Source organism: Cupressus sempervirens, chromosome 9 (genome assembly GCF_028749045.1).
Source record: "Cupressus sempervirens isolate cs-2001-9-10 chromosome 9, ASM2874904v1, whole genome shotgun sequence".
NCBI lineage: Eukaryota > Viridiplantae > Streptophyta > Pinopsida > Cupressales > Cupressaceae > Cupressus > Cupressus sempervirens.
The window spans coordinates 707,357,316-707,501,494 of NC_143126.1; the positions used below are offsets into that span (position 1 = coordinate 707,357,316).

General features: G+C 34.4%; 1 protein-coding gene and 1 pseudogene across 1 annotated transcript; one reads left to right on the top strand and one right to left on the bottom strand.

Annotated features, from left to right (window-relative positions):
- Positions 1–38,813: 38,813 nt before the first annotated feature.
- LOC149540687 (uncharacterized) lies at positions 38,814–40,541 on the bottom strand. The gene has a single exon (XM_089802730.1). The coding sequence runs from the start codon at positions 40,539–40,541 to the stop codon at positions 38,814–38,816; it is 1,728 nt and encodes a 575-aa protein (XP_089658856.1).
- Positions 40,542–41,000: 459 nt separating this feature from the next.
- On the top strand, positions 41,001–108,256 carry LOC149540688 (protein CTR9 homolog pseudogene; annotated as a pseudogene).
- Positions 108,257–144,179: the final 35,923 nt, after the last annotated feature.

Genomic DNA, 144,179 nt, shown 5'->3' on the forward strand with positions numbered 1-144,179 from the left:
GGAAGTGAAGAGTGATTGGATGTTTGAAGTACCTATAGTTGTCACAATAAAACTTGTTGAAGATATCTCTAAGCTTGATGTAGCTATTGTTTTGCCTGGAGAGTGAGAAAGTGAGGCAATGATTGTGGATGCTAGCTTCATAGGGTCATTCTCCTCATCATCTTCTTTGTCTTCCTTTGTAGCTTCTTCCTCTTTATCTTCTTCATCTTCCTCATTGTCAAAATGTGTTTGCTCAATGTATGTTTCTTCTTCTTCATCATCACTATCATCATCCTTAACTTCTACTGGGAAGTCGCTCTATTTATGCAAGTGATAAACATTCTTCCAAGTTTTAGTGGTACTCTTGACAATATGTTCAATGTCTTTGACTAGAACCAAACATGTGTTAAACCTAAGAGTCATCTTATCTTCATTTTTCTTCAAAGACTCTTTTACCTCAACATCTGTCATGCTAGGTAGCAATTGCCTCAGGGTTTGTGCATATATGTCTTTGACTGTTTGAGTATCAAAGTCCCATCTTGGCTTCAGTTTATCTAATAATTCGTTGGAAATTTTATAAGCAATCTAGTTTGGTGAATACCTCCATTTTCCCATCTTGGTTAACACCAATTCTTTAATTTTCTTTTTCTCTGCCTCAGTCCTAGTCTCATACTTTAAGGATTTAAATTTGGTTGTACCTGCACCTTCTTCCAATTGTTTCAATTTTTCTTGGAAGATGGGAGGAGGTTTGCTAAAAACAACTTCACTACCCTTCTTTGTGGACCTCCTTGAAAAGACTACAGTGGATGGCTTGGTGATGATCACCTTGACTTTCTTCTTTATTGACTGTTCTTCCTTGTCTAATTCCTCTTCATCCTCTGCTTCTACAGCATCTTCTCCTTTGCCCTCAATTAACATTAGAGGTATGCTTGATTTTATTTTTTTCTATTCTCCTCTTACCTTTGTTAACCGCTTGAGGGAGCTCTATCTCCAGCTCTATCATTGCCTTTTCCTCATCATATGTTCCAAAGTATGGTGCCTTTGGATCAACAGGTTCATTAATTAAGCCTTCAATTATGTCCTTTGCTTCATCTATATTCACCTCATAGGGAAGAGGTTTTACCCATACAAATCTAGGTTTCACTACCTGAATGTAGACTTTATCAATGTCTACCATGAAACAAATATCATCTTTGTAATCTTCAACTAATTTCCTGGGCATTCTGAATATGTTTTTCATTTTCTCCTTGAAGACATCAAAATAGTTATCCATTATGCTAACAAAATTCTCTCCCATTTCAAAAATATATTCATTAATTTGATATAACACTGGTACATCTTTTCTCCATACTACCATGCCTTTTGAAGGGAAAAACTTTTGAACATAGAAAAAAAAACAAGTCAAAAGAGAGCAAAATTTGTAGGGGTTATTCTTAGAAGTATGAATATTTTCCATATTCTTGTTGAACTACTTCAACAATAAATCTACAAGATCATATGACAAGTTGTTCTTCACAACCTTGTATGCCAAGTCAACAGCTTCACATGACACACTATTTAGATGGCTAGAATTGTAAATCTTGTGAGCTATCACATGTATGCCAAATTTTAGTTCTCCATCAGTTACACTACTGATTTGCATACCTCTGTTGTCCCACTCAGCTAGGGTTTTCTTTTCCAATACCACCCGACCTAGGGTTTTAGTGGTTTTGGCCTTGGAGAGCATGGGGAGGGCAGTAATGCAATGAATCATCTTCTTAGTGATCAAAACTAATTTCTCAAGCCATAACTGACTATTATGAACTCAGCTTAGGATGTATTTGATCCATTTGATTTGGAAACTTTGGGGCAGATGGGGTATGTGGATTAAACCCTTGTCTTCCAAATTTTTATGTTCAGGTTTGAGAATCTCGTTCACACATAGTTCACCTAGGGCATCATCCATTTCTAGGGTTTTAATTCCCTAAATTGCACACTTAAAATGAGTTTAGATGTCATTAATAAGAAGTACCTTTGGAGGAATTTGTGATTGCACTTCATTTGGGTCAAGGGTTTCAGCAACCACCGGCACAAGTTTGAAATCAGGTGCTTTCCATTCAACTCCTCAAACCAACATCTTAGACCCTTTCTTCACCTTGCTAATACTACTTAATGCCATGGTTACTCGATAACCTGTGAAAACTTTGAAGAACTTAGCTGCAAATTCTGCTCAAAGTAACTCGGTCACTTTGCAATTCACTTATTTTTAGTAACACTTAGAATTCTCTGTAAAAATGAATTTGATTTCTTACCTTTTGTTAAAACTTTTTCATTAATGCTCGGTATGAAGGTAGTTGTGATGACATCATGCGTGACATTATGCTCGACAGGCTATCATCCACTATTCAATTGATTACTTGGTGAAGGTTTCATAACTTGCTAATCAAACATGTTCTTGTTACTCTCGACTTTGCTCGGTAGCGTCTATGACCCGACCTTACTCGGTAGAGAAGGTAACTCAGTGATAACTGATACCAATCTCATTTAATGATCCTTTTGTATCTTGAATACTAATTTGGATCTTTGTTACCTTTCAATTGGAACTATTTGGATGTGATTATGATAACGCAGTACCAGTTCTTCCTTAAGAACTTAGTTGGAAATGGTGGAGTCACCCACTTCTTGAGTGAGATGACCATCATTACTTGAACTAGCTTCCTCAACAAATTTAGGAATCCATTGCTGTCTCATCCACTTTCTAATGTTATCTGCTTTTGCTTTCTTTTCATCTTCAACTCTACCTATATTCATGCAATTCTTGGCTAGATGACCAAGTTCGGTACAAGTGAAACATCTTATGGTGGTATCTCTCTTCCTTCTATGATGTTTAACATAGTTCATGCCAATGTGTCCAAATTATCCATAGTAATGACATTTGCACCAAGTGTTGTAGTCCCAACCGAATATTGCTTTCACAATATATTATGCTGGATTGAATGACTTAATTCTGCAATCTAATGCCTTGTGTCCTTGTTTCTTGCATTTGTGACACTTGCCTTCAAATTTTGGTTTCTCTTTGCATTCATTAGCCCTGTGACCATGCTGATTGCAATTGTAGCATTTATCATTGAATTTTGCTTTACCATTACTCCAAAATTTGTTTGATGTATGACCTATCTTACCACAATGATTGAAAGAAGGTCTTTGATTCCTTTGAGCACCTTTTTCGGAGGATTCACCTTCTTCTTTGTATCCAAATCCTACTTTACCCTTTTTTCTATAGAGATTCTACTCATTTAGTTGATTTAACTGATTCATGTCTGCTTGGGATTTCATCATTCTTTTATTGATTTGCTTTTCAATGTTTAGGTCATTTTTCAATATTTCACTTATTTGCTTTTCAGATCTCAACTCATTTCTTATTCTTTCATTGATTTGTCTTTCTAAATTTAGATCATTCCTTAATCTTTCATTAATTTGTCTTTAGCTCATGATTTCCTCATTTGCATTGGAGATTTGATCCATAAGATTTGCATGCTAAAGGGATTGGTTCCGGATTTCATTGTTTCTTCCATCCATTTCTTCTTTCATCTTGTTCCTTTGTTCCAAGATTTCACTTAGCCTTACTAAATTTCTTGTTCTCTTTTGAGTTTTCTTACTTCTTCTTGTAGGGAACCATTCTTTTCTAAAAGTTCTTTGATTGCATCATTTGCTTCATCTGAACTACTTGAAGGGAAAAAGTCTTCAATTCTTTCTTCAATATAGTAATGATCATTGATTTGATTTTCAAGTTCCTTCATTCTTTTCAGGGATTGGGAAAGTTGCTCCTTAACTTTCTTGAGTTGTGCAAAGGTCATCTCTAGATCCAACTTTTAATTGTCAATTGCCTTATCAAGTTTGAATATCTCCATTGTCCTTGATCTTTGCTCAAGCCATCAAACTTTATCATGAGAACCACAAAGCTCTAATACCAATTGTTGGAAATATTCAAGACTATGCTAGGTTACTAAGAGGGGAGGGGTGAATCAGTAACCTCAATAACTTTACCAATTTTAGATCTTGATTGCAATAATCCAATTACCATTTAATTCATTAAGTCAGATCTAATTGCATGCATGAGAGACTGAAAACATAAAACATTCGTAACACTTGAAGACAATAATTTGGTGACCCAGAAACCTTCCAAATAGAAAGTAAAACTAGGGTGGGGATGATACCCACAAAACTTTAATACTGCAGCATAAATTTGGTTGGTTAAGGCTTACAATGATCACTTTTGATGATCTACTCTATTAGGAGCAAATTAGAACTGCTAGGTCTGCCTTGTTAGAGGTTTTACAAACACATAATTAAGTATGCACTCGGTAAAGAGATTTGAGAAAAGACTATTAAGTCTACCTTGTTAAAGGATTTGGACTAGTTCACCTGTTAGGATGAAATAATAGATCTCTGGATTACTATTGATTTGTTGATAGAGATTCCTTGAAGTACTGATCACCTTTTGTGATAGATATGTCTCTGTTGCTCCTTTACTGATATGACCTTACAATAGACTTTGTCTACTGCTAATTCACATTCGCATGCTTCTATTTCACATAAATTGTTACACTTGGATATGATACAATACATTACATATATATCAATCCAATTTACATAATTACAAAGTTGGCCATCATACAAGTTAATGCCAATATTACAAAGTCGACCCATATGTAGATACTCAGGTTCTGAAGACTGACTTGGTGAAGTTCTGATACTCGACGTCCACTGTCACTACTCAACATTTTCATGCACTCAGTAGAAGTAGAAGCTCGATCCATACTAATCACTTCAAAGTTGTCTCAAACTCGATCTGCACTAGTGACTCGGTAGATACTGTGTAACTTGGTATAAACTAATTTACTTATTTACCACGATTGCACTCGATAAACACTAATCACCATACAACTTGGTCAACACTAACTTCACTTTACATGAATTGCTAGCTTGGTAGAAACTGCAAAGCTTGGTAACCACTGGAGTGCTTGGGTTGAATTGTTACACTTCATACTAACTAAATTCTGCTCAGTTTGAATTGTTGCACTTCACACTAACTGAACTCCCTTGGTAACCAATAGAATGCTTAGTGGCCACTAGAATTAGTCCAGAAGACTCGGTAGCAACTGTAGAGCTCGGTGGCTACTAAATTACATGGAAAACATTATAGAATGTTTAATGAGCTCGGTAGCCATACAAAATCTGAATACATGTTGTCACTAATAAAAAACTTTACTGATATTTCAACAATTAAATGAGCCTATTGTCCTTAATATCTTGATCAAATCTATTTCTTGGCGTCAACGTCACAAGTTCTAGTTAAACAAAGAGGTTTATGCAGGAACTAATAATGTAAGTCAAGGTTTTTTACAACGGAAATTCCAATAGAAAAATCAACAATTAGTAATCTGATCCTCCATCCGCATTAGCAATGACCTAAAATAGTAATCTCCTACTCGTAGTGAACTCGTAAAACTTTCAAGCAAGGTTAATGTTATCAATTAGGTTTGCACCCTTGTCTAGAGCCTATGCGTGAGGACAACCTAGTGAAACATGGAAACAACCTCCAAGCTGTGGGACTTGAACTATGAAGTTGAGTCTTTGGAGAAGGCCGGCTTCCTCTTACTATCAAGATGCACCTAACTACTCTTGGAGAGGAAAAGGGAGAAGGAGAGCATGAAAGCAAATCTACCTAATCTAATTTAAAGAGGTGATGCACCAAAATAGAGTGTTTAGACCAATCTCTGCCCATATATGAACTATTGAACCAGAATGAAACTAAGGATATACACATTCAGGATATGCCCATTAGGGTTTTTGCATTTTTTCTACAGGCTGAGATTTTATTTTATTTTAAATTTGGCCTCAGAGTTCAGTTAGTGATAACATGTTTATTATTCAATTCTCCACATTAATTTTTTTTTAGCCATGAGAAGTATGTAATATTGTCCATGTGATGAAGAAGCTATCACAAACCAAATTTGTAGGTTATTTGATATATTAGCATTGAGTTTGAGCACACCCATAAAGTAGATTTTGTGTCAATCTAGGTCTTCGAGTGTCTTTGTTGAGTGGGTATTTTTGAAAATTTTTCTTGAAACTCATTCCATGAAAATATTGGTAATCTCAGTTACATATATATGGCCGGATTGTAGTTTCCACTATAATCTAAGTCCGTGGGAAACACAAGAAGCAGGTTGAATTGAATCGCTTGATGAAAGAGATTTCATTGCTAGAAGAATACCTTTTTCAACCCTCTTCTCCCCTCATCGTTTCTTTCTTCTTCCTGAGGTCATTATGGAGTGGTTTTTTTTTTTTTTTCCTTTTTCTTCTATTTGTGGAATTTTGGTCTTTCTTGAGTTTTCCTATGCATTCTGATGATTGTGCTTACTGCAATGGGTTGCGTATTTAGTTTGTTGGCTAGTGAGGTTTTAGTTTACTTTTTCTCTATGTAACAGTTTTACCCTCTTAAAAAATTGAAAGGAGAAAAGGGAAAATAAATTGAGTACCCAAATGAACACATAGTTTTTCTATCAAACTATTCCCATGAGAAGTTGTAGTAGAGTCAATTTCAGTACTATTGTCAACTAAACAAAAACAAACAGTTTGTTTAGGTTAGAACTTAAAAAGAATGAAAATACAAATGTAAGTACCCACTCCCTCTCATTTTTATTTTGCTAGAAGCTTGGGAAAAAGAAAATTTATTTGAGTACTCATTGTCGATCCAACAAAATACAAACAATTAGCTCCCTTGAAAAGTAGGAAATATTAAAAAGAAAAATATGAGCACCCATTGTTCACCCAACTAAGCATAGTAAGTTTTCCTTCTAACAGCATGCTCTCCTAGAGATTTGAAAACACAAAAACTAATTTGAGGATCTACTATCAACCCAACAAAATACATGTATACTTTTATAGGTATGGGATGATTGTGTCAATTACTTCTCCTTGCTACTTTTGTGTATAGAGTTTAGCTCATGATTGATGTTAAAATGGTCATTTTGTTGATTAGGATCTGACTATTAGTTGTTGATTTGAACTACCTAAATACTTTCACTAATAGTAATGTTTTGTTTGGAAAAGGCTAAGGAAGGATGATCACTAATTTTTCTTTGGAATTGGATATTCTATTTTGATTTTTTATTTTATTTTTGTTCTTACTATGTTGTTATTGGTTATAAATTTTATCAAATAAAAAGTTATAAGATTGTTTTTGGTAAAAATTGTTTCATAGCCTCACATTTCCTGGTAAACATTAGAACTTTATAAGTACTTGATTGAAATTTGTTGCCTACATCCATACAGTACACTACCATTTTGCCAACCATATAGCTTATGTTGAATTCCACCAAGTTTCAAAAAACAATATTTTATAGTGTCTATATGAGTATATAGTCTCACAAATAAGGGAGCCTATTAATTTTCTCAAGATTAAATCAATAATGGCAGAGTATTCAAAAGAGAAGGAGATGCTCTCCCCAATCTTCTATTTGTTCGCCAACTTTTGTTTGACAGAAAATTGTGATTGCATATCCCCCATAGATGAGGGGGAGTATTGAAAATTTGGCAATGTTTACATTCTATGCCAGTCTTCACCTTATGTATCTATTAGAAAATCTAATCTCCCTAAATAAATTTGTCCTTTAGTATTGGTCACAGTCCCTGTGAGATTTTTTCTACCTGCAAAATGTAATTAATGTAACAATTTTTAGTTTTGCCTATATCTACTACTAATACAACAACAGTTGCAGTTTCCTTGAAAAGACTTTTAGAATATAGAAATACTTTCCAAAAAGGCATGGTACGTCCAACAATTACCATGCAAGCTCTTCAAGAATTGATGAAAACAACATTATACAAAATGCAAAATATAAAACTCAATGACAATTGGAAACAAGCTATCCAAATAGATAGTGACATTATCAACCAAAATGAATCATCCACAATTGACTTTGAGTCAGATAGTGATAATAAACAAGGACCATTCCAAACTCTGGTGCATGGGTTCACCAAATCCATTAACATACACAAAATGCAAGACAAGTTAATTGAAGTTGCACCTTCCCAAGACCAATACCCTATTGGAATATTCCAAGACAAATATGCAAAATAAATAAATTTCCCAACTTTGTTCTTTGGTAACCCACATGATAATGATATCACTAAAAAATTCACCTACCAAAAAATAGTACTATGGGAATTGTCACATTTGCAAAGGTGATTTGCATACCATACAACTAACTTGTTCTTTAAAATAATTAAAATACTCATACATCAAGTAGTGTCCACAATGTGGATAAGAATTCGAAAGGGCCAACTAAAAGGAAGAAAGGTACTAGCAAAGGAAGTCAAGCATAAACCAACTCTAGAGAAAATACTAAAGTCAGACATAGGCTATGTCGACTTAAAAAAATGCGTATATCTCTTGACTACACACAACACCTAAAAAAAAATGTCTTTGTAATGATATGACAACTAGGACCACCTACTTTTTGCTCACATTTACTAGTGCTGAACAGAACTGGTTAGCATTGCAAACAACATTGCAAGAACTGCATACCTCCCACTCTTCAAAAAATAAACAAGACTTTGCTATAGAAAATGAAACAAATGTCTATGAACTAATCAAAAGAGACCCAATAACTTGTGCACAATACTATAGACACAAGATAAATGCACTAAAACATTGATATTTACATATTAGTCTTTCTTTGGAAATGTATTAGACTATTTCTCAGTAACCGAATTTCAAAATCATGGAAATGAACATGACCACTTCCTCATATGGGTTCATAATGCACTCGTATATGGAAGGCATAGCAATACAAGCATTATATAATTTATAGACAAACACATTACATGTGACACAAAAGATTTAGAACCAAATATAGCAATATTGCATATACACCACCATACAAAACGATGCAGAAAATCCAAAAATGCATGTTGTAGATATAATTTTCCATTTCCACCAATTAGGAATACAACAATACTTGAACCATTAGAAGATGCAAGTAAAAAATTTCATTCATAATTTTTTTAGAAGAAATAGGTGTCAATGAGAATGACTATATAATGACCTTGAGATCTACAATCAATAGGCCTACCCTTTATCTCCAAAGGGAACCTTCACAAATATGGAACAATAGCTTCTCCAAAAAATACTAGAGCTTTGGAATGCAAATATAGATGCACAATATGTCCTCAATGCATATGTTGCAGCAATGTATTACAGCTCCTATATGGAAAAAGTGGATAGGTCGATGGAAAATGCATTCAAGAGAATCCGTAAAGACCACCAGCAAGAGAATATAGATACTATAAAAATGATATCAAAACTAAGAAATACTTTACTAAACCTCCACCAAATGTCATCTCAACAAGCAGCACATCTTGCTCTTTCACTGCCACTAAATTACAATTCTAGAAAATGCATCTTCATTGATACAAGACCTGAAAATGATTGAACATTTATATTAAAATCAGTGAAAGCATTAAACAAAGAGGATAATGAATTAGAAAATTTGAAGTGCACATCAATGATAGACTACTATTTACAACGTCCCCAAACTATTTCAAACATTTGCCTTGCAGAATTTGTTTCCAACCATAAAAAAATGACACTAAGCTTGACCATAAAACCAAGCCAAAAGTAATTCATTCCATAAAATTAAACAAGCACACTAACATAGAGAGACACTGTAGAGAGTAACTAATATTGTATAAGTCATTCATAATAAGTGAAGATACCCTAAAAGAAAACTCTGACACTTGGGAAAATGCATATTTGCAGAATGAAACAATTATCCATATCAATCATGCAAAATTCTACTACACCACAAACTCTACATGAGGTGACATTGACAAAGCTATCACTGAATTCAAAGACAATGATGTTAACATCAAAGACACTAGATTTATAGAAAGAAAACCCACACAAGAAGAAAAATATGACATACAACAAGATATTCAAGCCACACTTCATAAAAGCACCAATAACCTACCCCCAAGAGCATTTGAAATTGCAAGACATCCACAGATCATGGACATCAATGAATACTATAGACTAAGAAGATCCCTAAATAGAGAGCAACAAGCAATCATTAAAGACATTATCATGAAAAATTTAAATGAACCTAACAATCCAATACATTTGTTCCTAACAAGAGGAGCAGGAACTAGAAAGACATTTACTGCAACAACTCTTTACCAAGCTCTCATTTGGTTGTACAACAATACAATTCACAGTGATCCTAACAAACCAAAAGGTCTAATGACTGCATAGATAGGAAAAGCAACATAGAACATTAGTGGATCAACATTGCATTCAACCTTCCACATACCTTTCAACAAATTAGAATTTGTCCCACTTAGCACAGAGACATTAGATACAATGTCAAAGACCTATAGCCAACTGCATATGCTTCTCATAGATGAGATCTTTTCGGTAGGGTCCACATTTTTGCGATACCTTGATAAACGATTACACAATATTATGCAACTAGCTACTAAATACTTTGGCAACATTGACACATTTTTTGTGGTGATCTCTACCAAGCTCTCCTAGTACTAGACTCATATGTATTTAACAATAAACCATCTCCAACATAATTAATGCCCTACAATTTTTGGAGAGACAAAGTAAAGTGCTATTCTCGAACCACAACAATGTGGCAAAATGATACCCAATTCATTGCTACTCTTAATAGGATACGTTTGGGATCACATACAAATGATGATATATAATACCTCAATCATGCTTGCCTACACCCAACACCACTTGACCCAATATTTCCATACCTCTTTTTTAGAAGACAAGATGTTAACACACATAACAGGAATATGTTATTCATAGTTCATGGTAACAACATCATATTAGATGCAATTGACCTTGTAGACCAAAACTACATTGCAACATGAATCTACAACCATTAAGCAACTCTACCAAGTCAACTAATCTTAAAACGAAACATCCTTGTCGAAATTATTGGAGGAAACTATAACACAAAAGATAGCCTTGTCAATGGATCAAATGGAATATTCAAAACATACAAAAGCCAACATGACATTGACATAATTTGGATCTAATTTCATGACCCAAAAATAGGCCACCACCAAAGAAATAAATTAGCTCAGTACTATACAACATAAATTCAAAGAGATTGGGTTCCCATACAAAGAATAACAAGGCCAATTCCAAAAATGCTCAATAGTGGACAAGTAAAAATTAGAAAATGGTTCCCAATACAAGTAGCATGTACTTGAACAATACACCAATCTCGAGGGCTCACATTACAAGGCCTCGCTTTTGACTGAACTGGTATTACACAACATGGCTTAACATACATAGCGCTTTCAAGAACAAAAACAATTCAATCACTATTTTTAGTTAAACCTTTATAATCAAAGTATTTGAAGTTCAAACAAAATATTCATTCTAAAATGTCTCGCCTTCAAACATATGCAAAATGGAAACTTGAAAATCAACTAACTTGCTCAGTGCCAAGTTCACATATACTTTTATGCACACTAAACACCTATAGCTTAAAAGCACACACAAATGATATTATCAATGACTACGATATCATGGACTCCAATATTTTGTGCCTCCAAGAGGTCGACTTGTCTCCATCCCATACAGATCTACTCCACAAATACAATAGCCATACACTATATCATATACATGGCATAACATCTTTTATAACAAACAATCTACTAGTGTTAAATACAAGAGAACACAAAACACAAAATAGTGAAGCCATAACATTAATATTGCATCACGATGCCATTGAATTCATTGTTTCTAATGTTTACATACAACCCAATACTCCTATAGATGAGATCCTAACCACAATGACTAGCATCTTTACTTACCCAATTCAACAAACTACTCTTTTTGTTGTAGGATATTTCAATCCAGACATGTCTAAGGACAACAAGACAACAAGAAAACTCATACAACATATGAAGCAACACAACACAAAATTTGTTCTCAACAAAACACATACTGCAAATAGACCCCTAATTGACCATATATGGACCAATTCAATTAGAAATATATGTTCCACCTACAAAATATAAGCATATTGGACAAACCACCTCTCAACTTTCATAAACATTCATTCTATAACATGATAGTATACAAACCAATAGTTATAATCTTCCAACATGGCTTAATGTTCTCATTGTAAATACATTCAATTTAATTTTTTTTTCACCAACAACAATGGATAGAACCAAAGCAACAAATGAAGCATATAGAAATGAAAGAAATGAATCAAAAAGGTAATAGCATCAATTTCTTCAATTTGTTACACTATCTACAAAATGACCAAGGTTAACATCGTGTTCTTTCCTTTATAATAGACCAATCGCAATAGAGACAACAAAACCAATAACTGAAGCAGCTACAAACAAGCAAAAAGAACCAAAAAGGTACTAACATCAATTGTTCTTTGCATCTTTTACAGTCCTCCAAATCATGCAACTTAACATCATGCTTCTTGTTTTCTAATATGCCAAAATTAACTTCTGAAAGACAAATAACAATTGAAGATCTAAATGCTAGAAAAGTTCGTAGAACGTTTGAAGGCACTGTACTTGTCACCTACAAAGTTTTCCTTGACAAAGGTGTAGTAATGCATGAAGTCTTATGTGCTAATTTGACAGATTGTAAGGGAGAAATGACAATAACACTGATTGTTGGTAGCAATCTTCTACGCAAGTTTGAGGATAAGATAATACTAGGAACTACAATAGCAATAAAAGAATTCCAAGTTGCACCAAAAATAAATTTTGACAGTGGAGATTCTGACTGCATCTTACTTTTAAAAGATTCTAGCAAAATTGAAACTATTCCACAAATTGAAAATGAATATAACTTCATCCTAGGCATAACCATAAAACAACTTTTGTCTAGTACAAAATAATATACATATGGGACAATAGGTGCCTTGGTTGTGGCAGCAAACACAAAAGGAACATAATACACTCTTGATATCAAAGATGGCCATATAGATATGGATAAAACACTAGTAAGCTTCTTCACTCTGTTTCCATTTTCTTTTATCCTTTTTTTTACAATTTTGATTCATCTTGCAAAATAATCAATATTACTCTTCCAACACAGCTCTACATGCATCCAAATTTCTCTCAACTATACTATCAAATGGAACAATAGTTACAAAAATGTGAAATTCCAATCTTCCTTTTTAGAAACATTGCATAAAACCCCTAGTGTTCGAAAAAGAACTAGGGCCAGCACCAGAAAGAAAGACACCACCGCCCCTGAGCAGGACACTATGGAAAAGAAGGAGGAGACAGACAAGATGTCAGAGCTCGAGATCAATTTCATGAAGATGTTGAGAGACATTGGTTGATCTACCCTGGCCTTTGGTAGCCTACCCTAGTTTTTGGTGCTATTCCCTAGCTTTTTCTTGCTTTATGTTTTAGGGAACTATTGTTTTTCTTTCTGGCTCTTGGTGGCCTTTTTCGTTTAAATTGTTGACTTTCTTTTCTATGTTTAGGGTTTCAAGACCCTTTTAAAGCCTATTTTCCTTAATAAAAAACATTGCATAAAAATAAGATCAAAAGCACGCTCTTCGTACAAGTCCATCAACATATATTTGTAGTCTTAATGACCAAAGAACATTGGAAAGACTCCATGCACTCCTACACACCACATTTGAGGTAACCATTTCAAATATCTTGCACTTTTCATTTCATACAATCAAATTCAACATTCTACTAATATTCTTGAACATTTTTACAAGTTGTTGGGCTCTTGAGGCCTGTAAATGCATATTCAAATCCATTTCATGCATTATATCCTAAATGCAAGTATAGATTTGACAGCTACACCACACTATATGACAACAAAGCACATTGTACCAAATGTAAAGAGGAAGTCCACTACACATTTTCCCTTCATGTTAAAGCAATCATCACTAACAACAACAATCAAACTATCCACTACTTTGCAAAAAAGAATATTGCTCAACAGATCTGGCCTGCCTTACAAAACATGACATATGAAGCATATGTCAATGACAAACCAACAACTATATTTATGTTTCAAGACTTCCAATTGAGAGAAAAGTTCACTCTCAACCAAAGTAGTCAAATCACTCATGTTCTTGCACTTGAAGATTAGGCCACACAACGTCTTCATTAAGGTATACACATTCACAATACTCTTCATTTCTTCTAATTTCATATTAAATCATTATTTGTATGTAATACTAACTTGGCTCATACAATCATATTATTGTATAGGGCTTTGACTATATCAAATGCTTTTGTCATACTGCAGTTGTTACAAAGTATTGGTTTCAAAAGCTAGCCAACAATTAAACATGAAATGCAACAATATATAGTATTCAATCAAGTCTACTGTAAAACATATATGCTATGTATGCTATTTTGAACAGTCACTAGTAACATTCAAGCAAAACCATTTCATCACATATTAAATGTTTTTCAAGCCATATTTTAAATTAACAACTCTACGCTACCTGATTGTTATGTGTATAATAATAAAAATATAGACTTTTAAAGTTATATGTACAAATTATATTATACATAATATAGATATTAATTTTATGTTTTTATGCAAAAAAAAAAAACAAAAGTAACATACAAGATACATTGTTCAATCTATGATGTGAATATGTTCTCTTTTGATGCAAAAAAATGCACAACCTGCATTGCTCAATGTCTGATGTCAATATGGTGCGGCTCACTTGAATTGAACTCTTTGTTTGATTTTTCATTAAATTTGCATCAACTGCCATGCCTTCATCACATAAATTATATTTCGATGTTCTCTTTCTTAAGTCGTCAATATTACAAGTATTTGCGATCAATTTAAGATTTTCAAATTATATTTAATTAATGCCTCCATTTCAAAAATACTGTTTTAAGAAGTTTTTGACCAACGATTTCTAAATTTAATGATTTTATTGCACATGTTTGGTGATGTGTTGGCTGCAAAGAGCAAAGAGAAACAAAGAAATAATTTTCCTCTTTTTTCCCTGATCCATCTATATTTTGGTTCTTTGTATTAGAGACATAGACTCTAATATTTTTCTTAGTTGACAACTAGAAAATGGGCTTCTTTCTCCAGTGTTGAAAAGGCCATCTGTAATTCAACAATCGTACTCTTTCTCTTGGTGCTGAACATTTATATACCAAAATGTAATTTCATCTTTCTCTACCAGTTTATGATTTTTATTTTTATTTGTTGATTTTTATGATTCATACTTTTAGATCTAAATCAGATTCTTGACATAAGAGAAGTATGCAACAATAATACACATGATATGATATTATTTTCTCTTCTACCTTCCTATTAAAATTGGTCATTCTTTCTATCAAAGTGAATGAATGCTCCTTTCTAATGGACACCGCCATTTCTTGCAATCATAGTTTTCAATTTTTTCAAATTTAATAATAAGTCAGAGGTATTTGATTTTTTATTCATTGATTCAGCATATTGATTTCCTATGTTCCGGTTTGTTTCAAGTGGCTTGCATTAATAAAAATAAGAAATAAATGAACCTTGATTTGTTGAGCATGTTTTTCCTTACTGTATTAAAGAAAAAATTTGTTTTCAAACAGAAAATGCATTTAATCATGTCTACATCTTTTTAATGTTCATCACCTCATTGAAAGGTAGGAACTATGGCACTTGTGCCACTTGTTATTATTTGTTTCTTTATTCTTATTTTTAATCTCGTTTTAATTTTAGATTTTTTTGTTACTTTAATATACTCCTTTGTATTCTTTTCCTTTCCTTTCCTTTTAATCACCCTTTTTCTTTTGATTCATATGTTGTACATATTTTTTATATATTTTGTATATTTATGTGCTATATAAAGTAAGTCTTCATATGTCTCTATATTAAACATAATAATGTAATTGTGATATTGCTTTCAAGATTTAACAATGTAGTTTTTGAGTCAAACTCATTGACTCATGTTTCATGAGTAGTGATTCAATATGAATCCATCTCTCATGAGAATAAACGTAACACTTAGCACGCATTGGATCTAGGTTGTGCTCACAAAGGTGAAGCACCAAGACTTCACGGGAGGTCACCCATCCCAATACTACTCTAGCTTGAGTGCACTTAACTACGAAGTTTCCTCCATGGTTAAACCCACTCTACTTGCAGCCTCATTTGCAAAACCTTCACCAAGTGTTGTGCCTTATGAATCATTCAATAGAAAGTCAATTAAGCTCACCAATTGATAAGTAGGAGATAAATTCCACAACAAGTCAAATTGTGATATTGCTATCAGGATTTAATTGTGTAGTTTTTAAGTCAAACTCATTGACCCAAGTTTCATGAGTAGTGATTCAACATGAATCCATCTCTCATGAGAATAAATGTAACACTTAGCACCATAGTTACTAGAAATGAGAAACGAGAAACGAGAAACATAACGACAATGACAATGTAACAAGAAACAAAACTTTTAAAGGTTGCATAAAAGAAATGTGTGTGTGTGTGTATGATTCCAGATTTTTAAAATTCAAATTTAACATCTATAATATTCATATTTAACTAATTGTTAAACTACTATTTTAACTTTAACTTCATAATTAAACATTGTCACTATTAAATATATACATTTAAACTAATTGTTCACTTAACCTCAAAAGAGGAATATCTATAGCATATAATAATAATAAATTAGTCTAACTAAATTGATCTTGTGATATTTTCAATTAAAATAATAATAATAAACTTTAGTTTAACTGAAATTGATCCTATGATATTTTGAATTTAAAAAACCATATGAAGATCATTTTTTTTAAAACATTGATCGAAATGGTGGTTTTGTGACAGGAAACTTGTTTTGTTCATTGAAACAAGAAACGGGGTCACCCATCACATTTCTGGCAACTATGCTTAGCACTCATTGGATCTAGGTGATGGTCACTGAGGTGAAGCACCATTACTTCCTGGGAGGTCACACATCCCAGTACTACTCTAAATCGAGCACACTTGACTATGAAGTTTCCTCCGTGGTTAAACTCACTCTCCTTACAACCCCATTTACAAAACCTTAGCCAAGTGTTGTGCCTTATGAACATTCATTAAAAAGCCCCTTAAGCTCATCACATCAATTGATAAGTAGGACTCAATTTCCATAACAGTTGTTGCCTTCTAAACAATTACCATAGTGAAAAGCGACTTCCATGTGACCAAAATGTTTTCTCCACTAGACCCTAAGGGTTTGTTTGGTTCTTGGAAGATGAGGAAGATGATAGGAATTGGCTTTTTCAAAATTCGGATTTGAATTTTTTTGTGTTTGTTTCAAAATTGGTAAAATAGAATTAGCATACAAGACTTCCAATTTTGCCTCAAAACTAGGTTTTCCAACTTCCTACTAGCAAGTAGGAATTGAAAATCAAAACCTAGTTATGCTTTAGATTACAATAAAAACAAGTTTTGAAGGGACCCAGAAACCCTTTAACAAAAACATAATAAAACATGAAGCACTACTAGGTTTTACAAGGACCGAAAACCTGCAATTTAAACAGAACCAAAATCAAGTTTTACAGGGACTTGAAACCACAACAAATATCCATAAATCAAACCTAGGTTTTACATAGACCTATAACCTAATTTAAACACTAGAAAAAAACCAGATGAAAAGACCAAAAATAGAGACCATTTACCAGGACAAGTAAATATAACCAAGACAAGAACAAAAACCAGAGACCTAAGACCAGTGAATGCTACTATTGCAACTCTTTAATCATTTTGACCACCTCTTTATCAATCTCTGCAGCACCTTGAATGGAATCAACAGCTTGTCCGCCAGTAGCCTCCATAGCCCTCTTCCTGGAACTCTGCCTAGTTATCTTACTAGGATTCCCTAGAGACATAATTTCTTCATTGGTACGCTTTCCTAAACTTGCAGCAGTAGCAAAAATATTGGAGGTAACCTGTTCCATTTTATTGTCACTTTCCTTGATTAGCAGCCAAAGATTTTGTTCATAGTCCTTGAGTTTATTTGGTATGTTTCCCACCTGCACTTCCATCTGATTGAGCTTTGCATAGTCCATATCCTGATTTTCCTGCACCTTTTCCATTTTCCTTTTGAGACTCATTAATTCATTATACATCCATGAGTCAACTTGCAACATGGTATCTGCTTTAAGTTTTGCAGTGTGCAAAAAGGAGAGCATGGTATCCCTTGGAAGTGAGTCATTTTTATCCTTCTCCACTTTTTCTCTAGTAGGAGAATCATCCTTCTCAATTTGTTCCTCCTCCCTCATATTTACAGGGTCCTCCTTAGCCTTCTCCATCTCCTCTTCATCATCCCTTACTCCCTTGAAATGGTCACTCTGATTTCCCTCATCACCAACATTACCCGACCCTGTATTTTCCTCACTATTCTCTTCCTCATCTTCCTTCCTGCTTTTTCCCTTGCTATCCGAATAGCCTTCCAAATTGGAGGTAAAATCTCCCAAATTCGTGTTTTCCTCTACCCCCAAATTTTTCTCCCCCTTTTTTTTTCGAGTTCTCAGATTCAGTAGTCTCTTCCACATTATGTTGAGGAGATTGTTGGGTTTCGTGTTTTAGACTCCTCCTTTTACCCTTAACAGTCTCATCACCCTTACTCTTCCTAGAGTAAGTTTCAGTAGTAGAACCCTTCTTTTTGTCTAACAAAGGAGAGGACATAATGACCATATTTTTATAGTGACCCTCAATAAGAAGAATTAATCCTTCATGGCAAATAGGACGCGACTCTTTTTTCCTATGAGCTTGCAAACTTTGGACAGGAGAGAATCTCAAATAAAAAGGAAAGGAGAGTCTATATTTGTGCCTAAAATGATTAAGGAATACAAAGTGAAATTTATGCACACATTTAGCTCTACCATCTAAAATAAAATACTCATGAGTACACGAGAGCACATCCTGCCAAATGGTCTTTTATCTGATCCAGTTCATAGAAATCCCCATTTTTCTCTAGGTTTTTCTCCTCTACTTCCATTTTGGCAAATTTCTTGAATGTAGCATTTGAAATGCTCATTTGTTTGCTGAACTTAATGCCTTCCATTGGTAAGCCCGTAACCTTCGCTATGAATTCCTTTGACAAATGCATAGTGACGCCATGCAGAGAAACCCTATCTTCTATCCAATTTTTGAAGAATGTCATGGTAACATGAGGTTTGAACCCACGAAGATGCTCCAAAAAAATTGGTCACCTTCCCCTTTTGCAGAATCTTCCATACATCCTCTTTAGCCTTCCAAGCCTTGCAATTTTGGGGTTCCTGTTTTTGTGGCTCTCCACCCATTTTTAGAGAACTCAAATTTTTGCACCAAACCAATATCAACAGAAGGTATAAAGTAGAAGATTTAATCATATACCATGCATTCATTGAAACAAATAAAACACGCCTTAAAATATATACTTGTATCATCAAGATTACGATCCCATAAATGTACTTCCTCAGGAAAACCTGGTTATGTTTTAAAGTAGTGTAAAAATAATAGATTGGACTACTTTTTGAAATTTGCCTTCAACTCCAAGCTTACACATAAAAATGTGTCTTCACATGCATCTTCCGAGTGAAACAAACAATTCAAGTAAAATTCCAAAAAATTGAATGAAGATTTGCAAAACCTTGATTTGGCTAAACCAAGGTTTGTAGAAATTTGGGTTTTTTAAATTCCACGAACCAAACAGAGTTGTTACTAAATTTATCTTTAAAAACCCCCCTTAGTCCATAGTTAAAAACATTTAAATTTCCCAATTTGTGAAAAAAAATGGAAAGAATGTGGAGGAGATTCCAAAGCAAACAAAAACACACAAACATCACTATAGATGCACTTAACTCCCTTGGATTTTTCTGAGTGAGACAATTGACAAACACTTTTGATGGGAAAAAACTAATGGAGACATGCAATGATGATGATGATCGATAATCAACTTCCCTTGACAGAGTGGCGGGTATGGTATGCAGGTCTCCAGTAGGTAAGCCACAGGTATTGTTCATTGAAGAAAGCATCCCCTGTCTCTCCTATGAGTAGGATCCTGACCTCAACACTATAGCCAACATTCACTATTGTTACTAACAATCACTTCTAGGTTTACTCTAGTTTTAGTACAATGGACTTCAATGGTCCAATAAATAAAGGCTACATGTGATCAAGTGGAGAACCCTCATTAGAAACTCCCTTGCTGCCTCTACATATGCCAACAAAGCTTCACTAAAATGGTGAAGCCCATCTGACCACTGTCGTGTTGTTGAGCGGGTCAACAAAGATGGGTGTCATGATCTCCCTAACAATGATGCTATGATGGCAGACTATAAGGGCCCATTTAGATGTGAGAATAGGAATAGGGGAATAGGAATAGCTATTCTGGAATAGAAAATGGGGCTACATATTCCTGTTCTCTATTTGGTTCAGCCAATATTTGATGGGGAATTTGCGGACCCCAAAATTTATTTTTTCTAAAATAAATAAAAGTGGAATAGGAATATGTATTCCAATAACACCTATTTGGGTGAAATTACCAAACCCTATTTTTGGGCCAAAATTGGAATACGTATTCCAATTTTTTTCGTATTCTAATTTCGATTTGGTGCATCCAAACAAAGAATTCAAAATTTTAAGAATATACATATGCCTATTCCCCTTGTATTCTTGGCTCCAAATGGGCCCTAAAAGTGCATTTTATTTCTTCTTTTTGCCTGTTACAACCCGTTGATGGACATTCAGCTCCTCTTTTTCATATAGAGAACCCCTTCAGCGTAATAATAATAATAATAATAACTAGCAATCGCACCTTGGTGTGCAATAGGTATGTTGAATAAGTGTTGCTTGGTGGGTGTGAATGATTAATTCAATAGAACTAAATTGATTGTTAAATATATGTAAATATGTGTTCTAAAGATCTTTTTATCCCTAGCTCTATGAGGCTTTAATGTTGTTAGAACCACCAAAAATTGTTTTGTAAGGGAAAAATCATCATAGGTATTGTATCGAACATGATTAACCTAATGAACATTGAAAAATAGATGATTACACATATTTTGAACATATAAATGTGTGACCATACAATTATGAACCCATAAAATAATTATTGTGTGTTATTCCAAACTTGAGAAAGAGTAGTCGAAACTATAAATGAAATAGTTTTTCTCCATCTACTTGTGAGCAATGCATGCGAAATAACATTTGTTGTAAAATGAGAAAAAAACATTCAAGTAAATTGAAATATAAGTGGTAAGCAACAATAGGTGGTTTGTTGGGCTCCAAACACTTGCCATTTTTTGAATAAATATGGTTAAGATACTTTCAAACGTGTATTGCATATTAATGGATGGAGCATGGGTATAAATGTGGATCTTTAAATTAAAATTAGGAGAACCAAAAAAAATTATTTCTGTCAAGGTTACGAACCTTTTCAGCAATGTTATTAAATATAATCATCAAGAAGTGGATGACTAGTACCCTTGTAAAAGTAATCCTATACGCCATATTGGAATCCCACTTACCTCACATTTTCCATTACTTTTAAATGTCAATAAAGATAGTGAATGGTCTATCTTGGACTTTATTATATTAAGACAGTGAATTCTCTATCTTATGCTATGTAAAATCAAGATAATGAATCTCTATCTTAAACTTTAACAAACATTAAATGACTAACAATAGACATTGAAGACACAATAGTCATTTCTTTCATGTGTGAGAAGATGAAAACCTTTGTGGGATTCATAAACTTTACATGGAGTTTATCAAAATTATTTAATAGAGGTAAGAAAGTACAAACTAATTTATAATTCATTAGCGTACTCCCAATTTGATTCTTGAATTTTAGTAAAAGTGAAAGCACTTGCCCATTTTCTTCCAAGCCCAAATCTCTTATGAAATGACCACATGTCATTGATGGGATGACTATTTATAGAAGAGAGTAGAATAGATCGTTGTGGTAAAAGCATTAGCTTTTAAAATAAACATAGAAGTTCATTCACCAACTTTTGCCAAAGATTTGCAATGGTAACAAGAGTGGAGAAAAATAATATATATATTTATAAATAAATTATTCAATTAATAAAGATTAAGCATTGGAAGTAACTTCAACACATCCATGAAAATAATTGGATCCAAAAAGCTATGAACAAAAGTTTGAGAATGAAAGTTCTTCACTAAAGGATAAAATGGTTTGACAGTTAAAAATATTTTTATAAATTATTTGCTAAGGATATGAAAAATTGGGTGCAAGGTTAATAATTAAATATTAAAGTTAAAATGAAGAATAAACTGCAATTTATTCATCATTAGAGTTTTATCAACAAATGGTATTTTAAACTAAATTTTAGTTTAAAAGAGTTATCAATGTATAGGATAAAGAAGTGGATTTTTGGAAGATAATATTAAATATGTGATTTTTCATATTTTTGATCATTTTTGGGATTCTCACTCACTTAAATCATATGTGATCCTAATTTTTTTTGTTGGGAATATGAATTCTAGTTATAGACTAGTTTCAAGGCTTTTAATTTCACAAAAAATTTACACATTGTACTTGTGTTTTGTCTTCCATTTGCTTCTAGTTTGAACTAGTGAATAATACATAAACATGAATTGAAACAACAACCTAAGAAGATGGGAAAAGAACATTTGGCAAAATGTTTACATTAAACATCACTTCAACAACTACAGTGACATGTTTCTCACATGTTGTTACGATCAACAAGCCAAGAATTTTAAATTAACCATCCCTCTCAAATAAAATTTAGATATGCTAAAACATCAATGGGCTAAAATATCACAAGGACAAAGTAAGATGGAATATTTTACAATTATTTAGTTGGGTAATCTAGAGTTGAAAGGTAGATGAAGAATTGAGATTGCCATAAAACAAACCCTTCATTATGTTGATTGTGATTTCAACACTAAATCCTAAAATAGATGGACTGATTTTATTTTCTTGCTTCCCATTTTTTCTATCTCTCATTGATGCATCTATAGTCAAGATTTTATTTAATAATTGTATGCATAAAAATGCTTATTTTAATATTTATAACAGTAATTCAAATCAATGTATCTTTTAGCCCATATTAAATTATATAGTTTTCTATTCTAATAACCATTATTTTTCCTTCAATGCCAACACTAACTCAATGAGTTTGGTACTATCAACACATCTCAACTATTAAACATGTTGTCTTATGATAAGTAGGAGATAATTTCCACAACAAGCCAAATTGTGATATTTCTATCAGGATTTAACAGTGTAGTTTGCTATCAGGGTTTGACTCAAAAACTACACAGTTAAACACTGATAGCAATATCACATATTGTCTTTATCATTGTTCTAAACTTTTGGTGATATCATTTCATATTTATTGATGAGGGAGAGCCATGTTATACTTCCTTCAACTACAACAACTAAATAAGTTTGAGACTATCCAATAAATCTCAACGATTAAACATGTCTTATCATTGTTCAAAACTTTTGGTGACATTGTTTCACATTTATTGATGAGGGAGAGCCATGGGTGAAATGACATACACCAACATAAGAATATGCCTTGCACATCTCTCCATTAATGAAACACAATTCTATCACTGGAAATAAGGGAGTGCAATCTTTTATTCTTTTGTCTCGCTAAGGAAAGTAATACCTTAAATACTCAACAACACAAAAACCATGCTCCACCCTAATCTAGCCCTCACAATGGCATTCACCTGTGGGTTCCTTGAATTTTAATTTCATTTTATTTTTCCTTTTTGTAGATTTTTTGTTTTTCTAATTAGTTGCAAATACCACAAGAAGAGAATGATATCTCATTAGGAGAAACACAATAGAGAAATGAAACCCTAGGATTAAATAAACAAATTTATCATGTTTTCTTCTTATTTGTCTTTGTTTTTTGTTCACATGAATCCTTTCCTTGTTTCTAAAGTGAATTATTGAAATTCTACATACGTTGAGCCATGTAACCTTTGAAATATAGTCGATTGGGCACTAAAGTAAGAGAAAAATATGGTAGACTACAAAATCGAACAACACCAAGCTTTTAATATTTGTCATAAAATTTAGAAATATAAATATATCAATGGTAGGGTATTTATTCAATGTGCTTATTACACCATATATTTATAAGAAACATCCAAACAAAAAATTAGTGAGAATAGCTTACCAAGTGGACTCTTTGTGTTTCGATTCGATAACCATATATAAGTTAATACAATTTCTAACCAACATGTCAAGTCATTTTCCACTTTTGATATTAGTTTTTGTGCGAGTAGACAGATTTGGCAGGTGCATACCATTGAAAACCCTTAAACTATCATGATCTTGCTTTGATAAAAAAAAATTAATATAATTATGAATGGACACATTATTGAATGAATGACTCTTTTACATGATAAATTTTCATGTCATCTCTACCTTAAACCTAAAAATGTACCTTTTTGAACTATAACATATTATTTATTTTATCTTATATTCGATTATATGTAATATTATTTTTATATTTTAAATTATACATTACATTTGATTTTTTTAAAGATTAATACAAACCACCATTATACACACACAGACACACACACACGCGCACACACACACACACACACACACACACACACACACACACACACACACACACAATGTTATAGCGGATGTTATATTTATATCGTATCCTTGATAATATATAAATTATATTAAATATTATAGATATTATTTTGTTTAAGAAATAACTATTTTGTATACTTCAGAATAATATATCTTACATAAATAAACCTATTAAAAATATGGATTAAAATCTTTATAATTAAATACATATAACCTTCCAATAGGTTAGAGCTCACTTGACCCAAAAAATTAAACAAGGTCCATAATGAGTGTATGGTGACTTTTAAGTTTCATTTTATAATCATGTGTGATTTAATAAAAATAGTAAGTAGTTGTAGTTGATGCAACACTTAGCACTCATTGCATCTAGGTGATGCTCTCAAAGATGAAGCATCCAAACTTCCTAAGAGCTCACCCATCCATCCTAGTACTAGTCCAGCTCAAGTGCGCTTATCCACAAAATTTCCTTTAAGGCTAAGTTCATTTTTCTTGCAATCTCATTGGAAAACATTGAATAGTTATTTTACCTTATGAGCCATTCATTATAAAACCCCTTAATCTCATCAATTAATGAGTAGGAGATATTCTTGTTGTAAAATCAAATTGTGATATTGGTTTCATGATTCTGATGTGTAGTTTTAGGGTCATGTTATTTTACCTTATGAGCCATTCATTATAAAACCCCCTAATCTCATCAATTAATGAGTAGGAGATATTTTTGTTGTAAAATCAAATTGTGATATTGGTTTCATGATTCCAATGTGTAGTTTTAGGGTCAAACTCATTGACCCATGTTTTAGAAGTAATAAGTGCTCTCTCCTATCAATGGTAAAAAAAAAAAAGAGGTAAATAATTGAAATTTTGATTGTTGAGATCAATTCAATCTTGTTACATATGTTTGAAGATTTAGTTGTCCATCTTAATTAGATAAGTTCAAATAAGAATTCCTTTGACGTAAATTTTAATCAGTTATCTTAAATCTATGATAGAATAATTATGTTAATCTTAAATTATAGATAGATTAAAAGAGCATGCATACATGTTTACAATATTAAAAAATTAATATGATATTACTTTCTCAATAGCAATCCATTAAAAACAGGGATTACAAAAAACAAGAACAAGTTTTAGAATGTTTGTTGAAGGCCTACTATAAATATGCATTGGTAGACACCCATGAAAAATGTGGAAGCTCCATTGAATATTTTTAACTTTTAATTGATTGTGCTATTCTACTTTATTATGTTTTTTTTGACAATTAATTGATTTTTCTATTTTGATTTATTATGTTATTTAAAATCAGTAACTTTGAAGGGATTATAAAGAATTAGATGTAAACAAATCAATTTAGAGGTCGAGCAACTTGAAAATGGCCAAAGTGGCGTATGATGATTTGGTGCTCCTTGCGTTTACATGCTAGTAGGCTAAATGAGGTGTTGAGACATTTAGCAAGCTTTCAACATAAAGAGAAAATAATAACATTAATCACTTGTTCAAGGGAACTAGTTTGCCAGTTTTATCATATTTCCAGTGAGAACATGAAGATGCACACATGTCGTAAATGTATCTGACAAATTTGATTACAAAGACTCCAATGGTGAAACAGAGCATACATAACAAAATTTTATTTTAACTTGAAATCCATTATCACCAATTAAAGACTTTCTTGGTTCAAAAATCTCAGCGCCTCGCAGTAGCATGAAGAGTTCATTTTGATCGCCACTTACGCTGCCAAAGAGTAAGAAAGTAGGATTTGGCTCCTTTGGGAGCCAGATTGATTATAATCCTGCTTCCCATGCCCCCTGATGTGCTTGTTACAATCTCTATGCTCTTAGAACTGCTTTTAGTTATCTCCACTGAACACGTGTGTGGGACCACTTATAAACATTATTGAAGATAGGACGTATATCGGTTCACTATTAATTCAAGGCACTTAGTGGATGCCGAATATATGTTCAATAGTGTGAATTATGAAAATAAATTGCTTCTGAACCTAGTACCTAGTCAATAACTCTCTCTCACCGCAAAGGGAAATGAGACCAAACATAGAGGGGCAGGTGGAGAGTTGTTGTCATCTTAGTCCTGTCGTATTTAATGCACAAGGAAATCCATGTAGCCATCACAATCACTAAGCAGATCATTCCAAAAATGAGTTTTCCCTATCCTGTGAAAATGGATGAATGGATTGAATGCCATGGTCGTCCATGTTTAAGAAGAAATCTATGTCGTTGATCGAAGATATCAGGTCAAGCACTTCATATAAGGGAATGCCTTCGGCTTAATTATTGCTACAAGAGCAACTACAAGAATAATATTTTTGTATTGTTTATGGGGGGTACCGTGATGTTTTAGGGCATACTTTGATGTTTTGTTAAAGGATTGAATAAAACATTTACGGTGTGGTGGTTGCCAAAAATAGTTTTTAATTATTTATCATTGTTTATATATTCTCTCCAAAGTTGATCATTGGAGAGAGGATTTGATTTTCTTTTCTGTGGGAAGAAGGCCGAGATATTGTGAAAATTATTTGTACCCTACCCTAAATAGATGAAATAAATAACACTGTAGTGGTTTCTTGTTACTTAGTTTATATTTTGTTCACACTGCAAACTGATTAGAAATGCATATCATATTTATTGGTTTCTGAATAAAATAGTAGTGGCATTATTTTTTTGTGTAGAAGTTATTGCTGTAGGAAGCCAGACTCACACAAGAATTTTTGGAAGTTAATTTGGGTAGAAATGCCTTTTTCTTGCATGAACACCATGTGAAGTGGCCTAAGTGTGGTGGAGAGCAGGTAGGAGGAATGTACAGTACTTTTTTCATGGTCATTTGCAAGAATGGGCTACAATTTGAAGAAACATGTGTTTGGTAAGGCAACATCCTTATGCGCTTGCCATGAATGAACAGATGTAACTTGTAAGGTGTTGTTTGTATTTGATGTTTTCCCTGTAGTCTTCTCTAGTTTCTTCTTTCCATCCCATTTCGAAGCTATTATAGGCTTTATTCTTGTTATCTCCTCATCATATTAGTATCAGAGCGAGACAAGGTCTTGCTGGGAAGTGTACGTCTGCAGAAGAATCACAGGCCGAAGCTGAGGCTCACACCATGCCTCCGAAGAGTATGACTCCAGATGCCATCAAAAAGATGATGGAGGTACTTATAGAAGAGAAGTCGAAGGAGTTCAGGAAGGGGTCCAGTGACAAGGGTAAGGAGAATGAGATGGAAGAAGATGCCAGTGGAGATGAAGAAGGAGAACAACACCAGGATCCATCAACAAAATTGCCTGTAGATCAAAAGGCATTCGTTGATGCTTTAAAGTCAATAAGAGGAGATGTTGCTGACAAAATGTCTACATATGGAGGTAGTCTCAATAGTGAGGAAGTGATCGAATGGATTGAAGCAATCACCAATCACTTCGAGCTAAATGAAGTTCCAAAGAATGATAGGGTAAGGATTGCAAAAGGAAAACTAAGAGGATCTACTCTCTCGTGGTGGAATTATATTCAAGGAGAAAGGATAAAAAATAATAAGAGTCTGATTTCTTCATGGGAAGTAATGAGGGAAAAAATCAAGGCACAATTTCTGCTTGCAGATCATGAAGTGCAGTTGTTCAAAAAGCTACAAAGCCTAAAGCAGTGAGAGATGGATGTGAATACCTATACAAAGGAGTTCCATAGGTTAACTCTTAGGGAAAAGAAACAAGAGGAGGAACTAGAAAGAGTGGCCAAGTATTTAAATGGTCTGAGAATGAGCATACAGGAAGAGATTGGCCTCTTGGCCCCAGATACATTGAGGAAGTGTTTTCAACTTGCTCTTAAAGTTGAAGAGAAGTTGAAGAGGAAGGGTGATCAGCAACAAGGAGGGAGAAGTGGAAGGAATGACCGAGGTAGAGGAAACTTCAATAGTAGAGGACAAGGCCAGAGGTCCCAAGGCGAGTCTAACCCTAAGGAGCAAGCGGGTGACTCAAGTAGTAGAGGAGGTTATGGTGGAAGGGGATCTAATGGAGGAAGGTCAGGTGGATCAAGCAGAGGATCTAGGTTCTCAAGAATGAAGTGCTACAGTTGTGGTCAGATAGGGCACCCAAAATATGTATCCACAAAGGGCATTTACTTCTCAAAATGGTGAAAGGAGAGTCACTTATGTGCAAGAAGATAATATGAGTATGAACTCACCAGAAGTTCAGTTGATGACAGAGGCTCAAGGAGAAAGTCTCATGTTAAGCAGGGCACTTCTTAAGGAACCGGTGAAAGAAGATACCACTCAAAGGATGGCTCTTTTTTGAGTTCAATGCAGTAAAAGGCAAGTTGTGCAAGGTGATAATAGATTCAGGTTCCACGGATAATATCATCTCACTTGAGGCTATAAACAAATTGAAGTTAGAGAGACTTCCACATTCTTGTCCATACAAGGTCAGTTGGTTGAACAAAGGGCAACAAGAAGTTGAGAATGAGCAAGCTTGAGTAGAGTTTAGTATAGGGGGATACAAGGATAAAATATTGTGTGATATCTTGCCCGTGGATGCTTGCCACCTCTTGCTGGGAAGATCTTGAAAATTTGATAGGAAGGCACACCATGATGGTGAGAAGAATTCTTATAGCTTCCAAAAGGATGGAGTAACATACAAATTGAATTTTGAAGGAGAAGAGAAAGGGGTTGGTCAAGTTGGACCAAGTGTGTTGATGGTGAGTGAGAAAGAGTTCATTAATAGTCTTGAAGAAGATGGAATAGGCTTTGCATTGGTGTTGAAGCCTAAGGAAGATAGGAAAAAGGAACGTAGAACAATAGGCTCGAAAGAAGTTGAAGAGTTGTTGAACCAGTACAAGGACATCATTGCTGAGGTAATGCCTAAGTCTCTACCACTGATAAGAGACATAAGTCACCAGATTGATCTTATTCCTGGAGCAGTGCTAGCCAACAAGGCAACATATAAGATGATACCGCAACAGAATGAAGAGATTGCTAGGCAAATACAAGAGTTGCTTGACAAGGAGTTGATAAAGAAAAGTCATAGCCTATGTGTTGTACCCTTGGTTCTTGCTCCAAAGAAGGATGGTAAGTGGTGGTTGTGTACCGATTCTAGGGCCATTAATAGGATAACTATAAAATATAGATTTCCTATTCCCAGAATAGAAGATTTGTTGGATTGTTTGGGGGGGAGCTTCATATTTTTCTAAAATAGATCTCAAAAGCAGGTATCATCAAATAAGGATATGAGAGTGGGATGAATGGAAGACGACCTTTAAAACTAATGAAGGGTTGTATGAATAGCTGGTTATGCCATTTGGTTTATCTAATGCTCCTAGTACATTTATGCGACTAATGAATGAAGTTTTGCATGACTTCATTGGGAAGTTTGTTGTTGTCTACCTTGATGACATTTTGGCATATAGCAACAATAAGGAAGAGCATTTGCAACATTTGAAGATGGTTTTTCAAAGGCTATAGGAACAAAAGTTAAAGATAAACTTAGAGAAGTGTGACTTTTTGAAACAAGAGTTGGTGTATCTTGGATTTGTGATATCCAAGGAAGATCTGAAAATGGATCCATCTAAAGTGGAGGCCATCATTAATTGGCCAACACCAAGGGTTGTTGGAGAGGTTTGAATTTTCCATGGTTTGGCCACATTCTACAGGAAGTTCATAAGGAACTTCAACAACATTTGTGCACCAATTTTAGACACCATCAAAGGAGGAGGTAAAATGAAGTTTGAATGGAATAATGCGGCGAATAAGAGTTTTGAGGAACTCAAACAAAAGGTAGCCAAGTATCTTGTTCTTGTTTTACCAGATTTTAATAAAGTTTTTATAATAGAATGTGATGCTAGTGGTTTTGCAATAGGGGCTGTTCTTAGTCAAGAAGGTAGACCCATTGCATTTTTCAGTGAGAAGCTGAATGAGGCAAAGAAGAAATATTCTTCTTATGATTTGAAATTGTATGCCATGGTCCAGACATTAAAAAAATGGAGGCACTATTTGCTACCCTGTGAGTCCTTAAGATGCAACCATCTCCACACACCATGAAGAAAACCATCTCCACATACCATGAAGAACCATCTCCACATACCATGAAGATAACCAAGAACTCCATGAGTCCTCAAGATCTAACCATCTTCACACACCATGAAGATAACAAGTGCACCATGCAAATGTCAAAGACGCTTCTGCAGCAACAGGATCTAAGACAAACCTCCAATATCTGCAAACACTCAATAAATATATCAATGCCAACAACTCCCACTCAACTGTGGTACCAAGTCACCTGTGGCATCATAAAATCCATCTCCTATATGAAGATCCAAATCAAACTAGGAACTAATCCTGCACTCTCACCCCATCACTGTCACAAGCTCCCACTAAACCGTGTATCCAAACTATCCATGACATCATGATGAAAATACCATCCTCTAACCATGAGAATCAACCAAGGCATCAAATCATCAAAGAACTCAAAAGTGCAGATCATGAGCTCCTCAAAAGAAACCAAATAACCATGATCCTCAACCAAGAAGATATACCACCATAACTGAATCAGAAATCCAAGCTAATGAACATCAAGGATGTACCTGTATAACCAATCATGTCATGCCAAAAAATCCATGACACCATGATCACATCCATGAACCGAGCATCTGGCTCTCAATATGTCCAACCTGTTAGCATAGTCAACCACAATCCTCCACCATGACTGTACCTGGTAACAACATCTCATCCCTTCTACATGAAGAAAATAGTAAATCATGTGACTTAAGGCATAGACAACCCAAATCCAAGCCACCAATCTGAATATGCATCAATAATGAAAGATCAATGAGCAGAGACAACCGATAACCAAGCCATAAATGCAACCTGTAAGTATAGACCGCTTACAACACTACACAACTTGTAGACCCAACAAGTCATCATGCATATCCAAACCAAACATTGATAACTATATCATCATGAGACCAATCTGAAATATGAACTGAGTATATAATGACATCAAATCTTAAATCTCCAATGCCATAAACTTAGAATGTTACCATAGTCAAAATATACCTATAAACCGTTCAGATCAATATATCAACAAATAAATCATGCCAAACCTGCACCAAATCTAAACCAATTTGTAGAGCTCTCCAAGAGCTTTCCGTTGACTACTTGAAGTCCAAATCCGACTCCGTATGCCCAAGTTATGCCCCAATTCATGCTCAAAATAAATAACATCTGACTTTAGGGCTCTTAAAACCTGACAAAATATCAAAATGATAGAACCAAACCTACACCATGTTGTAGTGTTTTGAATTAGCTTTCCAACGCCTATAAGAACTCTGAAATCCGATATTTTGAGAGAAAGTTATGACCATTTTACTAAGACAGTCTTTTTACCATTTTCAGTACGATTTTTCATTTTTAATTTTTTTCAGTGATGAAAATTCCGACAAGATTAAATTTGACGGCCATCATGAGCTGAAACCAAAAAACTCTTTTATTTCCTTTGAACATGGCCAAACTAGGGCATATTATATATCACAATTTATGGAAATGTCGACCCGGATCCAATGGTGAGGTCTGTTTTTACCTAGGAGGTCATTTCTGCATGCTACCCCCCAAAACCCTCATTTTAAATGAAACATCCGAAAAACCTTTTTGTCCAACAATTTTACATGCCCAAATCTTTTAACATCCCATCATAACAGCAAATCCAAAACCCTTAGATCTACAATAAATCATTCATATATCTTGCCCTTTTTTTATCCTCTCATACATTCCCATGGACTCAATCTAGGGTTACAATAATAAAACCATAGCTCTGATACCACTTGTAAGGAAAATTGGCAACAAAGAATATAACCGTTTCCACATAACCCATAATAGATCTGAAAATAAACACGAAATTAAAATCCACATGCAAGAGAATAGACAACATACCCACAAAATTGTGACACAAGATATACCCTGAGAAACCCTCATTGAGGGAAAAACCCAGCCTCCAAAAGCATCCATCATCATGTATTATTCAACAAAAATACCATTGCCATACAACCATAGAAGCCTTCATGGCCATAGCCACAACCGAGCAAACTATGTGAACAAGCATGAATCCACACATCCCATGCCATGCTTTCAACCTTCACAAATGCTCCCTTGGCTAACCTGTCAAGCCTTGTCCCGCTCGACTCTTGCCTTTCTTTCTCTTACTCTCTCTTTACTCTTCTACAACAACTACCCTTGTGGCTGCTTATATAGTAGCAAGTCCCACAAAACCACTAAGTGGTATTACATAAACCATGTGCTACCTAACCCACTGACCCCACATTTAATATTGGGCATTTAATTCTTTTCCTCAATATTAAATAACTACATAAAATATTATCACAATGTTACAATACAACTCATCAAGAATATTTTATGAGAATCTTTACATGTTGCACGTCCATCTAGGTACAACATTACATAATAAAATAAAATAATAAAATAACAATATTATGCAATGTGTGCAACACCCATTATCTCAACAATTTAATGTCTTAGATCTCACATTGTATAAAGGTTCAAACAAAGAAGTTGCTGCAGAAACAACAACACATGAATCAAATTATTGGATTCAAGAATTGCCTTCTAAAGAGAAGTCGTAGATGGAGTGCATCATCAATAACAGAGAGGCCATGAGGACAAGATACAAAGTGCACATAGAACACTTGGTCAAGTGGAAGGGCCTTCCAGATTCTGAAGCCACTTGGTTATCGGAAACAAAAATTCTGAGGCAAGGTGGGGATCTACAATAGTTGGTCTCCAAGAGGACTTGAGAGAAAATTTACCTCCAAGAGTATGCTGCAGGAGAAGCTACAGGAATAATATTTCTGTATTGTTTATGGGGGGTACTATGATGTTTTAGGGCATATTTTAATATTTTTCTCTCACTTAGTAAATGATTGATGTTTAGGGCATATTTTAATGTTTTAGGGCATACTTTGATGTTTTGTTAAAGGATTGAACAAAACACTTACGGGTCTGGTGGTTGCCAAAAACAATTTTTTATTGTTTATTATTGTTTATATATTCTCTCCAAAGTCGATCGTTGGAGAGAGGATTTGATTTTTTTTTTTTTGTGGGAAGAAGGCCAAGATATTGTGAAAATTATTTGTACTGTGCCCTGAATAGATGAAATAAATAACACTGTAGTGGTTTTCTGTTAGGGGAGAGGACCCAGTAATTGTGCACATTCCAATAGTTGTGACAGTAATTGTTAACTTAATACCTATACTTGTTGATTTAATATCCAACATATTTGAGAAGATTGTACCAATGGATGTGACTTTAAAGTTGTTTTTGTTAATGATGATTACCCATAAGTGAATGAAAAGTGTCCCTTTTTCCAAAAAACAACCAATAGTGTGATGCCACATTAGCTGCACAAATATGGGGTCTCCAATAGACAATGATTGGTCTAATTTTTTTTTTGGGCTATTTTGGACACTTTGACAAAAAGCATGTTGATGTGGTATCATATTTGATGATGTGGCTCTGAAACTTTAGTTATAAGCAGGGGACTTGCCAAGTAAGCTACTATAAAAAAATGAGAGTGACTTGAAATTTTCACATAAGATTTTGAGAAGCGCGAAGTTAGGGTGCACAACTACTGGGTCCTCTCCCTTACTTAGTTTATATTTTGTTCACACTGCAAATTGATTAGAGATGCATATCATACTTATTGGTTTATGAATAAACTAGTAGTGGCATTGTTTTTTTGTGTAGAAGTTATTGCTGCAGGAAGCCAAACTCACAGAAGAATCTCTGGAAGTTAATTTGGGCATAAATGCTTTTTGCTTGCACAAACACCATGTGAAATGCCCTGAGTGTGGTGGAGAGCAGGTAGGAGGAATGTACAGTACTTTCTTCGTGGTCATTTGCAAGAACGGACTACAATTTGAAAAAACGTGTGTTTGATAAGACAGCATCCCTATGTGCTTGCTATGAATGAATAAATGTTACCTATAAGGTGCTGTTTGTATTTGATATTTTCCTTTTTCCATTCTTCTTTCCTCTTTCTGTGCGTTCTTTCCATCCCATTTTGAAGCTATTATAAGCTTAATTCTTGTTATCTCCTCATCAATTATTAAGGTCCAAACATCTGAACTCCCTTTTATGACATTTTGTACGTACCACAACTGCGCGCCTAATGAAATGCTGCTGCTGCTCATTAAAGTCCTGCTTTTGTGTCAGGTTCCCACTTACCTCTATTTCAAAATTTCCTCGCAAGAAAGTAGAGAATAAATAAATCAACATTATTTAAGAAGTTCACTCTGCAAGTTGGCGAGCTTCCCAACGTTACAGATTCAATCCAGAAATCTTGGAGGGCATTCCATAGGTCTCGAACCCCTATAAGCCGTTCCCAATAGTATTTCTGATGGGACTACACGCTGCAATAAGCTGCGTGTACTATGGACAAAGAAGACTAGTGGGTAAGCTTTTGAACCACGTGGGTGTGATTTTTGAGGGGATAAATCCTCTATACCTAAAGCTCGGCAAGAGGAAGAAGAGTAGGAAGGAAAGGTGGGAAGGCAGTTTCATGGTCAAAGTTTATGGATTGTGGCTTTACAACTGCGTATTGCATTTGTTTAGAAGTTTCTAAAGCTTAAAACATGGATTACCAAAAATGAGAACAAGTTTTAGACTATTTGTTGAAGGCCTACTATAAATTTGCGTTGGTGTGTCCCCATGAAAAATGTGGAAGCTCCATTGAATATTTTTGACAATTAATTCGCTGTGCTATTCTGATTTATTATGTTATTTAAAATCACTAACTTCGAAGGGATTATAAGGAATCAGATGTAAACAAATCAATTTAGAGCTCGAGCAATTTGAAATGGCCAAACTGGTTTTAGTTATCTCTATGCTCTTAGAACTGGTTTTAGTTACCTCCACTGAACACGTGTGTGGGAACACTTATAAACATTATTGAAGATAGGACGTATATCGGTTCCCTATTAATGGCACTAAATATCTGTTCAATAGGGTGAATTCTGAAAATCAATTGCTTCTTAACCTAGTACTGCAAAGGGAAATGGGACCAAACATAGAGGGGCAGGTGGAGAGTTGCTGCCGTCTTAGTCCTTTCGTAATTAATGCACAAAAAAATCCATGTAGCCATCGCTATCACTAAGCAGATCATTCCAAAAATGAGTTTGCCCTATACTGTGAAAATGGACGAACGGATCGAATGCCATGGTCGTCCATGTTTAAAAAGAAATCTATGCCGTTGATCGAAGCCATCAGGTCGAGCACTTCATATAAGGGCCTTCGGCGTAATAATAATAACAATATCGGTCAAAGTCTAAGTGAAAAAGACATAAAAGATGTGCACACCTCCAAAAAAAAACCTTATCCACTCATTCTCTGCTACGTTTTTTGATTGCTACATTATTTACACAAATTCAACTCCGTTTTGCTTGGTACTTAAATTTATATTTAATTCAACCACGGTTTGCTCGCTTTTTAGTTATACTCTGAGCGCGTTTTTCCATTGAATTTAGCTCCATCTTCACTGCATTGTATTATTGCCATATTAAGTTCTTGGTTTTCTAGCGTCCCTAGGATTTATCTTAGTTTTCTGGTTTCTGTTTGCCTCAATTCAGCCCGTCGAGCATTTCAAATTCCAAGCCCTTTTTTTGGTTAAAAGCTTTCCCCTCTGTTTTTATTTGTACAATGTAATGGAAGCCCCTACTAACGCCGCTGGGCAGCCCAAGTATGGCCTACGAAGTGAGTTCGATGGTCTCAGAGTCGCCATATCTGCTGCTCCGGTTGCATCTGATCGACAAGTAGTGTACCCCAAACGACATGCTTTACATGTCCTTGAAGTCGAATCCGACCAACAGGGGTCTCCCAAAGCAACTGCTTTAGATGGCATAATAATCGACTCACCAGAGGATGTCCCTGAAGTTGAATCCGATCAACAGGGGTCTCCCAAAGCAACCGCTTTAGATGGCATAATAATCGACTCACCAGAGGATGTCCCTGAAGTTGAATCCGATCAACAGGGGTCTCCCAAAGCAACCGCTTTAGATGGCATAATAATCGACTCACCAGAGCATGTCCCTGAAGTTGAATCCGATCAACAGGGGTCTCCCAAAGCAACCGCTTTAGATGGCATAATAATCGACTCACCAGAGCATGTCCCTGAAGTTGAATCCGACCAACAGGAGCCTCCCAAAGCAACTGCTTTAGAAGGCGTAATAATCGACTCACCAAAGCATGTCCCTGACGTTGAATCCGACCAACGGGGATCTCCCAAAGCAACTGCTTTCGATGGCATAATAATCGCCTCACCTGCTTCTACTTCCATTTCGGAGGAATTCTCCTCCACGATGAGAGAACTGGTCTACGACGTATTTATAAATCATTACGGGGAAGATGTTAAACATACATTTGCCAGTGACATTTATAAATCTCTTAAAAGTCATGGATTAAGAGTGTTCTTAGACACAAATGAATTGGAGCTTGGTGACTTTTTTCCTGCTGTTCTGGAAGAAGCAATGCGGAATGCCTCAATTCACATTGCTATTTTCTCTGAAAATTACGCACATTCCCCTTGGTGTTTGGCTGAGTTGGCATTCATGCTGGGAACACGCACGCGTCGCATCAGATTTATTCCCATTTTCTATCATGTCGAGCCGTCTACTTTAAGATGGGCAATTGGAGGGAAAGGAAATTATGCAAGTGCCTTCTACAAACATGAAAGCAGGTACACCTAAAATGCCATTCCTTTTTATTCTTTTTGGATGCCCGTTTGGCTGTAAATAGTAGTTAACAAAACTTAAAATGTATTAAAGAGAACAAATTTCCACAATCCATTATATTGTACTAGTATGTTTCTGGATTCGATTGTGTTAAGATTTTTACCATCAACGTTTCGAATCACACTACGTGATCCATCATCAGGATGAAGAGCAAGAGAAGCACAAAAGTATATTGCAGATAATGGATGACTCAAGAAAGATATAAAGGGAATAGGCCAAGAAAGATAGCACACTCTTCGAGGTTGAAGAAAGAAAATAAATAAAATATAAATATAAATAAAATAAAATAAACATTAAAAAAGGGGGGGGGGGGGGGGGGTGGGAAAGGGCCGAAGGACAAGGGGGTCAATAAGGGAAGACTCCCGAGGATAGATTAGAAGATAAATAAAGGCGACAAAGGAATAAAGGAAAGAATGGTGAGAAAAGACACGGGAAGAGAAAAGAAAGGAAATAGAGGGAACCCCCAAATATGAAAAGACTAAGAGCGCGCCTCAAAATTAGGACTCAATATGACGGGAATAAAAAAGAGAACAATCAGAATAACATAAGTAAGAGACAAGTAATGGTCGAGGAAGAAATACGCTCTAGCTGATAACTATGTGACAAAATGTATAGAAGAGAGGCCAAACCAATAGGAGTGTGTAAGATTTATTGTGCCAATGTGTGTGTTTGAATATTGAAAGGGTCGACTATATATATATATAAACAATGCATTATTATATAACTATGAGTGTGTGCGAAAGAGTATGTGAATATATATACATATACAAGAATCAATATAAAGCAAAAATTATAAATAAACCAACTAAAAAATATAAATGAGGAATAAATATGTGCGGGAGTGGATATATATATATATATATATATATGGTATCTACGAAAGTAAAAGAATCAGCTAAATAAATTAGGTAAGAAATAGGAAATAAATGTGCAGACGTGGATATATATATAAGACTGCTTATATGCAAGTGTACGCCACTAAAGACAAGAAAACCCAAGCTGAAAAAGGACCACCACAAAGGGACAAGGATGAGGAAAGGAGAGACGAGGAGGACAAGAAAAGAAAGAAACAAGCCAGAAGGGAACACCAACAAAAGAGACTAAGACCCCAGTAGAACACCCCTGCCCCAAGCCCACCGAAAGGTGGTGAATGAGAAGTGTACCCCTAGGATCTAAGGCTGCTGCTCTACGCCCATTAGGACCAGGACGCCTCAAAAAGACTACCCCACATGGTCAAAGAGAGCCAAGCTAAAAGCAAGAGCCAACGAGAAAAGAAGAGACCCAAAGGTACAACCACCACCAACAAGGCAGACGGAGAGGAGAAACCCAATTGGAGCACAAGGCGAGAAGAACAAAGAGGGAGTGGGAGACCACCTGGGGAGAAGGGGGGGGGGGGGGGGGGGGGGGGGTGGGTTGAGAAAGAGGAAGGTCAACCCGCGCGAAGAAAGTCTCTGTCTCTTGCCGCCAGCATTGGCTGCCAAGAGGGGTTAAGGTTCCAACCATCGTCACGATTAAGGTTAATGGGGTGTTTGTGGATCTTGACTGCTTCTTTGAGTTTTCTTTTGAAGAAGTTATCTTCCTTGGCAAGCACCTGAGTGTCTTCCAAGCAGATGTGATGCTTGGTCGTGAAGGAGTGCTCGGCTAAGGCAGATTTGCACACTCTATCGTGTCTAATGTCAGCGACATGCTCTTTGATCCGAGTGTGGAATGAGCGGCCCGTTTCGCCAATATAAGGTGTGCCACAGGAGCAGACCACTTTGTAGACCCCAAAGTTGTAAAAAGTGTCTCTAGAGTCCTTGATGGGGGGAACAAGGTCTCTAAGTTTGGCGAGGGGTTTGAAGGCTACACGTAGGCCTTTCTTGGCAAGGATTTTGGAGATTTTGTGGGAAAGGCCTTCAACGAAGGGGAGAGAGGCATTGAGCACTAGGGGGGGACAGGAGGGGGTGGGAGCAGGGAGGGAATGGTGGACGGACTTCGCTTGGTTGAGAGCCCTAGAAATTTGTTTAGGGGAATATCCATTGAGCTTAAAGACTTTGCGGAGGTGGTCTAGCTCAAGGCTTAAGTGATCATTATCACAAATTCTAAAAGCTCTCAAAGCAAGGGTCTTGAGAATGCTCAATTTTTGGCTGGGATGGTGGTGGGATGAGGCGTGAATGTACAAGTCTGTGTGAGTTGCCTTTCTAAATACACGACGACCCAGAGAGCCATCCGGTTTTTTGATGAGGAGAACATCAAGGAAAGGCAGTTGACTATCAGACTCTAGCTCCTTGGTGAAGGAAATGCTAGGCGCTAAGTTATTGATGTGTTGTTGGAACTCTTCTAGTCTGTCAAGCCCATGAGGCCAACATACATTAGTGTCATCAACAAAGCGCTTCCACCACTTAGGTTGAAGAGGGAAGGATCGGAGGGCCAACTCTTCAAAATGTTCCATATAAAGGTTGGCAATGATCGGAGAGAGAGGGGAACCCATGGCCACGCCATCAACTTGCTCATATATGACCCCATGGAAGGAGAAGAAAGTGGATCGAAGGCACACCTCAACCAAACTTGCAATCTCTGCGTTGGTCTTACACTTCACGATTTCGATGGCATCGAGAATTGGGACCTTAGTGAAGAGAGAGACGACATCGAAACTCACCAAGACATCATTACTATCAAGACGAGCATCCTTGATGAATTCGATAAAGTGTGTCGAGTCTCTGACAAAGGAATCCGATTTGCCGACCAAGGGAGAGATTAATTTGGCAAGATGGGCCGCAAGAGGGTATGTGGGTGATCCTATGGTGTCAACAATCGGTCTCAAGGGGATACCCTCCTTGTGAATTTTTGGGACACCATAGATGCGAGGGGTGACTTCCCTAGAGGGGATTAACCTCTTCTTGATGTTAGCATCAAGGGATGAGGCCAAGACACTAGCTTTGACTTTTTTCAAAATTTTAGCACAAGGATTACGAGCCAAGGTCTTGTAGTTCCGAGAGTCCTCCAAAAGGTTAAGCATCTTAGCAACATAATCTTGTCTGTTCATGATGACAGTAGCATTACCTTTGTCAGCTTTGGTAATGACTAAGTCATTGTGACGCAACAAACTTTTGAAAGAAATGAACTCCGCTTTGGGGATGTTGCGCTTAGGAGGCTTGGCGTGCCTTAAGGCCACCATTCCCTCCCTGCTCCCACCCCCTCCTGTCCCCCCCTAGTGCTCAATGCCTCTCTCCCCCTTCGTTGAAGGCCTTTCCCACAAAATCTCCAAAATCCTTGCCAAGAAAGGCCTACGTGTAGCCTTCAAAACCCCTCGCCAAACTTAGAGACCTTGTTCCCCCCATCAAGGACTCTAGAGACACTTTTTACAACTCTGGGGTCTACAAAGTGGTCTGCTCCTGTGGCACACCTTATATTGGCGAAACGGGCCGCTCATTCCACACTCGGATCAAAGAGCATGTCGCTGACATTAGACACGATAGAGTGTGCAAATCTGCCTTAGCCGAGCACTCCTTCACGACCAAGCATCACATCTGCTTGGAAGACACTCAGGTGCTTGCCAAGGAAGATAACTTCTTCAAAAGAAAACTCAAAGAAGCAGTCGAGATCCACAAACACCCCATTAACCTTAATCGTGACGATGGTTGGAACCTTAACCCCTCTTGGCAGCCAATGCTGGCGGCAAGAGACAGAGACTTTCTTCGCGCGGGTTGACCTTCCTCTTTCTCAACCCCCCCCCCCCCCCCCCCCTTCTCCCCAGGTGGTCTCCCACTCCCTCTTTGTTCTTCTCGCCTTGTGCTCCAATTGGGTTTCTCCTCTCCGTCTGCCTTGTTGGTGGTGGTTGTACCTTTGGGTCTCTTCTTTTCTCGTTGGCTCTTGCTTTTAGCTTGGCTCTCTTTGACCATGTGGGGTAGTCTTTTTGAGGCGTCCTGGTCCTAATGGGCGTAGAGCAGCAGCCTTAGATCCTAGGGGTACACTTCTCATTCACCACCTTTCGGTGGGCTTGGGGCAGGGGTGTTCTACTGGGGTCTTAGTCTCTTTTGTTGGTGTTCCCTTCTGGCTTGTTTCTTTCTTTTCTTGTCCTCCTCGTCTCTCCTTTCCTCATCCTTGTCCCTTTGTGGTGGTCCTTTTTCAGCTTGGGTTTTCTTGTCTTTAGTGGCGTACACTTGCATATAAGCAGTCTTATATATATATCCACGTCTGCACATTTATTTCCTATTTCTTACCTAATTTATTTAGCTGATTCTTTTACTTTCGTAGATACCATATATATATATATATATATATATATATCCACTCCCGCACATATTTATTCCTCATTTATATTTTTTAGTTGGTTTATTTATAATTTTTGCTTTATATTGATTCTTGTATATGTATATATATTCACATACTCTTTCGCACACACTCATAGTTATATAATAATGCATTGTTTATATATATATATAGTCGACCCTTTCAATATTCAAACACACACATTGGCACAATAAATCTTACACACTCCTATTGGTTTGGCCTCTCTTCTATACATTTTGTCACATAGTTATCAGCTAGAGCGTATTTCTTCCTCGACCATTACTTGTCTCTTACTTATGTTATTCTGATTGTTCTCTTTTTTATTCCCGTCATATTGAGTCCTAATTTTGAGGCGCGCTCTTAGTCTTTTCATATTTGGGGGTTCCCTCTATTTCCTTTCTTTTCTCTTCCCGTGTCTTTTCTCACCATTCTTTCCTTTATTCCTTTGTCGCCTTTATTTATCTTCTAATCTATCCTCGGGAGTCTTCCCTTATTGACCCCCTTGTCCTTCGGCCCTTTCCCCCCCCCCCCCCCCCCCCCCCCTTTTTTAATGTTTCTTTTATTTTATTTATATTTATATTTTATTTATTTTCTTTCTTCAACCTCGGAGAGTGTGCTATCTTTCTTGGCCTATTCCCTTTATATCTTTCTTGAGTCATCCATTATCTGCAATATACTTTTGTGCTTCTCTTGCTCTTCATCCTGATGATGGATCACGTAGTGTGATTCGAAACGTTGATGGTTAAAATGTATTGTTATCAAATGTTCTCAATTAATTTGATTTTCCTTTTCATCTCTCATATACTAGAGTTATGTTGGTAGTCATGTATGAGAGTTGACTTTAGTTTGTTCAATTGTGCTTGTTTGATCTTGTTCCATCTGAGCAGATATAACTCAAAAAAAACTGAAAGGTGGAAGCAGGCACTCCATAAAGCTTCCTTCTACATTGGCCAGATCATTAGTGATCAGGGGTAAGTGCAAAAAATAATCTTTCCTCTTCACTGCTCTTACTAGATCCATTTTGCGTTTTCTGGCGCCTTTAGAATTTAAGATACATATCTTCATTATTCAAAAGACAGAAGGCTTTGTTAACAAGCCACATTTCTTTCCATTCCTATTTTTACCCTTTATTTATTTATTTATTTATGGCTATTTTATGGCATGAATGGACATTTGAATGATTCCAAACAAGGAAATAAAATAATTTTCTTTTGTATTTGAGATGGGTAAAATGCCACTACATTAGGGTAGAGTAAGACAATCATAGTTCATCTAAGTACTTTTTACAAAATTTAATAGTTTGAAGCATTGATAAGTAGGAGATATATAACAGGATTCAAGTGTGTAATTTTTTAATCAAACTTATCCAGTCATGTTTGTTTCATGAGTAGAGTAGTGCTTCAGGAGAACCCCTCTGTCATTAGATTGAATGGAACACTTAGTGCTCATTGCATCTAGGTGAAACATGGGCAACCTCTCAAAAAAGTCTTGCTTCACTTTTATTAACATCACCTAGATACAATGAGTACTAAGTGTTTCATTCATTCAGAGAGTACGAACCACTACTCATGAAACATGATTCCTAGAATTGACTAAAACATTACACAGTTAAATTTTGATAACAATATCAGTATCTAACTTGCATATAAATCAGAATACTCTAAACAAAGAATTACATTCAACTTAATCTTCATCTCTTATAATAAGGAAAATGCATGAGTAAGGATATGAATAAACTGAAATTCAAACCATTGAGAAGGAAGAACCGGTTTAAAATGAAAATTCAACAAATGAATACAAGTGTGCACCAGAACGAGCACAAACGAAAATTTATGAACTTTACAATCACCTTACCTTGTGTGTGCAAGGGGTAACTAGTGCATGTTTTCATCATCATAATCTGCATTGACGTTTACAATAAACCTTCAGTGAAGGATTCGGGATTTTAAGATGACAGTCACATGAACAGAGCAGAGAATGTGCCGTACAAAGGGAGATGCCAAGTTTTTAAGTTACAAGAAGGAAAATGCATGATCAGGTGCGTCGTGGGAAGGGTATTGCAAAGTTTTAAAAGGACAAAATCATGTTTACCATGACCTGTTACATGCATTTGAATGTGGACAGGCTTCAAAGTTGTTACAAATCATAGTGGATATACACTTCACATGTTCAAAAGAGTATAAATGCCATTTCAGAGTGAAAATTGCATGGGCTAGTAATAATCGTTCTGTATATAATAATCCTGTTGATCAAGCTGTATATAAGCAGGGCTAACTAGGGCTGCAAGTAAGGCACATCCTCAGTTGTGTGCCATAGTGAAGACAGGAACATTATTTCTGTAATTAGTGAGGTCGCAGGAAACAATTTTTCAAGTTAAAACCCACAACAGTTTATAGTTGAGTGCGTCCCTCATAAGGCAACTGCAAGATTGTCAAGACTAATTTGTGGTGGCATACATTGGTCCATGCCTCTGTATGGGTTGATCAAAGAATGTTCTGAAATAAAGAAACCGCTTTCCATAGACAGGTAGAATTTAGATGTTTTATCTCAAAGTCAGCTCGGGTCTAAATGTTATATGGCAACTGAGGGTGGAATTACTAAAAACAGAGAGAGAGATATTTACAGAAGATAATACAATAGGGAAAAAATAAAGAAAGAAAGAATTTGTGGCCTGGATTTATTGAATTAGAGATGTATATTAATATAATAGATCTGATTCACCAATATTTCTTAATGACTACTAAATAGATTGGCAACAAATTACTTTATGATTGACAACACACATGAAAATGGATAGGTAGATGACTCTTGACAGCTAATTGAATCTGAAAGACAAATCTATTGCTAGTTATAGTTTCAGACTAAAACTCTTTGACACATACATGCACAATTCACCTAAATTGAACTTTTTTTGCTAACAATTCAAACATGGTTTGCCATATGTACAATATTTAGTTATATTTTATTCACTTCAGTTAAAGCATTAAACAGTAAATAACAGTTAGTCTTTTGTAATTGAGGAGTTCAGTTATTAATATTTAGTCTTTGATAATCGTTCTTAGCAAATATTGTCAAGTTAAATTCTTATGCAAGTCCTTACTTTGGATGCCTCCATTTTTTCTACTGGCCTTTTCCGTCCTGTCTTTTCATCAAATAGGTCCAAATCATTGTTATCATTACGCTGTTTAGAAATCTGATATCAGTTCGTAAATATAATTACTATAACCATTCTAATAAGTAGCATCAGAACTTGATCACAGCTTCAAATCTCCTTAAATTATATTGATAAAGAATTATTAAACTAACTACTAATATTTATAACAATTACAATCAAATAATAGACAACCAAAATGTATATTACACCAACCAAATTCAACCATAAAAGAATGCAGTAGATTCAAATGTATACAATAGGTATCCAGAGCAGGGAGCCTACAAGTTACATGTCCCCGATAACCTAAGGAAGACACACTTGCGAACTTGAGATAGAGTGACTAACTTTCTACCTCTGAAGGAGCTTACTCAGAGTTGTTCTCAATAGACTACATTTTTAAACAAAGGCTAAATCTGCTGCAGATAAAATTTCAGAGGTAATACATGGGCTTTTGCAAATGCATATAAAATTAATATCAAATATGGGACCAATAGTAGCAAGAGCCATTAAAGCCAATCCAGGTTTGGTAGGCAAGGGTTTTGTGTTTACACTTTCTTTTCATAAATATAAAAATATATATTTAATCATTCTGGGGATAGATTCTGGTTTCATTTCTTATGATGTGGGAATCTTACACTCAATAAGAATTGATTTCTAGTAGAATCTTTGTAAACCATTCATACATACAAAAATAGAAATATCTTGAAAGAATTGTAAGAGGTAGTATTTTACATAGATTCATAAATTTATACTAAGAAAGAAATAAAGTAAATGTAACTAACCTATATTTGAACATCTCTTCCACTATTTTTATTAGAATTATATATATATATTTTTATTTAGATATCAAACCGCTACAGATATTGTCAAGTGACAATTGACAAAGTATGCATATTTGCTTATTATTTAATGCCCTACGGTAGAGAACTATCGGCAAGGATTCAGATTTTTAATGAATCAAACTTCCCTAATATTTTTACTATTTTAGTTTTTAGTATTTAATAAAGCTAGATGCAAGTTATTTAACTTACTAATTTATTAAAAAAATCTCAACTTCAATTTTCAAAACCAAAATCATATTTTAAACATTTATCATTCTAAATTTTCAAATTCTATTAATAAATCTAAAGAAGCCTACCATTTTTGGGAAGAACTTAATTGCTTTAGAACCTTATTGTAATCGCTGTAGGCAATATTCTATTGCATTCACTTCTCCTAAAACTTCCACCAATGATAGATTATTATTTTTCTCTAATTGACATATTTTGTGGAAGCTATTTTCATACCACATTTTTTAGCCACGATTTTTGGAATGCAGATTGTAAACAAGCCTAAACATAATGAATGAAGATGAATATTGATTTTTATTAAATATTTTATCTCAGTCCTAATTATTTCATTTTAAAACTTAATTTAATACTAAATTATTATTTTTGGATTTTGTTGATTTAGTTATGAAATTTCATTTAGTAATATTCACTATTCTTTCATATTATTACTATTTTTATTTTTTATTTTTAATATTAATTTTTAGTTAAAATTTGTGATACTACTGTTTTAATAGATATTATTATTAATGTTAAATATTTTTATCTTAATTAATATAGCATTAAAATTAAAATTTCAATAATCTAATTATTTCTAATATTGAATTAAAAAGAAAAGTTATATTATAAATAATTTCTAAACTATTACGACAATTCTATGAAATTTTTACATTTTATAATAGTGTAAGATACTACTTTTGAATAGATATACTGTTTTAATAGATATTATTATTAATGTTAAATATTTTTATCTTAATTAATATAGCATTAAAATTAAAATTTCAATAATCTAATTATTTCTAATATTGAATTAAAAAGAAAAGTTATATTATAAATAATTTCTAAACTATTACGACAATTCTATGAAATTTTTACATTTTATAATAGTGTAAGATACTACTTTTGAGTTTAAGTTTAGTTGTACTTTTTAGGTTATAACTCTATCTGTCATCTCGGCAGATAATAAAAAATAAATTAAAACACTTAAATTAAAGGTTGCCCTTACACTTCAATATTTTCACGTTTTTCCCTTACCATGCATTTCGTTTCCTTTATTTAATGGTGTTCTACATGTTCATTGCTCAGGGATGAGGGGAAAGCATTGAGGAATGTGGTGAATAGTGTATTGGGAGGATCGAAGGATGATTATCCTGTGCGTTTCAATGAAGCTGACAAAGAGCCTTACATAATTGCACTTAAACTACTTATTTGGGTCATTCTCCGATTTTATTTTGGATACGGCACTATTCTATTCTTTTGCTTTATTTCTTGGCTTTTTGTAATGGCTTTTATCTATTTGTTGTCGTGGCCGAGACCAAGAAATTGGATGCGAAGGCTTAGTCATATATTGTTGTGGTTGTAACAAGTTATAGTATAGGAGAGCAATTTATGTATTGGTGTATTTATGTAATGGAATGTAAATAAAATAATTTGTATTCTAATAAAAAAGGTTGTATATTCAAGAGATTTATTTAAAGTTCAATTTTAGTTCTTATAGTAAGTTGTCACTTGATTATTTTGTTAAGTCATATGTAGATTCTAATTTACTTTTTTAAATTTTTGTAAATTTGAATTATTATTTTTCACATCAGGACATTCACCAATTCTAAGGAGGATGATTGTGGAAGAAAATAGAGAGTGAGTCTAGGCATTTACATCAACCATCCGACAAAGAGACAACTTTTAATTGTGGAGAATGACATAAGTTAAGACACGACAAAGGTGACACATTTAGTGGAGTATGATAGCCTTTCCATTTACATCCAATATAGATACAAAGGCATGGGTGTCCCTCTTTAGGGGTCAGATTCGTAGGTCAAAGACATGTTAGAGAAATAATATGACATATAAGGTAGACCCTAAATCACCCTTGACACCCATTATTTATAGAAAGAGGCTCTATTTTGAGAGGAGAATGTAAGTTATGGCATGAAAAGCTTGTTTAGACTAAGGGAATGGTGATTACAACATTGTATGTAGAAGGAAAATAAAGAACAAGGGGTGAAATTGGAACTATACATGGTTGATGGAATAGATCTAAGTGCTAAGCATAGTTATTTTTGATGCAAATTAGGGCATAGCAAGACTATTAAGTGAATGTGACATAAAACAATTAGGAGCATAGTAGATGACGATAAGATAATGTGAGGAGAAGAGAGAGAGGTAGTGAGAGAAAACATGAGAATGTAACAGAAAGAAGGAATATGGCCAAGAGTCATTAACAATATTATGCATTAGGAGAAGAAACAAGTTATGACTAGTGTATGAAGTTGTTTATTTATTCTAATATATAACGAGAAACAAGAAGAAGCATTTTCTAGATTGATTTGTTGTTCAATCAATCTAGTCAAACATGAGAAATGGGTGAATATATAAGTCCTCATCACCAATAGTTTTATGGCTAATACTTATAGAAATAAATGATCATGGAAAGAAATTCAATGCTACATCCCATATGAAGTTTATCCTTTTGTGATATCAATATTTATGAGGTGATCTTATGTAATGTTATAGTTTTCTTCTAATATATTTCCTCCATTGTATTGAGCCATGTAATACCCCTCTAATCTTGAAAAGTATCCGTATAGAGTTTGAATATAATATGTACATACATTTAGGCTATTTTGGAAGATAAGGTTATTTATTATAGACCTTTTTTTCACAACTTGACAAATACCTACATAGGTAAAACTATAAGATAACATATGATTTGTACCTTTTAACATTCTTAACATGAAAGAATGGTGAACCTTTACTCAAAAATTGTCTGTAGGTAATCGAATCGACTATGTTCTTATAACATGTTTAGAAACATTTCTACCCTTATCTTACACATCCTTGCTTGCTTATGATGTTTATAATTTGTTTTAGATTTGATCATGTTTTGTATAATGTTATTAGAAGATTAAATATATGGTTTAAATATAATGTTTAATTTATGCACCTTTCTTTATATCTTGCTTAAAATTCTAATTCAGTGTCATGCTTTGGTTGAACATGTTGTCTAATTTATGATTATGATTTGGTTTTAAGATAACCCAACTAACTTATTGTGCTTTATATACATGTGTGCTTACTCGATTTGGTGTCTCTTTTGGATGAGCGATGGTGGACATAGTCACTTATTTGGGATATCTACATGATGTCACACTCCTTCCTTTTCGATCATTGTTTACACACACACACACATAGACAGATGCCACACTCCTTCCTTTTCGATCATTGTTTGCACACACACGCACACGCGCGCACACACACACACACACACACACACACCCACATGCATATTTATTGTATCTCGCTAGTTGGTGATGCAAGTGTATATGCAGCAAAAATCAACTTCAACTACCTACATAGGGCTGAGCATGCCTCAAAATACTCAAACTAGTTATTACTAAAAGTGAGACAAAATTATGATCCATATGGGAACCCTGAGCTTAGTATCCTTGATTAGAGAGTCAACTATCAATTGGGGATCTTTGAGATTTTACCTCTAAAATAGGTATTATGACATTTGACTTGTACACTGGTGGTTTTACACATAGTTTTGATCTTGAGATGGTATTGTGATACATTAATATTTTATTGTAATTTTTGGTAATTTTAATCTCATGATATTTTAAATTAACGTAAAAACAAGTTTTGAGGGGACCTTAACCCCCTTACAACTAGTTGAAAGGATAAAACAATAAAAGAAGCTCAAGTTTTATAATGACTTGGAGCCTACAAGTAAACGATCAAAGTTCAAAGCCAGGTTTTACAAGGACTTGGACCACTAGGACCAATAACCCAACCAACAACCATGGCCCACAATTAAGCTAGCTCTTTGATCACCTTCACTTGTTCCTTACTAGCTACCACAGTACCTTGAAGGATGTACTCCATAGCCAAACCCAAAGCAACAACAACTTTCTTAGTACTTTTCCTAGTGCTCTTACTTGGGCCACTGGGAAGCTTAACTACAATAGGGGAGATTATTTCCTCGTTTCTTCTTTTACCAATGCTCGTAGTAGCTACACATAAACTATTTCCATCCTTTGACCACTATCCTTAACCAGTTGGCCCAACTCCATTTCATAGGCCTTTAACTTCTTAGGGATATTACCCACCTGGTTCTCCAATAGAATTCTTTTATTTATTTCTTCATCCAGGTTATTTTGGAGCTCCTCCATCTTTTTCTTGAGAATTGTGATCTCATTATATAGCCATGAATCAACTTGGAGAGAAGCATGAGCTTTCAGTTTAGCCTTATGGAGGAAAGAAATATTCACCATGTTATTGTCTTCTTCATTGGCCTCATCTTCACACTTTTTCTCTAGGTTAATAGTCACGTCCTAGATATCATTAAGCTTTAAGTAATCGCCTTTATCTAAACCATCTTGAGCAGTATTATTCTTCTAGCTCTCCTTGTTCATTTTCTAATCATTAATCACCAAGGCATTTCTCTTAGCATCCTTTTCCTTTCATGAGTTTTCGAGGAGCTTTACCTCATTAATTTTAATCTTTGTTTGCCTAACACTTTGAGTCATGATTTCTTTATCCTCATTCTAGTCTGAGGGTTTAGAATGTGACTTAGTCACCATTTTCCCATCATTATTGCTTTCCTCATCTTCTTTACCTAGAGAAGCTCTTCGACTACTAGAATACCCATCTAAGTTGGAACTGAGATCACCAGTTTCTATTTCAACTTCATCTTCTTCATTTTTCTCCAAATCCACAGCTTCCTCATTAACCTTCTGAGTGTTATTAGCCAATCTCCTTCTTATAACCCTTAATTTCACTGCAACCCTCCTCAGTTTTCACATTATGGGTTTAAATTTTTTTGGCGCTTATTTTATCAAGAGGCTCTTTCCTAAAAAATTTCCTCTTCTTATCCATGACAAGTGAGAGCTTCACCACATTCTTTCTACAATAATCTTCAATTAACAAAATAAGACCTTCATGAAGAACATGCCCAATCTCTTTTTTCTACAAGAGTGGAGGCTATTCAACAACAAAAACTTCAAATAAAAAGGAAAAGATAACCTATCCTTGTACCAAAAATGGTTGAATAAAAAGGAATTTATGAACCCTTTTTGACCTGCCATCTAGAATAAAATACTTAAGAACACAAGATAAAACACCTTGCTAAATTACCTTTATATGTTCCATCTTGTAGAAATCCCCGTCCTTCACTAGCTTCTTTTCCTCTTCTTCATTTTTTGGAAAATTCTTGAAAGTTGCATTTGATATGCTGGTTTCCTTCTTAAATTTTAGGCCCTCCATAGGAAGGCCAGTAATATCAACAATGAACTCCTCCATCAAGTCCATATAACCCCATGAAGAGTTACCCTCTCCCAAGACCAATTCTTGAAGAAATAATCAATAATATGTGGTTTAAAGTTGTGCAACTTCTCAATTTACACAATCACCTTATGCTTTTGGAGAATTGCCCACACTGCGTGCTTAGCTTTCCATTCTTTGCAACTAGAAGGCTCCTACTTCCTCGGCTTACCACCCATGATGCACCCTGCTCTGATAAGTCTGCAAAAAATGGTAACAATAATAGAAGACGATTTATCTTTCAATTCAAACAAGCTTTTCATCTTAAAAAAGTGCCCTATCCTATTGGTATTTATGAAACACACTCCCTCGAGAAATGACAATACATTTTATTAATGCCACTACTTGCCATATTAATCCTCAAAATCTCACTAATCTTTCCTTCAATTGCATTAGTCATGTCATAATTAATGACCACCTTTAACTCCCCTTCCTTACTAACTTGGTTGCCATACCATGTCAGCTTGCTATTCGCATTCATTGCTTTATTGGCAATCCAGTTAGCCACTTTATTGCCCTCTTAGTAATTATGAGATAATTACATTATCAAATTTATCGATCAACTTTTTAATTTCTAGGATGCTCCCTTCAATATTTTGAATCACCATATTCTTATTATTCAACATATTGATAATATTTAAGGAATCCCCTTCCACCCATAATTTCTAATAACTAGTTTCCACTTCCATTATAATAGTATAAAGAGCAGCAGTAGCCTTTGCTTTATGGCTAGTCGAGTTACCAATAAGGATCACCACTGCATCCACCACTCTACTATTATGGTCTCTCAGGACTCTACCACACCCAACTCTTTTAGGATTTCCCTTATCAGATCCATTAAAGTTAGCTTTTAGCCATCCCATAGGAAGGGAATTCCATATAACACCCTCTCTTCTATCATAATCTTTTATTTTATTTCCTGTTATTTTCAGAGGGTCACATATTTTCACATCATCAATATTTTTATTCTAGGACATTAAGTTTTCTTTAATAGCCCTAAGAATATTTTGGGCCATCACCCACTCAAAAGTTCCATTATTTCTAAAAAAAATTGTTGTTCCTTTCCATAGACCCCAAAATAGGTGAGGAAGAGAAATACTCCATAGAATCAAATATCAAGATCTTTGATAGGATATTTCCAATTTTGGAAGCATTCTACAAGATTAGTAGGCTGAACCCACAATATATTCTAGTATTGGAGGAGAGTTCCCCAAAAAATGTAGCTAATAAAAAGGTGGTTAATATCTTCAATTTGCTTCTTACATATACTGCATCTATTCACTATATAAATACCCTTTTTTAGGAGATTCTCCAAGGTAAAAAAATTATTTTGAAGAGCAGTCTAGAAGAATATATTAATTTTAGGAGTAAGTCCCTTCATACAAGCTTTAGCCCATGGCAAGGATTGTCCTTAACATCATATCTAAACATAGGAAAAACCTTGAAATTTCCACTGGATTCTAACCTCCAAATCATAGAATCCTCCATGCTAGGATAAAGATTAAAGAAGTCAAGAGAGAAGTTTGAATATTGTTGAGACTATGACATCTCTCTGCAAGATTAACCCATCCATTATTTCTCCAATAGTTTCCCACAAAAACTCCAAAAACTTGTTTACATCTTTCTATAGGAATGTGGTAATTAAAGTCATCCAGTAATGGATGATCCGAGAACCACACATCTTCCCAAAACCTAATGTTTCTTCCATCTCCAACTTTCCACATACAACCTTTATTCAGATTATCTTTAGTATTCTGAACCACACCCCAAATAACAGAGGAGTTAGAGATATTTGGGAAATATAGGAAATCAAATATTAGTGGGACATTATAAAGATACTTATATTTCTAGATATAACTCCATTCCTTATCATCTTGGTACACTCTCCATCCTTGTTTAGCCAGAAGGGCTTTATTCATACTTCTAATAGTTCTGATACCCAACCCTCCTTCAATCTGAGGTTTACATATACCTTTTCTCAGACTATTAGAGCCAATCTCTTTCTTTCTTCTATAGCTGTCCATAAAAAGTTACTTTGAATTTTATCAATAGCATCTACAAATTTAGCTAGAATTTTGAAAAGGCTAAGAGCATAGGTAGGGAGACTTTGAAGACAAGCCTTTAGTAAAGTCACTTTATTTGTTGACTCGACATATTTCTTTTACATCCAACTAATTTCTTATTGAATTTCTCCACACTCTCCAAAAAATATTCTGAAGGACTATACCCAATGGGAGACCAAGATAACTACTAGGAAAGGATCTTATAAAGAAACCCAAAACATTTGCAATTTTCCTTTTCCTATGAACATGGGTGTTAATAAAAAATAGAGAGCTCTTATCCAGTTGACCAATTGCCCAGTGACTGTGGAATATAAGTTTAGAGCCCTTTTAAGACTCCTAGACTCCCTACCATCAACCTTTCTCATAAAAATAGTATCATCAACAAATTGTTCATGAGAACAAAATAGAGTCTAGGAAGTTGGTTTTACACCTTGAATTTCCCCTTTTAAAACAAGTCTACCAATATATTGTTGGTTAACAATTTGTTTTCCTTGGTTTGGTTTATGGCTTGACTCTTAATGTGCTGAATTTGGTGAAAGACAAAGTAGTTAACAATAAAATGAGACTATGTAGGTATTCTATCAAGGACCCCTGAATTGGAAAGGTACAACTCCCTTATATGCAAAGATTTACAATGAATATAGTTTTTAGTAGATCAACAAGTTTTAAGGGTATTTTCTTGACTAGAAGCAAAAGAGGAATGATCAGATTTCCTAGACTCTAAACAATCCAGGTTGTTTTAATTTGTTGACTCACAAACCCCCACATATATGAATGCACATGAGTCATTTTCAGTTTTTCAACTCCTAAATGTAATCTACCCTATTTATTGAATGTAAGATGCAACAATGGAACACTAACTAACAATGCATGCTGCATAAGAAAAGAGAGAATGATTAACTAAGCAATGCCTATATTGCATAAGTTAATGAGGTTGTTGCTTGTCACTCAATATCTTGCATTAACCAAATCCTGAACTTCCCACACAACCATGAAGATGCATATGAAGCAACTTGTATAGAACAAAGGAAATGAGATAATTCTGTAAATTAGGGAAATACAACTTATAACAATTGAAAAGAAAGAAAGAAAACCCAGTTCATTTGTGATCCAATAGTTTTCATCAACAACACATTTCATGAAATGTCCCTTTACTGATTTTTATTGATATTTCCAGCCTCAAATCAGAACTTTAAAATCAAACAACCAATATTACAAAGATTGAAAACCCAAACTCAAACCAAAAACAATCTCGAAAACACCCAAATCGGCACTATTCAGCACAAAGGCAAACTCTGTATGAGCATGCACATGGAATGGCTTCAAACTCCCATCCTTAGCCTTCCTGGAAACTTGCAAACTCTCGTTCTTGGGTCTCCTTCTTCACAGGTTTGGCAGCCTCTGAAGAACAACAAGAAAATGAGCAAGAATCAAGATGTAGAATGAGCCCAAAATGCCTCCAAACCCCTTTTAAAGAGGGCATAACCCTAACTCACGTCCAAGAGGGGTTAATAAAATATAATTTAATAATAATTTTTATTTATTAGTCCATTGGTTTCCAAAGATTAACCCCTTTTTCCGAAATTTCACCTTTTTGGAGCCTGCCTGCCTTAACAAAGTTTTTTTTTTTTTAAATTATTTGAATAGGGGACATGACAAGTCCTCCCCTCCCAAATATTGCTTGTCCTCAAGCAATGAAGGTTGGAATTCTCAAGAATATGTTCTCCTTCCCAAGTTGCATCCTCTAGTGGTAATACTTTCCATTTGACCAAATGCTCTATGATGCTCCTATTTCTCAACCTTTTCTCTCTTGTATCCAAAATCTCTTCTGATATCAAAACTAATTTCCCTTCATCATCAAGAGGTGGTAATTCTGTAGATACTATGGTTTGCTGGCCTAGAACCTTCTTTAAGCAAGATACATGAAAAATATTATGTATTTTGTTGTTTGGTGGGAGCTCCAATTCATAAGCTACCTCTCCTACCTTTTTGATGATTTTATAAGGCCCATAGAACCTTGGCTTGAGTTTCTCTGCCCCACTTCTCTTCAAGGTGCTTTGCTTATATGGCTGCAACCTAACAAATACCAAATCTCCCACCTCAAAAGATCTTTCAATCCTTTTCCTGTCAGCATATATCTTTTGTTGGTTTTGTGCATGTTGTAGATTATCCTTGAGGGACCTTATTATGTCTTGGCTTTGCTTGATGAAATCACTTGCTGCGGGTATTCTGCTATCGAAAAGTATTAGATCAACAAAGGAAAGGGCATCATAACCATAAAGAGCACGAAAATGAGGCATACCAATAGACATGTGATGAGATGTATTGTAACAATACTCCCCTAGGTGTAACCATTTCACCCAAGCATGTTGTTGATTTGAAACATAGTTCCTCAAATATCCTTCTATCCATTTATTAACTATCTCTGTTTGTCCATCTGTTTGAGGGTGATAGCTAGTACTGGGAGTGAGTTCAGTTCCTGCCAAATGAAAGAGCTCCTTCCAAAAAGAGCTGAGGAATCTACTGTCCCGGTCACTAACAATGTTTCTAGGCAAACCACGTAATCTAAAAATTTCCTTGAAGAACAATTCGGCCACTTGTGATGCCTTGAAATCAGATGTGATAGGAAAGAAATGTGCATACTTAGTTAGTCTATCTACCACCACATATATGCAATCCTTACCTTGAACCTTGGGCAATCCAGTGATGAAATCCATGGAAATACTTTCCCATTTTTGTTCGGGAATAGGAAGTGGCTGCAACAACCCTGCAGGAAAATTTTGCTCACTCTTGCTTTGTTGGCATACCATACATTCCTTAATGTGTTTAAGGACATCCTCCTTCATACCCTTCCATGAAAACCACTCTCGAATTTGCCTGTATGTCTTGAAGTATCCCTGGTGACCAGCCAAAGGTGTGTCATGAAAGGCCCTCAATATCCTCTCCTTAGTTTTTGACCCTGGCACTAAGAAGATCCTGTTCTTGTAATAAATCAATTCATCAACAACCTTGTACCTGTTATCATCCACTAACTTATCCAAAATCTTGGTGGCAAATGAATCTTTAGCATACTCTAAAATTATGGAGACTTTCCAATCAGCAGAGATAGATGATAAGGAACACGAAGTGGGCTTTCTTGAGAGAGCATCAGCAACCACATTATTCTTTCCTTTCATGTATTCAATATCAAAATCATAAGCTTGCAATTTTCTTACCCATTTTTGTTGACGATCATTCAAATCCCTTTGGTTCAAGAAGAACCTGAGGCTATTATGGTCTGTCTTTACAATGAATCTCCCACATACCAAATATTGTCTAAACTTATGAAGTGCATGCATGATTGCCAACATTTCCTTATCATAGATGGAGTACCCTTTTTTTGATTGATTTAATTTTCGACTCTCAAATGCTATTGGATGTCCCCTTTGAGTTAGGACAGCCCCTATACCTTCTCCCGAAGCATCACATTCAACAACAAAAGGTAAAGAGAAATCTGGAATTGCAAGCACAGGGCATGAACTCATTACCTCCTTAAGCATATCAAATGTTTTTTGTGCCTCTTCTGTCCAAACAAAAGCTCCTTTCTTTGTCAAATCAGTCAAGGGGGCAGCAAGCTGAGAAAAACCCTTGGCAAATCTCCTATAGTAGCTACACAACCCGAAGAAACCTCTCAACTGTGTAAGATTAGTGGGTGGAGGCCAATCCAAAATTGCCTGGATTTTTTGTTGATCAACCTGTACTCCTTTAGAGCTTATAATATGTCCCAAATATAGGATCTCTGTCAAACCAAACTCACATTTAGATAGCTTAGCATAGAAGGATTGCTGCTCCAAGATTCCCAAAACAGTGTCTATGTGCTTTAGATGCTCTTCCCATGTTTTACTGTATATCAAGATATCATCAAAAAATACCAAAACAAATTTTCGAAGATGCTGACTGAATACCTTATTCATACAAGATTGGAATGTTGCAGGTGCATTAGTAAGTCCAAATGGCATAACAAGAAATTCAAAGTGCCCATAGTGACATCTGAAAGCAGTCTTTTCCACATCTTCACTCCTCATTCGGATTTGATGGTAGCCTGATCTTAAGTCAATTTTTGAGAAGTATACAACATCATGTAACTCATCAATGAGTTCATCTATGCGTGGTATGGGATACCTATTTTTTATGGTCTTCTTGTTTAGAGCCCTGTAGTCTATACACATTCTCATTGTACCATCCTTTTTCTTGACAAGTACCACAGATGATGCAAATGGACTAGAGCTAGGCCTTATGAATCCCATGTCCAGGAGTTCTTTAATAGTTTTTTCAATTTCTTCCTTATAACCTCTTGGATGGCGGTATGGGGTTGTTATAACTGGTTTGGCACCCTGTTCTAATTCTATAACATGCTCAAAACCTCTATCTGGTGGTAATCCTGGAGGCAAATCATTGAAAACTATACTATGCTTATCAAGAATATTTTGAATTTCAAAATGGAAATTACCTTGATTCTTTGGAGAGCTTGTTGGTTGGATTATGACTCCTGCTGCCCATGTTACTTGTCCTCTTCGAAAAGTCCTCTCCATCCTCTTTGCAGAGACCGCCTTAGGTGCTCCATTCGATAACCCTCTCAATATGACTTCTTTCCCATTGGAATGAAATTAAACTCCATAGTTTGATGGTTCATGTAATAGCCTCCGATAGAGTGCAACCATTAAACACCCAATACAAGATCTGTCTCCCCAATACCAACCACATAGAAGTCATCACATAACTCATAATCTCCTAAGGTCATCTTGAGTTGTTTCACCACCCGTGTGCAAGGCATAGTGAATCCATCAGCTACAGTAACATTGAATCCCTCAAAATCTTCTGCTTTAAGCCCTCTTTTCATGACAAATCCCTCATCAATAAAATTGTGAGTTGCCCCACTATCAAGAAGAACAGTCAACCTTTGCCCTGCTAGTACCCCTCGAATTCGGAAGGGATGGTATCTTGGGACTCCTGATAATGCTGCTAAAGTGCCATCCTTGCTGATTTCTTTTACTTTCTCTTCTTCTACCTCCTCCTTAGTATCATGAAATTCCTCATGCTCATCTGAATCAGATTCTGAAGCAACTTCAATATAGTGCACTTGACCTTTCCCCAAACATCTGTGTCCTGGAACCCATGGTTCTCTACAAGTAAAACAAAGCTTTTTCCTTCGTAATTCACTCCTAGTCTCTTCATCTACCTTCTTTTTTGCCACATTTGTCACATCTTTTGGTGGTAGTGTTGGGAAAGTCTTTTTCTAAAAATTTCCCTTATGTTGCCAAAGATTTGGGGGTTTTTGATTAGTGATTGATTTCATAGGCACGCAAGTTTCAAGTTGCAAGCTTCTTTTGATAGCTTCCTGTAAGGTTGAGGGTGAGAAAGCCTTAACCAAACCCTTAACAGAATCTTCTAAACCATCAAGAAAAAGATAAACGATCCTCTTTTCACTCATATCAGGTACCATAACAGCCACTTTTTGAAATTCTTCTATATACTCATTAACTGATTTGGTTTGCTTCAACTTTGACAATTCTTTAAAGTACTCTTCATCATCCTTGAGGTCAAATCTATCTATCACCCTTTGACTAAAATCTTCAAATGTAGTTACCTAATCGTGACCTTGAGTAGTCATTCCATGATACCACCAATCATAGGCTGCATCTTCCAAGTGTAGACTTGCAAATTGAATAGCATCACTCTCTTTCATGGGGTTAAGTGTGAAGAAAGTTTGTAATTTTTGTAGCCATGCTCTAGCTGAAATTTTATTTGTTCCATCAAAAGTAGGTGCTGTAAACTTGCTTATTTTATTTTTGAGCTCTCTTCCACTTGTGTCATGCTCCCTCCTGTTCTCTTTCTTGGGCATCAAAGCGTTCATCATATCCACATATTCTCTAAAAGGAACTGAACTACGAAAGTCATCATCTAAGCCATTGTAAGTAGCTCTTAATGTAATCAAATTACCTGTAACCTCTTCCACTGGATTAATGGCTGGATTTGGTACTGGTGGCTCATCTGCAGGCAAGAAAATAGATTTGGTTGATTTAGATGGTGTGGATCTCCCATTTCTCGGCTCCTCTGAAGTGCTCCCTTTCTCATTAATAGATGCAATTCCTTGTAATTTTTCTGTCAATATTCGCAAAGCCGCTCTAGTTTCCGCCAAACCATCCACTGTTTGCTTCTGAGTATTTTGGATGTCTTGGAAGAATTTCTTTGCCATCTCATCTGGATCAGCCATACTTTTTTCTTCCTTGGATTTTGTACTTTTGCTTTCAACTGGGGGTTTGATCAAAATTTCTTTATTCTTTTCTCGCTGCAAATATATTTTTTCTCTTTCACTTAGTTGCATGCAATCATAAAATATGACATGCAAGATCTGGGTAGTTATCAAAACTTGACATGCAAGATCTGGGTAGTTGTTAAAACTGACATGCAACTTCTACAAACCCTCAGGCTGGCAAGATCACGGCTCTGATACCACTGAAATGTCCCTTTACTGATTTTTATTGATATTTCCAGCCTCAAATCAGAACTTTAAAATCAAACAACCAATATTACAAAGATTGAAAACCCAAACTCAAACCAAAAACAATCCCGAAAACACCCAAATCGGCACTATTCAGCACAAAGGCAAAATCTGTATGAGCATGCACATGGAATGGCTTCAAACTCCCATCCTTAGCCTTCCTGGAAACTTGCAAACTCCCGTTCTTGGGTCTCCTTCTCCACAGGTTTGGCAGCCTCTGAAGAACAACAAGAAAATTAGCAAGAATCAAGATGTAGAATGAGCCCAAAATGCCTCCAAACCCCTTTTAAAGAGGGCATAACCCTAACTCACGTCCAAGAGGGGTTAATAAAATATAATTTAATAATAATTTTTATTTATTAGTCCATTGGTTTCCAAAGATTAACCCCTTTTTCCGCAATTTCACCTTTTTGGAGCCTGCCTGCCTTAACAAAGTTTTTTTTTTTTTTAATTATTTGAATAGGGGACATGACATTTCATTCCAACCACCATACAAGAACTAAAAATAGACAAACATGAACAACATAATCAAAATATGGATGCAGACACACATAGTAGTCCTAGCTACAGGGGTTTTCTTGCATCAATTTTTTTTAATCTTATTTACTTCTTAAAAGGTTACATTTATAGGTCCTTTTGGAATTGGCTAGTTACATTTCATGATTACTCAATAGAGCATCTTTGAACATTCTAAAAACATGATTTACATGATATGTCATCTATTACAATTTTTTTGCCTATAAGGAGAATGCCAATTATGGTTACAATATCAAAATGTGTGTGGGTGTGTGTGTGAGAGAGATAGAGAGAGAGAGAGAGAGAGAGAGAGAGAGAGAGATGACACTTGTCATATGTTTGCAAGGAGAGTGTAATCCTATGTCAGAGCATCAATTTTTCTTTGGAGTTATAGCCTTGGCCTTGTATGCCTTCATTATAATAGTCACACTCTTTAGCTCATCAACATTTAGAATGAGAATGTTGTTAGCTCTAATCATCTAATAATCATGGATCTCTTTCAATTCTTTAACTTTGGAGATCTTTGATTGGAGTTTCTTCATTGCATGCTTCAGAACACAATCCACTGTTGGGAGTTTCAAATATTTTGCCACCTAAAAATTTGATAGATCAATAGCCTCTTCAAAAAATTCCAAGAACTTAGTCTTCATTCATTTTGTTGGCTTTTGATTTGACAGAATTTCAATAATGTTTTTACAATGTTAGAAAACTTAAGAATTAGATAAATACCATAATGGACATTCTGAGAAAGAGAGTAAAATGACCAACTAATAAGACTTCTAATGTCTCCTTCTCTTTGAATTCTACAAGATTCAGGTAGGTTTACCTAGGAATTCACTCTTATTCATTTAGTGTTCATTCTATCAAGATGAATACTAGAAAAAATAGGTGGTTTAGCCTTCTTTCTTCTAACTCTAGAATAGTGAAAGAGATGACAAAAAGCTACTCTATCAAACCCTAAAACCTAATGAGTCAAGCATAGGTTGATATTTCAAGCTTCAACGACAACATAGTAGAGATTGATTTATATAAATTTTGAATCGTGTAAAATATCCTTAATATATCAAGTTCAAGGGTGACCAGTGCCTTATCTATTGGGCTATAAACTTATAGGGACTAGACACATACTTCAGGATCTCATCTTGACAATGTTCGAATTCTTTTAAAATAACTAAGAGGGGGGGTGGGGGGGAAGTGAATTAGTTATTCAAGGTCCAAATGTACAAATGAAACTTTTCACAATTCGGTGAACCCATTAAACATTCTTAACCATGCATGCATTCTTTGTGTGTTAACTAAAACTGATATGTTACTGTCAAATCAACTTGCAAAAATGTAAAGCATAAAACACAACATATTCATCAACTCATTTGACATAATGATTTAATGTGGAAACCCAATTATTTGGGAAAAACCACCAGTAATATGCTAGTCCTTTTTCACTCTTTTGAAGTGATGCCCTATTAAAGGCCAACCCTATTAAAGGTTACAATACACACTGTTAAATGTGACTCAGTTAAGGGATTTTAATCACCCTATTAAAAGTGAGCCTTGTTAGAGGACTTTAAACCATTCACTTGGAATGCCACCGTATTAAAGGATTTTTCAATGATTGTTAAGTCAACCTTTCTCCAAAGGATCTACCCTAGGCTGATACAATTATTAGAAAGTAACAGTAGAGATTTTATCTAATACAACTTACAACCTTACTTGTAGATTACAAATCACTATTTAGTCCTCAACTCTGCTTGGTTTCCAATCTTTGTAGTTTTGACAGCTTGTTCACCCTTCAAGCATTCATCATCTTTAAGCCTTCTTACTTAACACACCATTGCAGACTTCTTCACTTAGGTCACTTGATGAAGGAAAACCCCTTTTCTTCTCCTTGTCAGATTTTTGCATCCAAACTCTCTAACTCTTTGCTTCATGACCAAACATTCCTACATATAGGAAATTAGAACACTTTTCTCGCTCATCATCCATTACCAAAATTAGGGTTTTTGATGGATTAGGTAGGATACAATGTATTTACCCCATATCTTGTCTTTTCTAGAAACTTCTCCTAGGATCTATTTGAATTTGCCTCTAGAATAGTTTACATAAGATTTTGTTCCACCGACTCATCAATCTTATCTTTCTCCTAATTCACAAATTCCAAGAAAACAAACTTGTCAGCTTTTATTTGGTAAATCTTCAATCTTTGTCATAATGCAATAGCTTGACATTATCAATCTTCTAATGCTCGACACATACTGTGTTACTCAACATCTATTGTAAAATCACTCAGCATCAACTAACTTGCTCGACACCCACTAGAATTTGCTTTCACTCAACTCCAACTAACTTTTTGCTCAGATTGCACTAATTTTGCTTGACACCTACTAGCAACTTGGTCAAGCTTGGAAAATGAACTTTGTTCAACTTTATTCTTTTGAACTTTCTAAGTGTAGCTAGTCATTTTGTAACTTCAAGTAGATCATCAATACATTATATTATCACTGTCTTAACTAATTCTTGCACTTCAATACATAATCATAACTCAACCTTTTCTCTAGGTACTTTTGTTACATCTTGTTGATCAAATTGTCCTCATCAATCAACTAAGTGATAGTGCTTGAAACATATAAGCAATTGTCTTACCAGCATGTAACATGTTTGACATCAGTGACAAAACAATGATTGAAACACATAGTCTTCTTCAACAATCTTTGTACTCAAATGATCTTTTCAATCATATATCAACAATCTCCCTCTTTGGCATTGATGACAAACTAAACTGATCAACCAATCAAACAAATGATGAACATCTTGTTCCATCAAACTAACTAGGTTAAAGCAATAAGGAAATACCAAAAAGAAAACTTGTGATTGAAACTTCTTCCTCTATCAATAGCTTCCTCTTCTGATTAGGTTACAAAATATAACTCCCTCTGAGTTCCCTCTTTATTTGATTGTCTTCTTTCATGGATCAACAAAATATTATAATATCTCCCTCTTTTTGTTCTAATCCTTCCTCTAATTGCTTTATGTTTTCTCTTTCTTTCTTTCTTTTAATCTTCTAATCTTTTGATGGTGTGCTCTCCATTGTTCCTCTTGCATTTGATTAGTTTAATGTACTTTCTCCCTCTTTGAAAAAAATGCCAAAGACATACACTCAACACTTGGCATCTTTGATATATGTAGACATAGGCTTTTGCAGGTTCTTCATTTTTCTTCCTTTGTCATCTTGCTTGTGACTGATTTTTAGTTCTAGCTCTATAATTACTTTAGGCAATTCCTAAAGTAAGATTAACTACATCAATTTGTATGAAATGAATGTCAGCTTGTTTGACGCAGAGTACTCCCTCTATCTTTTACATAGCCTTTGATAGGGGTATCACCCCTAGTTTACCTCTTAGATACTCATAAGCATCCTTAGGTAATGTTTTTGTGAAGATATTTTCAATTTGCTCCTTTGTGTTAATATATTCCATCTTCACCTCTTTATCTTGAATCAATTTCCTTACATAATGATACTTGATTGCAATGTGCTTTGTCTTTATATGCATTATAGGATTCTTTGATATATTGATAGCACTTGTATTATCACAATAAAGTGTCATTGGTTTTGTGATTTCTTCCTTCATTCCCTTAAGTAGTTGTTTGAACCATACAATGTTTGTGCAATTAATAGTATCACCAACATACTCTGCTTTAGTAGTAGATTGGGAAGTACAACTCTGCTTCTTGCTAGTCCATGTAATAGGTCTTTTTCCTAAGATGAATGCTCCTCCACTGGTGCTCTTCTTGTCATCAATATTTCTAGCCCAATCAACATCAGTGTAGGCTTTCAGTTCAAACTTTTAATTCTTCTGATAGTATAAACCAAACTTTTCTATTCCTTTCAAGTATCTCATTATCCTTTTTATAGCCATCAAGTGATTCTCTTTGGGATTAGTAGAGAATCTTGCAACTATCCCCACAACTAGTGCAATATCAGGTCTACTGTGTACTACATATTGTAATTTTCCAATCATAGATCTGTACAATGTTTGATTTACCTCAGCTAAATCATCATTCTTTGATATCTTAAGTGTTGTTACCATAGGTGTACTTATTGGTTTTGAATCCTCTAGTCCAAATGTCTTCAATATCTCTTTGACATATTTTGACTGAGTGATATATACACCATATTTCATTTGATAAACTTGTAATCCCATAAAGAATTTGATCTCACCAAACATTGACATTTCAAATTCTTGCTTTATCTGATTTGCAAAGTCCTTACACAAAGCATCTTGTCCTCCAAATATGATATCATCAACAAATATTTTAGATAATAGTATACCTTTTTCTTTATCTATCTTCATGTACAAATTGTTTTTATCATTTGTCATTTCAAATCCAATCTTAAGAAGATAAGTATGAAGTCTCTCATACCATGCTCTTGGTGCTTGTTTCAATCCATATAGGGCTTTGTGTAGTCTACATACCATATTTTTATTATTTTTGTCAACAAAACCTTTTGGCTGTTCTATGTAGACTTCTTCTAATATGCCATTCAAAAATTTAGACTTGACATCCATCTAATAAACTTTGAAACCTTTGTATGCAACATGAGCAAGTGGAATTCTCACTCCTTCCATTCTTGCAATAGGGGAAAATGTTTCCCCATAGTCAATTCCTTCTTCCTATGCATACCCTTTGCAAACTAGTCTTGCTTTGTTTCTTGTCACTTCACCATTCTCATCTAACTTGTTTCTGAATATCCATTTTGTGCCAATCACATTCTTATCTTCTGGTCTAGGAACTAGACTCCAAGTCTTGTTCTTTTTTATCTGCTGAATTTCTTCTTCCATAGCCTTGTACCAGTCATCATCTTCCAATGTATCTCTCACTATCTTAGGTTCCTTCATGCTTAACAAACATGATTCACTTCTCAACCTATTTCTTTTCATTGGCCTTGCATCTTTGTCTCCAATGATTTGATCTGTAGGTTGATGTCTTTTGACATATTTGAATAGTCTAGGCTCAATTCTTGTGGCTGCATTCTGTCTCTCAGCTTCAGTATCACTGTGTACATCTTTGTCAAGTGTTTTAGCATCTCTTTCATGTGTGTTAATTTCAAAGTCAGATTGTGCATTTTTCTCATTTTGCAACTCATCCAAATGCAACTCGACATTCATAGGATGTGACTTGATAGTTGTTGAGACTTGTTGTTGGTTTGCAACATGATTTGTAGCTCCTTCTTTAATAGGCATTTTTTTCGTAATAACAGACAAATAATTTGTATTCTTCTGGTTCTTTTGTAGATTCATCCTCATGTGATTTTGTAAACTCATCAAAATTCACATATGCACTTTCCAGAATTTTGTTAGTGTTAGTATTTAAACACTTGTAAGATTTACTTCTTGTAGAGTAACCAAGGAATATACCTTCTTTTCTTTTTACATCAAACTTTCCACTCCTAACATCTTTAAGAATATAGCATTTGCTTCCAAATACCTTAAAGCATTTCACATTAGGTGGATATCCATACCATAGTTCAAAAGGTGTTGAATGAGTACCTTTCTTGACTTGCACATGGTTCAAGGTGTATACATCAATACTTACATCTTCTCTCCAATATTTTAGAGCAACATTCTTCTCCATCATGAGTGTTCTGGCATAGTCCATTATTGACTTGTTTCTTCTATCAACAATTCCATTTTGTGGAGGGGTCCTAGGTGTAGATGTCTATCTCTTGATTCCTCTGTCATTATGGAACATCTCAAACTCATTTGAAGTGAATTCTCCTCCTCTATCTGATCTCAAACATTTTAGACTCTTATCTATTTCTTTTTTCACTCTTGCCAAGTATCATTTAAATATTTGAAAAACATATAATTTTTGTTTTAGAAACATGACTATCATCATCTTAGAGTAATCATGAAAAAAAAAATTATATACTTATCTCCTCTGTAGTTTTACACTTCAATAGGTCCACACAAGTCAATATGAAAAATGTCAAGTATTTCCTTAGAGGTATAAGCTTTGTTTTTAAAGCTTGATTTTGTCATCTTGCCTAGCTAACATTGTTTACACATTATATTTTCTGGTTTCTTCAACTGAGGCAAACCTCTAATTCTTTTCATGTTGGTGATACTAATCAGATTATCATTATTTACATAACATAATCTCTTGTGCCAAAGCCATACATCATCAAATTTTGATAAAAGACAAGTAGCATCTTCTATATCCAAATAGAATAGATTACTTCTAGTTTGATCATCTTTTCCAATCAAGTTCCCATTTGTATCATATATCTTGGCTGATTTATTTTTGTTAGTGTAAATAAGTATTTACTTATTACACTTACTTATGTTTACTTAGGTTAATGCATTATTTAATTATTTTGCATTATTTTATTATTATTTTAGGTGAGACACTTAGGAGTTTGTGAACTCTCATTGAGTTACACAACTCTAATTATGCACATGGTGTCTACAACACAGGAGTATGCATCATTCACTGAGTTTTCATGTTGATAACACAGTTATTCACACTCCTCATTTAGCACATGTTGTCTACACCATTGATTTGCGTGCTACACCATTGTAGGCTTATCTTCACATCATCGCACTTAATCTCGTGCTTAATGGAGGATAATCCATATGTAGTGGACATGTGCCTAGTTGTACGGCATATCATGATATTGACTTCTATGCATTCTAGAAGGTCTCCTGAGGCCTTTATATTCAGGCACTCCTAGTGTACTCTCAAGCAATTATTGAGTGAATATCATCATTCTGATCATACTCTATCTATTTTGGTCTACTGTGTGCTTGTGTTGAGTTCTTTAGTTCTTGGGTGAATTCTGGCCTAAGCCAAATTCTTACAATTTTCAAACTCAACTTTGCATCCAAAATTATTCAATTGCGACACACTTAACAAGTTATAATTCAATTCTTTAACATAATAAGCATTGTCACATGAAATCTTGTCTATGAGTTTGATAGACCCTTTTCCTTTTATCAAACATGGTGCATCATTACACTATTTCCATTATAATAGGTTAAGGTAATGAACTTACTTTTGTCTCCAGTCATGTGATGTGAGCATCCACTGTTAATGATCCATTTGTTATTCTTGTTCACACAATTCATAAGTGTAGTTGCCTCATCTTGATTAGATTCATCCTTCATTGCAACATATACCACTTCATCACCATTTTCATCAGAGTCATGTTCATCAGTAATGTAGCATGATTTCTTGCCTTTGTCTCTGTAGTATCTTCCATCATCTCTTCTTCTATTTTTGAGCTTGTTTCCTTCTCTTAAGTTCTTCTTCTGTGTACATCTTGTTGCAATATGACCAACTTCATTGCAATTGAAACAAATGATAGGTAACTTACCTTTGAACTTGCCTTTCCTTTTTGAAATCTTCTTGCTAGCAATGCTTCCAATTGTTCAATGTCTTCCTCATCTATGTTTTTGTCACTAGATGCATACTTTATCTTCCTTTTCTTCTTCTTCTTCTTCTTCTTCTTCTTCTTCTATTTTACCTCCCCAGAATCCTTTAGTAACAACTTTGCTTTGAAAGCTAATTCAATACTCTCTGGTCTATAGTTGTCAAAATTAGATAGCTCAAAGGCAGTAAGTCTCCCTACTATTCCTTCAAGGGTTAGATCGTTTCTTGGTATACATCTTAGCTCTTGAATTATAGATACTCTAATAGCATACACATGCAACAATGTTCTCAAGACTTTACTTAGCACAATATCATCATCTATGTTACCAATAGCACCTTTTATTGCACTAACAACTTCTTTTATTCTAGCAACATATTGAGCAATATTCTCACCTTCTTCCATTCTCATGTCATCAAACTTACCTATGAGGCTCTCTGACTTGGCTCTTTAAACATTTTTATCTCCTCCATAGATGGTGTCTAGGGCATCCCACATCTACTTTGCACTTTTAAGGCCTTTGATATCATCAAATTCAGCATAGCTTAGGGAAGAGGTAATCTCCAACTTTTCCTGATTGTGTTCTTTATTTTTCTTCAAATCTTCAACAGTTAGGGCTCTTGTTGGATCAACATGTTCTACTGAAATGCAAGATTGTGCATAATCTCCAAGTCCTCCAAGGTGTAGCTTCATCAAACTTTGCCATGCAGAAAAGTTATCTCTGTTGAGCTTGGGTACCTCTCTTTTTGACATCTTGATCTTTATGCTTCTAGTACCTTAAAACTAATCCTCTTAAGTAGATGGCTCTGATACCAATTGTTGGAATTCTTTTAGAATAAATGAGCAAAGGGGGGGGGGGGTGCGGGTGAATCAATTATTCAAGGTCCAGATGTACAAATAATTTTTTTCACAATTCAGTAAATCCATTAACCATTCTTAACCATGCATGCATTCATTGTGTGTTAACTAAAACTGATATGTTACTGTCAAATCAACTTGTAGAAATGTAAAGCATAAAACACGACATATCCATCACCACATTTGACAAAATGATTTAACATGGAAACCTAATTAGGGGAAAACCACTAGTAACATGCTACTCTTTTTTCACTCTTCTGAAGTGATGCCCTATTAAAGGCCAACCTTGTTAAAGGTTACAATACATATTGTTAAATGTGACCCAGTTAAGAAATTTCAATCACCCTATTAAATGTGAGCCTTGTTAGAGGACTTTAGGCCATTCACTTGAAATGCCACCCTACTAAAGGATTTTCCAATGACTGTTAAGTCAACCTTACTCCAAAGGATTTACCCTAGGTTGATACAATTTTTAGAAAGTAACAATAGAGCTTTGATTTGATACAACTTATAACCTTACTTATAGATTACATATCACTATTTAGTCCTCAACTCTACTTGGCTTCCAATATTTGTAGCTCTGAAAACTTCTTCACCCTTCAAGCATTCATCCTCTTTAAGCCTTCTTGCTTAGTATGCCATTGCAAACTTCTTCACTTGGGTCACTTGATGAAGCAAAACCCATTTTCTTCTCCTTGTTAGATTTTCGCATCCAAACTCTCTAACTCTTTTCTTCATGACTAGACATTCCTACATATAGAAAATTAGAACACTTTTCCTGCTCATTATTCATTACCAAAATTAGGGTTTTCAATGGATTAGGTAGGATACAATGTATCTACCCCATATCTTGCAAATTCTAGAAACTTCTCCTAGAATCCATTTGAATTCACCTCTAAAAAATGGTTTACATAAGATTTTATGCCACTGACTCATTAATCTTATCTTCCTCCTAATTCACAAGTTCCAAGAAAATAAACTTGTTGACTTATATTTGACGAATGTTTGATCTTTTTCGTAATGCAACAACTTGGCATTATCAATCTTTTGATGCTCGACAAATATTGTGTTACTCGACATCTATTGTAAAATCACTCAGCATCAACTAACTTGCTTGGCACCCACTAGAATTTGCTTTCACTCAGCTCCAACTAAATTTTTGCTCAACTTGCACTAACTTTTCTCGGCACCTACTAGCAACTTGGTCAAGCTTGGCAAATGAACTTTGTTCAACTTTATTCTTCTAAACTTTCTAAGTGTAGCCAGTCATTTTGTAACCTCAAGTAAATCATTAATACATTATGGTATCAATGTCTTAAGTAATTCTTGTACTTCAATACATAATCATAACTCAACCTTTCCTCTAGGTACTTTTGTTATATCTTGTTGATCAAATCCTCCTCATCAATCAACTAAGAGATAGTGCTTGAAACATATAAGCAATTGTCTTACTAGCATGTAGTAGGTTTGACATAAGTGACAAAACAGTGATTGAAACACATAGTTTTCTTCAACAATATTTCTACTCAAATGATCTTTTCAATCATATATCAACAGAGACTTTGTGAAAAGATTATCAGTATTCACTCCTAGATCTCATGCTTATCATATCTTCAATAAAAACCATAAAGTTTTTCCAATTTACATTAAGCATTTATATAACCCATTATATTATCAACAAAGTAGATTGAAATATAATGGAAATGAAGAGACAAGATCTAGGATGAAATGCTAACTTTATGAATTTGTATTAATTTCTTTGAAAACATACACCATTCAATGACCATTCGTATCAGTACATAACATAGATAGATTGACAACTATTAACTTTCTATTTACACTAGTAAATTTAGGGCTAAATTGCGACGCAAAAAGGTCTCAATTTTGACAAGAGTAGGTCGCTAAAGCCACCAAAGTTGTTGTCGGACAAATTTGGTCGATTTCTCACCACATTCATTGCGAGTCGCAATTTTAACTTCATAAACGTGGACTTACCGACACGAATTTCGTCGATTTCTCTAGCCAATCTGAACTTTTATTTTCTCATTTGCGAGCACAAGTCGTCTCAATTTCGACGTAAATCTTGCCAATTTTGCGTCTAAATTTTGACCACAAACCCTTAGTTATCTACGCCAGTGCCTTACTCATGACGTAAAATTTGCTAGTTTTGTGTCGCAATTGCGACAAAGATGCGTCTGAATTCTAACCACAAACCCTTAGTTATCTACGTCGATGCCATACTCGTGATGTAAAATTTGCTAGTTTGGTGTCACAATTGTGACAAAGATATGTCATAATTGAGATGCGTTGTCCCATTTTTTTTGAAAGCTTTGCTCTCATAGGAGCATTCAAAATTGCACAAAACTTGATTATAAAGCGTAATTGCTTGAAGCATGAGAGTCAAGGTATCATGCACATTTCTACCTCCACACCATTGTTTCATTCGTCAAATGATTTATTTTATAAAAAACAATGGGAAGGAGGAAGAAATGTGCACGATATCCTGTTTTGACCGAGCAATTATGCTTTACAACTCAAATTTTGTGGAGTTTAGAAGGCTCCTATGAGAGCAAAGCCTTTGCAATAATTGGCACAATGTCTAAATTTTGGTTCTTGCAGGGAAGAATAAAATTAGGAAATAATTATTTATCAGGAATGAAAGCCAATAATTTCATCTATTTTTTAAACAGATAAACGTGGCAAAAAAACTTACAGTCCCAATCACATCATCATAAGAGCGCATATATAACTATAACTATAACTGTCTAAAACCAACATAATTTACAAATATCCACAATTCAAATATTATCCCTTGATGTTTTCTTTAATAATGCTCCAATGTGTTAGGGCATTCAGTTAGAAACTTCAAAATTAATGCTATCAAGTTAGATGTCATTTCATAGCCACCAAGGATAAGGTCCATAATAAGATTCAATATCTCTTCATCCAAAAGATTTGTAGTTTTGATGAGTGAATCTAGAAAATCTCCACTCTCATCATCATTTTCATTTCTCCTTTGGTTTATAATAACTCTTAGAGTAGCATGAATTCTGGACCTTGAGTGTCATGAAACAAGAACATTCTAATCACAATCTAATCCAAAAATTTGAAAGTATTAGCATGGATTGTGGAAATCTAATAGATCTCACAAGAACATTAATTATAACACTTGACTAACCTTGCAAATTGGAAAACATTGATAATTTAATGCATTTAAATCCACACCAAGCTTGCTAATTTAAAAACATTGATTTGACCTAATGCATTTAACAATCTAAAAAGAGCATTTGCACATTACCTTGAGAGCTTTTGTATAATCTGTACTAGGGATGTTGAGAGGAAATGCAACAAGACCATTCATGAATGTCATTAAATTGCTAAAAAATTGAGATGATTGCAGACTCCTTGGCATTAAACTTACCAGCTGCTTCAACATTAGATTGAGTGTAAACTGCATTAAGCAACAAAGGTTACCTTTCTTAAAATTATAATATTAGAATTTAGAAATAAATAGAAATATTCTACTTAATATTAAAGGTTAAAATGCTTATAAATTATAATTTTAATATCAGAATATAACTAGTAGTTTTTGAGAGAATTTTATTGATGCATGTTTTATTAGTAGTCATTCATAAAAATTCATCTCTTATGAGAATAAATGGTACATTTAGTGGACGCATTATTCAGAAAGTTGATAGATTAGGTATTGGGTTTTTTTGGGGGAGATCACCAATCTGAATACAACTCCAATAAAAGCATGTGTAACTATAGAGTTCCTTAAGATTAAGCCCACTAATTACATATAGGTCTATAGATGTTCATAGTGGAAGGGGTTAGTCCATGTTTCAATAATCTTACACTCCTTGTGTGAGGCCTTATTGGTACTAGGCAAGTAAAGACATTTGTGCTTGTGTATTGAGTGTATTGATAACAGTTGTTAGAAGAAAATGTATTGAATATTAGAAAAATATGTATTGTACACACCTTTAAGATAGTTATAGTGAACTATTTTTGAGACAACCTAAAGTAATTATCTAATATTAGAAAAATATGTATTGTATAGACTTTTGAAATAGTTATAGTGAACTATTGTTGAGACCTATAGTGGTCTTTTGCTGACATTAATAAAATTATCTTATCTTATCTTATCTATGTAATCACTTTTTTATTGGAACAAGATTAAGTAATTTTCCAACATAACTTGTATGCCCACTAATTACATATAGATCCATAGATGTTGATAATGGAAAGAGATAGCCCATGTTTCATTAATCTTGCACTCCTTGCTCACCTAATCTAATTGAAAGAGTTGTGAGGCTCTATTGAAACTATTGTTGAAACAACCTAAAGTAATTATCTAACATCACCTCTATGCAATCATTCTTTTATTAGAACAACAATATATAATTCTCCAAGATAACTTCTAAATGACTATTTTTTAATCTTTGTACACATACAAATCATCCTGCATTATTCCTCTAAATTCAATGTACCTATCGAACCTAAAATAAGGTCAAGTTTATTTTCTAAGATAGTCAAATAATTGTTATATTCAAACATCACCCAATCAAAAACTCATTTTGATTAATAAAAAAAAAGGTGTATTCATCATACTTTCATGTGGTGGAGGTTAGGTTTACAATTGCTATTAATCCAGATGCTCTTTATGTAGGGCGTGGTAGAATTAGTATAAAATGTAGATAAGAACAACTGCCCCTAAAAGCGATGAATGAGATATTGTGAAATAAAGATAGCAACATGTGTAGAATACTATTGAAATAGTTAGGAAAAATCTCAACAAGAACAACATTAATTGTCTATATTGTAATCTATGTTTGAAATAGTAAAAGCTTAAGCATAGCTTGTTTATTTATTTCTTCGCTCAGGCTGAGGCATTGAAGTGTCTGATTTGGCCATTCCAAAGCTTGGTGAATCAGTCATTTTTCTTGAACTCTAGTGTTGTTCATAATGTGGAAAATATTCAAGAGCACCAGTGACCTTTAAAGCACCTAATCAGATCAATGGGTCAGCAATTTTTTGATTTTCCATTCATACTCTCACACAAATTCATATCATTGATCTTCTTTTGTTAAGGAATTGTGTTTTAGCTTCATTTTTCTCTTCTCCTACAACCCACCAAATTTTGTTTTTCAATTCACTTCTACGAATGAAATGTAGTCTATTTTGGTTTTCTTTTGTTAAGGAATTGTGTTTTAGCTTCATTTCCTCCTCCCCTGCAACCCCACAAATTTTGTTCTTGAAATCACTTCAACCAATGAAATGGACTCTATTTTAGTTTTTTGTGTAAAGTCAGATACTTTTGGAAGGTATGAGCAATTGTTATCCAATTTGTCTAATGTCTAAGATGCACCAATATACAATTAACTTTTATACACCAAATTTATACGTTGGGTGCTTCCTATTTCAATAAATGACCCACTCTTCCTACCCATCTCAAATATTATAATATGAGAAAATGCCAAAAACTCACCTTGGTTGAGCGACTTGTCCACCCTTTTGATTCCCTCCACTGCTGAAAGAACTAAAATATATCAACAAATTAAGTGTTAGTGAAACTACTTGAACAAATGAAATGGAAAAGTTAACAAATTTTGTACAATCTAAGGGATTTATTGTGAATTAAGTAGACTTCGAGATCATTTGATTTCTAACATATGATAATAGATCACACTATTGAAACATTGATATAAAAAGCATACAATATATTGAAAAATAACAACAAAAAGCATTACATATTGTAAAAACAATAATATGTACCAGAGATACAAAGGGTGAGGACGACATCTCCTATAACCATACACATCCCCACAAGGGCTAGTATTAACAAACATCTCTTGGCAAAGTTACTTTGTTCAAGAGCTTCCTTTATCCTAATGGCTCTATTGGGCTATCTACCTACAAATTCAAGTGTATATGAGGAGAGTTTCCTGTCTTCTTCCTGGTGATTGGGTATCATGCCGACATTTGCATGGCAGAAAATCAAAGAATAAAGAGTAAACGTTCCACCTACAAAAGAAACCGTCCCTTTAAACTTAGAACACATGTTTTCACATCAAAAAGATCAAACTTTGACCTAAAAAAAAGTGAAACTAGAGCTGTTATAATCTTACCATCTCCATTATCATTGGCCCACAATACAATGAAGACGTATTTGATGAGGGGAAAAAGAGTGAGAGAATATATGATCAAAGACAAAGCCTCAAGAACATCATCAGGATGTTTGATGCCATTAGGAAAAGTACTCGCATACACATAAAGTGGTGATGTTCCTATGTCCCCATAAACCACACCAATACTCTGAAATGCGAATTGCACAATTGCATCCATGCTCAACATTTGAGAAACACCACAATCACACACATCATTAGAAAATATCCAAAATCATGTTGCCCTAATGAATAATTTCCTTATGTGACAGCTATGATGAGGAGATACCCATTCAGTAGCATAGTCGATGTTCTACCTGGTAACAACCATAATAGCACTATTTAGTGGGAAAAGCTTCAAGACATAACTCTCTTCATCCAATCTCTGCTGCCTAAAATCTATACTGAGCTACTCTCTGCATTTAGTGTTACTGAAGAAACTAATTCATTTTTGTATAGCTGCAAGTTATTTGATTCCATTAGTCCTTGTTCCAAAAAAAATTTATCCATTAATAGGGTGGGGGATTTACTTACTGGGTTCTCTGTCCCTTCTTCTTGTCATGATGAACAAATTCCATATCCCTATTTTGGCTATTATTACCATCTGGATTGTAGTGTTTGGAGCACTATTTTTCATGGCATTTCCTCTTTACAACGATGGAATAGTATGGGCAGTATCGATGGCAGCCTATGCCTTCTTTTCTACTCCATTTTTATGGCATTCACTGGTGAAGCTGATGAAACAATTAGTCACATGCTTTGAAGACTACACTTCATTATTCTTAAGATCTAATTAAAAACAATCTCATATTTCCAAACTGTCTTGAATGATAGAGCTTGAGGTATATCTTTGATTGTTTTGACTGGCAGAAGTCACCTCCCCTTTCTGGAGCCTAAACTTGTGATATAAAACATGGCAGCACATTTCAATGCACATCTGACCATGTTAATGTTTTATTTAGCATGGTCAAATGAGCAGTTGCACTTCAATCAATATATAAAAGGTAAAATATGTCAAGCCGATTTCAAACCAACAAATTGTTATCCATACACTCTAAAATAGTTGAAATCGCAAACTTGCTTATGGAATCAACTATGCGCATTTTACAACAAAACCTATTACATAGTACCAAATATGAGGTAATTTTTACTTTTTAAAAATTAAATACCTCTGATAGATTCCTATCTATCTGGCATCTATCAATGACTAGTCTATGAGTAGTTGTAATTTTATTTTTATTAAACCCCTAATATTGGTTTGAAGGTGGTATTTTCATAGACCACTATATAAAAATAAATTGTGTACATTTGAGCATAATATTAGTTTTATTTTAAGTACACAATTCAACATACATCTTATGCCACCATTTTGTGTGAACAATCCATTTTGCTTATATGTCTTTTCGGTAGTTTCTAAGAGTTGAAATGTTGCAAATGATTCCTATGATAAACTTGGATTATCCTGTCTCTTTATTGATAGCACTGTTGTGAAGGTTACTGTCAATCCCAAGAGCTGCACTTCTATAGCTCCCTATTCTTTTCTTCTTGGACTGATTTTAATGCCAGGCTCCATTGTACAAGATTGTACAATATTTACTCTATGAGTTTGCATTAAATGTAAGACTCCATTGTAGTTATAAACCATTATGTGCAATTCTAGTATAGCTATAAACTTGCCAGAAAAGCTCTCTTTTTATCATCTTATTAGTCATGTGAATCCTTCCATAAAATATTCAGTTTTCAAATTTCAATTCTAAACTTCTAAATTTCCATGAAATCTCTTGCCAAGATGTGCAGAGTTTGTTTTGGTAGTGGCCTGTTACAAATTTCAATATAATCCTTTTGTGTGATGTGGAGATAGCTGACTTCCCCTTATCTTCACACCAAAATATCTTATGCCGACGATGCCTCTTTGACAAGACTTGATGCACATTTTACCCTATTACCCTAAATAATTATTAATTAAGACAACCCACTTTGTTTCATGTAAAACAAACATAAAATTTTGCTTTCCACAAGCCTTCCCAGCCAAGCGTTCCCAGCCACAAAATGAATATCCAAATAAGATGCAGTGCTTCAATTTGTCTCTCTCTCTCTATATATATTTCATAGAAATTATTTTATCAGTGATTATTACAAGCTGAATATTCTGTTTAATTTTTTAAAGACTTATCCATCCATTACCTGCAGTGAGATTGGGTTCTTAAATATAGTTTCACAAACAAAGGAGACATGGCAGATAATGATCATGGCGACCCTGCTAGAAATAGGAGATGAACTTTCAAATTTTTTTTTTTAATGTTAAAAGACATTAGATCTTAGAGAACTATTTTGAACTTAAATGTTTTAATAAATGGCTTAATAAAATTTTGATTGGTTATTTTAGAGATTAACCAGAGCTTTCCGAGAGGACTAAGGGAGCTAGTTCATGTCATACTATACTGTAGATAGTGAAGAGCATATTATTCCTTGTATGGCATAAGAAGTTATGATATTCTTGATTTCAATAGAGTTCACCTATTAGAACATTAGGCTTAAACTTTCTACTACCACTTTACATTACAATCCAACTCTTTCACGAGAACTAAGTTAAAGATGCATCTATTTTATAATCCTCCTCCTTCTATATGAGAACTAGGTCAAAGACGTTGCATCTGTTTCAATGAACAAATATTTTACTAAAATTATGGTTGCACAATTTAACTTTTGGTACAGGCTATCCTTCAAGAATCCTTGACTTTACTAGCCATCATGGGCTTTCAAAGGGATTCCCCCATGTAATAATAATAATATACATAATACAATGTAGTTCAATTCAAAGAAATTAATGAGAGGAAGTAATTTTACCAGTTAGCAAACTCTGCAGTTCAAACCTACCATTACTACACTCCCTCTCCCTCTCCCTCTCCAAACATCCTTGCAATTACCATAACCGATTGTAGTAGAGAACAAGATTATAATATAGTAAAAATATAAATGTATTAGAGTATTACTACTTCTAGCCTAACAACAGTACAACAAATATATGCATAAACTATGATTGACATGAGAAAGCTTATACCAGTATTGATAAGCTAGAAAACCTAGTAGGATCTTGCTTACCATAGAAACAAAAAGATCTAGGGTGAGTATTCTTTGGTAACTCATCCTCTAAAAGACCCCTCTAAAGGAAAGCACAAATTGGAAGTCTGAAAAACATACCTTTTTAGCCTCCTTAGAGAAAAGTATGTCCTATTGATGGTTCCATTGATCAAAGACATAGAGTGCATGCCACTCAATATCTTCTAAAAACTGGCACTTTTCTTAGTAGTATTGATCATATTAACTGCCAGAGATTGCATTCTCTTGTGTGCACCACCCACAGTGATGAGCACAAAAAACTCTCCAAGAATACTATTTACTAACTTGGGATAGCTGCTCTGAAATGATCGATCCTTATTCTTCAGAACATACAAATTGAAATCGAAATCACAAGATACAATTGTGGGCTGTCCAAACACATGCGACACAAAAATCTTGCCAAACCTGCCAAAAACACCACATTTTAAAAAACTCTATAACCCAAATCATCCTAGTATAGATAATCATTTATAATAAAACAGAGTGTAATGAAACAATTTGTACAAATGAAAAAGATAAGAAGATGCTACCAAATATTAGCAGTGAGTAATAAGACATTTTAGGATGACAAACTTTTAATATCTCATACTTTTCAATATGTTGATCATATAAGCTTTACTATTTGAATTCAAGAGTTGTCTCTAAAAATCTAATTTTGAAGTTTCTAACTGAATGCCCTAAGGCATTGGATAAGTTAGTAAAGCAGACCAAATTTTTTGTTCTTTTTTATGACAAACAAGAGATCTCAAAATCTTTTTTCAATATTGAGTGTATAGTTCTAATCTTTCAAAACATCTGTTTGAGAAAAATGTTTTTATGAAAGTTATAAAACGTACTAAATCATAAGTCTGGTTAATGCATTGAATTTTGTAAAACTCTTCAACACTTTTTTTCCTCTCACTTTCCTTTTCATAATCTCTGTAAGGATCAAAGATTATAGTGCAATATGAATAATGTTTTTGATATTTATGATTAATCCAAAATGAAGTAGCCATGGAAATTGCAAAAAAATATATCAACTGAAAGCATGGCCGAATGTGTTTCTTTCTGGTGTCACAAAACCGCCATCCAAAACCAAGTCATTAAGAGTGTCTTCAATAGCTAGCTTGTCATTATGAATTCTAGTTTCATCTCCAAGAAGGGGCTTTGCAATATAATGTAAATATTAAAGAAAGGAAGTAAAAACAGGGGAAAAAAAACACCTTGGGTTTCAAGAACAAATCCAGAAAGAATGTTGTGAATGCACAAAGAGTTTGTCTGACCTACTACATTAATTGTCATGTTTTTTAATACATACACCCCTTATTGCTTGTCACGTCCTGCAAGACAACAACTTTGTTCACGGAGCAACATTTTTATTGTTTTCTCAAAATTCCTATTAAAATTCAATTGTATGAGGAGGGACTATCATTTCTTATTTTTGAATTTGACTATTCTTAAACTATTGAATTTGACTAAGGAAAGTGCAATTTCACACCATTTTCCATGTTGATGTTGAGATACAGACCTGTGCAATGTAATCTCCTAAGGAATAAACAGCACCACGTATCGCCGTCTTTGCCAAAATAGGATTTGTCATAAAGCGATGTTAGAATAGTTACTAAAATGGTCATAAATTATGTTGTTATAGTAAAAGAATACTTTAACTTAAGAGAAAAAAACTATACAATATTAAAACATGATATCATGCTTTAAAAACTAAAAAGGTACCTGTAATGAAGAACTTTATTTTGACTTGCTAATTGGTTGTCACTATTAACTATAAGCTTATCTTTAAAGTTTAAGCTTCACTTGATTTTGAGAATAGTTAAATATTCTCTACTTAACAGGGCCAACCACATGAACGTGGAAGCTCATTTGGCCCCTCCCCCCCCCCAACATCACTCTAAATTCCCCATTAACATTTAATAACATTCAATTCATCCATTTTTGAAATAGAACATTCAATCATTATAATCACATGATAACATTCATTAACACATAAAATTCATAAACACACAACATTCATGAATAATTCATTAACACTCAACATTCAAGAGTAAGTCATTCATGAATAATTCATTAGCACAATATTCATTAACACCAAACATTAATGAATAATATTCATTAACAATATTCAAGAGTAAGTCATTCATGAATAATCATATCTTTTTTGCTTTCTTGCCATTTCTTTTTTTCATAAAATTTCTAAGAGGAATATCAATGTTCTCATCATCCCCATTAACATTTAATAACATTCAATCATTATAATCACGTGATAACATTCATTAACACATAAAATTCATAAACACACAACATTCACAAATAATTCATTAACACAAAATTCATTAACATGCAACATTCAAGAGTAAGTCATTCATGAATAATTCATTAACACAATATTCATTAACAATATTCAAGAGTAAGTCATTCATGAATAATCATGTCTTTTTTGCTTTCTTTCCATTTATTTTTTTCATATAATTTCTAAGAGGAATATCAATGTCCTCGTTAGGATCCTCCTCCTCTACTGGTTCTAACACATGTCTCCTCCTCATCCATTCAGGAACATCATGAGGCCGCTGCACCAAAGGGGGGTCCGCTGCAATAACAAGTACTTCATGAGGTTAAATTCCCACCATTTTATATAAGTGAATTATGAGTTTTTATTTAAGTAAAAGAACTATACATCAAAAAAATAATTTAAAAGAAAAAAACATAGATTTTCTTTACCTGAATGTGCCAAATGATCTGCCTGCTGATCAGTTTGAACATCTTCCGGCACTCATTCAACACCATGATTCTATATCCTCAACACAAAAAGATTACACCAAGTTCAATTAAAGATGTTAAATTGTATTAATAATTAAATAATTAGTTTTAAATAACAAATGAGCACCTCCATTGATAGTACGATGCACATCAGGGGCTTCATGATGCTGCGTATGATCTGTGTCAGGATTAACAGGCTGCATTGCAATGTCATGCACATTATTATCAAATAAATTGTTGCTCAAGTATTCAATTTATAATATATTTTTTGGCATATTTACCTGTGCACATGATGCAGGAGACTGATCGGTTGGGGCAATGGAAGCTAGCCGTAGGCATTCAGCCACCGCTGCATAGCCTTGCTTGAAGGCAATTTTTTTGTGTTCTTCTATGGTCTCTAGATTAAAATCAGCGCCCTGCATTTTTTTATTAATTAACAAAATTATTTGCATTTTATAAATAAGTTTTCTTTGCAATTCATTTATTGCTACTTACAATGCGTGCTTTGATTTTCAAATATCCCCCAGAGCCAAGTCTGTGCTTCCCAACCTTTTCTAGCCTTGCCTTTGTTGCCTTTGATGTGTCCTACAACCTATGAAAAGTTTGAAATATGTTAGATGATATAGATATAAAGATTAGTAATAAATAGTGGATTATTATATATTGGTATGAAGGTTTTAGCATAAAGTAGCATGTTCCACCAAAAATATGAAAAAGGGGAAGAAAGTATAGGATCATACCTTTAATTGACATGTGTAATCATGCTATTTATCCATGGAGTTCATGCTATTTATCAAACTAGAGTCTAGACATGTTTTTCTTGGCATCGCCATTTATTGAAGTTGTCTAAGTTTTAATGCATTTATTTTCTATACTTTTGAAGGTATTCTCATTTGGTTACTAATGTTGTATATTGTGATGCAGATTGCAATTGAGACTACATCGTTCTCCAAATATGTTAGCTTTGCAGGTGTCCATCTTGGATGGATAGTTGTTCCTAATGAGCTTTGATTCTCTGATGGATTCCCTGTTGTAAATGATTTCAATCGTATCATGTGTACTTGCTTCAATGGTGCATCTAATATTGCACAAGTTGGTGGATTAGCTTGCCTTTCTCCAGAAGGGTTAAGGGTAAGAAGTGCTCTTCAAAATGGTTGTTTTGACATATATGTAATATCCAGGTTTCTGTTGTGTCATATTTTATCATTTTCAAGTTATGTTTTTTGATAAGAGACATTGATAAGGTAGCAAAAGGAAAATAAAGCACTCATTGATAATTTATGTTATCTATTCTTTATCAATGATTAATTAACTTACCTAATTCGTATGAATCATACTTATTCTTGCTAATATGAAAAGAAAAAATAATATGTCAAAAAAGAGTCATTGATAAGGTAGCTGTTGTCAAATTTTCTTTGACCTTTCCTCTGTTGGATTGAGATTGCTTATTATAAGAAAGCATGGTTTTGGTCACAGAGATCTGCAAAGCTGTAGGGAAGTTTATTTGAGACTAAAATAACGATCGTTCACTTTAACTTGCATTAGTGCTAAAATCTTTCATATGATGATTATTAATGTGGGATGCTCAATTTTTTTGCAAGCCATGCATGGAGTTGTTGAATTTTATAAAGAGATTACTAGAATCATTTTGGAAACATTTACGTCACTTGGGTTTGATGTCTTTGGAGGAAAAAATGTGCCATATTTATGGGTTCGATTTCCTGGTCAAAATTCATGGGATATTTTTACTGAGATCCTTGAGAAAGCACATATAGTTACAACTCCAGGAAGTGGGTTTGGACCCGCAGGTGAAGGTTTTATAAGGGTGAGTGCCTTTGGTCATAGAGAAAACATATTAGAAGCTTCATTTTTCAATATATCTTATTTAGGATTTATGCCCAAATTGAGATTGAGATTTATAAGCAATTGTGTCAGCGTATGAATTATATACCTTTCATATTTACAATAACAAAATTTAAATAGAAAAATTGAGGATTATGCGTGGTAGTATGTTGGAGAAAGAACTCCTATTTTAGGGATTTTGACAAAACAACATAGCGAGAAATATTGAATTCAAAAGGATGAGAATGTGAAGGAACAAGAGGTGCAGGTGAAGGTTCAAATCACATGAAAATTCATTTGTACACACTGTGAATTTTGTTGTACATTATGTTGTATTTTAAGAGTGCTCCCCCAAGGTAGATGTGTTAGGCTTGGTACTTTGTCTCTTTACTTCATTGATATATGTGTTTGAATTAGTCTACACACAAATAATTAACATGTTACCAAAGCTGATACGCCTTTTGTGAGCTTGCAAAGAGCTAAGGAATAGAAGAGAAATATTGGAAGCAGGGTGATATCAGTAAAAATCTCTTAGTGAGTTTCCATCTTTAGATTTTCCACAGGAGAAAAAGCAAGGATTCCCTAAAAAGGATAATCTATTGGTTGGGTATAGACACATAATCCATGTGATCAAAGCTTCAGCAACAATGGAAAATACTAAAAAAGAAGAATGGATTTTAGATGTGGTGGAAATGCTCAGCTTTAAATTCTTTAGGATTCTCAAACTACATTGTTATCTGAAGATAGAGATTAGATTTTGTGATGCTTCACACTTAAATCTGATGTATAGTGTATATGCACTTCTTTTTTGATATGCAACAAAGCACAAAATGGAATTGATGACAGTATAAAATAACAATCACTAATGACAAAATTATATACTGTTATCATAGTTAATAGAATACTACAAAATATGAGATTTGATATCTTCAATGATGGATTTCATCAGGATTTACATGCAGATTAAGTGCAGATTTGATGCACACATGACCCAAAAGAAAACAGGGGATAGGAAACTCAAGATAGTGAGCAATTATTGTAAAAGAAAGGGAAAGTCAACAAGTATAGTGGTCAAGGCGTTGCCTATTTTTATGACTCAAAATCTAACATGGTACATCATATCACAAGATTTGGTTGTCACAACTTTGAGTAGGAATTTCTTAGTTGAATTCGAGTTTGAGTTCAGCGAAGATAAAATTTGAGAAAAGAACCCATAGGAGACATAGGCTCTAAAATTTGTCACTAAATATGAATAAAGGGCTTCATTTTTTCAATATATCTTATGTAGGATTTATGCCCAAATTGAGATTGAGATTTATAAGCAATTGTGTCAGCATATGAATTAAATACCTTTCATCAATAGATAGATTAAATTGATCTAGTTGAAATTGTTGATACTGAAGTTGAACTCTCAATTTTCTCATTAATGTAATCGTAGTTAATACTATTGCATACCTTTTTGGATTTGCTGGTGTACTTTCTTTTGGATTTTTCCCTTTCTCCTTTGCATCCAAAATGAACTCATTCCAGTCCCTCACTAAAACAAAGGGAGGATGCTCGTACTTTAGGTTTAGGACGAGGCTCTTTCTATATGTGTCCCTCACAACCTTAAGATGTCTGGCAGCTTTTTGTAACAATTTATTACGATCAAAAATATTACTACCAAACTCATGCTCTATATCTTTGATGAGCTCATCTTTTAATTTTTGAGATTGGTAGTTCCACCTTTTAAGAAAAAACACAAAATTGTTAAATATAGCTAGTATAAGAAAAGAGCCGAATGAAAGGAAAAATGTTGCACCAATTAATGATATGAAAAAAAATAGTGGGATAAAATTAGTTTAGTTATGATGTACAACAACCTAGTACATATGGTGGGCCCAAATCTTCGCAGTGTGAGGTCATAAAGCCTCCTATAAAATGTATCGTTTCCTACAAAAAATTTCATGGGATAATTAATAGTAAAAACCATTAAAATAAATCATATGAAAGAAGACTCCCTCTTTTGGTTCTCTGTAGAAAAATTGGTTAGTATCTTCTACTGAAAGCATGAAATTGCAATGTACCAAATTACTAAACTAGAGAATTACTAGTATAGACAAAAGGTCATTGATAATTCAAATGATCCTACCAAACCCCTAATAAAATGGAATTCCAGAATAATTAAACAACTTGCACAATACGACACACTAAAGAAGGTCATGAGGCATCACTCCACATCAAAAGCCCTTGCATTCACCACTTCCTATCATGTTTACATCTTGCAAGAAAATCCTTATTACAATATAAAAAATAATTATTTAAAGTACCTGGAATCTTAGGACATTTCAAAGGCATTGATTCATTATCGTCAATCAGCAATGATGTCTCCATAGATCTCGTGCTAGAAACATGGGTAGCTCCTGGAAATGATAGTGAATTATCACCAATAGATGCACTATGATATGCATTTGGCGGTGTACCAGACGGTGCATCTCCTACCACAAAAAAAACAATACACTATGTGATGCATCCCAAGATTAAATTACATATTATCAACTCATAATTAACACAAAACCAAATATAGAAAAACAAGGATTTACTAGCTAGATGTCCCCTTGTTATGGACATTGCAGTCAACAATCTTGTATGGGCGTCTATCAACCTTGTAGGAGTCTCCTGCACTAGATGACTTGAACAATACATTGTTAGCAAAGACATTCTGAAATAATAAAAGTAAGAGTTAAGAAGTTTTGAATGTTTGAAATAAAAAATTCCTTCTAACTTGTCAACTAAAAGATTATTTTACTAGTGGCAACTAGAGCTCTGCTACTACCAGCCTCACCACGTTGTCCTTGACCAGGTTGTGGATCAATTGTCAAAAATTCCTGTATAACAATAATTTAGTAGTTAAAGTTTCTTACAACTCTTTAAAAAAATTTCATCAATACAGTATTTTTGCACATATTACATATTTTACTTCACAATATAAAAGATTATAAAATATAAATCTTTATTGAACTTTTTTTATAACTAAATATTCATTGGAGCTTACTTCATAACACTGAGCTTGCGCTTTCAAATCTGATAGCTTCTTCATCATCTCCCTGGGTTCCATATTTGCCTCATCCAAAATTTTCATTGCTTCTATATTAATTTTTCTAATTTTTTCTTCAACATTTTTACGAAATTGGGAGTATCAATAATATCCTCATCAGAATGCATAGCTAGTGGCTCGGTGCTTACTGTTGTTGCTTTACCCTTATCCTGAACATCAAATTGTGAGAGGAATATTAGTAAAACTATCATAAAAATTCAAAAATTGTAAATAAAATAATGTAATAATATAACATTTTTCAACTATCTAATTTGTACAATTTCAAAAAGTTTTACCCTTGCTGAAGAAGGGGTGGGAGTAGCATCCTGGTGACCTCTATCATCTGTTGGATCCATATCATCCTGTCACAAAGATTAAACATAAATTTTTTAGCTAATTGAAAGCAATAGACAGCAAAAAAAAACTTATTAACAAAATGGTAAATAGTACTTATAGCCCTCATGATAGTAACTTTGTTTGTATCTATGCGATTTAAATGGTAATCAATTAACAGTTCTTCCCTTGCACTTATTGATTTTATTGCACAAACAAAAACTTCATTCCCCTCACGCGCCTCAAATATGCAATTGGGTTGCTTACTAGTTGAAGAAGGTCGTGTACTATTTATAAAACTTGCAATATTACCTATTGCTTTTGGTCTCCCATCAATGTACATAGCAAATCTTTTACTTTGATCATTTTCTTTTCGTTGTATATAATTAGCTGATACCCCATACCTACGCATACTTTTCCATATCGAACAATCCACATCCAATCATTGTAATTGTAACATGGACCGACATACTTGAACAATTCGAGAACTTTTTTGTAACATACCTTTATCCCATCCATGGAAAATAGGCCCAAACCATGTAATGAGGATGGAGCAATGCGATATATCCTCTCATTAACACAAAAATTTGTGTTAATTGGAGGTAGCTCATTGGGTATCTATTCTTTCTCAATGTGTGAGTACCGAAAGGGCACCTTGATGTTGCCTTTGGTCTCATCATCATAAGAACATGACCCCCCATTAGCAAGGAAAAATTGCATGCGTTTATCAAATTATTTTCTATTCTTTTGACCTCTAGTTGATCTCCCTCTTTTAGCCATACTACATGTAGAGCTTTCATCTACCATTTCCTCATTTCCCTCATTCGATGTAGATAGATCTGACAAGTACCTATTTGGTGGGTCTTGAAATCCATCAAATGGAAAGTGAAAATGACATATATAAAATGTAGTAAGTTGAAAGTGATTATACAATTATATTTCTATAATTATATTTCTATACGGACCTTCTTTATCTATATATATACATTATATGATTATACAATATGTCTATTTATAACATACGTGCTCAATGATAAACAAGAATAATATAAGAAAATTATGTCTATTTATTGACTTATACCTTCTGATCCATGTCATTGTGCACAATCCATGCCAAACAGGTCAAATCTCCTGTAGTCAATTGATTGTTTGCGAAAAGGGTGACAATCAAACATAATATAAACATTGGTAATTATAAATAACATATGTTGTAATCATTAGAAATGAAAACAATAAATATGTAATCAAATTTCTTGAATATGTTAATCATTTACCTTAAGTTAGCTAAAAATTACATGATACACGTTTGCTACAAATAACTTAGAAGACAACATGAACAATAGGCAACATCGCAAACATGAACAAATTTTCCTTATATATGGAATGCAGGATCGTCAACAGAAGGGGTAACGATGTACCTGTAGTCAATTGACTATTTGCAAAAAGGGTCATAATCAGACACAACATAAACATTGGTAACTATAAATAACATATGTTGTAATCATTAGAAATGAACACAATAAATATGTAATCAAATTTCTTGCATATGTTAATCATTTATCTTAAGTTTGCTAAAAATTACATGATACTTGTATGCTACAAATAACTTAGAAGACAACATGAACAATATGCAACATCGTAAATATGAACAAATTTACCTTATATATGGAATGCAAGATCATCAACATAAGGGGTGACGATGTTTGTAGTCATTGATTATCTTCATCATCATCATCATCATCATCATCATCATCATCATCGCCATCATCACCATCATCATCGCCATCATCATTGCCATCATCACCATCATCATCACCATCATCACCATCACCATCATCATCATCATCACCATCATCATCATCATCATCACCATCACCATCATCGTCATCACCATCATCTTGATCTTCATCATCTGCTTCATCATCATCTTCAATATCTTCTTCTTCCATAACATCATACTTTATCGGCCTTCCCCTTGGATCATGTCTAACAACAAATGACCAACCTTGTTTATTTGGAACCTCTGAGTAAAAAAATTGCTCACATTGGCTTGGAAGAACATTGGGCTCATCTCCAACTGGCTCAAACAACCTTGTACTGATCATTGTAAATCCATTATCATGTTGAATAACCGTTCTATCTAGATCATTTTGATTGAGTCATAGCCTATACCATTTGACGACAAATAGAACTACTTTGAAGGTGTTAAATTCAAACTCAATTATATCATCCAAGATGCCATAGTATTGATTTTGAGATTGTTGAGGATGTATGTCATTTCTAGATGATATATTGGTGACCTCGAAAACTGTAGTTATCCCAGAATCACAAGTTTTCTTTGTGTCATCCAACCTTTTTATGCAAAATTTGTGGCCATGATAGTACATAGCTTTGTGCTGCTTGACCTGCAATTTTTGAAGTGTGTGTAAATTATTTGCATCGTGAGTTGATATGAAACATACGTCGAGTTATGATCATTAATAAATTTCTACGTACCTCTCCACCTCTTAAACCCTTTACTAGATCAACTACCATCGGCATAACATTGGAATCTCCATTATGATGAGCTTCTGTAACTAATGAAGCAACACCTTCCCATGTTAATGAGCAACCATTTTTTTGACATCGTTCAATCCATTCTGTCATCCAGTCAAGATTGTTCGCAATATACAAATGTATTGCATCCCACTCTCAACCACCTATTTCAAAAAAATACACCAATTAAAAATAACTTATATTGAAGATTTATATGAATTAATTAACTACAATAACATCTTAGATTTACCTCTCACTTTCCTCGATCTACCTTTGCCCATCAAGTACTTCCCTTTGAATTTGTTGATTGAGTTGGGATCCCAAATATGATCTACATGGATGTTTGCTACAAACTTAGGAAGATATTTAGTAATGTACACCATGGTCTGGTATACCATATATCCCTCCACCATAGAACCCTCAAGATGTGCTCTCTATCAAACCAAGCCTTCCAAAAATTTCAAGTGCCTCTCAACCATCCACATTGACCTGGTTCGTATAGGTCCACACAATTCAATCTCCTCAACTTGATGTATGAGGTAGTGTTCTTGTGCATTGAAAAAAATTGGAGGTAGACACTTTTGCATTTCACACATCAGAAGAGGAATTTTTCTCTTCCAATATTTTATATCTTCTTTATTGATTTCTTTAGATGACAACCACCTCATGTATTTTCCAAGATCATATATAACCTATTTGACGTTGTTGGAAAAGTGGTGTGAGAGAGATAGAGGTAGAACGTACTACAATATTTGTAAAATGATCTTTGTCAATATTTTATAAAAAAATGAAATTGAAACTACATGCAGTATATAAATATATAGTGAATACAAAATAACATGAATTACCTTAATAAATGTATGCCAATCATGTGTTTTCAACCCTGGCCCAAATTCACTTTTATTTGATATGACATTGTTTATGTTCGCAACAAATCCTATGGGAAATTGTATTTTTTTTATGACTTCTTTTATAGCATTGCTGTGCTGCTCTAACAATAACCAACTAAGGGCACTTGTATCAATCCGGTCTCTATTGTTATTTGGTTGAATACCATTTTTCATTGCATGGTTGGATTCTTCAATGTCACTACAAGTTTTGACAATTTGATCTTTGTCACGCCTTCCATCCAAGATTTTCCATAATGTCTCTGCTACATTCTTTCCAATATGCATAGGATCAAACAAATACACAATTGGGAGTTGTTCGTAGTATAGCAACCTAGTAAATTGCGTAGGATAAATTTTTAGTCCTTTTGGAAGTTGGACATTGATGTCTTGACGACCTTCACAACCATCAATCACATCATTAGTAAACAAAACACAATATCAAAATATAAATTTGAAACAAAAAGCATCAAATGGAATGACATTACCTCGATGATTTATTTTATTGTATGCCAACTTCCATAGGCGAGGTGTCATTCTCTGTGGCTTTGATGTAGTCTCTTCTAGACCATTGAAAAGATCTTTTTTGATAATTCGGTACTTATGATTTCTGTGCAAAAAGTGTCTATTCTCATCAAACACCTGCTTTCTTAAACTTTTTGAATGACAAGATTTCGTCTTTGGACCACAAACTAGACATGCAAATTTACCCTTGTTTGAAGACCTACAAGATCATGTATAATTGGATTAAATGTGTTAACTTTGACATACCAAAAAAGAGGTGTCAAGAAGAGAACATACCACAAAAATGTGTTAGCCTAGGGGCATCATGTATTGTCCATACAAGCATTTCATGAAATTGAAATTGTCTTTGTCCTATTGGTCTACAAATGTCATACATAGTAACCCCATTCCATAAGACCACCAACTCGTCGATAAGGGGTTCAATATATACGTTGATATCTTTGACTTGGTACTTACCTAGTTGAATAAGGAAAAACATTACATAATTATTTTGACCATTTGATGGATTAGTAATAATAAATTAATTTAGATGACCACTAAATCAAAAAATACCTGGAACAATTAGTGCCAACATTGTGTGTTCTCTATTTATGGACAACCAAGGAGGTATGTTATTGTTGATAACAAAAATAGGCCACACTGAGTAAGTAGATCTCATCTCTCCATAAGGATTGTCATCGTGTGCTACCAATGAAAGCTTGAGATTATGAGGTTCTTCTTTAAAGTGTGGCCATTTTTCCTCTATTTCCTTAAATGCTGAACCATCTGCAGGCATTCGCATAATGTCATCTTGACTTCTATTGCGTGCATGGTAATCCATAAATTGTGCCAAGCTATTGCACTTGAATAATCGTTGCAGACGTGGAATAATGGGAATATGTCGAAGAACCTTGTGAGGCACCTTTTATGTTAATCAATCTAATTGATATCTACTGATATGACAAGTAGGGCATTGTGTTGCAAATTCATGCTATTTATGATATATAATATGATCGTTCAGACATGCATCTATTGTTTGATACTCCATTCCAATATCTTTCATGATGGCAGATAATTCTCGGTACGAGCGAGGTAGAATGTTTGATGGTGGTAACAAACACTCACCTATCAACCTACGACCAAAAATATAATTTCTTAATTTAAAGAATATTAATTGCTACACAAACCCAATGTTAATTGTAAGGAAACTATGAGTAAAATAATGAAAGAAGATGGCATACCTTAACATACGTGTCATTGCTACATTGGATAAACCATTCATAACCTTCAAGTTTACCAATAGCAATACAATGGCAAGAAGAGTTGTTTTGGAGCCTTCATATAGGGATTGGTGTGCCTTATCAAGTAAAGGTACATCAAACTCTGTGTCATCATCACCATCATCATCATCATCATTATCATCTTGATCATCGTGATCTTCATCATCGTGATCTTCTTCCATGGTATCATTACCTTCTACTTCAATATTCACACCTCCATGTTCCCTCATTTGGAAATCCGCATTCTTCGAATTGTCATGGTCCATAACATGAAACTCAAGGATGTTGACCTATATGAAAATGATGACCTTATATTAACCATGACCATGATGTCATCATCAAATCATGTATTATGTAATTTATAAACTATTAAAATACATACCAATGGGCGATACTCATTTCCCCCTTCAATGTGACCATGTTGTCTATAATGTTGCTCAGCTGTTGTGATTAGATATCTTCGAGTCTTTAAGCCCTTACACATTTTGCAAGGACAATAACATTTTCCATCACCTTTTCTTTTTAAGTTAGACCATAGTCTAGCAATTGTCTCCCTATTTTTTTGTGCATTGATATCGACAGACATGGTCTTTCTTGAATGGAATGACTCGTTGGTGGAAGAAGGATGATTCGTTTGCAACCTATAGATGGAGTAGTAAGAGTAAGACACATATAAAAAGGAGTTAGGTCTCTAAACCAAGTAGGAGTTAGGACATGCCGGAGTGGGGTCAGCCCAAGATATTTTAGAATCTTGAAGGACCTAGTAAAGGGTATCTGGAAAGGTGAAAATTCACAAGTATTTTTACAACTACAAAGGAGGAATCGAGAGCATTATAAATAATGAAGAAGAAACTTAAATCCATACAACTTCACCTCTATTTACAATTTGACCTTTCTGCAAGTGAAATATGACAATATAAAAAATTTCCAATCACATTTTCACTTAAAAAAGAACACCAAATATAACTTTGCTACAATATCTTCTTCAAATTCTTCGCTATTAGATTCTTCAGAACTGCAAGTTCCTGTGCATAAAAAAGATGAGATGTACTAAGTAATTTTTGATGGGCAATATTTAAACAAATCAACTATCAAAAAAACAATTTATGAAATTCAGTTGCTTTATTATGTACTGAAGACTTGGCAAGATGTTCCCAAGTCTATCTATAGAATGCCTATCTGCATGGTTGTTTGCAAATAGTCTAGTATGGTGCCACTTTTGAACAACAAAAAATGTCACTGTGGCTGGTAATTTGGCTCAAGAGATGTACAAGCCTGTTGACACCACATAACTTTTAGTTCATCATATAGCATTCAGCTGTCTTCTTTAACAAAATCCAAAGAGAATACAAACAAACTAATGAGCCGTGTCTATCTCAATTGAATAGCAAGTACTATAGTGAGTATTAGGAAAATGACCTTGCAAATAGCATCCAGTTCATAAAGTATTAGGAAAGTGACCTTGCTAATTAGTTTAACATAGATTGGTGAACAGAAAATTCATAATAAAAATCTGATTTTTTCCACACTTGTTCAAACCATATAATGAAATGACAAAAAATGAATTGTATACAAAGACTATATTGTAGGCTATCCAAGTTGAAAGTGAATAGATGACCTTTATGGGGTATTGTACCAAGTGGAGCAAGTATGTGAGAGCTTGAAGATGAAGGGCTCCTATTTTGGGGCCAATATTTGGTGGTTTCGAGGTGCTTAGGGAGAACCTTTGATGCTAAGTCTTAGTTATGTAGACTTTGGTGAATCTGGTGAGCTTTCTACGAGTTTGTGCCTACTGTATCAGCAGCCACTATGCCCTATTCCAAACCTTCAGTATTCTGATTGACATCAATTATAAGTGTGCATCCAGATATTTACTACAACTGATTGGGGTGGCTTTTAGTGTGTATCAGTCTAATTTGACATGTGTGATGGCAGTATTAATGTGTTATCAACATCTTACATTATTTAGAAGAGGTGTAGTTCAGTGGGTAAATGTTCGGTCATTGTGGGAATGGTATTCTATGCTTTCTGTTAGGTTAATTTGTGTTGTTGCAGCAGTCTGATTTTATAATCTGAATGTTGTATCAGTTTGTTTCAATAATGTTCTTGTTATTTTTCTATATTGTAATGCATCTCACTATAATGTCCCCTTTTTGACATGACATTCAATAATAAAAATAAAAAGTAAAAATATAAAAAATTAAAATAACATGTAATATAAATATAATTTAATTAAGTTTAGTGAATGATCAAAATGAATGCAATAAAGAGTTATGAGTATTGTTGAAGGATTAAGATATAAAGGAGAGACCATTCTATGAGAAGAGAACATGAAGGAAGCAAACAATCATTTGGAAATAAATTATTATTCTGTGAGGCAGCAATGAAGGGTGGCGACTCAATTCCTTTTGAAGGGTGGTAATTCTTTTATAAATAAAATATAAAGGGAAGATCAATAGAAATTCACCATCAAATGTTATTTCATTCAACTAGATACAAAATCAGAAATCTATTCAAGAATCAATTTATGAAATCATTACACACCAATATATCAAATCAGCATTTATTCAATCATCACTATCAACATTTGTTAAATCATCAATCCTGAATCCATCAAAGTACACCATTCAATTGTCCACCTATCATCAATTGGGAATCAAATATCAAAATAACCAAACAATCATACCAGCAAGCAAACAATCAGTCACTTATACAGGCAAATATCAACTATTTGAGTATCAACCATTCTAGCATCCAATCATTTAAATATTTATAATTAAGACATCAATTGGTTAAGCATCCACCCATCAATCCTTCAAGAAATGATAATAAAGAGAAATCAAACAATTGACAATGATCTCTCAAATACATCAAGATATCAGTTTTGAATTCTAGTTAGTACTTGCAAACTGCACAGGTTTTGGGTCCATAGGGTAGGCTAAGGATTTGAGGCAATATTTATGATACATATTCCACAAAAATTAGCATAATTGGTATAAATACTAGGTCATTACTACAAAGCGTAAAAACTGGTTGATTAGGACATTTAGCAATTCTTGATTTGGGTACTCCATTTCAATTTGTTTAAATTGTTTTGTCCAATGTAGGTTGATGCTTTTTAGTTTCAACATTGAAACCAAAAGTGTCATAATTGGTAGGCATGTTTGTTCTTATAGCCTTAAATTCATTGACTGTGATTTTAAGAAAAATCTACGGCGAGACTTATTTTTTAGATGCATGATGAGAAACGATTTCCACGTTGAAAAGTTTTATGAGAATTCCTAGGCTCAATAGCTATGTCTTTTCTAGGGCTTATAGCATCTCTTCTTTTGAGCTTATGAAAGTGACAAAGTATGAGAAGGGTAGACTTTAGCAATGGCTATTACTTTTGTTATTATTCCATTGTTTATTATTTTTCTTATCTCATATCTATGTTTATTTTACATTTTTTCATTTCCACATAAATTGTGGCCTGAGGGGCCACACCTTTTTATATTGATTTAAGAAAAAATATCACACATAAGGGTGCATCTATAGCTAACCACTTAACATCTGGACTCATATTAACAAAAAGGTTCATATTCATTCTCAAACACATTAAATTGTACATCAGCATAGCCACCAGAGCTAGCCTCCAAGAGCAATCTAGAAAATTTCCACTATTCAGAAGGGTGACAAGAATCATAGTCCATCTTGCAAAAATCATTTTCCAGACCGATACACAGGCTTTCTCAAGAGTATAGAGAATAGCCCAAGCTTCCATCTAATTTTTAGAATGAGTACTTAAGGAAGTAGAAAAGAAAAACTAAACAGGGCTTAAAGTTCCACTACTAGTAGCACCCATTCCTGTTGGACGTGGATTACTCCTTGAAAACCCATCTATATTGATTTTGAGGAAATCATTTGGGAGGGGAGACACTAACCTAAATGGTTCACTTTCTTGACTTGTTGAACTCTGGGACCAAACCTATTTTGTGAAGAAAGAGAAAAGCATTGATCCAAGTGATTAGCAATGTGGAGATCCAAATGAACATTTGACTGAGATAGCTCTTGTTTCGACAGACCACCCTCTCATGAAATCTCATTCATATTATAATCTTGCATGATCTTATCATAGCAAAGGTGATTATGAAATTGCTGGCCACTACTACATGGCATTAGTCAAGGAAAGCTAGAAGCCACAGGATTTTGTGTTGCCATACTTTGGGTTGGGATAGGTTAAATGAAATTGGGAGATCTTAAGAGTTCTCTCTCAAATTTTGAAAAGGTTCTGGAGGTTTTCCCTGAGAACTGTGAGAGCTTGAAAGCTGTAGGCCATATATATGCTCAACAAGGGCAGCGAGAGAAGGCTTTGGAAATTCTAAGAAAAGCAACTCGCATAGATCCACGTGATACTCATTCCTTTATTAAGATGGGTGAGTTATTGATATCATCAGACGCTAGTGCAGCCTTAGATTCTCTTAACACAACAAAGTATCTTCTGAAGAAGAGTAGAGAAGATGTACCCATTGAATTGTTAAAAAACATTGGGGTTCTTCATTTTGAGCGTGATGAACTAGAGTTGGCTCAACAAACTTTCATGGAGGCATTAGGAAATGAAGCTTGGGTTGAATTCATAAATAAAAGCCCCAGTATCAATTCTGAAGTTTTTCCTGTGTGTTTAAAGGATATGGAATTCTTCCATCGACTAGAAGAAGAAGGTGTTTCACTTGAGTTGCCGTGGGATAAAGTGACAACACTATTTAAATTGAGTTGCTTTTTAAATACTATTTAAATATAATTTAAAATACGAATTTATCCATGAGAAATCCAATGAATAGGTGCTCCTGCATCATAGACAGAGATGGTAATGCAAGGTATGATGTTACTGACTTTCCTCTTAGTGCCCTAGTCCATCGACTCATACATGATGTTGGTGTTTGAAAACGTTACCAGTTTTCAACTATCCTGATGAGAAAAAAAGACATCTAGGGGCAGCTAACTCCCATTTTCAACATGCCCATTCAGACACCAAGCCAACTATAAGGCTTGACCCATCTTCTACTTCAGGTTCTGCTAGACCTCGGCGGGTAGACCTCAGATTCAAATGATATCGTACCAGTGCAAAACATATCCCTAAATCTTATTAAGCATATACAACCCTTATTTCTCCTAAGAAATCATGAAATAACACAGACCTACGATAGCTAGATGTAGATCTATGAACCTCATAAGCTGAGTGAGGGCATTCTATGATAGCTCTTCAACATGAAAGGGGAAAAGCATTTGATTTATAATGTTGATTTCAACAACCCTCAAATATGCAGCAGTAAGAAAGTAATGACCCTGTAGTTGATCAGTGCCTAGTCCATTAGGCAAATTCATGGATCACAAACATACATATGAATATCTGAGACATATATGTATCTTCAGATATAGATCTATCTATCTAACTTGTAAATAGACATCTATGTTCAGTTTAAATCTCATTCTTACCTGATATCCTCCTCAATAAATCTGCAACCCTATTGATTTCTATGAAGCATTTACACAATTCCTTGAACTATCAGCAACAATGAAACAACATACAGTCTTAGGGGACTACAACTACAACCTAAACTCTTTGTTTAGAGATCGTAAAACATTGAAACTCAATGAGAATGGAGACAAGATTCAACTGAAACTTAATCATCTATTGCTCTTTGCATTATTTCCTTGAAATTATACAATCATATGCATGAAATGAAAGACATGAAACAACCTAACAGATCTGAACTATCTGTATTTATCTTCCTACTGCTGTTCATACAAGAAGAATATTGCTAAAGAATGTGGTCATAGTCATGGGAATGCATCAATCACTGGATCCAATCCCTGGTATCATAGTCATGAGCAGATTTCTTCTAAGGAACTGGAACCTACTGGTTTCTCAGTCACAAAAAATTGGAACCCTTACAATGTATCAAAGAAAGAAAGATATAGACACAAAAGAAATCCCAGATCTGATCTTTACTTGACAAGTGTCCACTTGAAAACCAATCTTCTGGCAACTGAAAACTTCTTCCTTCCTTCTCCCATCTTGATCTGATTTTGGTTTCATCATTACTGTTATTGATCTGAGAAATATCTCTGTTGAAATGATGAAACCTTGCTGAGTCATCAAAATATCTAAAAACCCGTTGAAATGCTTGGCAAAAATTGGGTTAAATTGAGTGAATGTGAGAAAAGTGAACTCCAACCGCATTCTTACCAAGTTTTACTGATCCTCTAACTAGATTTTTAGTTTTTTACCCATTCCATTGAGAAAGCCCCAAAATTCATGTTTCTGGCTATAGCTCAAACCAAGAAGCACCTGTGCAAAAATTGACTTCAGAAATATAAAATTTGGATTCTTATGATTCCAACGGTAAATGATAAGGCATATCTAGCCTCTCAAAAATGCCTGAAATCTTCATTTTAAAAATAGTCCCCTTCGTTTGAAAACTCAAACTTGCAACATTTGATTTTAAATTTTGGAAAATTTAAAATATTCTAAGGTTAGAACTTTATATTAAAATCCTTTCTGAGTTTTGAAAAACTTTCACGGGCATCCATTTTGCATAAAATGATTTAAAAAATACTTTTCATTGGCCTTCATAACTTTCCCTACCCTTTGAATCCGAGGTCAAACTTGGTTTGACCAACTTAATGACACTTGTTATTCATTGATTGGCTCCCCTATTCTGCATTACCTACCACGTCATCGAACACGGGACCCATTGCCACATGTCCTCTTCTCGCTAACTCGTTATGCTAAATCTCGTGCATTTTCTGCTTGGCGAGTTAGCGAGGACCACCGGATGTGCCACGTGGCACAATCTCATTTCAACCGATCCGATCTTGCCATATCACCTCCTGCTTGCTCAACCATCTGACACTTGGCACCACTTGATTTGTTGTCAAATTAGTAACGAGACTGACATTGTATTTTACATTGGCTTTTATTCCCGTCAGGCTTTGAAATTTTTTTGGCTAGTCGCTACCTCGCTAGCCAGAATTTCTCACCACTTTTTGATGGCAAGGTAGCGAGTCGCCGAATTTGTGACCTTTTTGGTAACTTACCTCCTTGTAGACATCATCAAGTTTTATTTGCGTTCCCATTCAAAATTGATTCTCATATCATCGGGGTCGACCTCATCACCAGTAGCTTCTAAAAGCCCCTTTCTCTAATTCACAATGCTTGTTGCTCAAGATATTATTTAAGGATTAAAAGATTTAAACCCACAGATAATGTGGGATAAAGACTCACTGCAGCTTTCCTTGGACTATGACATCTTTTCCTTGTTTGCTTGGGTTGCCGAATGTGGGGGATTCCATTTTTGTGCAGAAGCTCATTTCCTTTTGGCACAAACTCTCCTGCTCAAAAAACGTGGGCTCCCTACTCCCCTTGTGTGAGCTGGTCTACCTGAAAGATCCTTTATTCGTACGAAGCTTCCCACTCTATCTCTTCATACAAGATGTCATTCATCTGCAACTCCCCCTAGCTCACTGCAGGTTGCTTTCTCCTCAATATGGGCGGTTTAATGTTTCCTTGCTTGCCTCTGCTAAAAACCCTTTTACTAGCCGACTGCTCTATTTTTATGCTCTGCTTAATGCAGGCTCTTTAATTACTCTCCCCATTGGCATCCTTTGTTGGTAGCACCTCCTCTGCGGTCAATGCATATGTATGGGCAAAATTTGTGATGGTGTCTTCCCATTTTGCTGCGGCCATCTCAAACAATTCATTTTGTATGGCGCCTTTATCCTGCGTCCCCCTTTTTTTACCATGTTCTTTGCAATGCGTGAAGGGCTTATTAGGAGGCAAAGGTTTCTTATTTTATTTGCCTACGTGTTCACTATCCATCGATCTACTGCCCAATGTCCTCTATTATACGTGGGTTACTCTTCCATTCACTGGCGGATTTGCTTAACTTTTAGCGTGGGATTCCTTAGCATTCTTGCACTCATCTTGCTGAGGGTGACTTCTCTCCTACCTGCTGCTTGACGTGAGCTTCTTGTTTTTTAGAAACTTTACTCCTAAAGTAAATCAGCTTCTGATTGTCTTCATCCATTTGTTTCATTTTTTCTACAACCATTTTATGATATGATTTCATCTCGTACCTCAACCTCGTTCTCAAACACCCTGTGAACATACTCAAAATGCCTACATTTTGCAAACGTATCTACAAGACCAGTTAGAAATGGCTCTACCTTTCATATCTTGAAGAGAACTATCTCCCTCATATTCGTGTTCAGGTAGTGGCTTGACTTGATCTGCTGGAAGTGGTGTTTGAGATTTAGTGATAAAATATCACAAAGCAAAGATTCTAAAATTTGTGCCACATGTTATTGCAGTAAGAAAAGAGAGATAAAATAAGGAACTGAGCAAACTTTGACTTGTGAGTATCTCAAAATTCTTGATTGGAATGGATGCATCAATGTATTGTAGACCTGCAGTAGACGACCCTCATGAATATGTTTAGATGATTTAATGCCAACTCAATTAACATATCCATTTTATCTGTAACTTCATCCAAACTCTGCTCACCATTAGAGAACTTTGCAAATTGAATACTTGTCTGGCTCCATGTCTCTCTACACACATTATTTATCTTCAAAATATTTCGAATACAATGAAAAACTTATCAAACCGACTCATAACACTTTCTAGCTCGACACCTCCTCAATCTGATGGAATTTAGTTGGGCCCAAAAAGTGGGTCCAGTTTATCACCTTTTGCCCACTAGTCAAATTTGTGCTAGGAGGTTTGTTGTCTGGCCTTAAAAACTGACCCGAACAACTGACCAAGCTCTGAAACTTAGGATCTTTTTTCTCTTTGACATGTTCAACAGGCCTGCCAGATCTTGTTTCATGATGACATCAATGTCAAAAGATATTGACTGTCAAAATTACGTTCTCAGAAATACATGCAAGCAAACATGTCAGAAAAGACTAAATTGGGTTCAAAATCGGCTTCAAAAACTGGGTAAATTGACACATGGGAGGATGAAAATTGGGGCATTGGTTCTCTGTCATGAGGACATTATGAATATACGATTTGGGCTCATGAAAAATAACGAGGCGCATTTGGCAAGCGTTTGAAGTTGGCTACTCAGAATTGTAGGACAAGAGACAACAAAAAAGTGTTTTTTGCAAATGAAAAGGCCCTGGAAAAGTGTGCAAACGGATTCGTCAAGGTTTACAAACTGGCACACTTAAAGTATTTTCAAAGGACAACACAGGGGTACAATCCATTTGACTTGACCAATCACGGATCAGGAGATATGACGTCATGAACAGGGGTTCTGATCAATCTGTGAATACTGACACTAGTAAAACTTTTAGAAATTCCATTTGGAATCACATTTGAAAACTGATCAAACGGATTCGTCATAGGCTGAAAATTGAAATATAAGAAGTCTCTGATATCTACAATGCAACTCAAAAGGAATTTCAACATTTTGGTCAACTAGGTCAAAGTTATAGCACGCCAAACAGTGCTTTCCAGAATTAGGCACAAAGTGCAAAAGCATGACACATTTAAACTACCAACTTTGAGGGATTCAAAACCTAGTCAAACGAACTTGAAACAACTCAAAATCTAGAACATAGGTTCTCGAGTATGGGCACTAGACACTCCCAAAGTGGTGAATCACAAAACATTTTTGGGTGCAAAATATTCAAATGCAAACACAACCTCTTGTTGCTGTTTGACACTTGGGGTAAAATGCAAATTTGAAACTAGCTCAAAACAGGACTTTGCCAAATAGCTCAGAATGATGATTTATCTTCATAGAACAGGTAGACACACTAAAAGCAGGGTGTTAGAAACATTAAACACCTAAGGGGCCTCATAGGTAGAATCGGGTACACATGCAATTATGGGCATTCATAGGGCTTGATTTTCTCAAAATTTCAAATGGATGCTCAAAATGGGAATGCAATTTTGAGCGCCAACACATGAAACCATGGGACAAAAAAGAAAAAATGTTGGATTTAAAAGCTTTTATGATCAGTTATCAGGAGTATAAACGAGGTCTGCATGTCAGATTCGAATGAAGCCCTAAGATTCATTCAAAGCCCCCACACCAATATCGATATGGAGGCTTCGAGTGAAGCCCCTTGGGACCTTCATTCAAAGATTTGGCTTCATTTGAAGCCCCTAAAATTTAGCTTCCCCACTTTCCATCTGATTTCTTCATTATGGAAAGTGGGAACCATTATTGTGGCCCTACCCAGGAACAAAATTTTATCACCTAATTTTCCTTTTATTGACTTCATGATCTTTCTATGAAGCAAATAAAATAATAACTAACATTTTCTATGTTTCAAACTTCTATGTTGACTAAAAAACATCTGCTGAAATAACTTTATTTGGCAAATTCCATTAAAAAATTATAACCTTTTTGAACCTAGACTTATATTAGACATTTTATAAGTTACTCTAGATTAACATGTTTAAAAGTAACTACACATATCTAAATCTGTGCACTACATAAGTGTGCGATAAAAATATATATGTATATTTCAATCTATCTTGGCATATGTTCATAATCACTCGTATGAAAAGGAATGTATTCAAATATTTCAAGCTCATCTTTGTCATTTGGCTCCCCAAAAATGTGCATACAAGTAACAAAATATTATAGAAAGTCAAGTATTCAAACTATTTGCTAAATGTTACAAGAGAACGATAGATCGTTCATTGTTGAATATATAAAATATTTCATATACCACAGAATAACTATTTTATAAATGGAAACTTTCATACATGGGATGAAGCATTCTGGTTGTTTGAAAGTCTATTGGACATTGTGAGCTTGCATAAAAAATATCACAATAGTCCTTGAATGCTTGAATGTTCTTTTTTCACCTATAAGTAGCGGTGAATATAGAAATAATGAGACATTTTATTTAATCTACTATATGGATTTGAAGCAAACAAAATTATTATAGCAACTCAATGCAAAGGAAAATCAATATATTTAATTTAAAATAGTCTAAATGTGTTCATAAAAAAACTATAAATGATTATCCTTATTTAATTGATCTTTATATATTCCTAGTTTTTCAGCTAATGACCAGCCAAATGAAGCCCATAAAGACAACAAGACACAATTTATACCCAAATTAGCATTTTAGAATATTATGAGTGAACCACTTTTCTTTCTTTGTAGCCTATTTTATCTTGGAAATAGGATACCAAATCATGTTGTTATCCTTGATTTATAATCTTATCCTAGTTGATATTTTCTAACAAAAAATTCAATAATCTATTTAGATAACTGTTAGAATATGAAAAGATTAATAACCCAGAAAACTAGTGCAAAGAGTAAATATCTAAACTATGAATGCAGATGATACAAAATCAAAATAGCATCATAGAGTTAGTCTCCAAGAGAGTAATGCAAATGCTGGAAGCAAAATAGCATTAAGAGGATGCAAAAATAAGAGATGCAAATACAAGCCAGGTAGCATGCTTATATAGGCTAGGAAGAGGGAGGAGGTGGCAACACCAACCAATGAGGAGCAACCATCTATCGGACTAAAGATAGCAAAGTATCTTCCCAAGATAGCTAATGGATGCTCACATGTAGGAAGATGACATCTCACAACCATTCACGTAATAAGACATGCTTTATTAACCTAAGCGAGATTATTAAAAGTGTAGGAAAAACCTAGCAAAATAGGAAAAATAAAAAACTACACTAACACCCCCCCACAAACGAAGTTTAGGTGGATGTAGAAATGGGTCCCGGCAAGTCAAGCCTGATGAGGTACCCATGTACATAAAATTCCCCCAAAAGAGAGAGAAAAGAGACTCCCCAAAGAAAATTAGGACTCCAAGTGAGAGGAAGAGGCCCCCCCAAAAGATGTAGCATCCTGCACCTCCAGCAAAGCTTGCAAATTTTGTCCGATAGATCCACTTACATCAAACAATTTTTCTTCCCTTAGAAAAAGGGACAAGATCCCAAGTGTGGTTCCTCATCAAGGAACTATACTCTTCCTGCATAGCTGTATCCCACTCAAAAATACCAGAAGCCTCATGAAAGGACTGTGGATTTGAGGCAGTAGCAATGAAGATATCTTGAGCATCCTGGAATTGTGAATGAGTCTGCTTGGTGTCTAATGGATCCCCAACCCAATCACCTGCAAACTGCAAGGTCTGTCTAGCCCAAAGTGGACCAGAAGATGGAGAATCTAGAGGAGAATCATCAACCTGTGAATGATGACTAGGAGAGGAAGGAGGTGAGTCCTCTGAATCACTCTCTGCATCAAAAGTGGAGGTAGAAGACTGCTCAAGTGAATCTGACCCATCAGAAGATCTATCATGTATTCCAAGTGACTCCAATGTCAAAGTAGAAGGCAACCCTGTGACCATGCTCTGCTGGTTAAGCTGATGCAAGTAGTGGAAGTTAAGATGGCCAAACTGCTCATGCCATAATCTAATCACATCATTAGAGTGAGTGAGAAAAATAGTCAAAGGAGGATCAGGAACAAGGTGAGAAAACATATAGAGTCTTGACTGATGATCTGCTCTCCCAACTGCAATTGTAGAATCATTGTGCAACTCACGTATCTCCACTAAATCAGGAGTGAACTCAACTCGCTTGCCTAAACCTGTGTGAGTGATCTGGTGTCCCGATAGGAGATTAGTTGACAATGAGGGTACATAAGGAACATCATGGAATGTGCCATCCCCCACATCAACAGAACCTCTCCCACACACCTCAATACGAGTGTTGTCACCCATCAACATAGAAGGCATAGTACATTGCTCCAAGGATGCAATTTCTTCCTTAGATGAAGCCATGTGGTGTGAAGCAACCGAATCAAGAACCCAAGTGGATGGTGAGGAAGCAATTGCAAAAAGGGCCTTGCCCTTTCCTTTCCCCTTGCTGTTTTCTTTTTCTTTGTTAGACCCTTCATTAGAACTTTGTTTGATAGACTCAGGAAAATGATATTATTCTTCTCAAGAATGTATGTCAAGTGATCAAGTTGTTTTTGCAAACATTTATGTTCATCATGACCAGGTCTTTTACAATAAGCACATTTGACCTTTTCTTTCTTAGGTTTATCGCCCTTGGAAGATGGTGTATCAATAGTTGCTTTTGAAGAAACTGGCATCTGATCCTTCTTCTCCTCGCTATTCTTTTGTTTCTTGTCCTTACTATTGTTGTTACTACTTTGTCCTTGTTGTTCTTTTGTGCCTTGGTTGGCAGCCAAGACATGTGACTTAGAGGACTTAAGAATGCCCATCTGGATTAGCTTGTCCTGTTCTCGAGTGAGATTGATAGCAAAATCATCTAAAGATGGCATGGTGAATTGAGTACCAAGTGCACCCTTAGTAGCATAGAAGGTAGAGACAAACACAGAATATTCTGAACTTAGCTTAGAGAGAATACTAAGAATCAGTTGGTCATCTTTCTTTTCAATTCCACATTGTTTTAACTGCAGCCTTAGTGATTTCAATTTGGTGAAGAAATCTTGGATTGTGTTGAAATTGCCTGGACTCAAACTTATTAATTCATTTTCCAACATATGACCCCTCATTGAATCTTGTGTGCCAAATAGTGTTTCTAGCTTTGTCCATACTTCATTTGGTGTATCCAAAGACTCAATGTGAAATAGCAAGTCAGGAGAAACAGACAAACACAATGTTCCAAATGCCTCATCACATTTGTTAAACCACTTAGGCTTATCTTCATCTTTAGCAGGTTCAGTTTCAAGTCCCATAGTTATCCTATTTAATCCAGCTTTCCTTAAGTGAATTGTCATGCGTGATTTCCACTCAAAGTAATTGTATGGAGTTAGGATGGGCATATTTTTTTGATCCATGATGAAGAAATGCAAAGAAATGCTAAAAAGAAGAGAACCCAGCCACGACAATGCCCCCCACTTTTTACTCAATCAAAGAACACCCCCCAAAGAAATATGATTTGGCACTTTATTTTAGTGCATTTACAATTACCACTAGAAAGAGATATTTAGTGGTCTTGATTTCAATGCATTACAAACCCTCATGAAGAGCATATGCTAAAAGTGAAACTTGGGCACAATAATCAATAAAAAAAATAGCACCACTGCGATCTACTCAAAAAAATGCACTTTCAAAAAAAAAATCGCCTCGATACGAGGTCGTATGAGAAAGTTATGATGCTCTGAAATTTCCAAAACGAGAACTGTGCACAGTCACGGCTGAGAATCTGCAATTTCTGAAAAATTCATGTATGAAAATCAAAAACTAACTCCATTAGTGGATAGAGCACAAAAAAATAGCCAAGTTCATAACAAGAATCATCAAAATCGGAGTTCGTATGAGCAAGAACGAGACATTTGAAAACTGCATTCAAATCTGCGGCTGCCAATGGAGAGGGGTATGGCTGTAGCTTTGCATGCTCGATTCTGAAAAATATACAATTTGCATGCAAAATCTAAAAGATACCCAGATGGTTTTTCTTGGCTGTGAACAAAACCCAGAAAGCGTTTTTCTTGCTGATGAACAGAAGATGTTGCTGTAGTGTAAATCAGACGCCTTTAATAGTAAAAAACGGCTCCAAAAATCAGAAAACGACCCCAGCAATCAAAATATGACATGCAAATGCTGGATCAGCTTCTTAAGTCCATCAATGGCATGCTGGAACCTGCAAAACTGATTGAAAACTCCAAATATGCAAGTTGGTTGTCAAATTTGAGATTGAAACCCCAGAGAAAAACTGTTTTTGTCAAAAATTTTCTGATTCTCAAGATCATCCAAAGATCCAAGAGAAGAGCATACTTTGTTTTTCAAAAAACTGCAATAAAGTTTATTTGCCCCCCCCGAATCTCTCAAATAAGGAAGCTAAAATCTACTCTTGCACATAGAAAAGCTCTGATACCATGTTATCATCTGAAAAGATTAATAACCCAGAAAACTAGTGCAAAGAGTATATATCTAAACTATGAATGCAGATGATACAAAATCAAAATAGCATCATAGAGTTAGTCTCCAAGAGAGTAATGCAAATGCTGGAAGCAAAATAGCATTAAGAGGATGCAAAAATAAGAGATGCAAATACAAGCCAGGTAGCATGCTTATATAGGCTAGGAAGAGGGAGGAGGTGGCAACACCAACCAATGAGGAGCAACCATCTATCGGACTAAAGATAGCAAAGTATCTTCCCAAGATAGCTAATGGATGCTCACATGTAGGAAGATGACATCTCACAACCATTCACATAATAAGACATGCTTTATTAACCTAAGCGAGATTATTAAAAGTGTAGGAAAAACTTAGCAAAATAGGAAAAATAAAAAACTACACTAACAATAACTTGTCTTTTATAGTGTTAACCATTCTCCAAAAATACATATTTTTTTCTAAAAATATCTTCGAACTCAATGGAAAGCTCATGATTCAACTACCTCTTGTCTCCTATTGAGGTATTTTGGGGATGATATAATAAATAATTCATTCCATCCTACATTGGTAATACTTCTTATTTGGTGAATACATCATTTCATCAAAAAGACTCTTTGTGTGGTGAACCTTTAGTATTTTACCTATACAGTAGATGGATCAGAAGCAACACCATATTTAAATAAACTAAATATCTCGAGAAACATATATGTATATATGTAATAATGTAAATCAAATCAATCTGGAATATTTTCAAGATATAAGTTAAATTCTCATGGATCATTTAGAAGTCATATGTCCCAAAAATCTTCAAGTGGGTTACAATTTCTTATTTTTGAAAAATAAATCAAATATTGAATAAATTTGAACCTAAGATTTATCTAAAATAATTTTAAGATATATATTCAATAAAATAAAATAAAATAAAAGATAATAGAACTATATCATTGAACATAAGAGGAACAAAATTTCATCACTTGATTTTCTTTTTGTTGACTTCAAAATCTTTCTGTGAAACAAATAAAAAACAAATAACATTTTCTATGTTTCAAACTTCTATATTGACTACAAAACATGTTCTCAGATAACCTTATTTGGTGAATTCAATTTAAAAGATTAGAACCATTTTCAACATAAACTTATACTAGATTTTCAACAATTTTCAAACTTCTATTTTGACTACAAAAGATCTCTTGGAATATAGATCATCCATTGTTGAATATGTAAAATATTTCATATACCATACTATTTAATCTTGCCATGCTATTTGAACAACTACATGACACTAAAAAAGCAAATCTTTTGTATAGGATAATATTGTTCAAGTTTCCTGATTATGTGGATGCATATCTACAACTTGCAACCATGGCCCAGGCTCAAAATGAGATCCAACTAAGCCTAGAATTTTTTGGGGAGGCACTTAAGGTGGATAAAACCTTAGTAAATGTGATTACCATGCTTGGCAACCTGGAACTGAAAACAGATGACTGGCTTAAAGGAAAAGAAACAATTAAAACTGCACAAAATGTATCAGATGGTAAGGATGCTTATGTTGACATTTCTCTTGGAAAATGGAATTATTTTGTAGCTCCATGCAATGAGAAGAAGGATCCAGATGCAGAGGGAATACATCTCAATAAGGCTAGGGAACTGTATTGTAAAGTGTTGGCTCAGAGACCTAGAAATGTCTATTCTGCAAATGGGGTAGGCATTGTGCTAGCCGAAAGGGGTCATTTTGATATTGCAAAGGAAATTTTCACACAGGTTCCAGAAGCTGCACCAAGAAACATCTTTGTTTAGATGCCTAATGTGTGGGTAAATCTAGCACATGTTTACTTTGCACAAGGACAGTTTGGGCTTGCAGTGAAAATGTATCAAAATTGTTTGAGGAAATTCTATTTTGGCACTGACACCCAAATTTTATTATATTTAGCTCGATCACATTATGAAGCAGAACAGTGGCAAGATTGTAAAAGAACATTATTAAGAGTAGTACATTTGGCACCCTCAAATTACATGTTACGCTTTGATGTTGGTGTTGCCATGCAGAAGTTTTCAACTTCAACACTTCAAAAGCAAAAACATACTGCTGATGAGGTTCGTCAAGTAGTGTTTGAATTAAAGAATGCGCTCCATGTGTTTAGCCAACTTTCAGTAGTGCCAAGCCTTCATACACATGGTAGGTTTCAAGGATTAATACAGACCGCCCATGTTGCAACCCTATATGATTGCTTTCACAACCTGCCATCTTCGTGCATTTTTTCTATATGTATGCTAATTTGAGTTAAGGAACTGTTAGGATATGTAATTGTATGATTTGATCATGAGCAAAACTTTGTGGAATAATGCAATATGATACAAGAAACAAGGAATATGCACTATGTTTCAATGAATTTTTAAAAATGTCAAGGTTGATTTTGCAAGATGAGCATCATAAAACTTTACAAAATTATGAAGACAAGGCAGATTTTGTGTTGCTGAACAAGAAATCATATTTCTGATTGAAGTATTGACATAAAAAGTTTAGTAACTATCCTAGAAAGTAATCTTGACGAAAGAGAGCATATTCTTAAAGTAGTGGCTTGGTAGAAATCCATTAAAAGTGTACATTAAAAAACACAATACAGCCTGAATATGTCAGTATATGGCATAGAGTTTTACATGGCATTCCTGGGATAAATAGAATAGTAGTCAAGCCCTATTCAAGAATGAAAAAGCTTTTTATTTTCCAAGGAGAGGACTTCTATCAAGACGAATCATTAAATGTGGAGTGCACTTTGTAACAGATGAAAGTTGTGAAAGGGGTGTAGAAGATGCTCACTTTTTTCTTGAAGAGTAACAAGTAGTTGGTGTTGTTGTTTCTATTAGTGTGAATTATGCAAAGTAGCCAATTGCATTTGATAAGAAACTCAGTGTCAATTTAGATGACATCCATTTCAAAGGAAGAAGACCTGATAAAGATAAGGCTCTTCAAGCCCTAAGGAGATCAGAAGTGTTCAAAATTCTAGAACCCTACACAGTTGAGAGAAGACAGAGTGTGCAGAGTTTCCCCTAATAGTTGAGATCGTGAACATAATCCAAATAGGTAGTTCATGGAAAGTCGCATAGTATGAGTGAAGAATCTAATGAGATGATACACTGCATATCATAAAAAGTGGAAAAAAAACCCCCCAAAAAAACTTTAAAATACCATGTGATCAGAGCATGAAGGAGGTGGAAAGAACAAGAGCTAAAAGAAAAGGGTGATGAAATTCAGGAAAGCACAAATGGAAGTCTACAATCATAGCAATAAGTCACAACAAAGTTTTATTACAATGTTCTACAATCAAACGCACCCGTCAATGATTTGTAGCAGATGTGCCCTTGTGCCCTTTTCGATGGAGACCAAACTTTTTTGCTTCCTTTGTGCCAATGTTGATGGAGACTAAACTCACAGCTTCCCTCGCACCAATGTTGATGGAGATCGGACTAGCAGCTTTGCCAAATGAAATGTGAATTACATTTTTGCCCTTTTTTTTGTTTTATGCTACCGTGTGTGTCACAATTTTGACACAATTAATTGGCCACAATTGCGACCAACACGAGAATGTTATTAAAAAAAAACAAAAAATTTATTTATAATGTGACCAACCAACCCATTTAAAAAACTTGGTCGCAATGTTTGGTCGCGATTTAGGGTGAAATGCACTAGTTAGTAGTGGAACCAAATTATAGTATGCATGGACTAACTCAGAAAGTACAAACTTAGTTTTGCAAAATGAAATTTAGACGCCTCTCTAGCCTTGGAAACTCACTTATATAGTGTGATGCAGGAGCATCTTGGGTGTAAGAGCAATCTTGCAAAACCCAAAAAATATTTACTTTTCAGTCTTTTATTTTTTAATAAGGACTAGTAAATAGGGTGGTTACTATTTATGGGAGCTTGCTATTTTTAGTAAGTTTGTCATATGAGCTCAGAATGTTTTGATTTTCTACATGAATGTTCATTTTATAATTTTAAGCCTACCATAAAAATCTTATTGCTCCATCTTAAGTATTGGAGAATTTATTGCAGATTTTTGTTGAAAAAATTTGCAGAAAAATCTTTAGGCTCACCGTTGGAGGCCTTAGAATGCCTAGATGATGTTTGGAAACTCGATGGGATGGCGCTTGCATGGTTCCAAGCCTATAGATCATGGGCCAACATTTCCAAAAAGTGGTTATAATAGCCAATCAGAACATAAAGATCATGAGTTTAAGTTTAGTTTTTGTGGAAGCTATTTCCATACCACATGTTTTTAGCCATGATTTTCAAAATGCACATTGTAAACAAACCTAAACATAATGAATTAAGATGATTATTAATTTTTATTAGATATTTAATCTCAGTCCTAATTATTTCATTTTAAAACTTAATTTAATACCTAATTATTATTTTTTGATCTAGTTAATAAAAAATAAATTAAAATACTTAAATTAAAGGTTGGCCTTACGCTTCAATATTTTCACGTTCTTCGCTTACCATGCATTTTATTTCATTTATTTAATGGTGTTTTACATGTTTATTGCTTAGGGATGAGGGGAAAGTATTGGCGAATGTGGTGAATCAAGTATTGAAAGGATTGAAGGATAGGCAATTAGACGTCGCTAATTATCCTATGTGTAGTGCTAAATATCCCAGGCATTTCAACGAAGCTAACAAAGACCCTCACAAAATTGCACTTAAATTGTAATGCCCTACCAAGGGATCCAAAAGAATTAACCTAAAGTTTTACTAAGTTTGGTAACATTTGTTTTTTGAAGTAAGAAAGGATAACATGCACATCAAACACATAGTAGCAGAAGCAATACCATACAATCAACTACAAACATACATAACAGGTTATATTTCTTAAGGATCCCATGACATTGAATTACATTTAAATTTAAATAAAGCTAACTCTATCAACTACCACATCCATATGAAAGAATAATGAAAAGTCCAAAGTCCATAATATACATTTGTTCTGAATGCCTCTTGGCAAATTAAAAATTCAGAATGTTCAATCATCCACTGTACATGTGACAGGGTATGAAAGGCTAAAATAATATACATATGAAGAAATATAAATACAAAATCCTCCTCGAATCTATAATACAAGTACAATACAATAAATGAAACCATCCATCATACACGATACATCCATCCATCATAAAAGATATAAACATCCAACATAAAATACAACTATCCATCATAAAACACATTTAACTAAGTGTGTGTTTCCTCCCAACTGTCAATAGCATCATAAGACCACCATGGGCCCTAGCCATCCCCCATGCATTACATCCCAAGCCACCGATTAGATCATTAGTACTATCATAATAGGGACATCACTCCTTAAACATGCTACAACATACATATAAAGAAATCTAACATACTAGAATAAAACATAAGGTGATCCTACAAAGTAGATAACATCACCTATCACATGCTAATCATCAATATAAGGAGATGTTTCTATAAATAACATAATCTAAACATGATAAACAAGTGTCCCAAGAAGCTCCAACCATGGCGACTATGGATGGATCTCAATGGTAAGAGTAAAGAGCACTACCACTTGACCGCGTGGAACCTAAATGGCCCACTCCCACCATGTTGAGGAAATAGTCTCAAGTCCCAAATAGGATATTAAATCGAATAAAAAAAATACTCTCTAAGTCTAGGAAATCCTAAAAGCAATCTAACTCAAAGGTTCTAAGATAGGTCGACATCTAATTTCCTGAGGCACACAAGACATGTAGGAAACTTACTATGTAAGTGGGCAAGTGTCATCACATTAATCATGCTCAGAGTTATCCAAGTAGTCCCTTAGGACTCCTAGGTCCCTAGTGATCCCACTATAGCCACTAGTATCTTCTCGTACTGACAAGGCATACTACAGAATGCAAGGTTGCAACCAAGCATTCTCTCTACTCCCATCCTAGTCTATACTAGCACTTGAGGATGGGAGAGAACATATTAGGTTCATTTTAATCCCCATTTAGTGTAATGTTTTCACTTATTGAAATAACTTACAATGGGTTACCCCTAGGACCACTTAGGACACCTGACCCCCATTGCAAGCCACTTCCTGATACTACAAGTAGATAACCTACCCTAGGCTCATAACATCACAAATCAAGAATCATATAAAAATCACCTCAACCCTATGCAACCAATTGGAAAGAATCAAAAGATAATCATAATAATCACATCAATTTTCAACGAGCAATTGAATATCGTTAAAGATAAATCACAATATCCATTGGTTCTCAACAAGCAACTGGAAAGAATCTCAAAATAAATCACAATACCCATTGGTTCTCAATGACAATTGGAAGGCATCCCAAAATATTATTGATCAAAGACTCCAAAATGGTCAAGTAAAACATGTCACAACATGACATCATCAAGAACAAAGAAAACACTTCAATCCCATCAAGGTGACTGGAAAGCGACCCAAGTATAATTGATTGAGGACTCAAAAAAATGGTTAAGTTTGATATCTCATAGCATAAATCTTGCCATCCCACAAGGCACTAAAAATAGTAATCAACAATAAAAACACACTCAACATAGAGCATACCATCACATACCATGGTTAAATAAAAATAATCAAGATCAAGATCAACATCAACATGACATCACAAACACATAACCCCCGAGCCTCTAGTAACAACCTAAGACTGGTCAACATCTAATCAACCCAAGAGCCCCCTTAAGCATATACAGTACATAGAAAACATGATAGTTTGATAGTTTGGTTTAAGTTGAAACCATATTGCTGAGTTAATGTAAGGTTCTTTCAGTTTTCATTTTGAAGGTACGTTACAGGTAAAAGATTATCAGTTAACCCTTATATGTTAACCCATTAATCTCCTTGAATAAGATATAAAGAAAATTACCCTCCCATTATCAAGTCAATTTCCTTAAAGAATAATCTAAGAATAAACATATATTTATCAAAGTTATAAGAGTAATCCATTATTGATTTTAAGTTATAATTTTATTAAAATCGATATTACTAATTATTTTTTTAACAACAATAATAAAATTTACAACTTCAGCAACTAAATCTCATAATTAATAAATCTTGATTAAATCAAGTTTATTAAATTAATTAATAATAATAATAAAACGACTATATTACATTAATTAATAATTTATTTAATTATTAAACATTAATATAATTTAATAATAAAATTAATAATAACAATATAAATTATTAATAATTAATAATATAAATTTAATATAATTTAAACTCAATAAAATTTACAAAGGATTTAGATTTATTCAAATTCAATAACATATATTAAAATAAATAAATAAAAGCATTTCAAAAAAAATAAAAATAATGCAAGGTGTATGCGATTAATATCGCAGTCCCAAAAGGGACGACCACTAGTCAGCCCGCTGCCCAAGGGCAGCCGTTGCCTCAGCAGCTGCTCCCTTGGTAGCTGCACGAGGTGGTAAGAAGGTGGTGCAGGGGTAAACCCCACTCACCCTCCCTCCCCCTCCCCCTTTTTAAATATTAATTGTTCTCTTTTTGTATAAGTAATTTAATTTATATTTTAATATAATTTTTCCACCCGCCCCCCCCCCCCCTTTTTAATATTAATTGTTTTTTGTATAATTAATTTAATTTTTATTTTAATATAAATTTTCCAAAACAACCCCCCCCCCCCCATATTTTTAAAGTATAATTTTTTTAATAATAGTTTCAAAATTACTCTGATAGAGAAAACATGACCAACATGTCAAACTTCCTCATTAAATTTTCTTTCTAATTTCAAAACCCTCTCCGATATACAATTTAATTTTGCAAAATTATTAGACGAGGATTCTAGGATGTTTCCAATCTCTACATATTTAGAAGATTTAACATGCATAATAAAAATTTACTATATTGAAACACTCATCACAAATAATCATTTCACAGACACGAAGAAGACAAGAAGAGAAATTGTGTAATTAAATTGTGCAAATGATCATAAGCGTCTACCTGGACACTAATGCTAATCGCTATGCGCAAGAAGATTGAAGAGAAATCCCTCCTCTTAGAACCCTTTCCTTCTTGAAAATTTCTTCCTTCTCCAAAATTTCACTCCCAATATTTGTGTCCAAATTTGTCTCCCTCGAAAATGAACCTTCAATTGGGGATAAAGAGTTTTCTCCTTAAATCGGGGCACTAATTGTGCGTTCACTCGGGAGAACTCTATGCTCATCAGACTCGAACTCTAAATTAACTTTTATTAGTCTTTCTTAATCTTTTCCATGCACATTAATTGCATTATTAAATAACTTTATTTAATTTTTACATGACTACTCTTTATTTAATTTATTAACTTTAATCTCATGCGCACACTTTATGCAATTAAAATATCTTTTTAATTAATTTCTTATATTTTCAACCCATGCATACATCATGCGAACTTGAAACTTTTAATAAATTAATTCCTTTTCCCACTTCTAAATTTATTTTCGCACATTAAATTTGATAACTTAAATAATAATCTTATTTAGCATTTATTTAAAAATAAACTCTATATATATTATTATTAAATTAAATAAATATTATCACGTTCCAAATTTATACTATAACTTTTATCTCAAATTTAATTCTTTTATTTAATTAATTTTCTCAATTAATTAATATAATTAAATATTAAAATATCATAATAATTTTTCATTAAATTAAGTCATTAATTTAATCTTTTAATTAGACCTAATTAATAAAAAATTTACTAAGTACTCAAAAAACAACATATGAAAACCCATTGTTGGAAATATGAGTGAAAAGCTTATTGTTATTGAAGATCAAAGAGGGAGATTGTTGTAAAAGAATGTTTTCAATCATTATGTTGCCATTGATGTCAAACCTGCTGTTGGTAGGAATGACATTTGCTTATAAGATCCAAGTGCTATCACTTAGTTGATTGATGAAGAGGATTCGATCAACAAGATGTAACGAGAGCACCTAAGTGAAAGGTTGAGTTATGATGTTGTAATGAAGTGCAAGGATTAGCTAAGACAATGGCTAAGTAGTGTATTGATAACATACTCAAAGATACAGAGGTTGGTCACATTTAGAAATATTGGAGGAAGAAGCTATGACAAGGATGACTACAAAGCTTAGACTAAAATCTTTAGTGGGTGCTGAGCAAGTTAGTTGAAGCCAAGAAAATTCTCAATAGAAGCTGAGTAACGAGAAAATTTTTAGTTGGTACCGAGTGGTCTTCATGTGTTGAGTGATCTTCAAGTGTTGAGCATCAGGAAAAACATAGTTGATGCCGAGTAACACAGTATGTGCCAAGCACTAGTATTTCAATAGTGTTGAGCTGCTGCATTATTTCAAATAAAAAAGATTTGCCAAATCCAAGCTGATTTAGTGGTTACATTGAATTGTGTGAATGAGTTGGAGGATAAGGATGATGAGTTTTTGGCATAAAAACCTATGTAAATCATTTTGGGTGAATCCTAATGGATTATTCAAGAAGTTTCTAGAGGAAATAGAATATGGGTTAGATATAATGTATCCTACCTAATCCATGCGAATTGAAATTGAAAAATGGAAGAATCAAGCGAGAAAAAGAACTCCAAGACTTCTATTTAAGAAGTCATAAACCAAGAAGCAAAGCGCTGCTAATACTATTGCTGCAGAAGTGCCAAATCTACAAAGTAGTTGAAAGGGTGTCAAGAAGGAGACATCTAGGAGAAGGAAGAGCATAGAGGCTCTGCTTCTACAAGTGGTCATGAAGAGATGATTGCATTTGGTACATTGAGTATGGAGACTCAAGGAGACAAAGCTTGAAAGATAAAGCAAGCAGTTAAGAGTTGTAGAGATAGAAGGCCAGGCAAGGGTATGAGCTGAGAAGTGATATGAGATCTGCAAGATAAGTTGTATGTTGTAGTTAGGTCAAGATTTTCTCTAATACTCTCTAACAATTGTATTAGATTTGAAAATCCTATGGACTTAGGTTTGCCTAACTACCATTTGTAAATCCTTTAATAGGGTGGCATTCCAAGTGAATGTTCTAAAGTCCTTTAACCAGGCCCACTTCTAATAGGGTGGTTAAATCCTCTAACAAGGTCACATTTAATAGTGTATTGTAAGCCTTTAATAGGAAAGCCTTTCATAGGGCATCACTTTAGAAGGGTGAGAATTCAGTAGCATGTTACTGGTGGTTTTTCCCAAATTGGGTTTCCACATAAATCACTATGTCATGTGTTGATTTCTTATGTGTTACGCATACATGTTGATTTACAGTAACTTGCTAATTAGATAAGTTAATGTTTAGATGAATGAATGATTTAATGGATTCACTACACTTAGTGAAAAGTTTGCAAGGGACATCTAGACCTTGAATAATTGATTCACAACCCCCCCCCCCTCTCAGTTATTCTAAAGCAATTCTAACACCCATCATAGAAATACACATACAAAATCAAACTAAAGGGTTATAATCATGAATTAAAGTCATCCAACACATTCAAAGGGTACATGACTTAGATACTTGTCCTAATTCTCAATTAGGAAAAATGTCTCAAAGATTTAGGATTTGGACTTAAGAATTTATCTCCCCTCTCTTACCATTGAGATAATGTGATAGGATACACTCATCTTGGAAATTCAAAGAAGTTGATACCCAGTACTTGCAACCAACATAAAATCCTCGCATTTACATACACAATATATACTAAGCTAAACAGGCAATGGCAGGGAGTGGTGCATCGTGTAGATCATGATTAGCAGGTGACTATGACTCCCTTCCTTAACCACATCAGAAACACCATACATAAAGGAAAAACACACACACATCATACACATATAGTATGGGGTAAGTATCCATAAGAAAACACATAATAATCCATCTCACTAAATATCATCAATAACTAAAAACACTGCAATAATCATGATGCATACATGAAATATAGAGTACGTAGTAATCTCATCATATATTCAACTGAATGTAAAACAATATCTAATAATCTCAAAACAATGTCACTAATCATAAGCATAAAACTACTCTAAAGGAGTTTGACAATGATAACAGAAATGCGAACTAGGGCAGGGACTACATAAACTACTTATTTGTGTCATTCTCTTATTTTATTTTGGATACGGCCTTATTCTATTCCTTTGCTTTATTTCTTGGCTTCTTGTAATGACTTTTATCTATTTGATGTGGTGGCCGAGCCCAAGAAATTGGATATGAAGGCTTAGTCATAGATTGTTTTGGTTGTTATATAAGTTATAGTATAGGAGAGAAATTTATGTATTGGTGTATTTTAAGAACTCAATAGAAAAGCCTATGAAAATAGCAAAAATAAAGGAGATTTGAAATGAAATGTAAATAAAATAATTTGTATTCTAATAAAAAATGTTGTATTCAAGAGATTTATTTAAAGTTCAATTTTAGTTCTTATAGTAAAATGTCACTTGATTATTTTGTTTAGTCATATGTAGATTCTAATTTCAACTATTTTAAATTTTTGTATATTTGAATTAGTTTTTTCACATCAGGACATTCACCAATTCTATGGAGGATGATTGTGGAAGAAAAGAGAGAGTGAGTCTAGGCATTTACATCAACCATCCTACAAAGAGATGACTTTTAATTGTGGAGAATGACATAAGTTAAGACATGACAAAGATGACACATTTAGTGAAGTATGATAGCCTTTCCATTGACATCCAATATGCATATGAAGGCATGGGTGACCCTCTTTAGGGGTCAGATTCGTAGGTCATAGAAACATTAGAGAAAGACTATGACATGCAAGGTAGACCTTAACTTACCCTTGACACCCATTATTTATAGAAAGAAGCTCTATTTTGAGAGAAGAATATAAATTATGGCATGAAAAGCTTGTTCAGACTAAGTTAATGGTGATTACAACATTGTATGTAGAAGGAAAATGAAGAACAAGGGGTGAAATTGGAGCTATGCAGGGTTGATGGAATAGATCTAAGTGCTAAGCATAGTTATATTTGATGAAAATTAGGGCATAAGAAGACTATTAAGTGAATGTGACATAAAAAAATTAGGAGAATTGAAGATGACGATAAGATAATGTGAGGAGAAGAGAGAGAGTTAGTGAGAGAAAACATGAGAATGTAATAGAAAGAAGGAATATGGCCAAGAGCCATTAACATTACTATGCATTAGGAGAAGAAACAAATTTTGACTAGTTTATGGAGTGGTTTACTTATTCTAATATATCTATGATAAACAACAAGAAGCATTTTCTATATTGATTTGTTGTTTTGTCAATCTAATCAAACATGAGAAATGGGTGAATATATAAGTCCTTATCACCAATAGTTTTATGGCTAATACTTATAGAAATAAATGATCATGGAAAGAAATTCAATGCTACATCCCATATGAAGTTTTTCTTTTTGTGATATCAATATCTATGAGGCGATTCTAATAGATTTCATCCATTGTATTGAGTTATGTAATACCCCTCTAATCCTAACAAGTATCTGTTGGTGTTTTTACACTATTAAGCAAAAAAATACTTAATACAAAGATAATAAAGATCACAATAACCTAAGGATTAGCTATTTTCCATAACAAATTATCTGTTCTTCAGATCTAGACCCAACTTCAACAAAATCATACAAGATTTTCTACTCTTTTGGCTCTACAAAGCCAAGGTGGGTGCACCTGACGGATAATAGATTTTCAATCTGATACTACATACATGTTTAACTCATTCCATGATATTTTACAATAATAGACATCCCTTATAATAGATTGGTCACAATTCTTCTTAGATTTACAAGTAATTTTGGGCAATAGCAGGTAACTAAAACTAAGAGGTTAAATGTAAACAAGTGCTAACCATCTTTGACATTCTCCAAACATTAAAGTAAAATTGATTTGATTTGATTTTAAGCTTAATGCTTATTCATGTTTTCTACATTTGTAGACTGAACTAATAGATCAGTGCCTCATCCATTGGGATTTAGAGCCTATCCAATTTCTAGACCTAGTTGACTGCATTACAATTAATATTATTAAAAATTCTCACTAAAACTAATTCTTATACACATCCTTCTTACTACCATGAAAATCCTATCAACTTCACTAAAAAAATTACTAATTCATTGACTTAAAACCAATAGTGAAAATGATATACAACTTAACATAATTGAATTCAATTGGACAAGCTTTGCTTATGCAATTTCAAGATTACTAGGTAATAAAATTGGAGACAAGATTTAGGAAGAAAAGATATGGGGACAACTCATCTTTATATTAATTTTCTTTGAAGATTGTATAACAATTGTGATAGAACTCAAAATAACTCGAGATAAGACATCAAGATCCTATAACATCAATGTATTCTCATATACTTGCAAAGAAAATACATCATAAAGTTTGCACTAAGAAAAATTGGATCGAAGAATACTTAGTAACACTAAAATTGTAAGTGACTCGGACCCCTTCTCTAACCTTGGAATCTCACTTATATAGTATGAGATGCAATAAGCTTTAGGCATAGAGAACTGACAACTATCGTAAAGACAAAAAAGATCTACAATGTTACTATTACAAAGAGACAAAAATTTGTACAACATAAAAACTTTACATCATAATATTCTTTTGTGGGACCACTTTCTGTTACACCTTTTGTTGCATTTCTTTGTTGGTGAAAAATTGATGATTGGCCTCATTATTGTTGTAACTCCTTGGGGGATGTAGCCAATAGGATTGATTGTGATATATCACACTTTTCTTATTGTAGGCTTACTTCCACTCGAGGTTCTCCATGTATATCAACATCAATTGATAAGACAACAATTATATCTGATCTCTCTTTTGCCAAGTCATAGTTTGGGTTTCTATGCTTATCACTAAGGATGGTTGTTCTATTTTGTCTTCTTCTAATGTATTTTTTTTTGATTCTCTTCCTAGTCCACATCATCTTCCTCTATTTCCAATTTCTTTTAATATACAAAATCTTCCATCCATTTTTTGGAAATTGTGTCATTAGACGAATCAAAATTTAAGATATCACACTACTTTTTGATCGCAAAGTCTCCTATTTTATTTTTCTCACCAAATTCTTCTATGATGGAATTATAGAACAACTGCACCTAAAAAAAATTCCTCATTTGTCATTGCCCATAGTAGATGTCCCTTCTCATTTATGACTTCATTCATCCTTTGGCACAATAAATCATCTAATTCTTTGCCTCACTCTTCCTTTCCTTTTATCTTATCAATCTTTTTTAGTGCCTAGGGAAAAAAAAAAAATTTCTCACCGAAATATCTAGAAAGGAAAATTATTATTGTTTTCTGAACTACCACCCTCTTTTCACCAAACTCAGACAAATTATTAGCTATATCAAAAGTTCTTTCTATCTATTTACAAGATAGAGTAATAATTGAGATACACAAAAGGGTGATATCTTTATCTCTTCCATCCCATTGTTTCATAATAGGCTTTAAAGTGTCTATAGCACTTCTTAATTCATTCTACATGTCTAGGATCTTCACTAATTGCTCATAAAATGCTGGCGAATTAATCTTATCTACTAAATATAAGATTGTTTTGCTGTGTTTTTCTTCATACTGATTATTCAACTCAACATGTAAGGCCCACAAGTTATTCTTTTCCTCCTCAAACTCCTTAGTAGTATAAAACTTTGGCCTTTGTGGAGTGATGGGCAGCTCTATAATTGGAGTTCACTTAAATGGCTCAATTGTGGGGCGAGGATAAACAATTCTAGGCCAACTAGACTCTCCCACTTTTTTCTTTCCCAATTGCTTGTCCATTAGGGATACTTTAGTCTCCAATTGTTGTATCCTATTCACTCTCTCTTCATATGCCTTCAGCATTTCTTAAAACTTGGCATTTAGCCCTAGGAATTTATTTTTCTCTTTTCCAGCAGCCACCGTCCCAAACTCCACCATTTCTTTAGTCAATTTACTTATCTTGTCACTGTCCACTTCATCTGCTCTATATACTATGAGAGTTCTTATATCCTCAACATTTGAACTTTATTATATCTTGTTTATGTCTCTTTTCTCAATAGACCCAATGCTTGGTGATTATTACTGCACTATATTCCTCTATGTGGTTGCAAAATCTCCTCCTCAATTTTATATTGGACGTCCTTTTCTTTCCTAAAAGAGTCAAAAATCATAGCATTAGCTATGTCCCACCCAGGTAATATCAAAACTCTTGAATCTTTCAATAACTATTTTGCCCCTTCAGGGGTCAATTGTGTAAAGTCCTCCATGAAATTGGCCTTAACCTCTTCCTCAATCTTAGAGTCAAACTTTTTTTTTGCTTTTCTTTTAATGATTTGCATTTGTTTTCAAAATTACCAATGTTCTTCTCCGTAGAAATTGTGCAAAGGCCCTAGATTTTACAAAATTTTCATCATCAATGAATTTTTTAGAGGCCTATACAATTATAGGGTCTATCTTCCTACCTCTAAAATCTACAACAGTAAGATCCAAAGATGGCACTGGATGCTCTTCAAGTATTCCTCCTTGAATATCAACAGTGGTAATCAAAATGTCCCCTTCCCCTCAAATTTGCCTCAACTATTCTCTCAAAGATTCTTCATCATCTATTCTAAGGGGAGTCTGGGATGATGAGTATTCTCCTACATGAGAAGATGATCCTTATTCCAAATTTATTTCTTGGGGGCATTTGTGTCAGGTGAGCTTTTTGATCTCAGCCTCTTATATGGAGGGACATATTGTATATTCTGAGCCACAACATATCCGACCTTTCTTTGTAATGTATACTGGCTTGGAGTTATAATCATCTTGTAATTTAATCTTCTTTCCACCTCAATAGCTTTGTCTAGATGTGCCTTTTCTATAATGTCTTTCTTCTTATTTAAGGTTTGCATAATTCCAGCAAAATTATTCATCAGCATATCCATTATGGCCCCCCAATATTTCTTATCTTCCAAAGGATCATATTTGGACTCAAAATCATTTATAAAGTCCAAGACTTTTCTATAAACTATCCATTTTTCTTTTCTGACGTCCTATTTTTGTAGTGAGAATTTGTTTCTAATTATATCCTGAGGGAAATATATAGTTTGTATGAGAGCCTTAGCTTTACTTCTTTCCTTGAGGAGGTCATAGAATCCCTCTAATTCAATATAGCAAGCATGGGATTGGGTCATTTCATACTTATCTAGATTTTTTCCAAACTTCTCCATCCCTTCTTAAAAAATACAAAATCATGGACAACAGTAACTATTGGAAATAATGTAGTATAAAATTTCCTAGAAAATCCCTTTCATCAATTGACTCGATCTGCCATAACAATTCTACAATTCCCACCTTCCAAAGTACTTGGTAGTGTAGCATGTGGGGTTTTCCCAAGAAACCATAAACTCTTAAAAAAATAGAAATAGGACATGGGATGATATCTCCTCAATTATGAATCACTAACAGTTCCTTAGCATGATTCTTAGGTCCTATTAATTCTAATAAGGATTGTGGTATTCTAGGGCTATCCCTCTTAACAAAAATCTGAGCCTCTTAACAAATATCTGTCAAATCTGAAAAAACTAGCATCAATGACCTCCCATGTCATGTCTACACTCCATAATTGAATTGGGAGTCTCTCTTCATCTCTCTCCAATTCCAATTTCATCTCTTTGGAGAAGAAAGTAACTCCTTTATATAGACATATATACATCAATAAAGAGTACCAACAAAAAGGCCTATTAACCTTAGCTTGTGCTATTCTAATTAACCCATTATGAATCTCCTTAGCTAGAAAAGTAGCAAAATCCAGAATTGAACTCATTCCAAATTGCAAATTTTGAGCTATGATGAGAATAATAGAGCCTTGAATGTGATCTTTCTCATCCATTCCAAATATTTTATAGAGAGAGAAATATAAAGCCTATGCCCTAGGATTAAAATACTTTTCCAACAAGGGTTTTGGGGTATTCAGTGTGGCCATAGGCAATGATCCAATTTTAACAAAATACTATTGCAATGGTCCTCCCCTTAGGTATACCCTCTGTGCATCATACTTAGCTTGAAAATCTTCCATAACAATTCTTTCATGGACAACATGGTTAGGGTTAAGCTTGAACACTTCTAAGATCAATTTGAGTGAAACCCTAAAAAGGTTATCCCCTACATGGTTTTTAACAATCCTAGTAATTGGATCATATTTTTTAGCCATGTCTTCTAGTAGGTCACCATCAAAGAAAACTCCAGGAATAATCAATTTTCTTATATCAAATTCCTCGATATTACTCATTGTAGTATCCAAATTTTTCTCTACAAACCACTTCTTAAAAAGATCTAAACCTCCCACTAAGACCTTTGCATCCCTCAAATAATTTTCCTATCATAGAAACCCTCACTGACTAACAACCTAGGGTTTTTGGGAATGAATTCTCTACCTTTAGTCAATTCATTTACTAATGGAGGCATTTGTTCTAGAAAATCATCATGGACTACTCTTTTCAAATAATCTACCTTACTTGAAAAATCCTTGCATGGAGGCATTTTTAATTTACCCTAACACAATCACAATTTTTTCAATTCAGAAGTTTTTGATAACTTACCTTCCTTTTCTTGCTTATTTTCCTCTATGGATCACTTTGAAAATCATCAAAAACCTTGAAAAATTTCTTGCCCTAGCTCTAGAAACACTTGTGCTCCGATAATTTTCCAATCTTCTGGTTTAGAAATGATGAATTCCAAATTATATTGTAGCATTTAGGTCACACAAAGTGGCACTGAACAAAATTATTGCTTCTAACAATTAATTTTCATATCACACCTTGAATTTGAATTTCCTCTATTGATCATAAAGCATCATATTTAAATTTAGAAAAGCTATGTTAAAACTTTTGAAAACTTGCCACATGTCAAGTAGGTGCTTCCCCTCTTTGACTAAAGTTTAGTCATTTTCATAATGCGGTGAAGAGTTGATCGTCGATCTTCCAAAGATTGATGATCACGAAAGATCACTATAACTTTACAATTAAGGCTTTAAAAATGTGGCCCCAATGTTACATTCATCTCCAACCTGGCAAGTACATGTATTACTTTACCATTTACTACATTCTATTTCATCACACTTTTCCACACTGGTGTGCCTCGATAGTCTTCTTATGTTAGGTCCCACTTTACCACATGGCATGTAGGTGCTTCCTTGCTTTGGTTGAAGATCCTCCACTTTCATATTATGGGAATGCATCACCCGTTGATCTTTTCAAGATCAATGGTGTGTGTAAATCACGCTTTCTTTGATCTAGTCAGTGAAACTTAACCAATAAAAGCATTCCTTTTCTCCAAAGTGTCTGACAAGTGCCAACTATGCATACTGCATTATTACCTTTCAAAGACTATGGGCCCATGACCTCATTATGTGCCATGTGTCTTGTAGGCACTTTCCCACATTACATAAACCTCGAGCCTATTCATATTGTAGTCATGCCAACCGTTGATCTTGGAGAAATCAACAGTTTAATGATATGGTAGCAAAAGTAACCCCACTACTTGGCTTAACCAATGATATCACTAGAAAATGGAATGTTTACTAATCCTTACTGATAGCCTTGAAAAAGAATTGACAAAGTACTAACAAATTATGACCTTTTGACACAGTTAAAACCCAATGTCACTAAGTGCTATGTGGCAGAAAAGTTCTTGCCCGCTTCATACAAAATTTGAATAGATTCATCATGCGATCATGTGTCCACCGTTGATCTTGGAGAGATGAAATACCAAACCAAATAAACCACCACAGTTACAATGCTTTAGTAAACACTTAAGAAAATAACCATGGTTAAGGCATGCTTAAAGTTAAAAGGTTTACTTCGGGAAAGTAATAAAATAATTTTTGAAAATGAAAACTTAGGATAAGAGTATCCCACACAATTTTATTTAAAATATTACTTTCAACCACTCTTAAAGGTTTGGGAAAAATAAACAAGGGTTTACGAAATAGAAAAGATTTCATCAAGGTTTTTAACAAATTTCACAAGTCTTTGTTGTATTATTTTTGGGTAGATTTTGTGACAATTTTTGTATCAACATTTTGGATCATACTATGTGATCCATCATTAGGATGAAAGAGCTCTTTAATCCTGATGATGGATTAGAGAGTGTGATCCAAAACACTAACACAAAAATTGTCACACAATTTGCCCAAAAATAATAAAACAAAGATTTCTAATGGATTGTGGAAAACTAATATCTAAAAATTTCACAAGATTTTTTGAAACCCTAAACTAAAGTTTTTCACTATGGGGCATAACACAACATAAAGTGTGAAAAACCAGGCCAACAGTGGCTCTGTTTGGGAGCAATGAATAAGCAATAATTTATATGAGAGCTAAGAATCCCTGGGAGAAGTAAACCATACATCTAACCAATTATCTCAATTGATAAATCTGAGAGAGCAACAACACCAGTAGAGAAAAATATACAAGGACTATATAAAAAGACACAAAGAATTTACAAAATATACAGAGAAAACCTAGACTATTGTTCATGGAAGAAACAAGTATTTTAGCAAAAATACCTCTTCAAGAACTATCGATGAATTGGTAGTTCAAGAATATTGCCTGATAAATCCTTTAGAATATAAGAGTCTTCCCCCATGTGGCTTTAATTAGATAAGGACGTAACCATATAGGATCAAATTTCCCATGCTTTCCTTTATCCTCAATCCTAGTATTCTACATGAGGATTAGATCTTCAATTTCAAATTTCTTGCTCACTATTCTTTTGTCATAGAGTGCTTTGACTTGTAATTGCAATTTTTGATTCCTAAGAGAAGCTTCCTTCCTAGTCTCAATTAGCCCTACTAACTCATCCAACCTCTCCTAAATATCAATATTAATGTCCTCATCATACATTTGAATGTAATTATATAGACCTCCTAGGTTGTTCTAAGGCATCCTAGCCTAGATTCCATATACAATGTCAAAAGGTGCTACACCTATGGCTTTCTTCATAGTCACCCTATCAGCCCATAATCCTAGTCCCTTTTGTTATCGTCCAGAGTTCTTTTTATTACTTTTAACAAGCTTTTATTTGTAGATTTAGCTTGTCCATTTCCTTGTGGATGATAGGGGAAGATGCTAACCTTGTTATACGATATTTATCACAAAACTTTATGAATTCCTCAGATCTAAAACACATTGCATTATCTATCACAATCTTTTGAGGGCATCCAAATCTTGAAATAATATTATTTAGAAGAAAATTATTCACAACCTAGCTAGTAGCATTCCTTGTTGGAATAACTTCCACTCACTTTGTAAAATAGTTAGTAGCAACCAAAATCCTTGAGTAACTAATGATAGACTTAGGAGAAATTTTACCTATAAAATCCATCCCCCATTGCTAGAATGGTGCTTGGGCTTCAATTGGTTTTAATGGAGTATTCCCTGAAAATTTTAGTTTACCTACAAATCTTTGACAAGCATGACATTTTCTAACCATTACCTAAGCATCCTTGAAAAGGGAAGGTCACCAAAACCAAACTCTCATCACTTTGGGAGTAGTGGTTTTAGCCATATAGTGTTCTCCACAAATTCCAGCATGCATTTCATTCAATATTTCTTATGATTTCTATTGATCAACACATTTTAGTAGCACCCCCTCAAAGTTTCTCCACCATAATTTGTCCCTAACAATAATATATTTGATGGCTTGTAATTTTGTACTTCTCTTCTCATTTTCTATCAAATGGGAAGGAGCCTCCATGTGTTGAAAATAAAATATGACATTAGTATACCATTCACAATGATCCATGCCATATAATTTTGATCTTGGGTCATCTACCACTACATTTATCTGATTAACATCCAAGTTGGACGGAGCCATAAGATTTTCTACCCTTGACCTCTTACCAATTTTGTGATTTGGGTATCAATGTTGAATTCCCGGATCTTGTTGATCCATTTGTACCTTCTAAATGACACCTCCTGTTGAGAGAAAATGTCTTTTACAACTACACTAGGTACAAATTCAATGACAATGGCACCTAATAAATAACATCTAAATTCCTTTACAACTTTTACCAAGGCATAAGCCTATTTCTCATTGATTTTGTACTTTATTTCAGTAGGTTGCAAGGATTTACTAAAGAATGCAATTGGGTGTTCATATCCCTCCTCATTCTTCTGTAATAAAATTGTAGCCACAATATGGAAGGATGCAAAAGAAAATATATGCTTGGGCTTTGCGTAATTTGGGGTCCTAAGGATTAGAGCATTCTTTATAGTAGTTTTAATGTCCAAAAAAGCTTGTGAAGGCTCACCATCCCAATTAATGGTAGCTCCCTTCTTGAGCATTTTGGAAATAGGTTTGCTGATTTCAACAAAATTTGTAATAAACCTTCTTAGAAAATTAACTCGCCCAAAGAATGATTGTATTCCCTTCACATTCTTTACCTTAGGGACCTTGTTAATGGTAGCTACTCTTCAGGATCTATTTTCACGCTATCCTTTGACACTATATGTCCCAACAATTTTCCTTCTGTCACCCCAAATGTACACTTTTTCATATTCAAAGACACCCCGTATTACAAGGCTTTGATGAAAATCTTCTCCAAATGTCTATAATGGTCCTCAACCATCTCAGAGTATGCTATGAGGTCATCTTGATATACCACCATAATCTTGTCAATATAATCATGTAAGGCTACATCCATAGCCCTTTGAAAAGTTTCCCCTATATTAATTAACCCAAATGACATTCTGACATATACATAGGTACCCCATGGAGTTGTGAAATATGTCTTAAATTGTTCATTTTCCTTCACAAGGACCTGATTATATCCTAAGAATCCATCCATCATGAACATTAATTCAAAACTAGTCACTTGTTGTACCATAGCTTCCATGTTTGGTAACCCATAATTGTCTTTCAAGGAAGCAATATTCAAGTTTCTGAAGTCTACACATAGCCTTATGTCTCCATTCTTCTTTCTATCAGGCACCAAATTTGAAAACCAAGTAGAATGCCTAATTGGTTTGATTATTCCTCCATTCCTCAGCTTCATCAACTCTTCTTGCATTTTGGGGGCTAAGGTAGGATTCATTGGTCTCTTCTTCTACCTAAAAGTTTTGATATTCTCTTTTAGTGGTATGACATGTTGGAATAGGTCTTCTCTATAGGTCTCAAGGTCATCATATAACCATGCAAAAACATGTTTGTACTTTCTCAACAAGTCAACTAAAGGCTTTCTAATTTTAGTATATAAGTTTTGACCAATATAAACTTTCGTTGGAGCCTCTGAGATACCTAGGTTTATTTCTTCTAGCTCTTGGGGTTTATGATCTCTAATTCCAAGTTTTACTCTATCTTGGTTGTCAAACATGTTCTCTAAAACAACCAACCCTTTAGCTACTTTATTAGTCTTCAACTGTATGATCTCTTGACCAAAAATTGTTTCATTACCATCCATGGTTTCAATTAAATCACTAGAATCTAATTCTTGACCATGGTATTTGTCTTCACTTAACAAGAAATTTACTATATCTTTATCATCCTTGAAGACTTTCTAGTGCTCTATATTGTCAGGTACGGAAGGCTGATTTTGAACTTCAATCTGTGAAATTCCTACATATGATACATCCTTGGGTTTGATAGCTACATTTTCCAATAAATTGGTCATCTTATTTTGACTCCTACCCCTCTAAGAAATACCAAATGCATCAAACAGTACAATTTGATCCCCACACAACATTTCTATACTATTTCAACCTTTTGTTCTTAGAGGCATATGTTTCCTCTATTTGTGAAATAACCAATTCAGAATCACCTATGACATGCAACTTTTTGATTCCATGATGGGTTGCAACTATCAATCCTAATAGAAGAGCCTCATACTCTACTATATTATTGGTACATGAAAAATTCAATGTGAATGAATATCTAAATGTATTCTTTTTAGGAGAGATAAAGACTACTCCTAACCTTGAACCTTCTTTGGAGCTAGCCCCATCAAAGTACACGGTCCACAAAATTGGGGAGTCCATGTAGTATTCAACTTCATGTGCAATCAGATTAGGAAGTTTCTCAACTTCTTGAATAATTAGTTCTGCCTTGAATGCATTCACACCATTGTCTAAGAAACAAGTTGAATCCCTATCAACTCCTTCTCCCAGAAAATGATTGACCCTTGGCTCCTTATCTACCCTAACATCCTTATCACCTATATGAAAGGTTGCATAGGACAAGTCACATTATAGGCTACCTCCCATAGCAATACTCCATTTTCTAGAGAGAAACATTTCATAGTGTGGAGGAATATCAACTACAAGGATTGACATTGTCAACTCTACCTCAGGGTATGCAACCAATTTAAAAGGTAATGCATTAATGGTACCTATAACAAGAACTTCCCTAGCATACATACCTTTACATCTACCTTGCTTGGTGTTTACTTTCAAACCTAAATCTTCAATAACTTTGAAGGGCATGATGGTGTTAGAGGCTTCTAAGTCTATCATACAATTCTTAAGAGTCTTTCCTTTTATAATTAGACTAAGAAAAAACGGGTCAATTACTTGTAAATAAGCCATATATGAATCATCTAAGAACATTTGGGGAATTTGGGAGGCAATACCATTATCCTCAATTACCACTGGGGTTTTTTGTGACATTTTGTTTGATGGGCTCTCTACTATTACCTATTCCATTTAACCATGACAAGGCTTTACTCTTATGCTCACCAATTCTAAACAATTCGGATAAAGGTACTTTGACAGTTATTTGTGATAACATAGATATCATATCAATAGGTTTGGATACAATGGGCTTTACAAGAATACTCGGAATGGAAGTCTTTTGAATAGTAGGCACTATTATTTGCTTAATCAAATCAGATCCTAACTTCTTCTCTTGCACCATTGCTTTGGATGTATCACTAGTTTGAAATTGTACCTTCTTTTTAGGCTCCCATTTCTTAGCCTTACTATCTTTGACCTTTGCTACCTCCACATTAGTTTTCTTGTTGTCATCCTTCCTTTTATGAGTAATGTCTTTTATAAATATACTAGAAGGCTTACCAGATTCATTATCAACTATCCTATTTCTCAAGTTGTAATTACTATGGACTTGAGAAATCATCTCTATAGAAATTTTATTAATCTCCTCTTCAGAAGGCATTCTCAAATTTATATGATCAATGACTGAGGATGTAACACATACCTTGTCTTTATCATAATTTTTGGGTCAGTGCAAGAAGTTGGGTCTCACTTTTGGCGAAAAAGTGGAAGTGTTTTTCCTGTTTTTGAAATATTTTGTCAATTGATGCCAAAATTTGAGCCTTTTAGAGATTAAATATAAAAAAATTTCAAAAATAAAAATTGTAGTGCCTGGAATCTTCTTTTAGAATATGTAATTTATTTGTATACCCATATGATAGATTATTGTTTTGGTATGGATCTTTAAAAACCACTTTTCAAAATGCCTGTTTCAGGACCATACCATGCTCGTGTACGGAGACCATAATTTGACACAAATGAATGAATTTTTGCGAATCCTTTTAAATGGAGTTACCTGACACACCAAAGATTGATGGGAATATTTTTCTTAAATTTTTTAATGAATATTTATTTATTTATTAATTTTTAATTAGCTATAAAGGAAAATTTTAAAACCTCTCGTGTACGGACACCATAATTTGATCAAAATTTTACTTTTTTCAAATTTTTTTTAACTTCAAAAGAATTGAATGTAGATTGATGACATATAAATTAATTTAATAAAAAATATAAAATAAAAAAGTTATTAAAATTTTAGTGAATGTTGCTATTTTACATTTAGGTACCATCTTTGATTAAAAAATAACAAAAAAATAGTAAATAAAATCATAACTCTATAAAATTTATATTTTTGAAATTAGGACAGTGAGAGCTCTAATGGGTTTTTGTTTCGTAAAAGAAATTGATCGGGAAGACCCTCTAAAAATTATGGCAAGGCATGAATTTTTCAGTTCAATGCCTTAGCCAAATCTTGAGAGGCCAAGGCATAGGCTTGGTCTCACCAAGCCTATCCCAAACCAAAATCTGAGGCAGGAAAAAAAAATCTTGCTTCATGTTGTAAGAAATGGGCACCCGTTATTTGAATTTCAAAAAATGGGTACCCGTTTTGAAAAGCTAAAAGCGGCATGTAAAATCCGCTGAAAACTTTTAAAAATAAATTTTTAAGAAATGGTTACCCTTTTTTACTTTTAAAAAATGGGTACCCGATTTAAAAAAAATGGGCACCCGATTTTTAAAAATAACGGGTGCCCGTTTTTAAAATTTATGGTCGGGCACCCGAGCCAAAAATGGGTGCCCGTTTCTTAGAATCAGGTACCCGTTTCTAAGAAGTCTCATTTCGCGGATTTGACTTCCGCGAAATTGCAACCCAACTTTGTGCATTCACCCTTTTATCATCTAAAAAAATTTGCTGGTGGTGTAGTTGGTAAATTGCTTTTTGACTAGTAATGCCATTTTTATTTTCCTCTAAGTAAGAATCTACATAGTCATCACACATGCTAACCATGTTACAACTTACATCATCATGGCTCTTTTCTTCTTCTTCCTCCTCATTCTAGACATTGTGGTCTATGGAAAATTATTGAGCAACTTCATAGTAATCTGAGGATTGAGGTGATTAACATATGATGCAATATGGCACATCATCATTCATATTGATAGAATTTCTTCGCAAAGGATCTGGGGTACCCTTATCTTTTACACTTTGGATTTGGTTAGGAATTGGCGTACCAATATTCCACTGAGTGGTATAGGGGTAATTCTGCATTCTTGGCTATCTATTAAAATGGTTGTTATTGACTAGGGTCTTTTCACCAACATTAGGTTTATGTGAGTTAAAAGTTGGTGGGTTCATATTCTTTAATAAGTCTAATACTTGACCTATTGTGGCTTCTTTAGGTTTCTTATTCATAGGAGTTTTATCATTCTCCTTCTTGTTGTTCTTGGGATTCAACAACTTTGGATCATCTCTCCTTCCTAACTTACCAGATGCTTTTCTATTATTTTCAATATTCACTACAACCTTGTAAGCATCTCTTAAAGTCTTGGGATCTTTATCTCTTAGCTAATAAGCCATTTTGCTATCAAAAACATTGAAATATGTTGTAAGACAAACATCCTCATTTAATCTCATAACCTAGAACAATTTGTACATTCCTTTTTGAAACCTTACATTGAAATCAAATGTAGATTCATTAGGATTCTTCTTAATGTTATTGAGATCATTTAACATAAAGACAACATTAGTGTTATCTCCATATTGTTCTTTGAACAATTTTTCTAAATCATTCCATGATCTAATGCTATCATTAGGCAATCTTCTAAACCAATCCCTTGCATCCTCAGTTAGTGAATGAACAAACAACTTCATGACCACATCCTCATGTTGAACTTCAAAATCATTTAGCACATCTATGAAAATTCTCAAATGCTCTTCACTAGTAAAAACATTATTTCCAAAAAACTTGAGAACTTTGTCTCTTAGGTCAAATGATATTGGGTGTGGAAAACCAGGGATTCCTAAGAATGGCATTTCTCTATACTTTTCTAGGTATATGGGCTTTTTTTGAAAACCAACAAAATTTGATGTACTTTCTATATCGATCTGATTATGAGTAACATTTTGAGGTTTCTATGCTTGAACATTAGGGATCTAACTACTAGTGGTAGATGATGAAGTTGGGGTAGATTGATATATGTTTTGATTAGATATAACTAGTCCACAAGTAGGTGCAAAAATTGTGACTTGGGTGGACAAATTTTTCCATAAGGCTAAAGTAGAATTGGATTTGATGAACTAAATATTTCTTCTAGTTTCTATTGCCTGGGCTTCATTTTAAATCTTCCCAAGCTATTTGGCAAGTTCCTCCTTCTCCTTTTTGGACTTTTCCAAATCAAGATCTAGCTTAGACATGGGAGGTTTTATAGACTTACTTGACACAAATTGAGCTTCATTTATTTGGATTCCTATTGCCTTACCTTTCCCCTTATTAGTGCTTTGTACAATAGGGTCCACTTAATCTACTTGAATAGACTTGTAAAATTGGACTTGGGATATTACAAGTTCTTGCTTTTGGTTTATGAGATTTTCTTGTTCTTGAACCTTGGATCTCAAACTATCTATATCTCCAAGAATATCAACATGAAGGACATAAGTCCTTTCTTCTAACTTCTTATTTTTCTCCTTTAAGGCAGCCACCCTTCTAAGCAAGTTATGTCTTTCCACAATGACATTCAAGGTGGCTTGTTCTCTTTCTTTCACTAAATGAGTATGTTTAGCTTCTTCTGTAACTCACTTCTTTAAAACTCCTATTTTTTAGTATACCTCTTTTGGATCTACAGGAGTGGCCTCTGAATCAATAGGATTATCTAGATCTATAAGGTTTGCCTGCACATATGGAATTGCTCTAAGATTAAAATGATCCTCTATTACATTCTTATGTCCCAACCTATGATTCATTTCATCTATCACATCTCATCTATGTAATGCATCTCCCATTGGAGACATATTCTTATCTTGATAATCCCTTTCATCTTGTAATGGGGTACTAAATATTCCTCCTAGGAGCCTTGTGGTTTTTGATTCAGAGCTTAATGAAGAAAGTTCTCTCCCTACCACTGGTTGGTATTGAGAGCTTACTGATATACTATCCCTAGGTTTCCAAGTGGATTTACATTTTCTTTCTTTTTGTTTTGGTTCTTCCTACCACCTTGGGGTAAATCAGTATACAATGGTATGTCAGGATTGGCTCTTGCATAGGCTCGTGTACTTTTCCTCTTGTTAGCAATTTTTTGGGCATTACTTACCTATAAGAACTAGATTCAAAACCTTGACTGAGTCACCACCCTATTCTAGGGAAAATAACAATAAAACAACATTTGAATTCAAGGGAAGTACAAAAGATAATATGAAATAGGTTGACACATAGAGGAGCCAATCACAATAGATCTAAGACCGCAACTCTTGCTTGATAGATAAAACACTTCATAAGGGCTATATTCATTAGTTTACACTTGTGGTACTATGGTTTTTCTTCTTTCTTTTTTAAATTCTCAAGGTTTTTCACTAAAATGATGCACTACAACCACAGGCAATTATTGAAATAATTTGACAAACATGTCTACAACAAGACCAAAGAAACTGTAGTACTTCTTACATACAAACGTGTCTTGATGTCAAACAACTCCCTAGTAGAGTCACCATTTTTTTGGTGTTTTTACACTATTAAGAAAAACAATACTTAATACGAAGATAATAAAGATCAAAATAACTTAAGGATTAACTATTTCCCATAAACAATTATTTGTTCTTAAGATCTGGACCCAACTTTAACAAAATCATACAAGATTTTCTACTCTTTTGGCTCTACAAAATCAAGGTGGGTGCACCTGAAGGATACAAGATTTTCAATCTAATACTACATGCATGTTTCACTCATTCCATGACATTTACAAAAATTCACATTCCTTATAGCAGATTGGTCACAATTCTTCTTAGATTTACAAGTAATTCTAGTCAATAGTAGCTAACTAAAACTCAAAGGTTAAATATAAACACGTGCTGACTAGCATTGACATTCTAAAAATATTAAAGTAAAATTGATTTAATTTAATTTTATACTTAATGCTTATTTATGTTTTCTCCATTTATAGATTGAACTAATAGATCCGTGCCTCATCCATTGGGATTCAGAGTCTATCCAATTTCTAGACCTAATTGACTGCATTACAATCAATATTATCAACAATTCTCACTAAAAATCATTCTTATACACATCCTTCCTACTACCATCAAAATCCTATCAACTTGACTAAAGCATTTGCCTAATTCATTGAATTAAAATAAATATAAAAAATGATATACAACGTAACATAACTGCATTCAATTAGACAAGCTTTGCTTATGCAATTTCAAGATGACCAGGTAATAAAATTGGAGACAAGATTCAGGAAGAAAAGATATGGGGACAACTCATCTTTATATTAATTTCCTTTGAAAATTGTATAACAATTGTGATAGAACTCAAAATAACTCAAGATAAGACATCAAGATCCTATAACATCAACGTACTCTAAGATACTTGCAGAGAAAATACGTCATAAAGTTTGCATTAAGAAATTGCACTGAACAATACTTAGTAACAATAAAATTGTAAGTCCCCCAGAGGGATGGCACAAAGGCAACTTCGATGGTGGCTCAAAAGGAAATCTAGGTCCCTTGGGAAGTGGTGGAATAATAAGAAATAATTTTGGTGAGGGAGTCATGGCTTTTTCTCTTCCATTGGGAATCCAAGCTAATCATTTTGCAGAAGCTAGAGCAGCGTGCCATGTGGTTAATCTGGCTTTTGAAGTCAAAATAACTAAGTTTTGGTTAGAAGGGGATTTCAATAACATAATTAATTGTATTAATGGAAAATATCATCCTTCTTGGTTGATTGCCAATCTAATTGAAGAGAGACATGACACCCTTGCTAAATTTGAGACTGTCCACATCACACATGCATTCAGAGAAAAAAATCCAGTTGCGGATTGGTTTGCCAAAAAAGGTGTGGGATCTGACAAGTTGATTACATGGCAATTGAGAATAGATATTTCTACAGAAGCCAAGACTCTTATCAACTTGGAAAAAATCCAGGGGTGTATGGTGAAGATCTAATGGTAATAATGAATATTAAAGAAATATGGGATATGAGTACGAGTCATAAAGGCCTTTTTGGTTTATGCAAGCATTTGAGGCTATCTTCACCTTTTTGACACATATTGTGGGTCAAAATTGTCATTTACTAGTTGTGTTTTAGTAAGGAGAATTATCTTGGCATGTATCAGAGAAATAGTGCCAAAATTTTGTCTGCAAAGGAGCTGTAGAGCCTAGAGTTTATGAGAATTGTTGGAGCTAATACTAAAGAGATGGTGGGAGAATGCTGTAGAAAGGAGCTGGGGATCTGGAGAAATGGAGAAATAGGGGAAAAGTATGGAAAAAGTTGAAAAACATAGGGGTTGCTAGTTACATTTCCAAACTTCATGGTTTCAATCTTGAGGTCACCAATAATATGGTGAATTTGTGGAAAGATAACAAGGTGAAAGTGAATGGCATCTCTTTCTTGATCATTGAGGAGGTTGTCTCTATGGTCACTGATGTTCCTATGGAGGGTTTCAAGTTTTATAGGGATAAAAAGTTCTCTACCAATTCTGTGAAGGATTTTGTAAAGAGCACTAAAGAAATGAATGAATTAATTAAAAGTGAGACATTTTATTTGACGGATTCCATCAAGAAGCTCTGGAGGTATGTGTTGTGTGCTATCATTGAATATTTTATTCTAGAACCTAGGTTTGATCAAGTAAGAACCCACCATTTCATTCTTCTTAATCATTTCCACCATGATAGGAAAATTTATTTCCCTTTCTACTTACTTAACTCCATGAGTAAGGTTATCACTAGCTTTAAGAAGAAACCCATTGTCAACCCTGCTCTGCATGAGGGATTGTTGCTACTAATCCATGAGTACTTCAAAAATTAGACAATTAGCAACAATCCTTCGCTGGATGTAGATGTGGACAATGGTAGCTCCAACTACTCTTCTGAATCTGATGAAATTTAGAGCATAAGCTCAGAGGAGGGGAATGTTTCTTCTGCAAAGAAAATTAAGGGTCATGTTAAGAAGCAACCCTCTGATTTAACCCATAGAAGAAAGAGCCTAAGGGACCACGGCCAAACCTCTAGTAAAGATAATATGGATTATAATGAGGATGAGGAGGACATGGTTTTTGATGATGAAGACAAGGAGATGGAAGAGAAGATTAAAGAGGACCAGGCAGGGAAAAAATAGAAGAGGGATGATGCAAATAATGAGAGGGTTTTGAGTTAGGGACCAAATGTTTTGATTCTCCCCCTTTCCCCTATTCATCCCCATCCTCAAATTGACACTAAGGAGAAGGAAAAGGATAATACTGGTGCTAAAGAGGGGGAAGTGCTTGTCAAAAATAGGAGAAAAGCTTGGAGGAATTTCAATGTTAGGACTGCAACATTGAGAATTTATAGAGAAGCTATGAATCCTCAAATTTTGGTGAAAAATTAGGAAGAGCCCCAACTTAAAGAGCTCATGGACCTAGTTATTGTGGGCATCTTTGATAATGCAAGGGAGACAGGTATGAACCTTCTCAACAATGCTTGTAACAACATGATTGATAATTTTAGATCAATCAAGTGGCTATACCGTGAGCTAGAAGAGGTCAAAGAGAAGGTTTTTCAGTTGGAGGGCAACAATAGGAAGACTAAAAATGAGAATCAAGAGGATCAGAGTGATAGAGCCAGTTTGGTTGAAAGGAGAATTAAGAATCTTGAAAACTACAATCACAATTTGGCTAGTTACATGATCTCTCTTCTTAATTCAATCAATGACAATATTCTCTCTTTAATAGGTGTGTTCAAAGATAGAGGCTTGCTGGTAGGTGAGGATTGAAAGGATAGATAAAGAACTAGATCTGATGATGATATGGGCATTGACATCACCTTTACCAGTTTGGAACAAGAAATGAAGAAAGTCTAGGAGCAGAAGGCTGAGGAGCACTTGAAGATTTATGAGGCTACCTAGATAATGCAAGATTTTGAGAAGAAGAATGAAGAGTAGCCCTCTTGTTCTATCTTTTTGTGTTTTTGATGTTTCTCTTATGGATTTTTGTTCTAGCTTTTGCTTAGTTTTGTTAAAGATAGTTGGATCTGGCCTTTTTGTTGGCCTTTGTTGTTGGTTGGGCCTTGTGCTTATTATCAGCCATTAGACTCATTTTTTCTATCTAGGCTTATTTTCTTATTATCAGCCTTGGTTTGTAGCTACTTTTGGGTATCAAGGTCCCTATAAAACCTATTTATCTTATCAAAAAAAATTAAATTGTAAGTGACTTAGACCCCTTCTCTACCCTTGCAATCTCACTTACATAGTATGAGATGCAATAAGCTTTAGGCATAAAGAACTGACAACTGTCCTAAAGATAGAAAAATATCTATAATGTAACTATCACAAAAAGATAAAAAATTGTGCAACAAAAAAACTTTACATCATAATATTCTTTTTTGGGACCACTTTCCATTACACCTTTTGTTGCATTTATTTATTGGTGAAAAATTGATGATTGGCCTCATTATTGTTGTAACTCCTCAAAGGATGTGGCCAATGGGATTGATTGTGATATATCTAGCTTTTCTTGTTGCAGGCTTACTTCCATTCAAGGTTCTCCATGTATATCATCATGAATTGATAAGACAACAGTTATATCTGATTTCTCTTTTGCCAAATCACTAGTCTGGGTTTCTGTGCTTATCACTGAGGATGGTTGTTCTATTTTGTCTTCTTTTGCTGATGTATCATTTGTTTGATTTTCTTCTTGGTCTACAAAATCTTCCTCTATTTCCAATTTCTTTTAATATACAAAATCTTCCATCAATTTGTTGAAAATTATGTTGTTAGGCCAATCAAAACATAAGATATCATGCTACTTCTTGATCAAAAAGTCTCCTATTTTAGTTATCTTAACAAATTCTTCTCTGATGGAATTATAGAACAACTTCACCTTAACAAATTCCTCATTTTTCATCACCCATAGTAGATGTCCCTTCTCATTTATGACTTCATTCACCCTTTAGCACAATAAATCATCTAATTCTTTCCCCCACCCTTTCTTTCCTTTTATCTTATCAATCCTTTTAAGTGCTCGGGGAAAAAGATCAAAATTTTCACCTAAATATCTAGAAAGGAAAACCATTATTCCATTTGGAACTGCCACTCTCTTTTCATCAAACTCAAACACATTATTAGTTATATCAAAAGGTCTTTCTATTTGTTCACAAGATAGAGTAATAATTGAGATACACAAAAGGGTGATATCTTTATCTCTTCCAACCCATTTTTCATACTAGGCTTTAAAGTGTCTTCAACACTTCTTATTTCATTCCACATGTCTAGGATCTTCACTAATTTCTCATAAAATTCTGGCCAATCATTCTTATCTAATAAACATAAGTTTTTTTTTTTGAGCTTTCTTCATACTGATTATTCAACTCAACTTTTTAGGTCCACATATTATTCTTTTCCTCCTCAAACTCCTTAGCAGTATAAAACTCTAGCCTTTGTGGAGTGTCAGACAACTCTACAATTGGAGTTGACATAAATGGCTCAATTGGGGGGCAAGGATAAACAATTCTAGTCCTACTAGACTCTCCCACTTTTCTCTTTCACAATTTCTTGTCCATTAGGGATAATTAAGTCTCTAGTTGCTGTAGCCTATTCCCTCTCTCTCTTCATATAGCTTTAGCATTTGTTCAAGCTTAGAATTGAGCTCTAAGATTTTTTTTTCTCTTTTCTAGCAACCACCATCCCAAAGTCCACCATTTCTTTAGTCATTTTACTTATCTCCCCACTATACACTTCATTTGCTCTATATGCTATGAGAGTGCTTATATGCTCAACATTTGAACTTTCTTGTATCTTGGTTTTGTCTCTTTTTTGAATGGACCAAATTACCAATGCTTTGTGATCATTGTTGTACTTTATTCCTCTATGTGCTTGCAAAATCTCCTCCTTAGTTTTATATTGCACATCCTTTTATTTCCTAATAGATTTAAAAACTATAGCATTAGCTATGTCCCAGTCAAGTAATATCAAAACTCCCAACTCTTTCAATAACTGCCTTCCCCCTTCAGGGGTTAATAGTGCAAAGTCCTCCACGAAATTGGCCTTAACCTCTTCCACAATCTTAGATTCCAACTTATTTGGTTGCTCTTCTTTTAATGATTTGCACTTATTTTCAAAATTACCAATGTTTCTTCTCCATAGAAATTGTGCAAAGGCCCTAGATTTTACAAAGTTTCCATCATGAATGAATTTTTTAGAGGCCCATGCAATTATAGGGTCTATCTCTCTACCTTTAAAATCTACAACAGTAAGATCCAAAGATGGAACTGGAGGCACTTCAGGTATTCCTCCTTGAATATCAACAATTGTAATCATAGTGTCCCTTTCCCCTCTAATTTCCCTGAACTATTCTCTTAGAGATGCTTCATCATCTACTTTGAGTAGATTCTGGGATGGTGAGTATTCTCCTACATGAGAAGATGATCCTTTTCCCAACCTTTGTTTTTGGGGGCATTTGTGTTAGGTGGGCTTTCTAATCTTGACCTCTTATATGGAGGGTCATATTGTATATTCTAAGCCACAACATATCCAACCTTTATTTGTAATGTATACTAGCATGGAGTTACAATCATCTTGTTGTGTAATCTTCTTTCCACCTCAACAACTTTGTTTGGATGTGCCTTTTCTATAATGTCTTTCTTCCCATTTAGGGTTTGCATAATTCTAGAAAATTATTCATCAACATATCCATTTTGGCCCTCCAATATTTCTTATTTGCCAAAGGATCATATTTGGGCTCAAAAGCATTTATAAGGTCCAAGACTTTGCTATAAACTGTCCATTTTTCTTTTCTAATTTCCTATTCCTCCAGTGAGAATTTTTTTCTAATTATATCCCCAGGGAAATATATAGTTTGTATAAGAGCCTTAGCTTTACTTCTTTCCATGAGGAGGTCATAGAATCCCTCTAAATCAATATAGTGAGCATGGGATTGGGCCATTTGATACTTATCTAAATTTTTTCCCAAAATTCTCTATCCCTTCTTACAAGCACAAAATCATGGACAATAGTAACTACTAGAAAGAATGTACCTTTAGACTTTCCTAACAAATCCTTTTCATGAATTGACTTGATCTGCCATAATAATTCTACAATTCCCACCTTCAAAGGCACCTAGTAGGGTAGCACATGGGGTTTTCCCAAGAGACTATAAACTCAAAAAAAAACAAAAATAAGATATGGGATGATATCTCCCCAATGATATGGTAGCAAAATTAACCCCGCTACTTGGCTTAACCAATGATATTGCTAGAAAATGGAATGTGCATTGATCCTTATTGACAACCCTAAAAAAGCTCTGACAAACCACTCACAAATTATGACCTTTGCAATGCAGTTAAAACCCAACATCACCAAGTGCTATGTGGCAAAAGGGTTCTTTCCTAGTTCACATAAAATTGGAGCAAAATCATCATGCAGGCATGTGCCCACCATTGATCTGGGAGAGATCAATGGGTAGACCAAATAAACCACCACAGTTAAGATGCTTCACCAAACACTTAAGAAAATAACCATAGTTAAAGCATGCTTAAACTAAAAAGGTTTACTTCATGAAAAGTAATAAAACAATTTTGGAAAATGAAAACTTAGGATAAGAGTATCTCGCACAATTTTATATAAAATATTACTTTCAGCCACTCTTGAGGGTTAGGGAAAAATTAACAAGGGTTTATGAAATACCAAAAGATTTCATCCAAGGTTTTAAAGAAATTTCACAAGAATTTTAAAACCCTAAACTAAGGTTTTTAACTATGGGGCATAACACAACATAAAGGGTGAAAAACTAGGCCAATTGTATAAATATAGAGTTTGAATATAATATACATACATTTAGGCTATTTCAAAAGATAAGGTTATTTATTATATACCTTTTTTTCACAACTTGACAAATACCTACATAGGCAAAACTATAAGATAACATATGATTTGTACCTTCTAACATTCTTAACATGAAATAATGTTGAACCTATTTACTCAAAAATTGTCTGTAGGTAATCGAATTGACTAGGTTCTTATAACATGTTTAGAAACATTTGTACCCTTACCTTACACATCCTTGCTTGCTTATGTTTTTTATAACTTGTTTTACATTTGATCGTGTTTTGTGTAATGTTATTAGAAGATTAAATATATGGTTTAAATATAATGTTTAATTTATACCATTCTTTATATGTTGCTTAGAATTATAATTTAGTGTCATGCTTTGGTTGGACATGTTGTCAAATTTATGATTATGATTTGGTTTTAAGATAACCCAACTAACCTATTGTGTTTTATATACATATGTGTGCTTACTCAATTTGGTGTCTCTTTTGGATGAGTGATGGTAGACATAGTCACTTATTTGGGATATCTACACAATGTTACACTCCTTCCTTTTCGATCATTGTTTGCAAATATATATGCATATGTATTGTATATTTCTAGTTGGTGATGCAAGTGCATATGTACTAGACCTAAACTTCACCTACCTACATAGGGCTGAGCATGCCTCAAAATCCTCATACTAGTTATTATTAAAAGGGAGATAGAACCATGATCCATATAGGCACCCTGAGCTTAGAATCCTTGATTAGAGAGTCAGCTACCAATTGGGGATCTTTGAGATTTTACCTCTAATTTGGTATTATGACATTTGAATTGTTCACTGGTGGTTTTACACATAGTTTTGATCTTGAGATGGTACTTTGATATGTTAATATTTTATTGTGATTTTTGGTAATTTTGATATCATGATATTTTAAATTAAGGTAAAAATAAGTTTTGAGGGGACTTGAAACCCCTTACAACTAGTTGAAAGGATAAAATAATAAAAGAAGCCTAGGTTTTGCAACGAACTCGAACCTAAGGTTAAAAAATGTAACAAAAAGCCAAGTTTTATAATGGCTTGGAGCCTAAAAATAAATGATCAAGGTCTAAAGCTAGGTTTTACAAGGACCTAGAACCTAATAGAGTAGTAGAAACAAAAACTAGAAAAAAAATAGAGATAGGAAAACTAGGAAAAACAACCCAACCAATAACTAGAGCCCATAATTAAGATAGCTCTTTGATCACCTTCACTTGTTACTTACCAACCACCATAGTACCTTGAAGGATGTCCTCCACAACCAAACCCAAAGCAACAACAACATATTTCTCAGTTCTTTGCATAGCTCTCTTACTTGGTCTACCAGGTAGCTTAACTATAATAGGGGAGATTATTTCCTCATTTCTTCTTTTACCAATGCTCATAGCTGCTACACACAAACTAGAGGTAACCATTTCCATCCTTTGACCACTATCCTTAACCAGTTGCCACAACTCCATTTCATAGGCCTCTAACATCTCAGGGATATTACCCACCTAGTTCTCCAATATAATTCTTTTATTTCTTTCTTCATCCAAGTTATTCTAGAACTCCCCCATCTTTTTCTTGAGAACTATGATATCATTATATAGCCATGAATTGACTTGGAGAGAAGCATGAGCTTTTATTTTAGCCTTATGAAGGAAACAAATCTTCATCGTGTTATTGTCTTCTTCATTGGCCTCATCTTCATACATTTTTGTCAAGTTAATAGTCACGTCCTAGGTATCATTAAGCATTAACTAATTATCTTTATCTAAACCCTTTTGAGCAATATTATCCTTCTAGCTCTCCTTGTTCATTTTGTGATGATTAATCACCATGGCTTTTCTCTCAGCATCATTTTCCTTTTCTATTTTTTCCATGAACATTATCTCATTAATTTTAATCTGGGTTGTCTTGACACTTTGAGTCATGATTTCTTTATCCTCATTGTGGTTTGAGGGTTAAGAATGTGGTTTAGTCACCATTTTTCCATCATTATTTCTTTCACCAATTTCTTTACCTAGAGAATCTCTTTGACTAATAGAACACCCATCTAAGTTGGAATTGAAATCACCAATTTTTGTTTCAACTTCATCTTCTTTATTTTTCTCCAAAGTCATAGCTTCCTAATTAACCTTTTAAGTGTTATTAGCCTTAATCTCCTTCTTATAACCCTTAATTTCACTGCAATCCTCCTTAGTTTTCACATTATGGGTTTAAATTTTTTTGGCACTTATTTTATCAAGAGGCTCTTTCCCAAAAAAAATTCTCTTCTTATCCACAACAGGTGTGAGATTCACTACATTCTTTCTACAACAATATTCAATTAAAAAAATGAGACTTTCATGAAGAACATGCCCAATCTCTTTTTTCTATGGGCGTGGAGACTATTCAACAATGAAAACTTCAAATAAAAAGGAAAATATAACCTATCCTTGTAATGAAAATGGTTGAAAAAAAAGGAATTTATGAACCCTTTTCAACCTTCCATCTAGAATAAAATACTTATGAACACAAGATAAAGCATCTTGCCAAATTACCTTGACCTATTCCATCTCATAGAAATCCCCATCCTTTAGTAGCTTCTTTTCATCTTCTTCATTTTTTGGAAAATTCTTGAAAGTTGCATTTGATATATTGGTTTCCTTCTTAAATTTTGGGCCCTCCATAGG

Bases quoted from the DNA above. Each gene is read 5' to 3' on its own strand.
- LOC149540687 (XM_089802730.1), bottom strand. From the start codon at position 40,541: ATGGTGGCCTTAAGGCACGCCAAGCCTCCTAAGCGCAACATCCCCAAA.